Source organism: Manis javanica, chromosome 9 (assembly GCF_040802235.1).
Source record: "Manis javanica isolate MJ-LG chromosome 9, MJ_LKY, whole genome shotgun sequence".
Classification (NCBI taxonomy): Eukaryota; Metazoa; Chordata; class Mammalia; order Pholidota; family Manidae; genus Manis; species Manis javanica.
Window position 1 is genome coordinate 67,368,060 of NC_133164.1, and position 132,614 is coordinate 67,500,673.

Consider the following 132,614-nt stretch of genomic DNA (forward strand, 5'->3'; position numbering starts at 1 on the left):
GACAATTTGGTACTGGCACAAGAACAGAGCCACAGACCAGTGGAACAGATTAGAGACTCCAGACATTAACCCAACAAATATGGTCAATTAATATTTGATAAAGGAGCCAAGGACATACAATGGCAAAATGACAGTCTCTTCAACAGATGGTGTTGGCAAAACTGGACAGCTACATGTAGGAGAATGAAACTGGACCATTGTCTAACCCCATATACAAAGGTAAACTCAAAATGGATCAAAGACCTGATAATGTGGTTGTTAGGGGGGACCTGATATAGGTGAGAGCATAGTAAACATAGTACTCTTCATGTAAATGTAGATTAAAGATTAAAAAAAAGAAGAAAGAAAGAAAGAAAGAAAGAAAGAAAGAAAGAAAGAAAGAAAGAAAGGAAGGAAGGAAGGAAGGAAGGAAGGAAGGAAGGAAGGAAGGAAGGAAGGAAGGAAGGAAGGAAGGAAGGAAGGAAGGAAGGAAGGAAAGGAAGAAAGGAAGGAAGGAAGGAAGGAAGGAAGGAAGGAAGGAAGGAAGGAAGGAAGGAAGGAAGGAAGGAAGGAAGGAAGGAAGGAAGGAAGGAAGAAAGAAAGAAAGAAAGAAAGAAAGAAAGAAAGAAAGAAAAAAAGAAAGAAAGAAAGAAAGAAAGAAAGAAAGAAAGAAAGAAAGAAAGAAAGAAAGAAAGAAAGAAAGAAAGAAAGAAAGAAAGAAAGAAAGAAAGAAAGAGAAAGAAAGAAAGAAAGAAAGAAAGAAAGAAAGAAAGAAAGAAAGAAAGAAAGAAAGAAAGAAAGAAAAGGGGGATTACTCCTTGATAGGATAAAACTATAAAACTGTTGGTAAATCAAAGATCAACACATGCTTTAAATATCCTTAATGTTGATCACTTAAAGGGTGTCAGATGATCAGCTATGGAGGTACTCTTTTCTGATAATAATGCTTTCTCTTAATAAAAACAAAAAAAAAAGCAGTCTCTGTGTGCTGACCTCCAATGAGTTCTGCACAGTGGTATAGAGGGCATGTCAAAGTGTGGGCAAAGGGTCTGTTTGTTTCTATGCAGAAGATCAAGGCCTAGCTTGGCTACCCAGAAAATGAACTAAGATACGATATGAGGAGGAGTTTCCGGCATCAGCACTCTCTGGAGGACTCGTGCCGGGGGATGATCATCAAAAAGCCTCCACAGGGATCCGGGCGATGCTGTGGTCGTGGCTGCGTCCACCCCACCGTTTCCTGAACTTGCCATTGGAATGAGGAGGGAGATGTCTAAGCTGGCATGTGCATACAGTGAGACAACGAATTTGACTGGATCTGTACTGTTGGAACTCAACCAGGAGTTGGGAGGGGTGCAAAGTGTAGCACTCCAAAATCTTATGACTATAGACTATCTGCGGTTGAAAGGACATATGGGATGTGAACAGATCCCAGACATGGGTTGCTTTAATTTGTCTGATTTCTCTCAGACTGTTCAAGTACAGTTGGACAATATCCATCATATCATAGACAAATTTTCACAAATGCCTAGGGTGCCTAAATGGTTTTCTTGGCTTCACTGGAGATGGATGGTAATTATAGATTTGCTTTGTTTATGTCACCGTATTCCTATTATGTTAATATGTGTGTACAAATTAGTTAGTAGTTTAAAACCTATACATACTTAAGGTACTCTACAAGAAGATATGTCAAAGAAATAATCAATCCTCCCATGTTTTCTGCCATATGCTACCTCTATAGCTTTTCTTCTTCCTTCCTAATTACAACCCTTAAATAGAATTCGTGCCTCATATCGAATTTACCAAGTATCATAATTCCTCCAGGTGGTAAAGATACCTCAAGACAAGTGCTGGGCATAGAAGCCACAGGGCATAAATCTGCAAAGAAGTAAAAAGCTAACCTTTTCAAACAATATGGCTTCTCTCTCACTTACCAACTTTACATTTCCCTGTATGGCCCCGGAAGATGACTGGTTAGCCAGAGATGGGTAAGATTCCTCAAGGGAGGAACAACCTAAGACAGGCACAGTCACAGGGGGGCCATCAGGTGAGAAATTGGGGATCAACAGAGGTGAGGCTCAGAACCTCATCCCCCCTGCTTTGAGAGAAATCTTCTGCATCCGTGGATGGTTTATTGCCCTTGTCTAGCTTGGATTAACACATAGTCTACAGGCACACACCTGATCATCTACAATTGCTCTCCTACAACACTAAACTATGTTTTCTACCTTTATCTTGCATCTACCTACCACTTCAGCATTTTATTAAAAATAAAAATAATAATAATAATAAAGGGAGAAATGTGGGATCAACATATAAATCAAGTATAAAAATCAAATGAATATTCATATTTGACCTGATTGTTTATAGTTCATAATGCGTGATCAAAACCTGAAAGTTTCTGTGATGAATGCCCTTGTACTGTTCACCATGTAAGAATTTATTCACTATGTAAGAATTCGTTCACCATGTAAGAACTTGTTCGTTATGCTTCAGAAGATTGGAGACTGATGAGAGTTAGGCTTGAGATGGATTAATGATTGTACATTGAGCATTGACCCCCCTATACTGAATTTTATTGTTGTTAACAACCATTTGATCAGTAAATATGAGAGATGCCCTCTCAAAAAAAAAAAAGGTGATGACAAGAGCATTTTTGTAGAATTTGGGGGGCCTTGGCATTGGTTCTAAAGGCCCATTTTCCAATTTAGCCCGAGTCCATAGAGATGGCAGACCCTGAGGTAGGCTTTGAAAGATGAATTTCAGACATTTTCAACTTATATTTTTAAAAAAACCTGAAGGGGGAAAAGTGATTATCTTTAGGAAGAGTGTATGGGGTAGAGAGAGGAGAGAATGAAAGCTTTTCCTTTTCAATTTATACCTTTCTGAACATTGAATTTTCTGACCATGTGTATGTATTCCTTTTTTTTCTCTCATGGGATAATGCAGGCTGAGAAATTATGGGTCATTGTTTTTGTTATCTTTTCCCTTCTCTATATTTTAAGAAATAAAAAGCCTAGTAAATGTTAGGGTTTTTTTAATGGGAAATTTTATCATCCAAATATAAAAGCAGGAGTAACTTGGAATTAAAATGAGAGAGTGAAATCGTTTTAAATCTTTGAAGATAATGTATATCAACTTCTATTTTTAGTATGTTACAATTCATGTGTGTTGAAGTGTTTGTAATGTTTCTATTCAAGATATGCTTTCTAAAATTACCACCTTTCTACTATTACAATTTCTTATATCTGTAAACAAGGGATTGAATTACATAAAACTCAACTGTCTTCAAAAGAAAATACATTTTATGGCTTTCATATAAAAACTTGAGTTTCTACAAACTGACATTGCATGATTAAGAAAGAAACAGGCAATGATGAACTTAGACTGAAATTCTATAAACATACTTTTTTCCATCAAAGCATACTACCAATAATCTTGCTCCTTAGAAGCTCCTGTGGCAAACTTTTGGCTGCTGAGCAATATTGTCCCATAAGTTCAAATTGGCCTCTCCATGGGAAATAGTGGCTGGCCGGTCAAACTGCTGGCTTGCGAACCCCTTGTGAGCAGAGGACAATGTGTCTTAGTAATTTCATATACCCTTAGAAATAAACACATAGTTCTCAAAAATCAGTATTAAATTAAAATGTTGGAAAGAATAGCCACAAGTTCAAAATCTAGTTATATGGGAGCCTTGGATAAAGGGGAAATTAATCTATCCTCAACTTGAGATATACATCGAATCATAATTCATTTCTAGTGTGTCACTTTGTTTCTTTAACCTATTGTAATTGACTGCTGACTGTACATCATGATAGACTCGTCTTGTTTACTACTTGCAAAGTTAAATGTTATTTTCACAAGTGTATTTATTCCATCAAAATGTGTATTTTCTTTATTTCCCATGTGTGTTTAATGCAGCCTCACATTCATTTGAAACACTTAGTTGTGTGAATCAGCAAATCCTGCAATTTCAAAGTAGCTGAATCTTAATGGCCTAGTCATGATACATTTTATTTAAATGCTTAGGCCCTGCAATTAGAAAAGTAACAATGGTATTTCATAAAAACAAATACCCATAAAATCTGAAAAAAAAGAACATGTATTTATTTGTTTGCTTTAGCATGTTGTAAAGTAAATTGAGAAAGAAATTTGGGAATGCTAGAATAAAGTGATAAAAATATTGAAAAAGAAAAAAAAATATGGCAGGAACAAAAGACACTTGAAATTTCTGTTCTCCCTAGTTAATCTTTTCAGGTGTGTGGCTCCTGGTCAGGACACCAACAGTAACATGTACATAGAATAAGTGTGCAAGTGTTACAGTTTTGCCAGACTTAGTTGGAATTCACTGATCCTGCAGGGCTGAGTGTGGGACTCCCCACTAGGTAAAAAGCCAGTAACACAAGCCTCACAGAGAACAGCCCTGACCAGAAGATAGAAGGACAGGCTGTTCGTTTTCAGCATCCTCTTCCTTAACCTGATAAAGCCAGTACTTCTCAACCACATTCATTCCTGAGATTCCTGGAGATCATTTCCTTTATAGCCGAAAAGCAGAAATAATCTAAATGTCCAACAGCTGATGAATGAATAAGCAAGATATAGTGTATCCATCTACAACATATTGTTAGGCAATAGCCCTGATGGCTACAACAGGATGAACCTCAAGAACAATATGCTAAACAAAGGCCAGTCACTGCAGATCACAGGTTACATGATTCCATTCATATGAAATGCCTGTGATAGATGAACCTATAGAGACAGGTGGAGATAGAAAGTAAGACTGCTGGTAACCTGAGGATGGGCTAAAATGGGGATATTAGGTCGTGATTGGCTAAGGGGTATAGGGTTCTTGGTGTGAAGAAAATGTCCTAAAATTTGATTGTGGTGATGGCATACGATTTCACACTGCTTTCAGGTTCCTTGCTGCACAGACTGGCACATGCCGCATGGCTGGGGGCAAAGATGCAGTGCATCCCTCTCCATCGGCAGGCACACCTCGTGGCATGTGGTTTCAGAAGCTGGTGGAGCATCTGAGTGGCATTTCTTCCCAGGGGTGAGTGGTGGATTGAAATTTATATTAAAACAATTATCAAAAAAAATTTCCTCCACAGGAATTACCAATAATACTGAACCAATTTGATTACGAGAAAAACAGAAGTTATGACTCCCACGATACTTAAAAATACTTGAGGCTTTATGTAAAATGTGCTCTTTATCATCAAAAGGAAGATTAATAATGTGTAAATAAGGGATCATACCTAGAGAGAACAGGAAATTCGTATTCGGCTTTGCATATCTGGCTGTCGTATCTTTCCACATTATATCATCACAGCACCTGAGATGAGGGGAAGGCCAGGCTGCTGTTCGGATCCCCAAGCGATGCCGGACCCTATGGGTCTTGGTCTAAACACACTCCCGAGCTGATTCAGTGCTGAGTCTAGGCTCTTAGACTGTGATACTCAGAATCTTCACTTTATTTTAACTTATTATAGTCTAATAAATCATTAGCATTCAAATAAACAATCTCTTAAAAAGCTAAAATATTCATTTTCATAAGAGTACTGTTTTCTCAGAGAAGCAGAAAAGAATCACCTATGACAAATCTGATGTGTGACGAGGAGGAGGGGCAGGCATTTTCTTACAGTATCAGTGGGAATGTAAATTGGTATAAATTTACCAATTAAAAAAAAATTCCTGGAATATGCTACTAAAGGAGACAGACATGCGTCCTCCCTGCTGAGCTCACTGTCCAGCAACCGAGCAAGGCAATATAAACGTAAGAATTTACAGAGTCCTAATCCCTAAACAGGGAGCACTCCGGGATCACTGAATAAAACAGTGATAACAATCATGGACGACTGTGCCCAAGTGCGGGGGTAGGAAGTAAAGACCTCTCTGAGAAGCTGCCTCCTGGTCGGTGAGAAGCCAAGAGGGGGAGAACTGAACGAGGCAGAAAAAGAGTCGGGATTCCTGGAGAACCGAGGAAGGCGAAGAGAGAGGGGAGCGTGAGATGCCGCTGAGCAGGACGACGGGGCGGATCAGGCAGCTCCGCGGAAGCTATGACGGCAGTTGCGGTTCTGTTTTGAGTACATCGGACACCACGACCCTTTAAAAGCAGCAGTCAAGTTGCTGAGCTAGGGTTGGGCCGTCTGAGAGGTGAAAGGACAAGAGCCCCGTCAGAGGCCCACTGCCGGGGCTCCATGAGAGACACCAGGGACTGGGCTGTGCCGAAGCCCAGAGAAGGAGGAGCTAGCTGCACTCATGCTACATTTTGCAAATAGATCCCACCCTGTTGATTTTACCTCCAGCAAACCACCAAGAGCCAAAGAACAGCTCTTCCTAAAGAAATTCTCCGTTGAAGTGAGTGTGAGGTACATTTAGAAAATTCCTGCTTCATCCTTTTTATTGCCTTGCGAAAATAGTCCCACACATATGTGGTTGCCTAATCAGCTTAAATCAAAGCAAAATGATATTGACCCTGGCCCATGGCATAAGTGAAACTTTTAAAAATGTGCATTCGCCCATATTTACCCTTCTGAAGTTGGGCTTGAATCATTATACAAGAAAATTTACACAAATCTTTTTAAAGAAATAATTCCAGGAATCATAGAAGCAAGTTGAACCATATTACATACCATCTCATAAAAAATTGGATTAAGAGCTCTGTTTTGACTAATTATTCAAATACAGACTGTTCTCTGCAGGTGCATGATCACCTTGTCACATTTCTGGAGGCCTGCCAGTGAGGATAGTAATGAAAGAGGTTTATGACATCCATATGTTGAATAACAAAGAATGGCTGATCCCAACTTTTGCAGGCCATTTCAGGATGTCTGCATAATTTGTTAATGCATGATCTGTGGAAGTAAAAACTTAATTCATGAATGTGTGGGCATTTGAGAACAATTAAATGTTAAAAAGCAGTAATGCCCGACATATAAGTGGTAATGACTGGCATTACATACAGGTTTCAGTCAAAACAAACAAAGCCAGCGAAGCAAAGTCTCATTACCATTCTCTGCTTGAGGAAAATAGACCTGTGTCCATAAGGAGCCTCAGAAACATCACAGAGACCTCTGCACCCCCTGGGATGAATATTCACCCCTAGTGCCTCACTCCTGCCACAGTTCAGTCTCCAGCAAACTGAGGAACAGTTTCTTCAGCTTTTTGAACCTGTGTTATAACGTTGTATTTACTGTCCCACTGTTACAGTTTCAGTACAGTGCATCAACTGTATCATAATATACAAGTACAATGAAAGTTCCTTTTAATGACTATGATTATTGTTGTTATGATCCTCAATTTTATTTTAGCCTTTTGTAAGAGCCAGTTTCAAGCTGGGCTTAGTTTTTGAAAGCCAACCTCCAAAGAATAACATAACCACTCCATGGAAACCACTGGGAAATCCTCCCTTCTTTCCTTTGCACAAACACAGATGGAATAACAGGTGAAGACACTGTGTCATCTAGAAGGGACTGTGCAGGTGCACCCCCCAGGAGGGTGACCTCAACTACCTCCCCATCACCACTCAGTGTGGCCCCAACACCAGGGGGATTAATCACTGACTGAGGCCCCTGCCCTTTAAAGAAAGGAAAACCTTGGCTTAAGCACTGTCAAGAGCACACAGAGGGAAGACCGGAGCTCCCCATCCGCCTGCGGAGTGCTCCATGAGATTTGTCACCACTCTCTCCAAACCTCCTTGACTGGGACAAGCGGACAGAGCCAGCCTGCATCAGGCCAAGTCTGCTGCAACCACCCTACAGGGTGCCCACACCCTCTGCACACCACCCAACAGGAGTCCTTCCATGGTATTTCAAAATACAAATGTGAAAAACCAGGACATCCTTAGCCTGTGGTCTTGTAAGGAAAAAGTAAATTAATAATTAATGTTTTCAAGCCCTAATTATTAAAAATTGTCAAAGAATTGGAGTTTCAGGAACTGTCAATCAGAACGAAGTAAGCCATATCTAGAATTTAGTCCACAATGCAACTGATGGGTTATCCCTGGAATATCATAATTCACTGTTAGCATTTTTTTAATGTCTTTTATCTTTAACACAACAATACTTTGAAGAAATGCAAGATAGTGAATTATGGAAAAGGAAAGAATTGAAAATTTATTACATTTTTTTCTCTTCTTCCAAAGCCCCAATATTTAGAATATTGTTCATAAAGTCTTGCTGAACTCACGTTATTTTAAAAAAACTTTCTTTTGTAAGACTAATAGATTCTCATTACCTGAAAAATCAGAAGATACATACAGGTATAATGAAGAAATTAAAATAAAATAAAATACATACACAATCACTTCATTCAAAAAATAAGAACTAGTATATTACGTTTGTTCTAATCTGCCCATGCATATGTATTTCCTCTATATTTTAAGAAAAACATCCCAATATACATCTTATAAACCTGAAATTCTCATCACACCACTCTAGGCAAATTCAAGTACTAAATTCAGAAAGTTACCAACATTTTTATCACTGAATTCCACATCACAGAAATCACTATAATGTCAGTAATGCTCATCCCAGCTTCTATCCCCTGTTTATTAATGAGTCCAGTCACAGAGAAACCACTTCCCAATTCAGAAAAGACCTTTGCCCTAGACTTCAATCTTTCCATGTTGGAAAGGATTCCCTAGCAGTTTATGTTCTGATTTCAATCAAAAAGTGCACAAAATGTGCATTGTGAAATTTAGAGGGAACTCTTCACAAAACATCAAACCTGATCTTTAGACATTTTCTTTCCAAGTGGAAGAAGATAAAAAAGATTCATTAATTATTTCTCTGTTCCAGTCAACACCCATAAGATTTGTCACAAATACTATTTAAGCTATGTGGTGTCAGCTGAGGGTCAATAAATGCTTTCTGAAAGTAAATAAATGAAGCACACATTTTCTGTAAGTAGGTAAATATTTTTTGACTTTGTGACTATATAGTCTCTGTTGAGCTGCTCAGCTTACCCAGCTCTCCGTTGTAGCATTCACAATATATAAACAAAGGGGCATATCTGTGTTCCAATAAAACTTTATTTACAAAAACTCTATTACAAAGACATGATTTTTCTGGAGACGGATGGTGGTGTTGATTCCACAATGGCATGAGCAAACCTAAGGCCACTCTGCTGCACACTTACACATGCTGAAAGTGGTACATTTTGTTATATGTATTTTGCCACAATAAAAAAACAAAGACAAAAAACCCACAAGATTTTACCTACAAAGAGTTTGCTGTATATTTTAGTATTTCTGCCTAAAGTACTCTTATTAAATAGTTTCCTTGGAATTAGAAAGCTTTCCAAACCATGATGCATAAATACTTACAAAGATAAAATCAATCTTCTACCAACCCTTTATTTAAATATTCTGTAACATTTTAAAGTGTTTTTAGCTCTAGTATTACAAGCAAACTAAAATGGCGTTAGCAGTTTTTCTCCTATTCCCAACGTGGGCTGGTGCCCCAGCGCTCCGGAGCGCCCAAGTCCGACGGCAGGCAGGCTGACTGCTCTGGAGGAATGTCCTGAGTGACTGAAAATGCACAAAGATGACCTACCTCACTAGACAACCCACCTTTTAAAAGGACTTACCAGTGAGAGAAACACAATAGGAGCGATGCAACTGATCACTGTCAGAGATCTGATTTTGCAATGGCGCCATGTAACTGTTTACTACAATTTTATCACTAATTTTTGTCATTCAAAACCCACATGAATCCGTGTGCCGATTTGTAGTTCTTTCAATGACATACAGTATTACTTAACACCTTCATTTTGCTTAAGTTTCCATCTACCACATATACTCAGGCTAAAAATGAAATGCTCTTCCACAAGTTAGGTTTTGGGGGATTTTGTGTGTTTTGTTTTGCTTCTCAGTTTTAATTGTAACACTGAGAAGAAGCCAAGTAGATTCTTTTCCAGTGGAGTCAGGGCTAGTTTTTGCACTTCCACACTGTGATTAATTTATTATTCATCTGCTACCTTCCTGTTAAACCTTGTCTTTAGCCTGGGAACTTTTCTTCTAGCTTCCAACAAAGGATTTCATTGCTTTAGGAACTGAGGTGTGTCTTAAGTTTTTACCTGGGAGCAAAAGTGATGCAAGCGTTTCTGGTGAGACCAACCTTTGGTTTAGGGTGGGGAGGAACCGCCTAACAGGCCGCTGGTAGGCTCCCAAGGCCAGCAGAGACACTGAGGGGGCTTTGCTAAGACATCGAGCACAGACGGCTGGAAGGCCCGATGCAGCGGCTGCCCTGGATCTGCTGAGCAGGGCGATCGGAGGCCATGACTTGGCTTCTTTCCAGAACAGGGGCTCTGGCCATTTTAATGGTAAGTCTTTTCTTTCTTTCTAATAACTGCAAACTTGCCCTGTTTCCTTCCTTGTTAGATGATATTATGTTTGATTGTTCAATCTCTATTATAAATTCTGAAAAAGAGTGCAGTGGAAATAAAACATTCTAGAATAAAATTGTAAAGGTTGCCAATTTCTTCCTTTTCTAGTTTTTTAATGTTGTACTTTACATAGAAAAATAAACCAAGGAAAACTGAATTTGAAAGTCACTGTCTAGCACTTCTTTAGTTAAGGAATTAAATAATCCTGATCACAGGTTTATTTTCCACAACTTCACTTTCTTCAAAGTAATCCTTTTATTCATCTTTCTAATACACAAAGTAAAATATATAAAAGAGAACCAGGACTATTTTCCAGGTTACACACCCTGTAAGCTCATGGCTAAGAATTGTACATGCCTGGTCTTGATACCTGACATGCTTTTAAAATAGTCAGACTGTTGAATTAAAATCAAAGCAATGTTTGGCTCTAGAGAAAAGAGAGTTATTAAGAAAGCAGCATTTTTGTTTAGCCATTATGTGCAAAAAATATCCAGAACTTTGTTAGGGGGAGGCATACAACATTTCATAAGCCATTTTTTCAGGACAGTAATACATCTGCTGATTGGGAAAGTTTCATGTATCTAAAAGCAAAGTAGAATCTGAAAAGCAAAGCAGTAGCCTGGATGTTGCAGACTAGTTTTTTCCTGAACTATTCTGTTTTAGTGAAGAAAAAAAAGTCACAATATTATCAATTACATAAAAATATCTAAATAGTGAAATACACCAAAAGGGAAAAAATTCCTAATACTAATCCCCCACTTTATCAGTAATAAGCTGGGGCAACTTACACATCCATTTCCTTTACCTCCTCATTTAAAAAATTAAGATAACTGGACTTCAAAAAGTTATAGATAGATCCCAAGAAAGAACTTTATAAAACTTAAAAATGTCTAAAATTAGAATAGGCTGCCCGTGATCCAGCGTTCACCAGCCTTCTGTCTCGTGACGATGCTCAAGCAGAAAGTTGGTGTCATCCCTCAGCTGGAGTCTGTTTCTATTATGACAATGTAACTACTTTGTTTGACCATCTGCTGAATTTATTCGACCCAAGAACGTTGTAAAGGGAAATGGATGGTTGTATGATTTCCCTGCCTTCCCAGATGGTCATTCCTGAACTAAACAGCAGACAGCCTGGTACCACATCAGCCAAGCCAATGGCCACAGGAAGCTGGGGAAGGGTGGCAGGGGAGTTGACTAGCCCTGTCCCAAGGACGCAGAACCGGCCTGGCCCAAGTTTAGAGAGCTCTTCTCTCTGCTCCGATATAGACCATTCTCAAGTACCCCTCTGGTTCTTGAGGACTGAGAGCCTCATTCTGAAGGCTGTTTAATTCATCTTCATATCCCCAATGCCTACTATAATCTCTCTCTTATTGTGGACACAGTGTTTGAAGAATGGATAAACAAATTATTGTTAAATGAGGCCTTTCTAAACTATAACCCCCTGCCACCATGCCTCTATAATGCTAATCACAGAAGGAACTATGAATTTATTTCTCTCCTCTCAGGAAAATTTTACATACACACCCACACACACAAGCTATTTAACCAAGCTATTTCATACATGGTTAATAAATTGAGGGGTCTAGACCTGCTCTGTCTGATTTAGTAGCCACAAGCCATAAGTGGGCTATTAAGTCCTTGAAATGTGGTTGGTCTGAATTAATATGGTTTGTTAGGGTAAAATATATTTTACCTAGGTATAAAATATCTTAAAGACTTTATATGAAAAAATGAATATAAAATATGTCACATAATTTTTATGTTGATTACATATTAAAATGATAGCATCTTGGATATACTGGACAAAAAACTTCTGTTAAAATTAATTTCACCTTTTTAACCTCTTTAATGTGAATATTAGGACATTTAAAATGACACAGGTGGCTGGCATTTGTGGCCTTTCTCATGCTTCTGCTGGACAGTGCTGGCCTACTATTAGAGCAAGTAGTAGGAGGCAGTGCCCATCAGGAATGAGGTAGGTCAACAAGGCTCCAGGGCTGAGCTGCTTTTCCGTAAGGACAGATGAGCCAGAGGGGGATCTCTGGCTGTCAGACCAGCATTGGGAATGGCAAGCGGGATCATGGTATTTGCTGGGGGCGACGGACACACTGGTTTGGCCGGAATGACAGTTTGGTTTGGAGGCTCTGGAACCCTGACAGGAAGGCAGATGAGATTGAATAGCGCATTCCACAAAGACTAGTGGATCCTTTTAGAAGTGGGGAGCCACCCAGAGTTTTGAAATAGTGTGGCGATGGGGGGAAAAAAATAAAAGCATATAAAAGCTTTGTGGAGTAGGAAATATACATCTTTTGTTGTTGACGGGTGGGGTCTGAATATTGGAAGACATGTTTGAAGGTTTTGTATTAATTCCACCATCCTGTGATCACACACGAGTTGCCTGGTGAGGGGAAATACAAAGAGAGCCACAGACATCAGTCTGGGCCTGTACCACTGAGTCGTCCTAGGCTTGTTTCCCCCAGTCCCCAGCCTAATTAAAATGGCCACACTGAAAACACAGCATGCTTGGGTAAGGCTCTCAGTCTATCACTGGTAGTATTTCAGTCATACAGAGGATTCTTCATAACTTCTCAATATTCTGTTTTGTTATTTTACATAACTACCAACACCAGTTTTAATGAATCAAGAAAGGGTTCATATTTGACAGTATATCAAAAGAAGTTCTGAGATGAACTTTTTGAAAATTGACAGAAAAAATTAAAATTATATTTTAAATGAATATAATAGTGGGTATGGGGAAATAACATTTTTAAACTTGGAGCATTACTCAAGATTTCAACTTTAATCTTCTAGATTAATTATTTGAAAAGGGAAGGCATTGGAAATAACTGCCTGCTGTTGAAAAATGTCATACTTATCAGTTTACTGTGCTTGTTTGATCCATTTCATACAATACAAAAATAAACATTTTGGAGAAAGGATTTGTGACTGAAAAATATTTATCTTTGAAGATTTAACCTTTTGGAAAGAATGTCCACTGTCCAGTGTTTAACGGTCCACAAGATGCAAAGCACAGTTTGCCATATAACACTACCATAAGCAATAAACCATAAGCTATTTAATTCCATGTTATCATATTACATAAAAATTTATTAATTACAAAACTAATAGAGATCTTTGAAATCCAAAGATTTTTAAACAGGCACAAAGTTTTAAAGAAGTTAGTACTGTTAGTGCTGTTAAAAGAGAGAGAAGTTGTTTAAATATTAACTTCTGAGTTAGAATGTGTTCTAAATAGAGCAGAACTATCTTCAACCACATTCTCTACAGAATAACCAAAAAGTAAATTTTTAGAATTGCAAAATGGCCTCCATTTTTTTATTGAAGTATGATTGTGATATCATATGGTATTTGTCTTTATCTGTTTTATTTCACTTAGCATAATACCATCTCAGTCCATCCATATTGTTACAAATGTCAGGATTTCCTTCTTTTTATGGCTAACATTCCATTGTGTAGATGTACATTTTCTTTAGCCATTTATCTATCATTGAACACTTTAGTTGCTTCTATATCTTTGCTATTATAAATAATGATGCGATGAATATAGCAGTGCATGTATCTCTTTGAATTGTTGTTTTCATTTTCTTCATATAAGTATCCAGAGGTGGAATTGCGGGATCATACGGTAGTTCTATTTTTAATGTTCGAGAAAACCGCTGTACTGTTTTCCATAGAATTGACATTCCCACCAACAGGGGAGGAGGGTTCCCTTTTCTCCACAGCCTTCCCAACACTTGATATTTCTTGTCTTTTTAATAATAGCCAAGCTGACTGGAATGAAGTAATATCTCATTGTGGTTTTGACTTAAATTTCCCTGATGATTAGTGATGTTGAGCATCTTGCCATGTGCCTGTTCCCATTTGCATGGCTTTTTTTGGAAAAATGTCTATTCAAATCCTCTGCCCATTTTTTAATTGGGTTGGGGTTTTTTTTTGTTTTTGTTTTATATTAAGTTGTTTAAGTTATTTATACAACTTGGATATTAACCCCTTATCAGATGTATGATTTACAAATATCTTCTCCCAGTCAGTAGGTTACCTTTCATTTTGTTGATGGTTTTCTTGACTGTGCAGAAGCTTTTTAGCTTTTGTTGCCCTTCCCTAAGGAAAGTGATCCAAAAAACTAAGGCTGATGTCAAAGGAGCTTACTTCCAATGTTTTCTTCTAGGAGTTTTATGGTTTCAGGTCTTACATATAGGTCTTTAATCCATTTTGAATTTATTTCTGTATATCATTCATTTTCATTCTTTTGCATGTAGCTGTCCAGTGTTCCCAACAGCATTTATTAAAGAGACTATATTTTTCCCATTATATACTCTTGCCTCCTTTGTCATAGATTAATTAACCATGTAAGTGTGGGTTTATTTCTGGGCTCTCTATTCTATTGCATTGACCTGTTTCTATTTTCATGTCAGTACTGTATTACTTTGATTACTATAGCTTTGTAATAAAATTTGAAATCAGGGACATGATACTTCCAGCCTTGTTTTTCTTTCTCAAGATTGCTTTGGCTGTTTAAGGTCGTTTGTGGTTCTACACAAATTTTAGGCTTCTTTGTTCTAGTTCTATGAAAAATGTAAATGTCCCAAATTTTTAACAGAAGGAAAATCTTTAAGGTGTTTTTCCTTCTCCTGATTGATAAAATAATCTAGTTTCCAGCATTAATAAATAATGAAAATAAATTTCCTCCTGAACCTCCCCAGAAGTTCAGAGTCTAAAATCAGAATAACCTTGCCAAGCAATTCTGGCCAGCCCTGCCTCACAGGCAATAGTCAGGGAAGATGTCATTACTTTTACCAATTACCACTCCCACTTGCTTAACACCCGAAACCGGTTTCCACTTGGAGCCAGAACACGCAGTGCCCATGAGGTTTCCATAAACCTCTTGGCCTTTGGCTCTTCCTTTCCAGTTAAGAACCAGTCTGATAGCCTAAGGTGAGGCCTTGCTTTGGGAAGTTATCATAAGAAACCATGGCTATTGGTTACCATCCATAATTACACTACAGATAATTGAATCTGTCTAACTACGCACATTTTCCTTACATGGCCACTGCACACTTGGCCAGGCTGCACACTGCCCAACTCCAGGGGGCACCTTCACATTCACTGCATGTGAAGAGTGCCCCCTAGAGTTGTACAAGGAACACACAATCGTACGGTGGAGTCCTGGTTCTGGCCCCTTTCTGGTGCTCCAGAAAGAGAGTTCCTACTTGCCTTACTACAAGTAATGATAATAAAAGTCTGCTTCCTGTCAAAGTGGCTCTTCTACATTTTTTGTTTGTTTGGTGACAGAAATAATAACATGAAGCACCTACTGTGGGCTAGGGCTCCTTTATGTTCTTTAGACCTATTAATTCATCTAATCCTCACAACAAACCTATCAAGTAAGTGGAAATATGATCTCTATTTTATAGATGGGAAAACTGAAAGATTAATGTTCCCAAGTTATACAGCTGGTGTTTTCTGAGACAGGGATTTAAATTCAAGGACCAAAGAACCAATGTCCAAACTCATGTCACTACGCTTGACTACAACCTGCACAGCATTTAGAGTGAGGGTCTGAGAATATGCACAAGTGTTTTTCTTAGCATCTGTATCATAATACAAGGCTTAACTTTCTAAATTAATTGAGTTTACTCTTAAAATCTAACTGAAAATTGAATTGTCCAAAATTAAATAATTTCTAAGTAATTAAGCACATATCATTTTTGTTCAATTAAAGAATTAATTGATGAATACAAAGCTTTTAGAATGTTTTAGCATTTTAAATTTTAATTTTAAAAAGTATACATATGCATACCAAAGTATTTAGGCCATATCAATTCTTTAAAAATTATAAAACTAAAATAACCAGGAAGCAAGAGGAAGAAAGGAAAGTACAGAAATTTTCAAGATAAGGAGTCCTTCCTTCCTCCACATTGGTATTGCCGATCAAGGCCATCAAAGGAGACAACTTAGTTGATTTACAGTGTCAGAAAACCATTGAAATATTTACTAAATATCTGAAATAATCATATTTACAAAGTAAAACCACGAAGTAGACACATGTAATTATTAATCCAATAAAATAATTAAATTTTTGAAAACACTACCCTAACAAATGTAAGGTTCTGATTGTATTTCTTTGTAGCTAAGGAGGATGGTTACATTCAGAAGTGTTTCTTCCTAACCACCCATATTCCTAGAAGCACAAAAATAATCACATTTTCACAATATTCCCTAAAATTAGAGAACATTCTTGGTGGCCTCATTTTAAAAGAGAGGATGGGAAAGAGTAAAGGCTGACGGTACAGCTTCTCTAGGGCTTTAATTCAGTGAAAAGTTCAGGCAAACGAGAAACCACTGTGTGCAAATCTACCTTCTGTGCCTCGGGTTGGGTCCCTTCCCTTGCTTCCCGGGAAAACAAACTGTGCCTCAATGTCTATTAGAAGAACCGTTCTCTGTGGGGCTAGTACCTACATGCTTCATATTTTCTGGATGACTCTCTCCAGTTTTCCTGTAAACGGGGGAGAAGGGGGTGCACCTGCCCGTCCCTCTCCTCACTCATTCTTAGGAACCCAGCAGGGAGAAGCACAATTACCACACTGCTCTGCTCTCCTCTCCCCAGGACCTCAGGAAAGCTATAAAATCATTTTGAGACCTGTTACACGCACATGTAATGGTTCTTCTCCATGACATTTTGAGCACATGCCCTTTGAAATAAGGATTTCAATGAAATCCCTAGAATGGACGGGTCCCGGCATCCTGTGTCTGATATATTTCTCCTTTGGTTCAGCTTTGGACTTCAGTCTTTTATAACTTTACAAAATAAACTATATAATAAATCTATGTCATTTCAGGGGGTAACCTCAGCCTTTGCCAGGAAGAAATCCAAATTGACTATCATGTAACTTCTTTTTGGCCACTAGTCTTTTCCTACTTTTTTACGCCAACTTTGTTTCAAATCTAGTGCAGTAGTGATGTACACACCTTGGAGTCTGGTTCAAATCCTGCCTCCACTGGGGCTGTTAGCTGGGTCAAAGTACTCATTCTCCCACATCTCCATTTCTTCATCCATTAAAAAGGATTACAATACTAGAATCTCCTTCAGATGGCCACTGTAATAGGCGAGGTAATAAATACAAGGCTCTATGAATAGCAACTGACACAAAAACCATAAAAACATTAGCTACTCTAATCCCTCTGATCCTTTTTCTTCTGATTTATTCTTCACAGTTTTCTTCCCACCTGATCTGATGGTCTTCAGATCAGAGAATCAGTCAATCAGCAAATAGTTAGGTGTCTGCTGGTGGCAGTTACTGGAGGATTGCAAGGAAAAAAATATATAGAAGCACTGATTTGGAAAGCTTCTGACTTTCTTGGCTTAACCCCATAATGCACATAAAACAAGAAATAATAAATCATGGAAACCATTATGGGCTAAATTGCAGGGTACGGGAAAGCTGTTGTACAAACTCAAAAGGAGATGTCAATAAGGACCATTTCATGAAGATTGTTGGAATTCGAAATGATCTTAATGGATCAGTAATATATAAGTAGGTGAAGGGGAAAGAAGAATGCATTCCAGGTAAAAAAAAAAAACTAGACAGTGAATGAGACAGACGAAGGTCTGGTATGCTCTGGGGAAAATAAAGACCCTCGCCTGCCTGGGGTCATTTTATCCTCATTTAATTTTTTCAGTTCAGCATGAAAATTAAGCTCAATATTTAAAGTAATAGGGCAGAGCCTAGCAGATTCAAGACCCACAGCAAAGAGTACTTGTGACTGGAATGCACAGCCCCAACTTTTTATATTCTATTCTCTAAACCAGACGAGTTACAGTCTACTCTCTCTTGTGCAGCTAAGAAAATGCTTTTCCCCTGTCCTTGCAGCTGTTGATTGCCTTTGCACAATTCAGTTAAACAAGTCATGGTTTTTAATAATTCCCAACGGCACTTTCTGACGCTTCTACAATAATGCTTACCATTGTTTCCCAAACCAATAGCTTTCATAGCTCCTGGGAAGTGTTTATACAGAAGCCAGGTAAGAAATGTCTGGTTGCAACTGGCTGCTAGGCAGGGTTTTGCAAAATCCAATAGATTCTCCTGCATCACACTGAAATTCGGTAGTAGTGTTAAAGAACGGGAAGAACTTGCTTATGCTGGGAGCATTTTCTTTCTCCTGGAAGGACTTTGCCCTATGGATACTGCTTCTGCAAATCTACTTCCTCTGCAACAGAAATTTACCACAAGATGCACAGCAGAATGTAGAAATCAGGACTGTCTCACCTAATCACTTACTTGAGGCATACACATTTAATTTGACTTTATTTTAATGTTTGCAGGTGATCGTATTGGTTCATGGAGAATTGCGAGTAAAGGTAAAGTATGAAGAATATTTTTGTAATTAAAATAACAGCTTAGTTTAACAACTTAAAATTTTGTTCAGAAAACTAAGTATTAAATGTTCAAAATGATTTAGTAATTTACTAGTAAAAATAAAATTAAAATCCTAACAACTAACTCAATAATATTTAAATACAAGCAATGATAAATGTCATTACTGTAATTTATCTTGGGCAATCTTCCTTCTCATTTTAAACAAATCTATAGTTTCTCATTAAATAGATCTTAGGTACCCAGAACAGTTAGATATTGTGGAATATGTAAAGGAAGTACAAAATATGATTACATGCTAATATAAAAGATCATACAGCTTTATAATTGTTTTACTTATTTAATGTTTCTTCTTTGCTTGGTCAAGTGTGAGGTAGAGCAAATTAAACTTTTAAGTCCTGCTACTTTGAAATTTAGGCAGCTCCTCAACGCAGGTGTTTATAACTATATTCAGAGCAAAAGTTTCCAATGATCTGCATAATAAAGTGGAATCCCTTTTTGCGTTAAGACCAAAGGCCAGCATGGAGAAGAGAACACCGTACAACAAGCCAAAAGGAGATATAAGCGTGAGTGGGTGAAGTTTGCAAAACCCTGCAGAGAAAGAGAAGACAACTCAAAAAGAAACCCAATTGCCAAAGTAAGTCATCAGCAGGGGCCATATGAGTTGTCAGAATAAATGTATTAGATGTAAATTAAGATAATATGGCAATGCTAGTCAGCAAAATGCAGACTAGGAAGCCCACAGAACACGCAACCTGGTATCTTCAACAAAAAAATATGTGATAATAATAACAATAGCAAGATGAAGAAACTATGACTTCTAAAGGAGTAAAAAATAAGTAAGACACATGTGGACCAATTTCAATGGATAAGCCTCATCTAGATCCAGACTCCAGCAAACAAACAGAAAAAAATATATGGAAGAGATAATGAGAAAACTGGGAGTCAGCATTGGATTGGCCATGAACTCACAGTCATGGAAGCTGAGTGATGAGACATATAAGCTTCAATATATATTTAAAACTTTCCATATTAAAAAGCCTGGAAGTTATAAGAAGTTATCATTTTAATAGATACTTTCTAAGATTTACTATATAATCTCTTTCTGTTTTACCTCCCACTCCCCCTAGTAAGACTAAAATAAATGTCTTTTTTTAGTGCCTGTTAAGGACGTGCAGGATGTGCACATTCAGAAGTAGCCCTGTCAGTATCAGGTGTCCATGACGTTCTCTCAGCCTTTTCACATCTCCATGGTGGCCACAATCTGAGCATATATGCTAAAGCCAAAAGGTTAACGTGTATTGCTCCATGCTGGTCAGTGGTAGCAATGCTTTGAACTGTTTCATATCCCTGGGATCTGTTAAAGCAAAGCGGAAAGAGCACAGTGTCAGAATGAGTGAATAAAATGCACGAATGACTTAAGACTGCAGAAGTGGAGGAGAGGAAGGGAAGGAAAAGGCCTGAGTGAAGGCCACCTAACACCTGGGGTGTTTTTGGCTGCAGATTACTTCAGATTTCCAAGCAACCCAGAAAATTACCTACCGAATTTCTGGAATGGGAATTGATCAGCCCCCTTTTGGAATCTTTGTCGTTGACCGAAATACTGGAGAAATTAACATAACAGCCATAGTTGATCGTGAAGAAACCCCCAGCTTCCAGGTAAGTTTGTGTCCTCAGTGGCTTTGGAAGATGAAATGCTTCTACAGAGGAGAGACCAGGGCATAAATCAGCCCACTACAAAGAGCCTGCACTGAGGTTGTGCCCCAAAGGAACACACCGGGGGTGCGTGGGGAGCACTGACTCCAGTGTGCATCTTGCCGAGAGCTTCCCCTGCCGTGAGACGGGATCAGCCTGGAGGACTGGCAACCCGCCCACCTGCTCTGCCCACAGCAGGCACCTGTTCCTACTCCATCTACTCTTGGCAGAACTATTTTTCTTCTCTGCACAAAAGTTCTGTCCATACCACTAGAGGCCTTATTTCTACAAGTTTTAATAGCATGCAACCTAAGTTTGTACAGTAATAATTAATACTGTCCCTCTTTTCCTAGATCACATGTCACGCTCTAAATGCCTTAGGACAAGATGTTGAGAAACCACTTATATTAACTGTCAAAATTTTAGACGTCAATGACAACGCACCAGTATTTTCACAAAGTGTATTCACGGGTGAAATTGAAGAAAATAGTGCTTCAAGTAAGTCTTTTACTGTATCTACCACTTCAATTATTTTTAAATTTTCAGACGCAAGTATCATCATACAACATCATTTTTATAAGCTAATTTATTCTCTTAGTTTCCTCACAAGTTTTGCAGAAAAATTCATCAAAATAACCTGGGTCTTCCTTTCTAGTATTTGTAGTGGGGTTGATCACCCCCTGACAGTGTAGTTCCAGGCTGTGCTCCTGCCACCAAGTGGAAAGCATCTTACTGTGGATATACAAATCATATGAGTGCCTGGCAGTCACAAAGTTCAGGCAGCCTTAGGCAGCCTGGGCACAGCAGCAGGGCATTCTGAGATTCAACAGGCCAGACACACACTTACATTACTCCGATAATTTGGGGGAAAGAGAGAATTATAATGACATCCATCAGGGGAAGAGAAAGACAGAAAAGTATCTCAACCCCAACACAGCCGAGGCCTAGGCAACCGGAAGATTTGTATGGAAGGGGGCATAGTTCTGCCTGAGACACAGGAGGAGACACTGCCAAGTGGCGTGTGCTTTTTCTTGAGCATCTAGTTTGTTTGTATAATTAAGGTATCATTGATATTCAATCTTATGAAGGTTTCACATGAGCAACATTGTAGTTTCAACATTCACCCATGTTATCAAATCTGCTCCCCACCCCACTGCAGTCACTGGAGCACCTAGTTTTAAGATTTGATAAACAATCAGTTTGAGATTGTTTTAAATATAATGTGAGCATGTCAGTCTTTCCATCGTGTTAATGAGCTTGGTCTGTACCCCCAGACTCACTGGTGATGATACTAAATGCCACGGACGCAGATGAACCTAACCATTTGAACTCTAAAATTGCCTTCAAAATAATCTCTCAGGACCCTGCAGGCACATCCATGTTCCTCCTGAGCAGACACACTGGGGAACTCCGGACTCTGACCAATTCTCTTGATCGAGAGGTAAAGCAAGCCCTTGGGAACCTTCAGTAATAAAGGACTGGCTGTAAGAAAGCCAGGACAGGTGACTCCACCTTACCCGAGAAGGACAGCAGAGAGGCCCCCAGGACTGGCCTGGGCCGGCCTGGGGAAACTGCAAGTGGGTGTGATTCTGGTGGGGTAGATGCCTGTGCCTGGAGCGAGCATCAGCGAACTGGTGGGAGCTGCAGGAGTGCAGAAGGGCACTGGCTCCTGGAAAAAGCTGACCTGTCTTTATACAAGCAGAGAGGAATTTGCTGAATGAAGGGAATGTCTATCTGGAATGAAGTGTTCTGTGACACCACATTTTTCTGGCTTCTTTTCACTTTACCCGTGCTTCCAGAACACTGAAGGATCCCTTTCCTCTCTCTTGCCCCTTTTCCCACCATCTCCATCACCCCTCACTATCCCGTCAGACTCCTGCCGTTGTATACAAATGCCTTCCCAAGCAGACCAGCGGGAAAGCTCTAAGCAAGCCTCCCCAACATGAAGCAGCACCATCCTCACTGCCCACTTTTGCTGCGTGCGCATTCTCACCCTAAGAAGCTCACAAAAAGGAAAACCTGTTGTAGCTTTACAAAGACTTCCGCCCAACAATCCAGACCCCACACACCTCCATGATGGACAGTGAACCCTATGCATGATCCTTCCAGAGAGAAAACCATAAATTCAAATCTTTCCACCTCCTTACCCACAGGAAGCAAGTAGTTGCCATTTGCCAATCTCGGCACTGGAGATCAATTGTCTGTCTTTATTTTTCTCCAAATCTAGCAAGTTAGCAGCTATCGCCTGGTTGTGAGTGGTGCAGACAAAGATGGAGAAGGACTAGCAACTCAATGTGAATGCAGCATCAAGGTGAAAGATGTCAACGATAATTTCCCAATATTCAAAGAATCCCAGGTACATCTTGCACTCCTTGAAGAATAATTTTTTAACACATTTTATTTTATACTTTGCTGTCCTATTTCAGTATTTGCCTGCTTGCTGGCTTCTATTCAAGCTCTCTGCACTTCTCTTAAAAAAAGAGCTTTTGTAAAATATAAGAACTCAGTAACCAACAAGGAGGCAACACATAATTTGAGGATTAATGATTAATACCATTCAGAATGAATGTAATCCCTTTAGGTACAACCTGACCTTGAGTCTTAAATTCTGCTTCTCTCCTATTTAGTATTCAGCACGTATTGAGGAAAACACTTTAAGTTCTGAGTTGCTTCGATTTCAAATAATAGATTGGGATGAAGAGTTCACCGATAATTGGCTTGCAGTGTTTGACTTTACCTCTGGAAATGAAGGAAATTGGTTCGAAATACAAACTGATCCCAGAACTAATGAAGGCATCCTAAAGGTGGTTAAGGTAAGGTCTTATTTCCCTTCAGTAGTAAAAACTTTCTATATTAGCCAAAACTATCACTTCTACAAATAAATTTTATTCACTTGTTAATAATAATATCACTTCCATATAGAAAACTTAGAAAACACAACAGAGGAGACAGAATTAAACACACACACACACAATCCCATTACTTAAACACAGCTTTTTTTTAAATGTTGGTTTATTTCCTTCCAAGCTACCACACTTTCTATAGAAAACCCAAACACACTACTATACGTATATTTATATGTGTTTATTATATGTGAACATTTATAGGTGTACCTGCTTAAAGCACAAGAAAGTAAAATATATTTCTTGACAATCTCATTCACTTTCTACAGTTGAAGTTAGAATGGGATTGTGGCGGGTGAACTTGTCAATTTGTAAGTGGATGCCTACAGCCAGCAGAGGGGGAAATGCAACTTTTTTCTAGAAAATGGATGTGTGTAACTAAATCTGATCAAAAATACATAACTGAGGGACACTTCCATTCAAGGTGCTTGGCTATAGCAGGCCCTCCTCCCCCATCTGAAATAACCTAAGGATACTTCTGCCTGGATATTGTATAAACTAGGAAAAATAACCACTATTTGAGGACACAAGGCGTTGGAGTATATGGGAGTTTCTTTCTTTAATTCCTTGAGTCCAGTAGAGTAACAGACCCATAATATTCCTTTAATAAGGAGATTGCTGGAAGGCATGCACGCAGGTCCTACTACCATGTTTTCAGAGGGCTACCGCCATCCTCACCTGGTATAAGCCTCCAGCAGTGCCTGGGAATGATATCTTCCAGTCTGCTCTTTTGGTGTCATTCAGTCTCCCAGACCACAAACTCGGGCCTTCCCCTTCATCCTGGCCTTTCCTCGCAGCACACAGCTGGTCGCCAGATTCCACCCCAGAGACTGTCCATCTGCGTGGGCCCTCCGGCCCGGGGTCATCCGACCTTGTCTCCTTGCCCCTCGCTGGCTGCAGTCCCTCCCGATAGATGCTCCCACCTCCTGTGTCTACTCCCCTTCACTCTCCTACTGCCACCAGCCTACTGCAGCACGTTTCTTAAAACCAGTTTGGGTCAGTTACCCTCCTCTTTGAAACCTTTCCTTGTCCCTGTGGGCTGTGAATGTGGCCCTCCACCCTGACTGCCCATGTGAATCACCTCCAAAGGTTCCTAGCCTGTGGGCATGTGGGAACTGTTGGTTCATGGGGGTGAGTTCAGGAAGCCCAAGCTCTCCCATGGCCAGCCCTGATACCCCTCTGTGGCCAGCCCTGACGTCCCTCCGTGGCCAGCCCGGATGCCCCTCCCATGGCCAGCCCTGACATCCCTCCCACTGGCCCATAAGGTGACCATCAGCCTGCTCAGAATCTTGGGCAGGCCCCTCACCATCTGCGGTCTGCAGCCACCCGCTCCTGTAACTCGAGCTTTCACAAGTGCTTCCCCCTCTGCCTGAGGACATCCTCAGCCTTCAGCAACAGCTCACATGAAACCTCTAGGAAGGCTTTCCTAACTCCCAGGTACAAGTACTCACTCGCTTCCATTGACTCTAATCTCTTTTGCCACTTACCCCTCACATTATAATTGCCTGTTATGTGGCTCTCCTGCTCCACTGGAAAATTGCCGGCTCCACGACACTAGTCATTGAGCTAAAGCGCACATCCACATCTCTCACCTTTTATTCAGTAATACCTAAATGTACCTAAAATGAGCATTTTCTTATCTCAGCACCCTCAAAATATTTACTGGTGAGTGGAAAAAGCTATCCTGGGGCTCCTCAGGCCTTGATTTGGGCTATCCCAGTAAGAGGGTGAAATAAATAGTTAACATGCAAGACCAACTGAAAACAGTTCTACACCGAGTTGGTGGGCCGCCCACTCACTCCTTTGCAGAGGCCTGTTTGCTACCAAGTTTATTAAGATAGTCGGCCTCTGCAACCCAGATATTCTTAAAGTCAGGAAAGAATTTGACTATTCTGTGAACAGCCACAGCTGTCATTTATAGGAATGTGTTATGGGCCTTGATTTGTACAGTCCTCACAATGTGACAAGTTAAGGGATTTTTTACCAGCAGTGGAAAGTTGAGGATCAGAGACATTAGCTATTATGCCCTGAATCACACAGCTGTTAAACAGCAGAACCAGGATTCAGCTGCCATAGCAAATTTGGGGTTCTTCCCACTGTACCACAGAGCTCAAACAAATTATAAGGCTGTTTTACTAAGTCTAGAGAGAGGCAGTCTGCTTTCTAAGCATCAGTTACAAATTGAGGTCTCATGAGTTAAGAATTCTGAAGGTTTCTCTATCTCAACATGACAGTGATTTCTGAAACTGTCTGGCAATATAGAAATAAAAAGATCCATTTGTAGCATGTATCATAGAGTTCTCTTGTCCTCTCTGGGTTTACCAAACCATATTTTTGTGAACTTCTTTCCTTCTAATTGTATTTCACTCTAGGCTCTGGATTATGAACAACTACAAAACGTGCAATTTAGTATTGCTGTGAAAAATAAAGCTGAATTTCACCAATCGGTAATCTCTCAGTATCAAGTCCAGTCAACCCCAGTCACGATTCAAGTAGTAAACGTGAAAGAAGGAATTACATTCCATCCTGCTTCCAAGACATTTACTGTGCAGAAAGGCCTAAGTAGTACAAAACTGGTCAATTACATCCTGGGAACATATCGAGCCACTGATGAAGACACTGGCCAGGCAGCCACATATGTCAAGTAAGACAGTTTTTGTCACATTTCATTATTCTTTGTTGTAGTTTTAATCAATAAACTATTATAATATAACACCCAAACTAATACATTTCAAGGATAAAAAGAATAAAGATTGCTAACCCAAGGAACTGAGTAGCTCAAGAAAAGACATGTAATCTGAGTCATTAGAACAAATGTGCTGTAGGCAAAGATAACACAGGCATAAGGTAAAGTGGAAACTAAGAAAAGATGTCTGAGCCTGTCTGGAGAGGGCAGCAAAAAGTTCCCTGGAAACTTTTAGCTGAGTCTTTAAAAAGATTAGCTCACCAGAAGATCAAGGTGTCATCAGATAAGCAGTGCATGCAAGGGAGCTGCTATACTAAAAAGGGCAGGCACACAGTTACTTTATTGCACCAAGCAGAAAACTAGAAAACTGGGTTAATCCTTAAGGATTAAGAAATACTGCTTGTCTGTGCTAATATGCTAATTTTCTGCTGCTTCTCATAAAAGCTTACTTCAGTGTCTTATATTAAGTATAAATACATTAAGCATAAAATGAGTCATTTTCATTAAATAGGTAACATCCTGTATCTGAAAGAAAACTATTCTTTTCTATTATAAAACAGATATGCCATGGGACGTAATGACGGTGGTTTGCTAATTATTGATTCAAAAACTGCTCAAATCAGATTTGCCAAAAACATCGATCGGGACGTTTCTTTCATAGTTAATAAGACAATCACAGCTGAGGTTCTGGCCATAGACGGTGAGAAAACCATTCAGTCATTTTTAGAGAAATGTTACTCCAACTGGCATTTATTTATGAACAGATGATTATGATCACTTAACATACTGCCTTCATCACAGATAAATGGAATTATCTTAGGGGCTTTGCGCTTCAAGTCCTAGGCGGCAGCTGCTGAATCCAGAAGACAGAGCAGCTCAGCTACTCAGTGGAGAATGTAGTACCAGTGAATCCCGTCTTTATTCCCTGCAGTTTGCTGCAGTTGGGCAGGAAATTTTAGACCCACAGGAATTTCTCGGTCTAAGAGGACGGATGTTATAACAGAAAGCCTATCAGGGAAATGCAACTCAAATATGAGGTGCCTTTGTGAGTTACTTATAGAATGAGTCCCTTACAGAGACCTCATGGACTCATATCATTGAACAATAAAATCCTCTGGAATGTCTTAGAAATAATATTCATTGTCCATGTGTATTTCCTCAAGCATAAAATTAATTTATGCTCAAGGCAATCAAAAACATTAAAAAAAATAAAAGAGTAAACACCAAAAATCGTATCACCTGGGCAAACAGCTAAAAGTACTTGGGGAAACAATAGATAAGATTCATGATCCTACTACTGAGAGATTTTTTATTTTATTGTTTTTGATTGTCAACATTTAAAAATCTTTCTTCAATCAACTTTTGTGGGTTGGGTGATAAAAGTAAATCATTCTTCATTCCAAATTCTCTAGCTCAAGTTTTAGAAGAAAAAATCTTTCACACAGTGATTTTCATGCAGTAGGATACATCAAAGAAAACTCTTATTTTTATGTTGATTTCATTTGTAATCAGTGCATTCATCACCTTGTAGGTCTGAGTTCCAAACATACTAATTGATCACCAGTCCTGCTAATTAGAGACACCAGCCAACTCAATAAATTTAAATTTGCTTTTTACAAGATACGGAAATCGAATGACATCTTTTCACTGTAAGAATGACACATGTAATTTCTCATGAGAAGTCACACTAACATGGCTGCCTACAAAAGACTTTTAAAAGATTTATTGATTATTTTTTGTACAATTTGCTCTGTATATATTTCTTTAACTCCAAAATGTCCTTCTTACAGAAGACTCAGGTAAAACTTCGACAGGCACCATCTATATTAAAGTACCTGATTTTAATGAAAATTGTCCAACAATTGTCCTGGAAAAGAAAGCAATCTGTAGTTCATCCCCTTCAGTGGTGGTCTCAGCTCGAGTATTGGGCAATGATAAATACACAGGCCCCTACACATTTTCAGTGCACGAGCAGCCTGTGAAACTGCCAGTCGTGTGGAGCATCACAACACTGGATGGTGAGTGACAGAACACCTGCCTCCGCACACGGGTTGCTGGCTTCCCTGTACTTCCAGAGGATAAGGGAACTCATGTGGGAGCGAGACCTCTCCAAGAGGAACTGAAAACACTCTTGCAGTGAGGATGCAGTCCTGGCCAAATGAATGTCCTCTTTCTTCAGAAGAGGAATGATACTAGAGCAGCGCTAGTGAATAGTCTCAGTTTTTCATACAGACTGCAATTCTTCTTACAAGTTTAGTGTTTTATTTCTACCTCTGCAACAAACCTAAAGCAGAATAGAGTCAGGCATTGATGTTAGTGCAGAGCTGTTTCCATTTCCAAGCACATAAACTTTTCCTGACCATACAGTCTGTGAGCAGACACGAAGCCCTGGGTGGTTGTCCTGCTCAAAGCTTATAGGAGGGGTACTTCGGTCTGTCACTCATCAGGGATCGTGAGAACAGGGTGGACCAAAACTCATGAACCACTGGTCACTGGGAAAGAGCGAGTCTATCCTTCCTCTCCTCCTAATCTTTATCGTGCCTATTTTATATTCCCTGTGTTTTCCAGGCATTCTCCTAGAAGCAGCCATTAGATTTAACAAGGATCTTTTCCTTTTGTGGATTCTACAATTACCATCAGGCCACTTCAAACCCTTTGTGAATGAACTCTCTTTTCTCTCGTTCTTTTCTGACCAGTTAGACATCCTTTTATAAGTGTGAAATGACTAGACTCTGTGTTGGCCTGTCCTGGGGATCAGCCATTGCTAGAGTCACAAAGGGATCTTGTCACCCAAGGCCTTCCTTCCTGGGGCGTCACTGGTCCTGTCGTGAGGCTCTAGCTCCAAGCTGTGCATGTAGCACTTGGCTCCAAATGGGCCACAGACACACTGCCGATGAAAAGGCTGCCAGAGAAATGTCCGCAGGTGACAGGACCGGGCACCAGCCACACGGCTAGACTGAGGCTGCACAGGGAACAGTGTCTGGACTGGGCAGCCCAGCACCATGTCAAAGGGCATCGGGGGGAGGGTCAGGAATGACTCAGTCTCACAGCTCTACAGCCTGCCAGGGCAGCTGCCGGAGCCCATCAGAGAGTAACAACATAGTGACGGAGAACAAGGTCAGTACCCACAGGCCTTCACCACAGGGGGCCCTGCACTCATGGCACGAGGAACGTCAGGAGCAGCCGAGGAGAAAGCTGAAACTCAGCCTTGTTAAGTCAGGCATGAAGCAGGGTCTTGGGGAAGGTGCTCATTCAGAGGGCCCCAGAAACGTCCAGCGGCTGGGGCAGACACGTGGGAGAGGAGGGTGTCCTGATATTTAAATGTTGCCAGCCTCCCATCTTCTTTGGGGAGAAAATCAAGGTAGGACGAGTCTTCATGGGGGAGAATAACGACCCCATGGGGGCAGAGAGGAGGGCATACAGCCCAGCCCGATTTACCCAGTGAACCCCCTGCGGCCCCAACCGCTCAGACCTCGCCCTCCCACCAGCCCCACTACTCGTGACGGTGATGTCTATGGCAACTCTGGTTCTGTTAACACAAAAAAGTGGCTTTAAGAGTGAAAGCTTATTTGTGTGTTTCTCTACAGCTACCTCTGCGCTCCTGAGCGCCCAGCAGCAGCCCATCCCTCCCGGAACATACAGAGTCTCCCTTGCAGTGACGGCCCCTCAGGACAGGCGGTGTGAGACCCCAGAGAGCTTGGCTCTGGAGGTCTGCCACTGTGACAGCAGGGACGCCTGCGAGACCTACGACCCCAGCACGGACACCGACATCCTGCACGGGGACAGGTCCTGGGTGAGGCTGGGGCCCGCCGCCATCGGCCTGCTGCTGCTCGGCCTCCTGCTGCTGCTGGGTGAGTCGCGGGTCCCCCGGCGCTGCCCCGCTCGAGGAGGGGGTCCGCTTTCGCACAGGCCTCCATGCTGGCCGGGGGATGGCGGGGGGCGGGGGCAGAACCGCTCCCTCACGGCGCCACGGGCCAGGCCGGGGGCAAAGACATTGTAGAGAGAATCTGAAAGTGTGCAGTTAACGTGTCACTTGTCAACAAAATCTATAGTCATGAAAGAGTAAAGCGAGTCATAGATGTTAGACCTTCAGAAAATAGCACAGAGAGGGTCAAGAGGGAAAAATAAAGCATGAACCCTTTTCACACACGCTGGTATTGGTTATGGTCAAAGTAATGGCTTTATCCACAAGGACAGCACTTTCTAAAATGTCTGCTCCATACTCAAGTCCCATGAGATTGCAAAATAGAAAGAGAACCCTGGCAAATAAATATAGGGAAAATGTATAAGCTGTCCTAGGCTTTGGGTTTTATAATGCACATTAATATATCCTAGGCTCTGAAAAGTTATTGCTTAATCCACTACTTTCTCAAATAGTTTACCACATGAATATACACTGAATATAATGACATTTACTGGCCACATTTAGGGACACCACATGTTTTATTTTTCAACAAAAGTAAACTTCATTTTATTCAACAGATAGGTTTCTAAAAAGTTGCATTTAAATCGAAATTTTGTGAATCAAATAGTATTTTGAATATAGTAGGTCTCTATTTAAAAGAACTACATGGAAAATTCTTATTCACAATCACTTCCCTAATTTATTACAGAACCAAAGGCTTTTAGAGTTAAAACGATTTTTCATGATAATAAGTCTACTGCAACCCATTCAATTAATTTTTTTAATTTATTAAATATTTTTAAATCACAGAGACGTACAGAGAATAACATGACAAGCACAAATATAACCATAAATCAGATTTAACAGATATTAATATTTGCCATATTTGTTCACATCTTTTTTTAAAAAATTTCTGTATGTACATGTAGTGGCCTCCCATACACGCCATACTATCTCATTCTTCCTTCCCCAAAAGCATTTACTATTCTGAAGCTATCATATATAACTTCATTTAATAGCTAAAACTGACACTCAACTTTTTTCAATATTATATTAGTTAATTTAAAAAGAAAAAAGTTTTCCAAGTACAAATGTGAGTCTTTACACAAATATCCATCTGAAAGGGGAACTTGATTCTGGCTTTCCCATAGTTCACACATTTATGCATGTCTAACTATATGGAAAAAGTAATACCAGGATAAAGCTGTAACAGCAGTGAGGACGAATGAGGGAAAGGTGTTCCCAAAGGATAACAGCAGGAGCCAAAGAGCAAACGCTTAGCAGGCTTTAGGATGCACAGCCTCGGGAGGCTGAGGAGAAGGAAGGAGATGGAACAGGTGCACTGGGGTGGTGTGAATGGGCTTCACACACATGCTACGTGAAAGTTGCTGCAAGTATTTGAATCAAACACTAGTATTTTAGGATCATACTTGTATTTTAGGAAGATAACAGTAGCAGCAGTTGTGCTGTAAGAAGGGAAAGAACAGTCAGGCAGTTTTTGTGATAGTTCAGAAGAGATGATGGAGGCCAGACTTAGAGCCATGACATGATACGGAGGGGCCAGGGCACATGCTTGAGGCGCCACAGGGGCACACAGAAGCGTCTGGAGACCAGAGGAGAGAAGGGACGGTAGGAAGGGTAGGAAGCCCAGAGGAAGTGCTGAGCTCAGCTGTTCCTGAAGTCATCAAACAGCACGCAAAACATCGCAAGAAGCACAAACATGCAGGGTGGCAATGATGAATTCGGTTTCTGAAATGTTAAGTTTTGAGGCATGGGTCTGTCCTGTAGGCCACCACGTATTTGGGACTGTGGCTCAGGGTGGCCGTCAGAGAAATTACACTGTTTTATTCCCATAACCATATTTGCTTCATCTGATCCTACCATTTTCAAAATGCCATCTTTTAAATTGTGTGCAGGACAGAACATACATGTTTGTCAGTCTGGAGAAATAAACTCAACATTTTGAAAAACCTCTGGATACATATATAAAAACCAAATTCATGTTGCACATACAATGATAAGATTTCTAAAAGACTATTATGCCCACCTAAAAGTACATCCCTCCCCTTTCAAAACTAATTTGTCAACTCATAATATTCAATCTTCCACACACATTTCATAAAGTCACAGAATTGAAAATGGCAATAAATAGAGCCTTTAGAAGTATCATTAATATGAACATTACATTAAATTTGGAGAAAATATATTATATCCAACCTCTTTTGGCTTTATACAATTGACCTAATATTTTTCATCATATAAATATAGTATGTATGTATATACAGGATACCACATTTTTATAACTGGTGTAGCCCATCCAAAAAATACTAGCAAGTCCTCAAGAGTTCTCACTATTGTCCGTTAGTTATACTCACTCATTTAATCCCCTCAACAATCTATAAGGTAGATATTATTTATTCTCCCATTTTTTTGGATGAGTTATGGAGGCAAGAAAAGATGATATGATTTGCCCAGCTGGTGAGCAGTAGAGCCAAAATTCACACCCTAGCAGTCTGAGTCCAGAGGCTGTGTCTTAAACCCCTCATTAAGCACCTCTAAGTGGACAGAGCCACACATTAGGATTCGCATGGCCTTGGCAGCCCAGAAGTGGATATGGGTCGCTGATGACTTGACATAGGAAGAAAACAGTTCCTTTCAAGAAAGAGTATTTCTCTCTTGGTCCATTAGCATGAGAATGACATTATACTTTATTGCCAAGACGCAACTATAGGCGCAGAAAGAATGATAAATACCCTGACCAGAAGGCCCTCCAAGCTAAGCATTTTAAGTCACAATTAAGAGCCCACTGATATTACATCATCTGTCTATTAATGAGGGAGTTTGCTGGCTAATCACTGTTCATTATGAGATCATTAGAGATCAGATGACTAAAACATTATCAGGCTCACCAAAATCATGACTATCCAGGTATGTATTCACCTCACACAATATACATAGACTCAACATGTACCTAGATTTGCAATAATAATAAAAACATATTACAGAAAAAGATCAAAGAAGTAAACAACCATCTTTATTATTCATGCAACGTGTCTGTTTTATGATGACAATATACATGTCACAAAAATGATCCAATCTTTCTTTTGGCTTCATAATCTTACCGAAGTTTAGTATACTTAAATTTAATCAATTTTTTTTCCAAAAAATTACAAATTTTGCTTTCTGTTATATTTTCCATAAGTATTAAAAATACTGTATTTTCTTTGTAATGTTTCAGACAATTGTCATGTTAAACCCTTTCCAGAAATTCAAATGTTCTGATATTTTGTTTTCCTTTATACTAGTGGCCCCCCTTCTGCTGCTGACCTGTGATTGTGGGATGGGCCCAATTGGGGGAGTAACAGGTGGATTTATCCCAGTTCCTGATGGCTCAGAAGGGACAATTCATCAGTGGGGAATCGAAGGAGCCCACCCTGAAGACAAGGTAAGGATCCAGTTTGTAAAACATTTATTTCAATCATTTGGAGCAAAATTTGATTTCTATTCAGATAGGAAAAGGTAATGTGGCATAAAAATAAGAGACTCCCTACATGTAAGAGAATGAAACTGGATCACTGTCTAACCCTATAAATAAAAGTAAATTCAAAATGGATCAAAGACCTGAATGTAAGTGATGAAACCATAAAACTCTTAGAAAAAAACATAGGCAAAAATCTCTTGGACATAAACATGAGAGACTTCTTCATGAACATATCTCCCCAGGCAAGGGAAACAAAAGCAAAAATGAACAAGTGGGACTATATCAAGCTGAAAACCTTCTGTACAGCAAACACCATCAATAGAACAAAAAGGTACCCTACAGTATGGAAGAATATATTCATAAATGACATATCCAACAAGGAGTTAACATCCAAAATACATAAAGAACTCATATGCCTCAACACTCAAAAAGCAAATAACCCTATAAAAAAATGAGTCGAAGATATGAACAGACACTTCTCCAAAGAAGAAATTCAGATGGCCAACAGGTACATGAAAAGATGCTCCACATCTCTAGTCATCAAAGAAATGCAAATTAAAACCACAATGAGATATCACCTCACACCAGTAAGGATCACCACCATCCAAAAGACAAACAACAACAAATGTTGGCAAGGCTGTGGAGAAAGGGGAATCTTCCAACACTGCTGGTGGGAATGTAAATTAGTTCAATCATTGTGGAAAGCAGTATGGAGATTCCTCAAAAAACTCAAAATATAAATACCATTTGACCCAGGAATTCCACTCCTAGAAATTTATCCTAAGAATGCAGCAGCCCAGTTTGAAAAAGACATATGCACCCCTATGTTTATCACAGCACTATTTACAATAGCCAAGAAATGGAAGCAATCTAAGTGTCCATCAGTAGACGAATGGATAAAGAAGATGTGGTACATATACACAATGGAATATTATTCAGCCATAAGAAGAAAACAAATCCTACCATTTGCAACAACATGGATGGAGCAAGAGGGTATTATGCTCAGTGAAATAAGCCAGGCGGAGAAAGACAAGTACCAAATGATTTCACTCATCTGTGGAGCATAAGAACAAAGAAAAACTGAGGGAACAAAACAGCAGCAGAATCACAGAACTCAAGAATGGACTAACAGTTACCAAAGGGAAAGAGACTGGGGAGGATGGGTGGGAAGGGAGGGACAAGGTGGGGGAGAAGAAAGGGGGCCTTACGATTAGCATGTGTAATGTGGGAGGCAGGGGAGGGCTGTGCAACACAGAGAAGACAAGTAGTGATTCTACAGCATCTTACTACACTGATGGACAGTGACTGTAATGGGGCTTGTCAGGGAAACTTGGTGAAGGGGGGAGCCTAGTAAACATAACGTTCCTCATGTAATTGTAGATCAATGATATGAAAACCTAAAAAAAATTTTTTTAATTAAAAAAAATAAGAGACTCCTTGACCCTCAAAGACTCTTGAGAGTCAGTGCTGAAATGAATGGAGCTTTTCAGGACCATAGCTCTTCAGATGTCAAGCCATAAAAATGCAAGAATTGGGGCTTCTTGTAATGTTACAGTTGCAAAGGGCCACATTTCACCTATACTGCCATGAAATCTGGTGCATTTTTAAGTGTATTTACTTTTTAAACATGGTTTGCAGGAAATCACAAATATTTGTGTGCCACCTATCATTGCCAATGGAACTGATTTCATGGAAAATTCTGGTAAGTGAACATTGAATTTATTTTTTAAAGCAATACCGGCTTAAATGAGAAATATTGAAGAATAAGAAGTATTCTATATCTCTTTTCCTAATAATGTGCATATATGTGCACATGCTGAGAGATGCTACCCTTGAAATAAGGTTTCGATGAAATGGTTTACTATTAGCATATTAGTCAATCCCAGGACCTAGCTCTGGCTTCAGGAAGTTCATTTCTCCACTGGTGTCACCATTTTTAGTTTCTGAAGATATGTTATACTTTTTCCAAACTTTAATAAATGTATGCATAGCTCTCAACTAGTTTAACTACTCTCCTAATTACTACCGAGGAAAGATTTCACATATATAGAAAATGTAAAGGCAAATATAACACTATGTGCCTACCAGCCAACTTGGACTATTCTAAACATTTGTAAATTTGCAATTAAAGCCTCAGGGACCTTGTTGCTTCTCTTTTTCCCCAGAACTAACAGTATCCTGATTTGAGTTCAATAATCAATGCTTGTGTTCAATCATAAATGGCTAAGATAGCTTTTGTCAGATAGGTGAAATCATTTATTTAGTTGGCTTACCCAATGACTAATGTATTCATATTAACTTCATGCCCAACCAAGGCATAAACAAGAGGAACCATGAGACCTTGTGCCCAATACTGAAATCTCTGATTCCATTCTTAGCTGTAGATTGCTTTTCAGTGCCCAGCCTGCAAAATCAGCATGAGAGCTCCCTAAAATGTAACTGTCTGCCTTCACCAGCTCCCCAGTCCTCACCAGCATCTCCCATTATAATTACACGGCAGAAACTATATCCCTAATTCACTAAAAGAAATAACTTTTCATGGGAGTGTAACATAAAGGCAACAGGCAGAACAGCCATAACTTATTAAATTTTCATTAGGCACCAAGACACCAAATTAGCATCTGCTAATTTGCATGATGACATGATGTATGTTTCTTCTTTTGTTTCTATTCTGAGCCAACATGACAACTTAAGCTCTTTTTTCCTGGAAACAGACAAGCCTTGCATTAGATGCTTTCCATGGTTGTATACTAAACATTTTGTTTTTACTTTTCCATTTCTAGCTGTTGCCCTTGATAATCTCTTTCTTTTTACATTTTTTAATTAGTATGTTTTCACAGCTATTTCATCTGCTGATATCCTCTGTTACATCCTCATCTCCTCTTACTCTTGCATAACAGACTGTGGGATGTTCTTATCACCTCGAGTCCTATATAATTGTCTTTTCTCCCAATTATTTGCTTTACTTGGTAACTGCTCCTAAATATCAAAGACCAGTAAAAAACAAAAAACTAAACAAAATCACACCATGAGATTTCACAGAATTTTCTCCCCTGTTTTTAGAAGTTTGTACAAATACAGGTGCCAGAGGGACAGTGGTGGAAGGGGCTTCCGGAATAGAGCTGATCACTAAGCTTGGAGCGGCTACAGGGTCAGGAGCAGCTGCTGGACTTAGCATCAGCGCTGCAGGACAGCCTGGCGTGGTGAAAGCAAGGCACTCCACTGGAGGAACACATAAGGACAACAGCGAAGGGGCAATAAGCATGAATTTCCTGGACTCCTACTTCTCTCAGGTAATTTGGTAGAAAATGCCCTGCCTTTGTTAGCCTACTGACATTGGAGGTCTTTTGACATGACTATACTTCAGTTTTGCAGTTCTTTTTTATAGCTTGTTAGAATCTAAGAAAAAAAATAAAGGTTCTTTGCCAAAATAACACAGATAACCTAAGGTGGCTGCCCAAATTGGGCCACTGGTCCAAAGGAAGAATGAGTAGACAGACACAAAGAGAGAATATATCAAGTGGCCCCTCATCCCTCCAGCTGGAAAGCAAAGGAGAACAAATCTTTGCACTTCAGGAACAGCAGAATCTTCAGTAGGAATACAAAGCAGCTTTTTTTGTATGTCCCTTACCATAAAGGACATCAGAAGACATGCACATCTTTTTCTGAGAACAGGTGTTCTTACTCAAAGTAGAGTGTCCTGTCCAAAAATGCTGAAGAACCATTGAATTAACAACCCAAAATAACAGCCATTGAATTAACAACCCAAAATAACAGGGGAGAAGGAGGGCTGGGATGGAAGGGCAGGTGAGCTGGGAGCATAGTACTGAGAAGGGACGAGGCTGCAGGTGGAGGACTTTGGGAGGTGGGTTTCTTGCCTCTTGGTTGGGGCCTCGTGAGAACAGAGTTTTGTTACCAGAATCGGTCAGTATAGGATCTGGCCTAGCGCCCAGGCAAATGAAGACCAATGCTGTTTCTGAGGAGTGATTGGCAGGGAGGGCTTGACTGGGGCGAAGATTCCTGGGATGTCGGGAAGTGTGGTGTGGATCCAGTTTCAGAGTCAAGGCAAAGGCCTTGTCCAGGTGAGGCTCTCAGACAGAGGGATGGCTACCCCACCCCTGCACACAGACACACGCGTTTACACCAGCATCCTCAGGGACCCTCACGCTTGGCCCACGTATCGTATGTGTCTGCCTGGTAGTCCTAAATCCATGTAAGTGCCTTCAAACTCAAGTATTAAGGCATGAACCTAGGCCAGCCTCAACTTTGAAGGGATGTCAACTACACTATTCGCTGAAAACCAGGTAATTTCTATAACATGGCTGTGGATATAAAGAGTATGCCTTTACATCTATGGGGTCCCTGAATTAGGCTTGTGGTCAAACCTTGAGTTCTACGGACAGCATTTCGTTCTTTAATTGAGTCTCTTCTAAAATCATTGTTTCCCCTTCCCTCCGCCTTTAGAAAGCATTTGCCTGTGCGGAGGAAGACGACGGCCGGGGGGCCAGTGACTGCTTGCTGATCTATGACAACGAGGGGGCGGGCGCCCCCAGTTCTCCCATTGGCTCCCTGGGCTGCTGCAGTTTTATTGCCGACGAGATGGATGACAGTTTCTTGGACTCACTTGGCCCCAAATTTAAAAAGCTTGCAGAGATAAGCCTTGGGATTGATGATGAAGCCCAGCCCGCTCAGCCGCCTGGCGGAGAGGGTGGTCCTGGGGCTGCCTCCTGGGACTCCTGGGAAGTGCAGGAGTCAGAATCCACTAGCGGTCAGGGTCTGTCAGGCAGCCAAGGAGCTTCTGCTTTGTCCGCTTCTGGCTGTGTCCTCCAACCGGCCATCTCCATCCCTGACCCGGGGCAGCAGGGTAGCTATATGGTGACAGAGACTTACTCAACGTCTGGGTCCCTTGTGCAGCCCTCCACTGCAGTCTTTGATCCACTTCTCATGCAAAATGTAACAGTGACAGAAAGAGTGATCTGTCCCATTTCCAGTGCTCCTGGCACCCCATCTGCTCCAGCAGAGCTACAAGGGTCACGTAATATGGCCTGTACAGAAGATCCTTGTTCCCATCTGATATGACTGGAATGAACTGAAATAACATACTGGCCAAATATGGATATTTGGACCAAATTATTCAAAACAGCATAGCAGAGCTCACAGTATTGGTCTAATTTGGCATTTATTTGCTACTCTGATAAACTGACCATGATTAGTTCAAATTTTTCAATTCACACCCCAAAACTAGATATGTTGTCACTGCTACTCCTCAAATAATAATCAAGTGGTAGTAAATTTTAATGTTTCTTGAAAAATCTTAAGCTCAGATTCAGTGGGAAAATTTCCCAACAGTATTTAGACTTTTATTTTTGCAGTGCCAAAGAAAAGTGTTTATCACTTTAAAATGTGAGGGTTTTAGTGGATTAAACCCTTAGAGTCAAGTGCCCCACTTCTTGTCCCTGCCCCTTTTCTTACACCCTTAATAATGACACGAGAGTTATAGGTCTTCGCTAAAGCATCATGAGCTGCTTGGAAAAAAGGAAATGCTCCCGCTGCACTTTTCCCATCTTCCTGGTGCAGGGAGACCCTAGCACATCCTGTTCAAGCTAAGGGCTGTTGGCTCATGCATCAAACTTGCTGTATGTATATTCTATATACTCCCACAGTAAGACAATTTTAAAATAGAAGTATCATAGGACATTTAGGGAAGTTTAGTATGGTGTAAATAATGAGTGTTTTTTAATCACTTTGAAAAGATTTATGCAAAGAAAATTTTCATACTGAGCTCCCTCCTGCATGCTTCTCAATAACAAACCTGTGTGAATGGTCTTTGAAAATTACTCTTTATTTTTTAAATATCAATGGGTAGATGTAACATACATTTGACATATAGTGATGTTTGTTGTGTTAACAATGTCTGCGCACTTTGTGGAAATACAAACCATGACTTTTCTCAAAAGCAAAAGAGACCTCTGCCTAGAATAACACATGGTGAGATGTATGAATATGTATTATAAGCAGCATTTCAGGTCAAAAAGGGATATGGGAGGGGATTTTCAGTAGCCTCTGTTAGTTATTAAGCCTCACTCTTTTTAAATTAGACAGCTATGGAAATTTAATTCTTGAGCATAACAATGTAAGGTCAGCAAAGATGTGGAATCTGTCACTTCATGTGTGTTACTGCAGTCACAATGCAGTTCTTCCAATCACTTCCGGCCATTCAAGATCTTTACTTAGCCTTTGGCCCACAGAGAGTCCCACCTCATTACTGACATTATTATCTTAGCGGAGTCTTTACAAGGTCATCATCTAGCTCTATTACCTCTAACTGTACAGAAAATACTCCTTTCTGATTTTTTCCATAGTCGAATTCCATATGTGTTTTTCCAGATGGAATGCAAAGTAATAAAGTGTTTGTGTTTAACCCAGAGGGGTGCAGTCCTAAGGGTACCTGGGGGCGTGAGACCCCCTAAATGTACCTACATTTAGCATCCTTCCCCCTTCCTGGCACCATGGCTACCTGGATGACACATGCTAGGCCAGCCCCACAGGCACAGGCCGCCTGTTCTTCCAAGCCAAGGGGGGCCATTAGGGCCAGCAGTGTGCCCATGCCAAGTGAGGAGCAGCCTGGCAGCCCCTGCGGAGGTGGCCTTGCTCTCCCCACCGGAGCCTCTCCTCACCAGAGCTCACATGGGGGTCTGGGGCACACACTTGATATGTTGATACAGGAAAATTAAGTTAGTACCATAATAACCCTTATTCTAAGTTCAAAAGTGTTTTCAGGATTCTTTAAGTATTTTAACATTGCCTCTTAAAGCCCTATATATCCTGAAATGAGAATTTTGCAGCATGTCAAACTGCACAGGAAACCATGCCGTCATAGGCTTTGTAAGGGAAAAACCCACAGTAAGTGTGTTTTAAGATAAAAATAGATCAATCTGTCTAGGAGGACCTAAAATTGATTTGCCGTGTAAAATTAAACTCAAAGCAAAAATGTATCTATATTTTTTCACCAAAAATAAAAATTGTTTTAAGCAGGAAATCTGTCTAAAATCTGTATTTTTACTTGATGTAATATAAATTTTAAGCAGTATGTATTAGAATTTTAACAGTGTCACACTGTTAAAATAAAAGCAGAAACAAATTTATGAGTACTTGAACCATTTAAAAAGGGACTTACAAATGAATTTTTATGAATATCTGACATTTACTTTCTAACTGACATCTCTTCTGCATCGTGATAGGCAGGAAAGAGGTAAGTAGGGACTCAGAATCTCTTCTTTGGGTGGAAATAGTGCTGGGTGAAGTGCTGAACGAGGTCAGGGCACACTTTTATTAGCTGGATTCTCTAACTCGTTTATAATTTATTTGGTCATTGAGAATAGTCTCTCAGGCAAAAATGCTGACATTTGAGGATGACTTAGAAAGAAAAGTTTCTGCCTAACGCGATGGAAAATATACGATGGCTCTGGCGACAGCCGTCCGGCCCAGCGGTGGGCTTGTCTCCCAGTAAATGGCTGTCATTTTTATGTCTTCCTTTAAAGTGACACCTCACAAAGAGCCCCTCGGAACTCGGGACCTTCTCTGGCTTTTTCCTCATCCTCAGTGTGGGCAGTTGGACTTGGACCTGGGCTTTAGGGAGCAGAAACTGGATGAAAATGGACATGGAGCTCAGGACAGTGGATGGCTTAACTCATATGCTTCCAAATCAATTCCAAGAAAATGAAAGGCATATAGGTAAGTCCCAAAAATATCACTAGTTCCTCCTATTAACAGAAAGTTCAAGGAATCCAAACATCAAAACCAATTTATTTAAACTTTCGTAAATCAAGTAAGAGTGCAGAAGGAACACATTCCACTGACCAGCCTCCGGGTGTCCAACTGCTGAGAAGCCAGTGAAAGTCGAGGATCTTCCCACCTTGCTGGCCACTCAGCATTTTCTGGCTCCTTCCCTGGGTCTACAGGAGTGATCCTGAATCAGAGATGATATGACTGCCCATTTCTTCAACAACAGAGACTGAGAAGGTTTTTACGGAAGGATGATAAATGATGAAAGAAGCTAATCATTGAAATTCCAAGTGCCAGAAAGGACACGTTTTCCACGGCGAATCTGAGCTTCCCTGGGCTGTGCCTGATCCAGAGGACACTGGGGCCTCCTCCGCATCAAGGCAGCGGCCCTCAGGTGGGTGCCCTGACTTTCTTTTTCTTTATACATTGACTTATTTTTTCCTTACAAACATAAAACTAAAAAATCTAATCACAATGTAGATGTAGCTACAACTCAAGAGAGTGATGGTTGAAAAGAAAAAGTGTGAATGGATCCAGGTACCAAGGCAAGAAGCAAGGAGACACCGACAACGGCCACCAGGTGGTCCAGAGTCATGTATGCTGGCTTAATTCTCACGCTGACTCTGAGATTACAGGCATGAAAACAGAGGCTCAGAGAGGCAAAGCCACTTCCCCAAGGTCACACAGCCAAGTGACACAGATGTAACAATTTATCTATCCAGCAATAATGACAATTACTACTCTCTCAGAATAACCTTTTTAGCTCTAAGACTTGAGTAGAACATGAAAACAGAAGGAATACAAACAAAAAAATTATTGTAAAAGATTGGATATAGTTCTGAAGATTAAAGAAACCGTACACTGTAGGCAAATACATATACAGGAGAGAGAGAGAGAGAGAGAGACAGTGGGGCACGAACAGAAGGATTTGTAGTCCTCTTATATTAAAGAGAGAGAGAGAGAGAATGAATGCAAATATACGTGATTTGCTGCGATTTTGAAGTAGATGTGAGATAAATTTTCAGGGTACAATACCACTTCTCCCCCACATTTAATAATGGAAAGAGCTATCTAGGGTCATGGAATCTCTTTCAGTAAACTCCTTAAGAATTCCTTTGATAGCACACTATTTAGAAGAGGTTATGTGTCTAGATATAAAATGCTTGCATGTTTTTTATTTGATATTTGTATATATGGTCAAATGACTACCACAATAAGTCTAGTTAACATCTGTCACCATACATAGTTACAAAAAATTGTTTTTCTTATTGGGAGGATTTTTAAGATCTATGCTCTTAGCAACTTTAAAATACGCAACTCAATACAATGAACTATAGTGACCATGCTGTACATTGCATCCTGAGGACTTATTTATTTTATAACTGGAAAGTCTGTACTTTTAACACCCTTCACCTATTTCACCTGCCCATCACCCCCCAGCCTCTGGCAGCCACTGATTTGTTCTCTGTACCTCTGAGCTTGGCTTTTCTTCTGTTTTAAGTGGTGACTTTAAATCAGTCCTCCTACCTCAATGTTCCCATCATTTGTGGGAAACAACAGATTTTTAACAACCAAACAACTAATTTACTCCTTAAAGTCATTTCCATTTCTACCTATATTACCGTGAATTACATGGGACCCTTGCATTTTTAATTTTATACCTTGGAACATCTCTGATGTTTTCCATATGCTGAACTTGTCCTTATTAAATTAGCAAACAGTAACTTTTGTGTGAAAACAGAACATCAAATTATGATAATATAAGCAAAACATTGATATTGAAAGAAAAGTCTTCATTTCTTCAGAAAGCAGAGGAAGCATTTATGTTCTTTCAGAACCAAGAGTGGATAGCAAAGAACCTTTTTAGTTATAAAGTGGTACAGAATCAGATCATCTTGCATTTATTTAAATGGCATAATGACAAGGTTTCCACTCCTGCGAGGAGGCATGTCGCTAAGCCAAACACAAGTATTTGGACACCAGCTGTGAGCCTGACTGCAGTCATGTCTTCCCATGTCCACCTGAGTTGTACTGATAATGAGATTTATATGATCCTAACCAGAAGGTAACACACACACACACACACACACACACACACACACACACACACACACACAATTTACATAACCACATGAGTGCACACACATGCATACGTATTTCCCTCTGGCAACCACACATTTTTGCAAAGCTGAAGAATGTCTTTCCATCATAAGACCCACAGACCAGACACTAATGCCTGGAGGGTGTTCCAGATACGAACTTTCTGCATGCAGGAACTCTGCTCTCCAGATTTATATTAAAAGGAAAAGAATCACTTAGATTTTCTGCCTTTCTTTTACCTAAGAAACAATGAAGACGCTTTGTTTGAGCAAACTTTTAATTATTCTGATTGAGGACTGACATACACAACTTCTAATTAGTAAAAGAAAAAAATCTGTAATATGAAACAGAGGTATTAGTCAAAGGGTACAAGTCTGGGTCACACAAAATGAGAAAGTCCCAGAGACGCACTGTCCAGCAGAGAGCCTAGAATCAGCAATACTGTGTTGTATTTTTGCTAAGAGGGTAAAGCTTATGTTAAGTGCTCTTGTCACAAAAAAAAAAAAAAAACAAGAATAGTAAACAAAGAGGGTAGGAGGACACTTGGTAGGTGAGGGATGGGTTTATCATATAGATTGTGGTGATGGTTTCACGAGGGTATACTTATCTCCAAACTCATAAAGTTGTATGCATTAATTATGCAAAATTTTTGAAGATCACAAACTTTTTTCATGTGTAACAAGCCCTTCACCTAATAATAAGTTCTGACAACATCCTTTTCACTGCATCTTCCCTCTTCCTTTCAGCTGCTATAAATTGCTGTGGATTTCTCCTCTGAAGGGAAATCAGGCTGCTCACAGCCGACTCTAAGTCATTCTTTAACATGCCGCCCTTTCTGTGCACACCTTCCTGGGCCATGGGCTGTCCCCTCCTGGGTGGGGCTCCGGCTGCCTCTCCCCAAGGCAAACCAACAGCAAAGGCAGGCACCACTGACACAGCAGGAGACCCTCCACTCTGTATGTTGTTTTAATGATTAGCAAAAGATAAAATGTGTTTATTCTGTTTCATCTCTTAATTGTGTGTTTTAACTTAATGGCTAAGAGTTCACGCTTCAGATACAAGCTACTTCAGTTCAAATCCCAGCTTCACCTCTAATTAGATGCATGTCTTTGAACAAGTCACTTAACCTCACTGCACCTCTCTGGACTACTATTATGCAGATAATAACAGTCTCTGCCTCATGAGGCTTCTGTAAAAAAGGTACAAGGATACACTTAGGACATAGTAAGTGCTCATGATGATATGCTATTCTTATTGTTGTTATTGTTATAATTTAACTCTTCAAAATGAACCCAACTCAAAATCAGGAATACTTATATACAAACTACTGAGGCCACACAAACTCAAAACATCTGTATTATCTGATCCAGTCTCATTTTACAGGATGCTCAAACACACTAAAAAGTCACTGTTGACCAAAGGTAGTTAGAAATCGACTAGGTTGATTCTCCTTCTACTCCAAAAGGCCACCTTGATATTTCTTTCCACCCTTCTTTTGCCTTAGCCACAGGGCTCATCCTGGCTAGTCTAACTGCACTGGAAATTCCTCTGAATATGCAAGAAAACAGAGATTAATGCATTCGGATCAAATTATCATCTTGTGTAGCCAAACTGCTGAGAATCACCAGATGGCTGCTATTTTTCAGGGGCGCTTCCTTAGAAAAGGACAAAGTGGGAGGCTTTTTTCCCTAAAAGTTGTAATTACGTAATTTTCCCCAAGTAGAATAGAGAGCCAAGTAGCTTTGGAAGAAAAGAAAATAGTTACTTTAAAACAAGCATGAAAGGAATAATGCTAGTGACCCAGCCTCCAGTGACATGCTAACGTATGTCAGGTAATACCAGTAGAATAGCAATTTCTGCACTTAAAAAAGGAGCACACTTCACATTCAGCTTCCATATGATCTGTGTTGCCAAGCTGCTAGCCACGTGAAAAAGAGTTTTATTAGCAAAAGGAAGCCGATGCAACACAAAATGGAAGAACCTGAAATTTGTCTTTAACTTTGCATGTTTTTAATTTGTTTCTAGAATATTTTCAAAATCACTACCTCCTCCTTTCTTCAAAAACCTACCAAAACTAGCTAAATGTTTTAATTGCTCGATAAACTAATTCACAGTAAAGTACAAATCACAGAAAGCGCCATGTTACCCTCCTTGGAGTACACATATCGTTAGTACTTAGAATATCTGTTGACTCAGGATTAAGGTTTCACATTCTGACCAACTGACCTAATGTATCTAAGTCTCTAAAAAATAAAAGTAAAGAAGATGTTCTATGGCAGTTTCATTATCTTGTTATTCCTGAAAGCCTAGAAGTCATGATCTTCCTCCGATTTTTTTCTTTTTATTGGTTTTGATGGCTTATTCTTATTTCTGAAGTGAAAATCCAAGGCATAAAGACCAACCAGCCATACTTGAGATTCCACTTATTAAAAATCCCCACGTGTAGCTGACTCTCCCACAGCGCCCAACAGCGGGGACTCAGCACAGTACTTCCCTAACCATCAGCTGACCTCCACAGGAGCTCTACGTGGCGCTCACTTAACTAAACACTAAGACGTCCCTGCTGTGCTCACCAAGTGTCCTGATTACTTTAGATGGATGTTCTAATCCTGAAGCTAAGAAAGAAGCACAATGATACCCTCTCTTCCTGTTTCATACACAAAGGAAAATCAGTCACAAGAAGTCTTTGTTGACTAACTTACCTTTATTATAGCTGATTCTGCATGAAATGGGTGTGCCTCTCTCCACAGGTATGACATCACTCAGATACTATTTCAGTAGAAGTTAAGAGAGGTCCACCTGGGGAAAAAAAGTTACAGTAAATTAACAGACAATTGTCTAGTAAAATAAGAGGTCTGCTGTCAAAGCATACAGAAATGTTCATAATGAAAAATAGGATTTAAAAAAATCTTTAGCCACAGATGTCCTCAGATAAGCTGGGAAGGGTGACTGTGACTGTTAAAACTAAATTACCAAGAGCAATTTTTTCCCATTGCTTGCTTTGTATCCAAGTTTTGCTTAACCCATTTGTTTAATGTTTGAACATACGTCTGTCTAATAAAATCTCTACTTTAAGTGGGAACTAGAGGAAGTGATGAAACTCAAGGTCCACTGCACAAAAACAAAAAACATACAAAGAAAACAGGTTGAAAAATCAGTGTTTTACTGAAATGCCCAGACACTAGAGGTATTTTGATTCTCTTCTCTTATTATATCTAACAGACTGCTTCAATTCTCCAATTCCCTGAGTGTGTATAGATGTAACTTAGTTTAACTGAATTATTATTTATCATATTAAAAGATTTTCAATCACTCTTGTTACAGAAGTATGGTTACCACAAAGAGTTTTCCATTCATAATGCCTAATGTGGGATTCAAGAGTAACTATGTTGTATCTTTTAGACAGACTGCTCAAGAAAGTGTGTCCTCCAAATATTTTTTCTGCAAGACACTTGTGACAGACAACAATGACAAGCTCAAACCCATGACCAGCTCTGAGACTCCAGCTGAAATCAACCTTCTCTCTCACCACAGTGGGATGTCAAAATGCAAGTAACATCAATATTGAATAACTTTAAATGTGCTTTAATCATTTTAACAAGTAAATCATTTACAATTTTCAGAAGTTGATTACTAACAAATTACTACATCAACTGGTATGGTACAGAAATACAAACCACAACCGCCAAGATTTTCAAAGTAAATTAAAATGAGTAATTTCTTTCAATCCTTGTTTCTTCTTCAAAATGGAGATTGTTATTTGAGATTCTGCTTCTTTCTACCAAAGTATTTATAATTATCATTCTGAATCATCTTTAAAAGATCTTTAAAGCCAGCGTTCTACTCCAGGTTTGCTGTCCAAAGATTTCGCATGGCTTCTAAGTCACCTTTTTGTTACACATTAAGAATATCACTTGTCTACATGCGGATGGATGAAATCACCAAGAACCTGGTACCCTTTTTTGTCTTCCGAGGGTTTTCCCTGCATATCTCCCTCGGCTCATAGGTCACACTGGGTGAGTGTGGCGGCTTCCAACACCCTCCGTAAACACTCCTCCGTCTGCCCATAAACCTTGCAGGTCCTGTCATGCAGCCCATGGACTCCAGCCCAGGGCTGCTATTAGCAAACACTCTTCCTCTCTTCCCCAGCCACTGCTCTTTCCCTTATCTTTCGAAGAATTCCCATAAACAATTCTTCAGGCCAAACCAAAGCCAAAGATTTATCCTGAAATTTCTTTCAGCAGATGTAGTTAGGCAGATAAGGCAACATTCCCAAGTGTCACCTCCTGATGAATGCTCACTTTGTTCACTTCCGGAGGGAATGGGATTTTCCATATTGTTTGTGGTTTTACACTTTGCTCCTCCTGTAGGGCAGGGAGTCTTAAAGGAGAGAAAGAACACAGCAATATTCTCCACCGGCCTCTGAACTCCAACTTAACACTCTTCAGACAGCAGCCTGGTCCTTGATAAGATTGTGAGGTGCAGGGATTTAGTCTGTAGGGACACAGGCCTCCCAGCCCACCCCCACCTCAGTTTGGGAAAATGTACTCACATCCTTCCAGGAATATAAGGGTCTCTTGCTCTTCTCTCCTTTACCTCATTACACACACACACACACACACACACACACACCCTACCCTGCAAAATAACCTTGCAATGTATTCACTTGTTCATTCATTCACACATTCAATTAATATTCAGGGAAGACTTGCAGCACGCCAGGCACTGTTTTAGGCGCTGGGTGCACAGCAGTTCTCAGAAAAAAGCCCAGGCCCGGTGACATTTACATTCCAGGGACTGGCTGCAGATGATACCTAGGTAAATGCACAGTCTCTCCAGGTGTGATGTGTCAAGAAAAATGAAGAAGGGAAATATGGGCAGCTTGGGGGTGGGAGTAATTACAATTTTTAAATGGGTGGTCAAAGAAGACCTCACTGATAAAGGAATATTTGAGGGGGGAAAAGGGAAGAATGAGGGAGTAAACTTGTACACGTCTTGGGCAGAACCTTCCAGGGAAGAGGAAAAGAGAGTACAAGGCTGAGGTGGGGCTCGCCACACACTGCAGTATCAGGCCACCATGCAAATAACTGATAAGCGATTACCACACCACCCTCCCAGGAAGAGGCGTGGAGCAGCCAAGGGGCCCTCGGCTGAGGATCTCAGACCAGAGCCAGTGGGGGCGGGGCATTCTGACGCGGCACCAGGGCCAGCTGGCGTCTCTGACCAACTGCTGCCTTACACGCTGTCAGTGGCGTTATGGCGGCCTTATCACCTTTTAGCTAACATGACTTACCTCGAAAAAATCTCCTCACTTGCCGTCAGCACTCTAGTAGACCCCAAAATGGACAATTCTGTTTTTTCTGCTAAGTCAAACCCTATTTTGCAACTGTGGTGTCCTCCCCAACCGTGGCTGCCCCCGGCCCCTAAACAGAGTGGGAGATGGCATCTCTGTTTGGGTCCCAGCACGTGCACCCCCTCCTCCAGCACTCGGGCGTTGACTCACAAGGAGGGGCCCGGGCGTTGACTCACAAGGAGGGGCCCGCAGGGAAGGCTCGGGCAGGCGCTGCGGCCCCAGGGACTCCCGCACTCTCCCGGGGTGTCGCATCTGCAGCCGTCGTGGGTCCCCAGGGCTGGCTCCTGCTGCCCCCGAAGTGCAAACAGTTCCTGAAGCAGTGCTGGCTTCTGCGTGCGAGGCCGCAGGGCTTGCAGTCCGCCAGGCTTTGATTACTACCCTGTAGGTTCTCGCTCAGAAGGGCAGAGAAGCCCTTCCCACTCTTTACCAGAGGCCTCCCTGCCCGAGTGTGCCAATTCTCCTCTCACTGCGGAAGCTGCAGGTGGCTCTCAGCCTAACTGGAGAGTCCGCGGGCATCGGAGCATCCTGACGCTCAGTGTCTGCAGTGTCACTTGTGCCTTGGCATCTGTGGAAAAGGACCATGGCCCCTTCTCCAGAATTATGTGAAAGAACAATCCTCTCCCATTTCCCTACCCCCAGTGTCACACAAGCTCTTCTCAACTGGTCCCTGAACAATTCTACTTGCTCCCTGTCCATCCCCTCCAGCCACACTCAACTCCACATCTGTCGGGACACTTGCCTCTCTTAACTATAGCCAAGCCACTCTGCAACCCTGACTCACACCCACCACCTGCCACCCTCCTGCTCCCAGGCTGCATGCAATTAGGGAAAATCCATATGCACAAGCCCACATGTTCACATGTGCATGCATTAAATGTGCACTATGCATGATATGCACTCACAATCTCACAACATTTTCTGTCCAGATTCACCATTAACTCATCCACAGCCCGTATTCCAAACACCTTCCCTGCAATTCCACTTTTTCCTTATTATTAGTCCTTTTCAGTACCAATAAATAAATCTCTATCCATCATGACACACATGCTGCATCAGAGGGCTGGGCACCCTGTGAATAAGTCGTGGCCTCTGCATTAACATACTAATAGCCTTGAGAAAGAAGAATGGGTGGGGCAGCAAACATGGATGAGATCACCAGAAGCACAGCGTGACAGCGGCTCTGTGGGCTGAGCCATTCCAAACTGCACTACACTACAGAGAACGAGCGGAAAGGCAGGTGTCTGCACGTGGGGCACATGGGGAAGGGAGCGAGGACGACGACTCCCGGCTGAGGGGGCCAGGCTGACAGGGCAGCTGAACCAGGCACAGAGGAGGGAGCTTGCACGGGACAGGTGGAGAGGGACAGGGAATCCTTTCTGTTAGTAGTTAGCTTGATATCCCTACAAAATTATTATGGTAGTTTGAGGTCCCCCATGAAATCCTCAGATGGTAATGTCCCACATTTACAGCCAAGAAGGAAAAGCTCTCGCTCAGGTTTGCACACGAGAGCGGCTGCTATGTGCTTAGTAAAGGAAAGAACTCTAAAGGCACAGCATTTAACAGGCAGGCAGAGAATAAGAAACGGACTGAGAAAAAACAGCAAGAGGAAATGAGGTGACTCTGCCTCCTGCGTGCCCTGCAGTTGTGTTCTCCTTATTCCCAACTGCTTGCTGGACTTTTCCATTGGCTGCTGCTATAATATCTCAAATTCAATTTTCATTTTAAAAGAAATTTTACTTCTGATTCCCTGTTTGTGTGAATGTGATGAAAAGAACACTCTTCACAGAAATCTGATGCCCTGACTCTTTACCAGTTCCTCAGTCCTGGCAGGTTCAACTGATTTAACTCCCTAACAATTCCTCCTTTAAGAGTCAGATCACCACCTGTCCCCATGCACCACCACCCACTACCACCACCAAAAGAAGCCTTCTCTGATCTCATGGTCCTAAATGTGAATCAGGGCTCTCTTTCCTATATTTGCATCATGCCCTGTATATAGTTTTACCATTGCATTTATAAGTTTATAAGTTTATAATATGTAAGTATATTATTTCCCAAGTATCTATTTTTGTTTCTTTGGATGAAACAAAATATTTATCTTTGCAGCCCCAATAAAATGCAAATTAAGTGTTTGTTGAATGAGGATTAACTAAACGTTGACTAGGTGAAGGAGTAATTGAGAGGACCTAACCTGGAAAACCGATTTCTCCTTTTATTGCCCTTTTCCCGTTACCTAGAGGTATTTCATAGTTTTTTTTGTACCCACTTAACTTTTATTAATGAAAGTTCTGTGACAAGCCTTCTGACCACAATGACCAGTTTTATGTTCTAACAGCCACCCATTTCTACGATTTGCTTCTAAGACATTTGACAGGAGTATAGCAACCAGATTTAACTCTCATCTCTTTGACATTATTCTAATACATACACTCCTTGGGATTTTCCATGGAGTCAAGTGGTCAACCATCTGGCAAACCATTAGCCAAGAACTGTCCATTTATAAAGTGATCTTTAATGCTGAAAAGTGTTAGGATTCAGGAGGCAATGAGAGTAGAAAAGAGACACATTAATTCTTGTTGGTCTTTGTGAAATTGTTTTTTATACAGATATTTCATGGTTTAGATACTATTAAGAGATGATTCTAAGAGCAATCACTTTAAATTAGTCTCACCTGTGTGTATGTGTGAAGCCAAGTATTCTGGGAAATGTTAACTAAGATATTTTGACACCACCTATACATTAAAGCTGATATTTGCACTTCAAGGAGTATAATTTGAACTGATGCATTATAACTATGTATCTTAAGAAAAGTTCATTAACTGTAATGTTCAACAAATTTAGAGGGGAAAACCTATATGTTAAATCTTTCACATCTTGCTAACATTTCAATTATTTTAAAGTAATCAGTACTTCACTGGTAATAAGTTTATTGTCATTTGTTCTTGCTCACAGAGACTTATGAACTAGATTTATTCCCATGCTAGCCCAAAGAACTCAGGAGCTAGAGAAGTCCCTGCAACTCACTGAATTTCCAAAGAGGAACTAAATTCAAGAATGACACACTATAGCATTGGACTGCGCATGTACTGACCCCTCTTAAAGCCTTGGAATAATATCTTTTCTAGGAATAGCAACCTGAAACTGACTTTGACAGCCTCGGGGGAAGCCACATAATCCAACAGAAAAAAAATTTGCATTAGCTAATTCTCATTCTGGAAGCTACAATTGTCTTCGTTACTAAACAGAAACCAAACCCTTGATAAATGATGCATAAATATTGCCTATAGGACTCAGTTACTAGTTTTCGGCATGACATATATAGTTTCCAGGGAGGATATGTGAAAATGTTTTGATAAAGCCTGCCTTGCCTAACTGGGAGTGTTTTCAGCATGATAAGGAATGAAAATTCTCAACAAGAGGAGTGTGCTACCACCCACGTCCAGATCCAGAGAAATGAGCAGAAAGTAGAAGACTGCTTTCCTCCTGATTCAACTCCCTGACAATGTTACTGTCTCCCCTGGGACTCAGCGCGGCTCTAGGCGCTGGAAGCAGAATGGTAAACTACGTACTCTTCCTGGATTCGAAGCCCTCTGTAACACTGAGAAAGGCCCCTCAGCAGGGAAGCCCCCTAAGCAAAGAAGGTGCTTCTCTCCGCTCCCGGGGGGGGCGGTCCTTGGCCGCCCTGGGCGGGAGGAAAGACGAGGGAGGGGCTGGCAGTTGTGATGGATCTGGACGCCTGGCAGGGTCAGAGCTGGGGCGGGAAGGGCAGGAGCCGCGGGGGGCGAGGCAGGCATGTTAGGCCACAGAACTCCAGGATTTTGTTCAGACTTAATGCCAAACTTCTCTTTCTCGTAGCAAATCAACAACCCTTTATACTTTCATAGGCTTTTCCACTACTCCAACATCAATAGTTAACCCTTCTTACAAGTTACCTGATCTGGTGCTAGCGTCTCAGCTTTACAAGACGGGTCTGACTGCGCATTCACACCCGCCCCGGTAATTGTAACACTACCCCTTGCTCGACCTGCAGGCCGCTGTACACGGATTTTCTGATTTATCCTTCACGGCAGCTCGTGTGGGGGGCGCTGTCCGGGCCGCGGGACCGCGCTGGGCCCTGGGGCGCGGCTGGTAACCCCCGGGAGGGGCTCGCGCGCCGCGGTGGGGGTCCCCTACCTACCTCCCTCCCTCCCTCTCTCCCTCCCTCTCCTCCCCTCCCCCGACGCCTTCCGCCTGGGCCGCGCGCGGGGCGGGGCCGCGGGCAGGTGCGCGGGGCGGGAGCCCGGGGACGGCGCCCTGCGCGGGGCCCTCCCTCCGCTGGGCCTGCGGCGGGAGAGCCGGGAGCGCGCGGGCCGCGGGGAGCCGGCGGCTATGGCGCGGGGCTCGCGGGGCGCCGCGGGGCGGCCGCTGCTGCTGCTGCTGCTACTGCTGCTGCTGGTGAGTGCGGCCGGGATTGGCGGGCAGCCCTCTGGGCACCGGGGGGCGCCGGGGGTCTCCGCAGGCCCTGGCTCCGGGCCCTGCGGCCGGCAGTGCGGCGGGACTGCGGCGGGAGCCCGGACCCTGGCAGGCGGGCGCTGGGGGAGCCGCGGCCTCGGGGGGCGCGGAGATTGGGAGTCTCCTCGCCCCCAGGGGCGCTAGTTCGCCGCGGGCCGCCTTGGGGTCCCGTCCCCGCCCGGGACCGGGGAGTCCGGGGGACGCCTGCATGCCCAGGCTGCAAAAAGAGCGTAGAAATGTGTTTACACACTAAGTTTTTGTTGTTCTTGTTAAAGCCACGTTAGTGTTAACAGCACCCGCATCAAGATTCTTTTAAGGTTCACAAACTTGGTGCTTTGAAACAATTTCCTGGTATTAAGGAGAATAAACATGTAATAGTTTTGAGACTGTTTGCCTTTTAAAAGGCAACAGAAAACTGAAGTGCGGAGCCACAAATGGGGTTTTTCAGGTTATTAAAGAAAAAGGCTGCCACCGCTGGAAAGGAATGCTGTCTCTACACTTTGGGGGCTTGGTTTCTGTGCTTAGACCAGATTTTAAATACATTTGCTTTCTGTTTGTTAAGAGTTGCCATAAGTAAGAAATGTATCTGGCTCATAGGGCTTTGCTAAATGGGGTTTGATAAAGTGCCTTTTTCCTGGGGATATAGGTATGGGTTCACCTTACAGAGAGTTAACAAACATGTCTTCAAACAGATTAGAGACAAAGTCATACGCAGTTTTCTTATATAATGGTTAAAAGAAAAACTACAAGTTCATGCTGTTGTAAAAGTTCTACCTTCCAAAAATTACCTTCTCTCAACCGCAGAATTGCAATGGGGTGAGGATATATGTACACACACACACACACAGATCTATATATTTCCTGATTTGTGTGTATTGGGAAAAAATGACTAATCCTATCTAAGAATTTCAGAGAAATCTCACTCGCAAAATCACAATAATTAGGATCTCCAGGTCTTTGGCATTAGTTCATTTTCATGCTCTTTTGATCCATTTCATTTTGTCCAAGTCATTGAGGTAATTTTCAGTTTAAGTTCATTTTGTTAATAAAACTTTTCTAAGATAATTTTGGTTTCCTTTTTGGCCTTCAGAATAACACAGCAGCTAATTCCCTCGTCGTGATAGCGTACTGGCTATGGAGAATACCAACTAACATCGCAAATGGCTTGTTTTGAGGGTTAAATGCTAAATCCTTTCCATGTAGGAAAAGAAATTACCTTTATCCTCAAATGGTATAACAAGCAGGCCAGTTCAAGTACATTTATAGAGAAATAGGTAAAATAATTTGGGCTTATTTTTTACTTTGGCAATTTAATATTTTTAATTTACTGGACAGTAATTGCCTGCTCCTTTAAAAAGCGATTATAATTAATTGGAACCAAGTCTCAGACTCTTCTTTTTATTTTCTATTATGCTTTTTGTGATATAAATTTGAGTATGTTTATTCTTGGTCAGAGAACAGCGGGCAGTTGAGCATTGTGTTCCTACTGTGTTTGAAGTTAAAAATACAGTAAATCCTTGAACACCATGGGCATTAGAGCCACCAACCCCCTCACAGTCAGAAATCTGTGTATAACTTCTGACTCCCCAAAAACATAACTAATAGCCTGCTTACCTGAAAGCCTTACTGATAACACAGTCAGTTAACACATATTTTGTATGGTGTATGTATGATATACTGTATTCTTATAATAAACTAGAGAAAAGAAAATGTTTTTTCAAATTGTTGCAAATCTCCAAAAATATTTTCCAACTTATTTATTGGAAAAAACTGCACATGAGTAGATGCATGCAGTTCAAACCCATGGGTTGAAGGTCTGCTATATAGTCTCTGGTAAAGAATGGAAAACAACTCATCGGTCAGAAGTAGTCTTGAGGAAACAGGTGTTTTATAGAAGGGAATATAAATTGTAGTCTGCATGAATCAGAGTGCAGTTTCAGATAACAGAACCCACCTTAGCTGGTTGAATCAAGAAGGGATTCATTTCAGGGCATAAACTGACTGTATAGTAGAGGGAAGGATTGAGGTGTCAGACTCTGCAGTGAGTTGTCATTAGTGCCTTCAGGGCTACACAACAGAACACAAGCCCCTAGGGAACTGCTGCCTCTCCTGTAGCAGGAACTCACTGCCACTCCCATGATGTGGAAACTGCCTTGTCTTAATGCTCTTCTTGCTGCCAGCTCCAGAGCCATGTGGCATTGAGAACTGGATTTAGCCACAAGCCAGTCTGTGTGAAACCTATCAGAATAATCCATTATCATGCCCAGGGATTTGGAAACATGCTTTCCCATTTGTTTTTGTTTCTACAAATAAACAGGTAATAAGAAATGGGCAACTCTTAATAGATGTTTCTTCAATTATCAACATGGGGAAAGAATCTTATAAAAAGACATGGATATTTGGTTGGTCTAAATACTCCCTGAACATCAGAATTACCTGATGAGTTAAATTAAAATCCCCAAGGGTGAGGTTGAGAAATATGTATTAAAAACTTTGCAAAACTGTTTATTTATCAAAGAAGCATACTATTTATGTAGAAAAAAATTGCACATTAAATAGGGATTAGTGTTTTTTAAACTGCCAAATTGTAGTAAAAATCTGCAACCTTAATTAATATCCTGAATGCAATTTAGATCAATCTGAGCATTTCTTAATCACAGCTTTTTTGTTTGTCTTTTAGTGTGCCACACATTTTAACAGCTGATAATACTTCTCAAACATATAGTCCATGTATGAGGAAAGATTGTTTTGTCAGTTTATTACGAAGTAACCAGGTATATACTGGTACTTTATAATACCAGATATGACGTGGTACTACTTTTGTTTATTTCAAATTATTCAAAAATATTATTGAGTCTTATCATATGTAAAACTTGGCAGCTAGGGTGAAGGAAGATGGAACACCAGGATATATACCATAGTCTAATGATGAGTAATGCCCAAGTGGAAAAAACTATGTAGAAACTAGCCACGTAGGACCACTGTTTATTGACTTCTCAGAAATGTGCTCAACATTGGGAGACCACAGAAGAGCCAGACATGTTCTACCCTCATGGCGCTTACAGTCTAGTAAATAAGCAGAGGTTTTAGTAAGAATTTCCAAATGGGTAAGTAAGAAGAGTAATGATTGAAGGACACAGTACCATGGAGCCTACAGAAGGAGCTCCAGTGCCAACCATCCCAGGCAAGATCTAAGCATAATTAGAAATTAGTGAGACAATAGGAAGAGAAAGAAGGAAAAGAATGTTCTAAGTAGAGAGAGCATTTGCAAGAACAAGAGTGTGTGGCTCCTTGGGAGAACTCCCAGAGTTCCTTGTGACAGGGCAGAGAATGGAAGGCAGAGCAACATGCAGAAAGATGAGTTGCTTCCTACCAAGGGAAGCCACAAAAGGCTGATTAACAAGTGAGGTTTGTACAGAGTGATCCAATCATGAGGAAAATAAAAAAATTAATTACGGTCAAGTTGGTCAAGAAACGAGTGAGAAAGAAAAAATAGCAATTGAGTGATTGGACGTGCTTTTGCCTCATTACTTTTTTTTTTTTTTTTGAGAGGGCATCTCATATTTATTGATCAAATGGTTGTTAACAACAATAAAATTCTGTATAGGGGGGGTCAATGCTCAATGCACAGTCATTAATCCATCTCAAGCCTAGTTCTCTTCAGTCTCCAATCTTCTGAAGCATAACGAACAAGTTCTTACATGGGGAACGAATTCTTACATAGTGAATAAGTTCTTACATGGTAAACAGTACAAGGGCAGTCATCACAGAAACTTTCGGTTTTGATCACGCATTATGAACTATAAACAATCAGGTCAAATATTAATATTCGTTTGATTTTTATACTTGATTTATATGTGATCCCACATTTCTCCCTTTATTATTATTATTCTTATTTTTATTTTTAATAAACTGCTGAAGTGGTAGGTAGATGCAAGATAAAGGTAGAAAACATAGTTTAGTGTTGTAAGAGAGCAATTGTAGATGATCAGGTGTGTGCCTGTAGACTATGTGCTAATCCGAGCTAGACAAGGGCAATAAAACATCCATGGATGCAGAAGCTTTCTGTCAACACTGGGGGGGGGGGGTGAGGTTCTAAGCTTCACCACTGTTGTTCCCCAATTTCCCAACTGATGTCACCCCTGCGACTGTGCCTGTCTTAGGTTGTTCCTCCCTTGAGGAATCTTACCCGTCTCTGGCTAACCAGTCATCTTCCAGGGCCATACAGGGAAATGTAAAGTTGCTAAGTGAGAGAGAAGCCATATTGTTTGAAAAGGTTAGCTTTTTACTTCTTTGCAGATTTATGCCCTGTGGCTTCTATGCCCAGCACTTGTCTCGAGGTATCTTTACCACCTGGAGGAATTATGATACTCGGTAACTGCGATATGAGGCACGAATTCTACTTAAGGGTTGTAATTAGGAAGGAAGAAGAAAAGCTATAGAGGTAGCATATGGAAGAAAACATGGGAGGATTGATTATTTCTTTGACATATCTTCTTGTAGAGTACCTTAAGTATGTATACGTTTTAAACTACTAACTAATTTGTACACACATATTAACATAATAGGAATACAGTGACATAAACAAAGCAAATCTATAATTACCAGCCATCTCCAGTGAAGCCAAGAAAACCATTCAGGCACCCTAGGCATTTGTGAAAATTTGTCTATGATATGATGGATATTGTCCATCTGTACTTGAACAGTCTGAGAGAAGTCAGACAAATTAAAGCAGCCCATTTCTGGGATCTGTTCACATCCCATATGTTCTTTTAACCGGAGATTGTCTATAGTCGTAAGATTTTGGAGTGCTACAACTTGCACCACTCCCAACTCCTGATTGAGTTCCAACAGTACAGATCCTGTCAAATTCGTTATCTCACTGTATGCACATGCCAGGCTAGACATCTCCCTCCTCATTCCAATGGCAAGTTCAGGAAACGGTGGGCTGGATGCAGCCACAACCGCAGCATCGCCCGGATCCCTGTGGAGGCTTTTTGATGATCATCCCCCAGCACGAGTCCTCCAGAGAGTGCTGATGCCAGAAGCTCCTCCTCATATCGTATCTTAGTTCATTTTCTGCGTAGCCAAGCTAGGCCTTGATCTTCTGCATAGAAACAAACAGACCCTTTGCCCACACTTTGACATGCCCTCTATACCACTGTGTAGAACTCATTGGAGGTCAGCACACAGGAACTGATTTTTTTTTTTAATCTTTAATCTACACTTACTTGAAGAATACTATGTTTACTATGCTCTCCCCTATATCAGGTCCCCCCTAAAAACCACATTACGGTCACTGTCCATCAGCATAGCAAAATGTAGAATCACTACTTGTCCTCTCTGTGTTGTACAGCCCTCCCTCCCCTTTCTCCCTCCCCCCACTATGCATGCTAATCTTAATACCCCCCTTCTTCTACCTTCCCCCCTTTATCCCCCCATGCCCACTCATCCTCCCCAGTTCCTTTCCCTTTGGTACCTCTTAGTCCATTTTTGGGTTCTGTAATTCCACTGCTGTTTTGTTCCTTCAGTTTTTCCTTTGTTCTTATACTCCTCAGATGAGTGAAATCATTTGGTATTTCTCTTTCTCCGCTTGGCTTATTTCACTGAGCATAATACTCTCCAGCTCCATCCATGTTGCTGCAAATGTTAGGATTTTTCCTCTTTTTATGGCTGAGTAGTATTCCATTGTGTATGTGTACCACATCTTCTTTATCCATTCATCTACCGATGGACATTTAGGTTGCTTCCAATTCTTGGCTATTGTAAATAGCGCTGCGATAAACATAGGGGTGCATCTGTCTTTCTCAAACTTGATTGCTGCGTTCTTAGGGTAAATTCCTAGGAGTGGAATTCCTGGGTCAAATGGTAAGTCTGTTTTGAGCATTTTGATGAACCTCCATACTGCTTTCCACAATGGTTGAACTAATTTACATTCCCACCAGCAGTGTAGGAGGGTTCCCCTTTCTCCACAGCCTCGCCAACATTTGTTGTTGTTCGTCTTTTGGATGGCAGCTATCCTTACTGGTGTGAGGTCATACCTCATTGTAGTTTTAATTTGCATTTCTCTGATAATTAGTGATGTGGAGCATCTTTTCATGTGTCTGTTGGCCATCTGTATTTCTTTTTTAGAGAACTGTCTGTTCAGTTCCTCTGCCCATTTTTTAATTGGGTTATTTGTTTTTTGTTTGTTGAGACGTGTGAGCTCCTTATATATTCTGGACATCAAGCCTTTATCGGATCTGTCATTTTCAAATATATTCTCCCATACTGTAGGGTTCCTTTTTGTTCTATTGATGGTGTCTTTTGCTGTACAGAAACTTTTCAGCTTAATGTAGTCCCACTTGCTCATTTTTGCTGTTGTTTTCCTTGCCCGGGGAGATATGTTCAAGAAGAGGTCACTCATGTTTATGTCTAAGGGGTTTTTGCCTATGTTTTTTTCCAAGAGTTTAATGGTTTCTTGACTTACTTTCAGGTCTTTGATCCATTTTGAGTTTACCTTTGTATATGGGCTTAGACAAAGGCCCAGTTTCATTCTATACATGTAGCTGTCCAGTTTTGTCAGCACCATCTGTTGAAGAGACTGTCATTTTGCCATTGTATGTCCATGGCTCCTTTATCAAATATTAATTGACCATATATGTTTGGGTTAATTTCTGGAGTCTCTAATCTGTTCCACTGGTCTGTGGCTCTGTTCTTGTACCAGAACCAAATTGTCTTGATTACTATGGCTTTGTAGTAGAGCTTGAAGTTGGGGAGTGAGATCCCCCCTACTTTATTCTTCTTTCTCAGGATTGCTTTGGCTATTCGGGGTCTTTGGTGTTTCCATATGAATTTTTGAATTATTTGTTCCAATTCATTGAAGAATGTTGCTGGTAATTTTATAGGGATTGCATCAAATCTGTATATTGCTTTAGGCAGGATGGCCATTTTGACGATATTAATTCTTCTTAGCCATGAGCAGGGGATGAGTTTCCATTTGTTAGTGTCCCCTTTAATTTCTCTTAAGAGTGACTTGTAGTTTTCAGAGTATAAGTCTTTCACTTCTTTGGTTAGGTTTATTCCTAGGTATTTTATTCTTTTTGATGCAATTGTGAATGGAATTGTTATCCTGATTTCTCTTTCTATTGGTTCATTGTTAGTGTATAGGAAAACTACAGATTTCTGTGTGTTAATTTTGTATCCTGCAACTTTTCTGTATTCCGATATCAGTTCTAGTAGTTTTGGAGTGGAGTCTTTAGGGTTTTTTATGTACAGTATCATATCATCTGCAAATAGTGACAGTTTAACTTCTTCTTTACCAATCTGGATTCCTTGTATTTCTTTGTTTTGTCTGATTGCCGTGGCTAGAACCTCCAGTACTATGTTAAATAACAGTGGGGAGAGTGGGCATCCCTGTCTGGTTCCTGATCTCAGAGGAAATGCTTTCAGCTTCTCGCTGTTCAGTATAATGCTGGCTGTGGGTTTATCATATATGGCCTTTATTATGTTGAGGTACTTGCCCTCTATTCCCATTTTGCTGAGAGTATTTATCATGAATGGATGTTAAATTTTGTCAAATGCTTTTTCAGCATCTCTGGAGATGATCATGTGGTTTTTGTCTTTCTTTTTGTTGATGTGGTGGATGATGTTGATGGATTTTCGAATGTTGTGTACCATCCTTGCATCCCTGGGATGAATCCCACTTGGTCATGGTGTATGATCCTTTTGATATACTGTTGAATTCTGTTTGCTAATATTTTATTGAGTATTTTTGCATCTACATTCATCAGGGATATTGGTCTGTAATTTTCTTTTTTGTTGGGGTCTTTGCCTGGTTTTGGTATTAGGGTGATGTTGGCTTCATAGAATGAGTTTGGGAGTATTCCCTCCTCTTCTATTTTTTGGAACACTTTAAGGAGAATGGGTATTATGTCTTCTCTGTGTGTCTGATAAAATTCCGAGGTAAATCCGTCCGGCCCCGGAGTTTTGTTCTTGGGTAGTTTTTTGATTACCGTTTCAATTTCTTTGCTCGTAATTGGTTTGTTTAACTTTTGTGTTTCTTCCTTGGTCAGTCTTGGAAGGTTGTATTTTTCTAGGAAGTTGTCCATTTCTTCTAGGTTTTCCAGCTTGTTGGCATATAGGTTTTCATAGTAGTCTTTAATAATTCTTTGTGTTTCTGTGGGGTCTGTCGTGATTTTTCCATTCTCATTTCTGATTATGTTGCTTTGTGTTCTCTTTTTCTCTTAATAAATTTGGCTAGAGGCTTCTCAATTTTGTTTATTTCTTCTCTGATCTTTATTATGTCTCTCCTTCTACTGACTTTAGGCCTCATTTGTTCTTCTTTTTCCAGTTTCGATAGTTGTGATGTTAGACTATTCATTTGGGATTGTTCTTCATTCTTCAGGTGTGCCTGGATCGCTATATACTTTCCTCTTAAGACTGCTTTCGCTGCATCCCACAGAAGTTGGGACTTTGTGTTGTTGTTGTCATTTGTTTCTATATATTCCTTGATCTCTATTTTGATTTGTTCATTGATCCATTGATTATTTAGAAGCATGTTGTTAAGCTTCCATATGTTTGTGAGCCTTTTTGTTTTCTTTGTACAATTTATTTCTAGTTTTATACCTTTGTGGTCTGAAAAATTGGTTGGTAGAATTTCAATATTTTGGAATTTACTGAGGCTCTTTTTGTGAGCTAGTATGTGGTCTATTCTGGAGAATGTTCCATGTGCACTTGAGAAGAATGTATATCCTGTTGCTTTTGGATGTAGTGTTCTATAGATGTCTATTAGGTCCATCTGTTCTGGTGTGTTGTTCAGTGCCTCTGTGTCCTTACTTATTTTCTGCCTGGTGGATCTATCCTTTGGGGTGAGTGGTGTGTTGAAGTCTCCTAAGATGAATGCATTGCAGTCTATTTCCCTCTTTAGTTCTGTTAGTATTTGTTTCACAAATGCTGGTGCTCCTGTGTTGGGTGCATATATATTTAGAATGGTTATGTCCTCTTGTTGGACTGAGCCCTTTATCATTATGTAGTGTCCTTCTTTATCTCTTGTTACTTTCTTTGTTTTGAAGTCTATATTGTCTGATATTAGTACTGCAACCCCTGCTTTCTTCTCACTGTTGTTTGCCTGAAATATGTTTTTCCATCCTTTGACTTTTAGTCTGTGCTTGTCTTTGGGTTTGAGGTAAGTTTCTTGTAAGCAGCATATAGATGGGTCTTGCTTTTTTATCCATTCTATTACTCTGTGTATTTTGATTGGTGCATTAAGTCCATTTACATTTAGGGTGACTATTGAGAGATACGTACTTATTGCCATTGCAGGCTTTAGATTCGTGGTTACCAAAGGTTCAAGGTTAGCTTCTTTAGTATCTTACTGCCTAACTTAGCTCGCTTATTGAGCTGTTATATACACTGTCTGGAGATTCTTTTCTTCTCTCCCTTCTTATTCCTCCTCCTCCATTCTTCATATGTTGTGTGTTTTGTTCTGTGCTCTTTTTAGGAGTGCTCCCATCTAGAGCAGTCCCTGTAGGATGCCCTGTAGAGGTGGTTTGTGGGAAGTAAAATCCCTCAGCTTTTGCTTGTCTGGAAATTGTTTAATCCCACCATCATATTTAAATGATAGTCGTGCTGGATACAGTATCCTTGGTTCAAGGCCCTCCTGTTTCATTGCATTAAGTATATCATGCCATGCTCTTCTGGCCTGTAGGCTTTCTGTCGAGAAGTCTGATGTTAGCCTGATGGGTTTTCCTTTACAGGTGACCTTTTTCTCTCTAGCTGCCTTTAAAACTCTTTCCTTGTCCTTGATCCTTGCCATTTTAATTACTATGTGTCTTGGTGTTGTCCTCCTTGGATCCTTTCTGTTGGGGGTTCTGTGTAATTCCATGGTCTGTTCGATTATTTCCTCCCCCAGTTTGGGGAAGTTTTCAGCAATTATTTCTTCAAAGAGACTTTCTATCCCTTTTCCTCTTTCTTCTTCTTCTGGTACCCCTATAATACGAATATTATTCCTTTTGGTTTGGTCACATAGTTCTCTTAGTGTTGTTTCGTTCCTGGAGATCCTTTTATCTCTCTCTATGTCAGCTTCTATACATTCCTGTTCTCTGGTTTCTATTCCTTCAATGGCCTCTTGCATCTTATCCATTCTGCTTATAAATCCTTCCAGGGATTGTTTCACTTCTGTGATCTCCTTCCTGACATCTGTGATCTCCCTCTGGACTTCATCCCATTGCTCTTGCATTTTTCTCTGCATCTCATCCCATTGCTCTTGCATTTTTCTCTGCATCTCTGTCAGCATGTTCATGATTTTTATTTTGAATTCTTTTTCAGGAGGACTGCTTAGGTCTGTCTTCTTCTAAGGTGTTGTCTCTGTGATCTTTGTCTGCCTGTAGTTTTGCCTTTTCATGGTGATAGAGATAGTTTGCAGAGCTGGTATGAGTGACAGCTCGAAGAGCTTTCCTTCTTGTTGGTTTGTGGCCTTCCTCTCCTGGGAGAATAGCGACCTCTAGTGGCTTATGCTTGTCAGCTGTGCGCAGAGAGGGCTTCTGCTACCTGCCCAGTTGCTATGGAGTTTATCTCCGCTGTTGCTGTGGGTGTGGCCTGGCTGGGGCTGCTCCTCCAAAATGGTGGAGCCCCGTTGGAGGGGGAGTGGCCGGGAGGCTATTTATCTCTGTAATGGGCCTCAGTGCTCCCTGTTGCCCAGGCGGTTAGAGTGCCCAGAGATCCCCAGATTCCCTGCCTCTGGTCTAAGTGTCCTGTTCTGCCCCTTTAAGACTTCCAAAAAGCACTCTCCAAACCAAAACAACAACAGCAACAAGAAAGAGGGAGAAAAAAAATAAAAGGAAAAAACGTGCGATTTTCTTTGTCCTCAGGCGCCGGTCTCAGGCACCTGCTCACCGGTCTTGCTGCCTTGTTTCCCTAGTATTGGGGTCCCTGTCCCTTTAAGGCTTCCAAAAAGCACTCGCCAAAAAAAAAGAAAAAAAACGCTCCGGTTTCTTTCCATCTGCCAGGAGCTGGGGGGAGGGGCGCTTGGGTCCCGCCAGGCCGGGACTTGTATCTTACCCCCTTCGCGAGGCTCTGGGTTCTTGCACGTGTGGATGTGGTCTGTATGTTGTCCTGTGTCCTCTGGTCTCTATTTTAGGAAGTTGTCTTTGTTATATTTTCATAATTCTATGTGGTTTTGGGAGGAGAGTTCCTCTGCTCTACTCCTGCTGCCATCCTGGCTCCGCCCCTCCCATTACTTTTTTTTAAGTTGGCATTCCAGAACTTGGAATGTTGTGATCAAAGACAAACAGAAGAGCCCAGAGTACAGTGGACAGAGGGTGCAACCTGGTGGGAGGGTTGTTCTGGAAGCAAGTGTTCATGAGGAAATATCAAGGAACAGGTATATAAGGGGCCTTTTGGTTGTAGCAAATGCCACTGGTACTTGGTACTCCACTTCTAGAGATGCTAAACCTCCAGCGATCTGCAGATCCTTCAAGGAGAATTGGCCACTCATGAAGATATTTCCTATTGGAAATACCAATAGCACCCCCATTGAAAAATAGTGGTAAGCAAATAGAGATTCTAATTAAGGATCATCTTATCTCTATCATTTTTTTTCTTTTTTGCTATCCTTAATGTACAATTACTCGAACAACATTATGGTTACCAGACTCCCCCCATTATCAAGGCCTCCCCACATACCCCATTATAGTCACTGTCCATCAGCGTAGTGAGATGCCACAGAATCATTACTTGTCTTCTCTGTATATACTGCCTTTCCCATGACCCCCCCAGTACATTATGTAAGCTAATCGTAATGCCCCATTTTCCCCCTTATCCCTCCCTTCCCACCCACTCTCCCAAGTCCCTTTCCCCTTGGTAACTGTTAGTCCATTCTTGGGTTCTGTGGGTCTGTTGCTGTTTTGTTCCTTCAGTTTTTTCTTTGTTCTTATACTCCACAGATAAGTAAAATCATTTGATACTTGTCTTTCTCTGCCTGGCTTATTTCACTGAGCATAATATCCTCTAGCTCCATCCACGTTGTTGCAAATGGTAGGATTTGTTTTCTTCTTATGGCTGAATAATATTCCATTGTGTATATGTACCACATCTTCTTTATCCATTCATCTACTGATGGACACTTAAGTTGCTTCCATTTCTTGGCTATTGTAAATAGTGCTGTGATAAACATAGTAGTGCATATGTCTTTTTCAAACTGGGCTCCTGCATTCTTAGGGTAAATTCCGAGGAGTGGAATTCCTGGCTCAAATGGTATTTTTATTTTTAGTTTTTTGAGGAACCTCCATACTGCTTTCCACAATGGTTGGTCTAGTTTACATTCCCATCAGCATTCCCATCAGAGGGTCCCCCTTTCTTCACATCCTCTCCATCCTACCTGGTGTGAGGTGATATCTCATTGTGGTTTTAATTTGCATTTCTCTGATGATTAATGATGTGGAGCATCTTTTCATGTACCTGTTGGTCATCTGAATTTCTTCCTTGGAGAAGTGTCTGTTCAGCTCCTCTGCCCATTTTTTAATTGGCTTATTTGCTTTTTGTTTGTTGAGGTACATGAGCTCTTTATATAATTTTGATGTCAACCCCTTATCAGATCAGATATGTCATTTATGAATATATTCTCCTATACTGTAGGATGTCTTTTTGTTCTACTGATGGTATCCTTTGCTGTACAGAAGCTTTTTAGTTTGATATAGTGCCACTTGTTCATTTTTGCTTTTGTTTCCCTTGCCTGGGGAGATAATATTCATAAAGAAGTCACTCATGTTTATGTCCAAAAGATTTTTACCTGTATTTTTTTCTAAGAGTTTTATGGTTTCATCACTTACATTCAGGTCTTTGATCCATTTTGAGTTTACTTTTGTGTGCAGGGTTAGACAATCCAGTTTCATTCTCTAACCATGTAGCTGTCCAGTTTTGCCAACACCAGCTGTTGAAGAGGCTGTCATTTCCCCATTGTATATCCATGGCTCCTTTATCATATATTAATTGACCATATATGCTTGAGTTTATATCTGGACTCTCTATTCTGTTCCACTGGTTTATGGGTCTTTTCTTGTACAAGTACCAAATTGTCCTGATTACTGTGGCTTTGTAATAGAGCTAGAAGTCAGGGAGCGTAATTACACCTGCTTTATTCTTCCTTCTCAGAATTGCTTTGGCCATTGGGGGGTCTTTTGTCATTCCATATGAATTTTAGAACTATTTGCTCTAGTTCATTGAAGAATGCTGTAGGTATTTTGATAGGGATTGCATTGAATCTGTAGATTGCTTTAGGCAGGATGACCATTTTGACAATATTAATTCTTCCTAGCCAAGAGCATGGGATGAATTTTCATTTATTAGTGTCCTCTTTACTTTCTCTTAAGAGTGTCTTATAGTTTTCAGGGTATAGGTCTTTCACTTCCTTGGTTAGGTTTATTCCCAAGTATTTTATCCTTTTGGATGTGATTGTGAATTGAATTGTTTTCCTGATTTCTCTTTCTGCTAGTTCATAGTTAGTGTATAGGAATGCAGCAGATTTCTGTGTATTAAATTTGTATCCCGCAACTTTGCTGAATTTAGATATTAGATCTGGTAGTTTTGGAGTGGATTCTTTAGGGTTTTTTATGTACAACATCATGTCATCTGCAAACAGGGAAGTTTGACTTCTTCCTTGCCTATCTGGATGCCTTTTATTTCTTTGTGTTGTCTGATTGCCATGGCTAGGACCTCCAGTACTATGGTGAATAAAAGTGAGGAGAGTGGGCATCCTTGTCTTATTACCAATCTTAAAGGAATAGCTTTCAGCTTCTCGCTGTTCAGTAGGATGTTGGCTGTGGGTTTGTCATATATGGCCTTTATAATGTTGAGGTATTTGCCCTCTATATCCATTTTGTTGCGAGTTTTTATCATGAATGGATGTTGAATTTTGTCAAATGCTTTTTCAGCATCTATGGAGATGATCATGTGGTTTTTGTCATTGTTTTTGTTGATCTAGTCGATGATGTTGATGGATTTTCGAATGTTGTACCATCCTTGCATCCCTGGGATGAATCCCACTTGATCATAATGGATGATATTTTTTATGTATTTTTGAATTTGGTTTGCTAATATTTTGTTGAGTATTTTTATATCTATGTTCATCAAGGATATTGGTCTGTAATTTTCTTTTTTTGTGGTGTCTTTGCCTGGTTTTGGTATTAGAGTGATGATGGCCTCATAGAAGGCGGTTGAGAGTAGTCCCTCCTCTTCTACTTTTTGGAAAACTTTAAGGAGGTTGGGTATTAGGTCTTCACTAAATGTTTGATAAAATTCAGCAGTGAAACCATCTGGTCCAGGTGTTTTGTTCTAGGTAATTTTTTGATTACCAATTAAATTTCTTTGCTGGTAATTGGTCTATTCATATTTTCTGTTCCTTTCTAGGTCAGCCTTGGAAGGTTGTATTTTTCTAGAAAGTTGTCCATTTCTTCTAGGTTATCCAGTTTGTTACCATATAATTTTTCATAGTATGCTCTCATAATTCTTTGTATTTCTGTGGTGTCTGTAGTGATTTTTCCTTTCTCATTTCTGATTCTGTTTATGTGTGTAGACTCTCTTTTTTCTTGATAAGTCTGGCTTATCTATTTTATCTATTTTGTTTATTTTCTCAAAGAACCAGCTTCTGCTTTCATTAATTCTTTCTATTGTTTTATTCTTCTCAATTTTATTTATTTCTGCTTTAATCTTTATTATGTCCCTCCTTCTACTGACTTTGGGCCTCATTTGTTCTTCCTTTTCTAGTTTCCTTAATTGTTGAGTTTAGACTGTTCATTTGGGATTGTTCTCCTTTCCTGAGGTAGGCCTGTATTGCTATATATTTCCCTCTTAGCACGGCCTTTGCTGCACCCCACAGATTTTGTGTTGTTGAATCATTGTTTTCATTTGTCTCTATATATTGCTTGATCTCTGTTTTTATTTGATGATTGATCCATTGATTATTTGGAGCATGTTATTAAGCCTCCGTGTGTTTGTGTGCTTTTTCATTTTCTTTGTGTAATTTATTTCTAATTTCATACCTTTGTGATCTGAGAAGCTGGTTGGTACAATTTCAATGTTTTTGAATTTACTGAGGTTCTTTTTGTGGCTAGTATGTGATCTATTCTTGAAAATGTTCCATGTGCACTCGAGAAGAATGTGTATCCTGTTGCTTTTGGATAGGGTGTTCTGTAAATGTCCATTAGGTCCATCTGTTCTAATATGTTATTCAGTGCCTCTGTCTCTCTACTTATTTTCTGTCTGGTTGATCTGTCCTTTCGAGTGAGTGGTGTGTTGACGTCTCCTAAAATGAATACATTGCATTCTATTTCCCCCTTTAATTCTGTTAGTATTTGTTTCACATATGTAGGTGATCCTGTGTTGGGTGCATAGATATTTGTAATAGTTATATCCTCTTGTTGGACTGACCCCTTTATCATTATGTAATATCCTTCTTTGTCTCTTGTTACTTTCTTTGTTTTGAAGCCTATTTTGTCTGATACTAGTACTGCAGCTCCTGTCCTTTTTTCCCTATTAATTGCATGAAATATATTTTTCCATCCCTTTACTTTCAGTCTGTGTATGTCTTTGGGTTTGAAGTGAGTCTCTTGTAGGCAGCATACAGACGGGTCTTGTTTTTTAATCCATTCAGTGACTCTATGTGTTTTGATAGGTGCATTCAGTCCATTTACATTTAGGGTGATTATTGATAGGTAGGTACTTATTGCCATTGCAGGCTTCAGATTCATGGTTACCACAGGTTCAAGGCTAATTCCCTTACTATCTAACAGTCTAATTTAATTCACTTTGTGTGCTATTACAAACACAACCTAAAGGTTCTCTCTCTTTTTTTTCCTCCTTTTTCTTCCTCCCCCATTCTTTGTATGTTATGAATCATATTCTGTACTCTTTGTCTATCCCTTGGGTGACATCTGTTTAGCCTTAGGAGCACTTCCATCTATAGGAGTCCCTCCAAAATGCACTGTAGAGGAGGTTTGTGGGAGGTAAATTCTCAACTTTTTCTTATCTAAAAATTGTTTAATCCCTCCTTCAAATTTAAATGATAACCTTTCCAGGTATAGTATTCTTGGTTCAAGGCCCTTCTGCTTCGTTGCATAAAATATATCATGTCACTCCCTTCTGGCCTGTAAGGTTTCTGTTGAGAAGTCTGATGATAGCCTTATGGGTTTTCCTTTATATGTGATGTTTTTTCTCCCTCTAGCTACTTTTAAAAGTCTGTCTTTATCCTTGATCTTTGCCATTTTAATTCTTATATGTCTTAATGTTGTCTTCCTTGGGTCTCTTGTGTTGGGAGATCTGTGCACCTCCATGGCTTAAGAGACTATCTCCTTCCCCAGATTGGGGACGTTTTCAGCAATTACCTCCTCAATGACATTTTCTATCCTTTTTTTCTCTCTCTTCTGGTAACCCTGCAATATGAATGTTGTTCTGTTTGGATTCATCACACAATTCTCTCAATATTCTTTCATTCTTAGAGATTCTTTTTTCTCTTTGTGCCTCAGCTTCTTTGTATTTCTCTTCTCTAATTTCTATTCCATTTACCCTTCTCTTCTACTACATCTAATTTGCTTTTAAATCCCTCCATTGTATGTTTCATTTCAGATATGGAACTTCTTAATGATTGAATCTCTGACTTAAATTCGTTCCTGAGATCTTGAATATTTTTCTGTACCTCCATAAGCATGTTTATGATTTTTATTTCGAACTCTCTTACAGGCAGATTGGTGAGTTCAGTTTCATTTGACCCTTTTTCTGGGGTTTGTGAGATTTTGGTCTGAAGCATGTTCTTTTGACATTTTCATATTTCTATGTGGTGCCTACTAGTGCCCAGAAGCTCCAGTCTCTGGAGCTGCTCTGCCCCTAGAGTGAGGTTGGGGTTCGTAGGGCAGTGGAGCTGGTGCCTGGGGGGAGGAAAGATCTGTTTCCTGATACCCAGCTGTAGTGCCTGTCTCCAGTGTCAGAGCCAGTGGACCAAGCATACAGGTATAAAGCCTCTGTGCTTTGCATCTCTAGCTGTTTTAGGTGGGGCCTCCCTCTGGCTGCCCTGATGCCAGCACAGTGACTGCAGGTTTATGAACCAATGCCAGCAGGCTAGGAGGAAGGCTCAGCAGTCACAGGAAGGCTCAGTGTGTCACAGTGTGGGGCCTCGGAGCTGAGTAGGCAGCCGGGGGGATGGGGCACCTGAAGTTCCTCAAAGTTCCCAACCAGCTGGGCACAGCGTGCCCAGACAACCTTGTCCATCCCTCCCCTCCCCCATGCAGCAAGCTCCATGCAAACCCCACCCCTTCAGCAGCCCTCTCACTGCTAGGAAGTCTCTCAGACTGCCTGCCTTTCCCTTCTTCCAGAGCGACTGGGTGTGGATCCCCTCCACAAATGGCTGGAATCTGTCTCTCAGGTACTCCACCTGTCTGAGCTCCCCAATGTCCAGAGCACCACACAGTGTAGGTTTCTACTCCCAAAGCAGACCTCCAGAGCTGGGTGTTCAGCAGTCCCAGGCTTCCACCCCCTCCCCTGCTCCGTTTCTCTTCCTGCCAGTGAGCTGGGGTGGGAGAATGGCTTGGGTTCTGCCTGATTAAGGCTTTCATACGTTACCCTGTTTGGTGAGGTCTGCTCTGTTTATGAGGTCTGCATGCAGTCTGGTTCAGCCTTCTTCCCTGTTGTTTTAGGGTTAGTTGTATCAATTAACCACATTTTCATACTATCTGTGGTTTTGGGAGGAATTCTCCATCTCACCTCTCACGCCACCATCTTGAATTCTATCACTTATCTCTATCATTTTAAAATGCAAATACCTCACTGGTTGATTAAGCCTTTATATATTCATTTATTCAACAAATATTACTGAGGAGAAATAAATGAAATAGAGACTAAAAAACAGTAGCAAAGAAACTAAGAGCTGGTTTTTTGAAGAGATAAACAAAACTCATAAACATTTAGCCAGACTAATCAATAAAAAAAGAGAAGAGCAAAATAAAATCAGAAATGAAAGAGAATGACAAGCAATTATACAGAAATGCAAAGGATCACAAGAGACTACTATGAACAATTATATGCCAACAAATTTGACAACCTAGAAAAAGTGGGTAAATTCTTAGAAACATACAATTTTCCAGTCATGGAGAAATAAAAACAGAACAGATTACTAGTAATGGATTTGAATCAGTAAACCAAAAACTCCATGCCATTACCAGACTGTTTCACAGATGAATTCTACCAAACATTTAAAGAAGAGTTTGAGGTAAGGCAGGGACATGTGACAAGCAGCATGATTAATTTGCCCTGCCTGTCATTAAAAATGCCAAGATATAAACAGCATAGTAAGAACAGGGGGAACACTCTCTTAAGGCTAAGATTCCATTTTAAAAGCCAGGGAGTTGGGAGGTAAGATTTCTCACATATTTTATGGTTATCAGCCAATAACCTACCCTATTTTAAGGCAGGACAAGCAGTCCTAAAGGACATGTCCCCACTGCCTGAGGGTAACCACTGTCTTGGAGAAGAAGAGGATCAATAAATTGCTGTGTTAAGTTTATCTTACAGAATATCCAGAGTACTGACTATGGATGGTGGCATAATGTCAAACACCAGAGATAGACATCATGAGACCACAAGTCAAGCCTCTGCACCCCTCTCTCCCACCCTTTATCCCATTCTTGAAACCCTTAAAAGAATCCTAAGCCCTTGAGTGGACCTCCTCTCTGAGGTTGCCCACACTCCCCTTTCTCTGAGTGTGTACTTTTGCCTTGAATAAAGCTTTCTCACTGCTCAACTTAATATGTTTTGTCTCTGTGCTCTTCCAGCAGTAAGCATCTTCATTACTTTGCTATTTCATTCAATTTTCTAGACTTGAGCACAAGTCTTTTCTCTCTCTGTCCTACTTCAGAAAAGAAAGGAAGAGCTCCTGAGATCTCAGATTTGGGCTTGCAAGTTCCTGTTGCCTGGGTGATCTGGACAGGACTGCAGCTGTACAGTCATACTCTTTAGCAGCCCACCCAAAATCTCTTTTCTTTGCTTGGGAAGTTCTCAGAACATAATCTCAGTCCATCCAGTGCTTTGTGGCTCCCCCATATCCTGGAGTGGTAGGGGCTTAGTTCCCACACCATGCAGATTCAAATGGGCACTGGACACCAGGTGACCCTGGCTTCAGGAGTTGGCAAGGTATTTGCCCTACACTGAGCAGGAGTTCAGTGAGCTTCCCCTTCCTCCCTCTGTTCTTCCTTGCTCTCTGCTGCCTGCATGGCTGCTGTCATTTACTGCTACTGTCACTTTAATGAATTACTTCCTTACCTATACTCGTCTGTTTGACATCAAGAATTCTTCTTCAATCAGAGTCAAGAATCCTCCCCATCCAGGTTGAGGTTTCACCTAGGCAGGGAGAGACGTCCCCAGACACAGCTGCTCCACAACAAGTTTATACATATTCTCAAACTATCCAAAAAATTGAGGAAGGAATGCTTCCAAATGCATTCTACAAGGCCAGCATTACCCTGATACCAAAACCAGACAAGACACTACCAAAAAAAAAAAGAAGAAAATTATAGACCACTATCCCTGATGAACATAAATGCAAAAATCCTCAAAAATATTAGTAAACCAAATTCAACAATACATTAAAAGGATCATATGCCACATAAGTGGAATTTATTACAGAGATATAAGTATTGTTGGATATCCATAAATCAATATGATGCACCACTTTAACAAAACAAAGGATAAAAGTTATCTCAACAGATGCAGAAAAAGCATTTCACAAAATTCAACATCTATGATAAAAACTCAAAAAAATGGGTATAGAGGGAATGTATCTCAATATACTTAAGGCTATATATGACAAATCCACAGCTAACATACTCAGTAATGAAAAGATGAAAACTTTTCCTCTAAGATCAGGAATAAAGCAAGGTACCCATTCTTGCCACTTTTTATCAGGACTAATAAATTAATTCAGTAAAGTTGCAGGATACAAAATCAATGTGCAGAAATCGATTGCATTTCTATACATTAATGAGCTATCAGAAATTAAGAAAGCAATATCATTTACAATTGCATCAAAAAGAATAAAATAGTTAGAAATTAATTTAACAAGGAGCTGAAAGACCTATACTCTGAAAACTAAGACATTGATGAACTTGAGGATGCACAAATAAATGGAAAGATATACTGTGCTCATGGATTGGAATTAATTTAACAAGGAGCTGAAAGACCTATACTCTGAAAACTAAGACATTGACGAAATTGAGATGCACAAATAAATGGAAAGATATACTGTGCTCATGGATTGGAAGAATTAATAATTGTTAAAATGTCTGTGCTGCCCACAGAAATCTGTAGATTCAGTGCAACCCCTATCAAAATACCAGTGGCATTTTTTCACAAAACTAGATTAAATAATCCTAAAATTTGTATGGAACCACAAAAGACCCTTGAGAAAGAAGAACAAAACTGGGAGTATTATGCTCCCACATTTCAAACTATACTACAAAACTACTTTAATCGAAACAGTACAGTACTGGTATAAAAACAGACACATAGATCAATGAAACAGACTAGAAATTCCAGAAATAAACCCACACATATATGGTCAATTCATCTTTCACAAAGGAGGCAAGAAATATAATGGGCAAAAAGACAGTCTTTCCAATAAATAGTGTTGGGAAAACTAAATAGCTAAATGCAGAAGAATGAAACTGGACCGCTTTCTTAGACTGTGTACAAAAATAAATTCAAAATGGATTAAAAATTTAATAAGACCTGAAATCATAAAACTCCTAGAAGAAAACATAAGCAGTAAGCACTTTGAATCAGTCCTAGTAATTTTTTTAAATCTTTTTTAAATTTATTTTAAAAAAATAAAATTTTTTTATTTTGCTTAAGGCAAAGACAAAAGCAAAAGAAACAGATGGACTAAATATCAAACTAGAAAGTTTTTGGCATAGCAAAGGAAGCCGTCAATAAGCCTAAAAGACAACCTACTGAATGGGAGAGGATATTTTCCAATGATATATCCAATAAGAAGTTAACATCCAAAATACATAAAGAACTCATACAACTCATTATTAAAAATACAATCCAATTTAAAAAATGGGCAGAGAACCTGAAAAGACTTTTTTCCAAAGAAGACATACAGGTGACCAACAGACACATGAAAAGACGCTCCACATCACTAACCATCAGGGAATTACAGATTGAAACCACAATGAGATACTACCTCACACCTGCCAGAGTGGCCATTATCCAAAAGACCAGAAATAACAAGTGTCGATGAGGAATGTGGAAAAAAGGGAACCCTCGTGCCCTGTTGCAGGGAGTGTATATTGATGCCGTGCATGAAAAAACTGTATGGAGGTTTCTCAAAAAATTAAAAATAGGATTGCCATATGATCCGGTAGCTCACCAAAATCACGGGTGCACCCTTACTGCACTGGGGTGCTTGAACTCTTCTGAATGTATGCATTTCTGCCATTACAGAGGTCATGCCAGACCTGGGGCCTACAGAGTCTACTAAGGACCAGATTTCCAGTTCTATCTATACAGCTAGAAAAATCAGAAGAAATAAACAAGTGCCATCCATGGCCTTTATATCATTTTATTTTCTTTAGATTATTTCACCCAGAGCTGAAAACACTTTTAGAATTGATCGGGGTTAAACCAAAGGCCCCAGGACAGTTTCTGATTTTGCTTTCCATACAGTAAAATGGAAAAAGAAAGAATTATTTTAAAATTCTACTTGGTTGAAAGGTTGTATGAAAAAGGGAATAACACAGGTATTTCTGTGATTGTCCAAAAGTGGATTGAGTTTCAAGAACAGCAACAGGCTTGTGCAGGTCATTGCTATTTGAGTGTGCAAGATTGTCGGTTGGCCACACTAACGACCTTCTCTGTAAAGTTACTTCTGGCTTAATGGAAATAGAAAGCATTAGAATGCCTTCCTGATGAAACAGCTTTTAAACTACTTTGTAGCCCTCTAAATCTCATCTGTCATAAAACAGCTATTCATCTGAGATATTAAAGTTTATGGCATGGGGTCACCTCCCCATGGACTCACAGAAACACAGAAGAACACTTCAAGGTTGTGAACTTCAGATTGAGGACCTGTCAGTCAGGAGCAGCTGTCACCCAGTGACTCATGAGTCCTCCTGGGTTCTGCTTATTAAACTCATCAAGGTGAATTCAGAGCAGGAAGCCTTTGCTAAAGCTGCAACCTTGAGAACAAAGAGAACATTGTTTGATATTATTTTTGCAGTAATGTTTGACCTTCTCTCATGCCTGTGCCAATTAAAATTATTTTCTTGCCAGTTTCTAGGAAAGCCAGTTCTTAGAAGATGCATAGGATCCAATGGTAGAGATTTTTCTTTAATTTTTTAACTTTAGTAAATTGGAATACCTTTTGAAGGATTTTTCTGGTTCCTCTAAAAACACAACTTCTTTGCGTACAGAGACGAAACATCATTTCCAAAGTCACTTTCTCCCAGATGATATTGCTACTCCAAAATGATAATTAAAACAGAGTATCTGGTAGTAAAGTTAAGAAAAGCTCTACCTTTATGACCTCCCCTAAAAAGTGGCTGAGGAGACAAGCCCTATATATGTATGTGCTACACCCACACCCGATCTGGGCTTCTCCACACCATTTTCCAACACTGGAAATTGGCTCCTTGGGGAAACGGCTTGTTCTAAAGCTAGGCTAGGTGACATACAAGATGAGCCTGGATCATCTTGTGATGCTGGATGGTAATAAAGAGCTCAAAAAACAGAAAGATGGGGACAAGTCAAAGGGACACAGAACCAACTTGAAAGATCTTCTAATGGCAAAAATGAGAGCTATTTGAACAACAATTTAATTAAGTATTGGTTTATAACCCACAGGATAAATATGCAGGAGTCCTTAAAATAAGCCTGATAAAATGACTGAATGGATGAATAAATGAGGGAAGAAGAGAGAAATATTTCTTACAAAGAATTTCAGATAATTTGTGTGATGTCCCTCTCACAGGAAATGCAGCTTAATCTCTCTCCCCGGCCCATTCCCGCCCTGAGGGTGAATACTTGGTGTCGCACTTGCAAGGCTAGAATAGGAAAGGAAAGTAGTAGCTTTACCTGGAGAAAGCTGCGAAGGTTACCTTAACTAGTAGTGTCACATGGATATCACATACCCCTGATACATGATGAAAACATCAGAGTCCATGGTGTTCTTTCCAAAATCACATTGCCCTGGCCTAATTGTGAGAAAACAACATATAAAACCAAGTCGGGGGACAGTCTGCAGGCTACTTGGCCACTATCAAAACTGAAGGTCATAAGCAAGAAAAGCCTGAGAAACTGTCAGAGACCAGAGGGGGCATGACAGATGTAATATGGGGTCCTAGTTTGGATGCTGGAATAGAAAAAGAACAAAATCTGAATAAAGTTGGGAATTTAGTCAACCATGCCTTATGTAAATATACCAATGTTAATATCATAAGTATTTCAATACAATATGCATGATAGTTACATAAGATTTGTTAAGGGGAAATGTGCAAGGGAACTCTGCACTATCTTTGTACATTTGTGTAGATCTAAAGTTATTCCTGAATTTTTAAATCTATTTTTAACAAAGCATGTACCAAGTAATTGAGACAAGGTGTTTGTGGTCTGTAGGCTTGTGAATGTTCGTTGTACTATTCATTCTGACTGTGTGTATATTTACAATTTAAAAAAATTTTTCAGTTAAATAAAAGTAAGTTAGTGAAACCAAGTATCTCTGCTTTCAACATATTAGCAAACAAGTGATGAAGTTTCTTCTGGTGACTGTTGAGACAATATGAGCAAGTGTGATTCCCTGTCTTTACCCCTAAGCAAATGATCGATATTCTGTATCATGTTCTGCAAAATTGTTCTTCAAGAACAAAACTGCTCTTCAAGAGTCTACAATTTCAGCATCATCTAAGAGCCAGTTAGAAATGCAAAGTGTAAGCTGAACTCCAGACCTACTGACTTGAAATCTTCATTTTAGCAAGATCCCCAGTGAGCAGAATACACATTTAAGTTTACAAAACACTGTTTGTAACCATGTTATTTTCTGTGCTTCTTAACAAATAACTCTCGAAATTACATTCCAATGAAAATCAATGAAGATACTCTTATGAAGAGTTTACATTTGACTAAAGGACTGTACGTTGCCCCCTTTTATTTATATCCTATAAAACAGATAACTTTGCCAGAACAGTATCTACTTGAATTACCATGTAATTATTATACCTTCTGCTATGCCCCAAAGATTCTCAGGAAGAATAAAGATGGTGTACATTTGATCTAGCCAACCCCTCAATATGGCCTGCACAATATGTCTGGGCAAGAAATATATCGCATTTTAAAGATGTCTCCTGATGATGTAGTCTTTCCTTTCAAACTTCCCATCCCGGGAGCATGTGGATAGAAGTCATCCATTCACTTGCTTTTCATGTCATGCCACCTTTGGATATACATGCATCTGGGGGGCACTACTGTGGCCATTGCCAGCCGGGTAAACTGCTAATACAGGGACGAGGAAGAAAGAACACATCTAGCTGTAAAGTAGAAAATCAGCCATGGCTGTTCCTCAGCCCTGGAGAGACTCACAGTAGAAGCTGTATGTCCACCATCCTTGACTTTGTCTTTGCAGAGGTGGAAGCAAGAACATGTATAAGGTAGAGGGAAGAAGGAAGGTGAAAGACCCACATGTAGAACAGAACCTTTCAGAAGCCTTCAAAGGGTGTGCATAAGTGAAAGGGCCTTGAAAACCTCAGAGGAAGCACTATGTTCCATGATTTACTAACCAGGACTTCTTGACTTCTGTCATGATCTGACATGAAGAGGAGAAAAGACAGAACTAAGAAAATCCAAAGTTAAGACAGATTATAACCAGTTAATGCCAAATGGAAGGTATGCAAACGAAGGCAAAAAGCACAGACATTTCAGTTTGGAATTACAGTAAAAAGGATAAAGAGCAATAGATGAAATGTCAGCAGAAGCAAGGTTTATTTTAAAGATAGGGGGCCTCTAAATCTGTCTGGTGAGTCAATGGGAAGGAAATAAACATGTTTGATTAGCCAGTGGCAATGAAGATAAAAGATTAGTAGGAGGAACAAGGTTCTTGAGAAGATAAGTGTAGGAGAATAAGTAGGAAAGTTGAAAATCGCCCAGATGAGAGTTAACTGGAAAGCAATCAGGATACCTCTTGGAGAAAGCAGGGGAGAGATGATCGTAGATACAGTCAAGATAAAACACAGAGACATCTCCAAATAGGATCAGAGGTCAGTGGTGAGGTGGGGTACTCTCCTGAAATTTTGGCGGCATGATACAGACACAATAAGAGAAACAAGGGTAGGACAGTGAAATTACAGGTCTGAATAAGCACAGAACTAAGGGTTGCTAATGGTGGAATGCCAGCCCCCCAGGTGAGAGCGGCTCTCAAATGCAAACATGGTCACCCTGGAAACAAGCCCCACCCCATGAGGAAGCAGCTGTCAGCGTGAACGTGTAATGGATCCATTTGCCTCCAGCCCTCCTAGAGGTGTTGTCAGCAGAGTCAGAATCAAAGACAGTGACTGGCTTGCAGAGTTGAGGAAAAAGCCAGGCAGGAATCCTAGAAGGTCAAGAGAATAAGGGACCCCCGAGTCACTCACATCTTGGACAATAATCTACTAGCATCGTCCAATAGACTTGCCTGCAGTGATGGAAATAAAGTTCTTAAGCAACTTACCTTGTATGGCTATTGAGCAAATGAATTATTAATATCAAATAACAATTTGGAAGTTATCATTTGGAATACTAACTTATTCCAAGGAAGGACATTTTACATTTTTACATTATAAACTTTAATGTTACCTTAATCTTTATTTAATGTTGTTACGTAATTTCATTTTTTACATTAGAAGAATTTTTTTATCTGAAAGAATAAGTCCATGTCCTAGTGATAACCAATGTAAGTATTTTGAAATAAGGTGTAATTAGCCACGTGTGGCCACTGTTAGAAAGTGCTGGTTTAGATTCAGCCAAGAGAAAAGCGAGGCCCAGAGGAGATCAATAGGCTACAAGTGCTTCAGAAGCCAAAGGCAGGGCTGGGGGTGGGGAGGGAATCTCACAGCAAAGTCCTTGAGGAAGGCTGTCAGCGGATCCCCAAGAAGAAAACCGTGGGAGACCGAGAACTGGGCCAGAGACCGGCTCAGATTCCACAGGCAAAGCTCTTTCCTCTGCTTCCCTGCTGTTAGTTGTGTTCTGAGCTCCCTGGAAGTGGGAGACCAAAGTGAATGGAGCTTCTCTCTGGTCCTGGTTGTGGCAAGGGGACAAAGGAAAGTTAAAATGTGTTTCCTTTTGACAAACAAGGAGAATGGAAATGGGGGTTAAACTTTTTTTTTAATGTCTATAATATCTTAGGTGGTGGGTTATTCATTAACAAAGTATTTAAACTGAACTGAGTGAAAGACTGTATTAAACAGCAAATGAATCATTTTATTTTCCAGATCTGCGTTAACTTTGGAAATGGGCTCCATTTAGAGGTAAGGAACAAAGGGGATTACTTCTGTCTTTTGGGTCTAGAAGCTTAATTTCATGGAAGGTAGTTTGGCTCTATTTTACCAGATTAAAAATGCAGATTCCCTGAGACACAGCAGCTGCCACTCAAACACGCCCAGGGAACCTTTATCCAAGATGTTGGATGCACCACCATTCTTTGACAGTCTGAATGTCCATCAGTGGACAAATGGTAAAATAATTCGTACATGAAAGAATGTCCTTGCTGAGGTACTGAATAAAAATCAAGGGGCAGAGTAAAATGAATAATATAATTCTGTTTTTATGGGAAAAAGACCTTTATATATGTGCAACTGTATGGTCATGAGGAAAGATGATAATAGATATTTATCAAGCTGTTAACAGTGAATGCTCTGAAGTATGAGTGAAAAAGAAGTTTTACATTTTTGTATTATAAATTTTAATGTTACCCTAATGTTTCTTTAATGTTATTTAATAATATAAATAATATAATTTCATTTTTTAAGTTAGAAGAATTTTTTCAACTAAAAGAAAAATATAGCGACCTAGCAATAACCAGTATAAGTATTTTGAAATAAAATACTTGTTATGTAGATTAACAAAATGCATAAAATAATAAACCTAGTATAATAATCAGTTCTGACCTTAAGATAGTAGCCAGCTGTATTGAAACTTCCTTTGGATTAAAATATACACCTGTTAAAGCTCAACTGAAAATTTATAGAATAGTTTTCCACTTAAACGTCCTAAGAACAAAAGATAAGCAATTTAATCCATTACCTCAGGCTTAAAATTCATTGGCTGACACTTTCACTGTTTTATATCAAATTGATATCAACAAGTTACTAAGATTTAGTCTTAAAACATTTAATAATCCATTTTTAAACTGTAAGCTACTATGGAAAAATGTAACTTCATTTTCAGTTTTGACATGTTATGTTTGATTTGTCTGTGTGTAAGATCACAAAGTTACTCTTTAGCATTTTAAACTCTTCATCCTGGGAAATCTTTTCTTACTGATGAAAATGAAACCAGTTTACCTGTTTGGATACAATTTCTTGAATGCCTATAAAATTTACTAGGGTGTATACATTTCCTCTTTGAAAATGAAGCCCAGTAAGAAATATGAAATTTATGTCTTAAAATTTGTGCAACTATTTTTAAAGTTTTTGTAAATTATAGGGTACCATATGGGTGTTTTAGGATACTTAATAATCTCTGGTAATATTTTGTTGCTGTAGGCCTTAAACACAGGACTTGAAAATAAGCTGCTTCCCTCGCGTACTCACTTAGTGCGGCAGAAGCGCGCCTGGATCACAGCCCCTGTGGCTCTTCGGGAGGGAGAGGATCTGTCCAAAAAGAATCCGATTGCCAAGGTACCTTTTAGTGAGGATCAGGGATATATGCATATTACTAAAATATGGTATGAGAGGACTTCTTTCTTCACTTTATATTACCAAAGGAAAATTACACAATGAGCTTACTGAGTTATTTAGCAATCTGCTAACGCTGGAAAATTAGCAGACCTTAATTTTTAGCAGAGAGCGCCAACATGAAAGTCTGCTTTCCATTCTGAAAGACGCAGCATCAGTGGTGAAAATACACATAGTTTGGGGCTTTGGTTCAACTAAGAGGTAAGGGATCTGGCACTAGTTGTTTGACAGAGTTACAATACTCAAAAGGAGGTATTAGCATCCTGCAACCTTCCTAGGTTCTCTGGCTAGAGGCCTGTAAACTGGACTGACAAAGATTAACAGGGAAAAAACAGGTCACTAATGTGTTTGTATGGCTCCTGAACACATAGGAGTACTCAGACATGAGTAACTCGAAGGCTGGGTTAGAATTGGGCTTATGTAGCATCTTAATGGGACCATAAATTTTTAGAGAAGTGATAGACAAAGGAAAAAGACCTTGAATCTCCAGGGGGACCAAACTCTGGGAAATGAGGTAGAGAAAGGCTAGTGAGTAAAGTCGGTTTTGTGGGTGCCATCGGCAAGCTGATAAGAGCCTAAGGTTTCTCTGATGATGCGCTTCTGATAGAGGTAAGGAGGGAGGACACCTTTGTAGATCTAGCCCCTGCTTTTTAGCAGATAGAGGGTACAGAGCTTTTCTTATATATGCTTCTTAATTACCTTCAACTTGAAATAATCCTTACACCAAAGTGGCATATTTTGGGGCAGAATATTCTGCCACCCTACACATAAAAAGTAACTTTCAAAATGAACGGATACCTACCTACCTACAGGGGGACTGTACATTCCTGCCTGAGACAATCTTGGCTTCTGTCCATTGTCCTGGCTTAATAATTAATAACCCCCCTTTTACTCTCAAAGTGTCCTATTTCTAGATAAATGTATGGTAATCCTACTAATATGTATCTCATACTTAGAATGTGCAAACATGAACCCTTATTTGTCCCCAAAGCTGCTCTCTGTGAGCTCTGCCCATGTCAGTAAATGACAGTGTAACTCTAGCCAGCTTTTCTAGATGTAGCAAATATTGTCAGTTCCACCCCAAAATGCATCCCAGGTCTTCTCTCTGCTGCCACCCTCCCATCCAAGTCAGTGTCCTCTCTGACCCCCATTTCCAAAGCACGCCTGATCTGCCTCTGCTTTCACTCCTGCACCCCCACCCAGTCCGTTCTCAGGAAGCAGCCGGAGCCATCTTTTGAGAAAGAAGATCAGATCATGCCCCCTCCTCAGGGAGGTCCTTTCAGTGGCTTCCCACTGTTGTTGCAGGAATGAGCCCTACCCCGGCCTCCACTAGCTCTTAGTCTCTGTTGGCCCCGACCTCCTCTCTGACCTCAGCTCCCGTCCCCTCCATCGCCCACTCTTCTACACCCATAAACCAATGCCAGCCTGTCCCAGCCTCCTGCCCTTTGCACCTGCTGTCCCTTTGGCCTAGCATGCCCTCCCCACAGATACCTGCCGTGTCCTCGCATTGAGCCTCTGTGCTCATGTCACCTTCACAGAGTCCCGTCTCCTGCCTCAGCCCCGCTCTCTCTGCCCCTTACTCCCTTTCAGCTTATGATTTCCTCGATGGGGTGTAAGCTCCTGGGGGGAGGGGCACAGCTTTAGCTCACAGCTCCTGCCCTGCGCTAGCAGTGCCAACATCCAGAGGGGGCCGTGGACACGTACTTTCCAATGAAGAGTTAGACATAAGAATAACATTATTTATAAAGGATGAAGCTAATAACTACGGAAGATCAGACTGTGAGAAACTGCTGAGGCGGTCCAAGCAGGCAAGGTGCTTGATTATTATAATCCTCCCAAGGAAGGAGGCCTTATTTATTCTTGCCTTATGATTGGATGGCCCCAACATGTGCCCCTAACAGTATCTGAAGTTTGTGACAACCCTCAGTGGTAGGCATAGACTCCCCCCTGTACAGACAGGAACACCAAGGCACATGTAACTGTCCTGGTGCCAGTAATCAGTGAGAGGCTGAGGCGGGATTAGAACCCAGGTTCTCTGCTGCAGTCCTTTGCTCTCACCTCCCTCCTGTGATGTGACAACCCAGAGGAACATCTCCCATGAAGAGCATCCCCATGGGAGTCACTGGGCTGACATGAGGTGCTGCTCTCTTGTTTCACGGCAGATACATTCTGATGTTGCAGAAGAAAGAGGACTCAGAATTACTTACAGATATACTGGAAAAGGGATCACAGAGCCACCTTTTGGTATATTTGTCTTTAATAAAGACACAGGAGAATTGAACATTACCAGCATTCTTGATAGAGAAGAAACACCAGCTTTTCTGGTAAGAACAGTTTTACATTTATTAGTAGGTTGTTTAGTAATAGTTCTGTTTTATTTTACTATTGTTTGACACCAAGTAGTTTAGCTTAAATCTAATGTCGTCTATTACGTCATGATTTCAGCTAACTGGTTACGCTTTGGATGAAAAAGGAAACAGCGTAGAGAAGCCATTAGAGCTCCGCATCAAAGTCCTGGATATCAATGACCATGAGCCAGTATTCACACAGGACGTCTTTGTCGGGTCTATTGAAGAGTTGAGCACAGAACGTAAGAAGCTATTATTTTTATGCGTAAATACCCAGGGTCATCTTAACTCCTTCAGGTAACAACACTAAATTCTATACTTTACTGGAGGCTGCATATTACCCATAGGACAAATAGCAGTAAGACTATCGCTATAGCTTTGGACCTGCTTGTTTATAATATGTTCAAAGGCCTGCATGGCAGATTGACGTGACCGGTCAGGTCTGTAGCAGCTCTTCTGTCTCAGAGCCAGAAAGGACCCATAGGTGTATGTAACCAAATGGGCAAGGCTGTGTCGCAATAAAATTTTATTTGCAAACACTGGCAGCTGGCTGGCTCTGGCCCGCTGGCAGCAGCTTGCAGCCTTCACTTAGAGTATTTCTAATATAAGGGTTACTGACAGTGTTTGTTCAGTGCAGTGTTCTGTGTGAAGACTTACAGGAGAGGGTTCTCTCTGATCATAATACAAAGGAGAGCTATACTTCTGAACTGCTGGCATGTTGATGAGCATGTGTTTGTATCTGTCCACTCTTCCTTCTTTGTGCTGGTCACTGGGGCTTCACTCCTACGGTTGTGTGCACCGACCACAGCTTGCCCGCATCTTATTTTCCCTGTTTCTGTTCTCCATTTGCATTTTTTTATCCCGTTGCATTTTTTGATCTTGGTAAATTGCAGTTCTGATAAGCATTTAAAATCCTGTTTGGAACAAGCAGATACTATAAAGAAAATAGTGACACCTGGAAATGTGCTTGAAGTTGAGCTTCATCTTGGACACCTTTGTTCCTAATGCCAGATACACTTGTGATGAAAATCAGTGCAACAGATGCAGACGAGCCCAACACTCTGAATTCTAAGATTTCTTACAGACTCGTATCTCAGGAGCCTGCTTATCCACCAGTATTCCACCTCAACAAAGATACTGGAGAGATTTTCACAACCAGTATTACCTTGGACAGAGAGGTAAATTGATTATTTTCTGTTGCTCACCTTTTAAACTCTGCTTGATATTTCCAGGTTCTCTCTGTGTTTCTTTCCTTTCCTGGCTCCCCACTTTGCTGTATATTCCTGATTCATAAGGTGAGTCTTGGAATTATCCATTTGTAGGCCTGTGCTGTCCGGGTGGTAGCCACTAGCCTTAGGTGGCCGTTGAGCTCTGGAAATGTGGCTGGTCCAAACTGAAATGTGTCTAAGTGTCAAATAATCACCAGATGGGGAAGATTTCATATGAAAAAGAATGTGAAATATCACCTTGATAATTTTTTGTTGCTTGCATGTTGAAATGATAATATTTTGGATACTGTAGGTTAAATAAAATGTATTTGTTTAAGATTAGTATCACCTGTTTTTACTTTTAAACTCAGGCTTCCAGAAAGTTTATAGGAGGTCAGCACTGTCCTCTGGCCTGTCTAGTCACAATGCTGCCAGCTAGAGAGTCCTGAAGCAGCACGTTAGAATTTCGTTTGGGTTCTGAGGGAAATGTCAGGAGTCTCTCCTACTGCTAATGCAGGTGTAAAGGGAAAAAACATTGAAATAGAAGTCCTATTAGGGTAATAGAAATATTTGTAAAGGAAAGAATTTCTGTAAATCCCGAACTGGAGGAAAATTTGAGCAGGTTTCCTAGAAAGTCTGTTCTCTCAGACATTTCACTTTTGCATTTCTAACCCAACAGGAAAATTTTAGATGAAAAAGGTTTTAAGAGTGCATGAGTAAAAAGATAATCCTAAGAACACTGTGTCATTACCAAATACAAGTCATCTCCAAGTGTAGGCATTACATTCTGTATGACTTGGAAAAATGGTTTCTGTCCAGAGGGGAGATCATGCCCAGCATGCCTATCAAGGTCTTTGTGAAAGAATATTATCACTCCTAAAATTCTACCATATACCTTTTCACATAAAATTTGAATGGAAGAGTGTTATTTTGAATTACTGGTCTGATTTTTTAACAAGTGGCTGCCTCTGCAGTGTGGAAAGCCTAGCCCGTAATAACAGCTGCCACGTACTGGTATTTGCATGTGCCAGGTGCTGTGCTCAGCCCTTTACCTAGCCTGACCCATCTAGCCCACCCAAAACCCTGTGTGGCAGGTCCAGCTGCTCTCCCGGTTTACCCAGAAGGAAGTTGGGGGCCCAGGTATGTGTCAGTGCAGCTAGTAAGCAATAAAGCCAGATTGGAACCCACGTGGCTGGCTCCAGAGCCTCTGCCAGCCTGCCTTCCGCTGGGAGCTTCTGGCCTGCACCGGACCGGGTACTGGCTTCCCGAACCCCAGCCACTGAACAGCACCATTATCTGCAGGGGACTGTTCTGAAGAGAAGGGCTCCCTTTAGAAAACACCTGAGGGCTGTCTCTGGACACATTCTCTCAGCATGTCTGACAGTTCACCAGGCGCTGCTTTCATTTTCCAGGTTTTCTCGGTGGCCAGGTTTCCAGGCCTACCTTTAGCTGCACTGGAAGGGTGGGGCAGAAGCCCCGTCCTGGAGCCCCGCCTCACTCCCAGGGGAGAGCACACTGCACTTTGAATGGCACTTGACTGTGCAGACTACTTTAAGGAGAGACTCATCTCCTGATGACATCGCCAATAATGTATTTAGGAATTTGACTATCAACAACCCCTCTAGGCTTTTCTGCCCTTCTAGAAAAATGCTGACAGCAGACAGATAGCACCTTCTTACAAGTAATAGAAGAAGCAATTCATTTATCAGTGAATTATACTGTGGTCCATTCCCTTGATGATAAAGTGAACAGAAAGACAGATTTGGGCATGAGTCATTTTCACCCGAGCTGGGTATTTTTCATCGCCCTGCAGGAGCACAGCAGCTATACTTTGACTGTAGAAGCAAGAGATGGCAATGGACAGATAACAGATAAGCCAGCGAGTCAAGCGCAAGTTCAGATTCGCATTTTGGACATGAATGACAACATCCCTGTAGTGGAAAATCAAATGGTAACTGTTACTTTTACAACAAATGCATTGACTTGCTCCATTTTAGTCTTGCCTAAAAATATAGCCCTTAGGTTTGTGTTACATTAAAATAAAGATCGTGTGTTCCTATTTTGCAGTATGAAGGCATGGTGGAAGAAAATCAGGCCAATGTAGAAGTTATGCGCATCAAAGTGTTCGATGCTGATGAAATAGGCTCTGATAACTGGTTAGCAAATTTTACATTTGCATCAGGAAATGAAAAGGGTTATTTCCACATAGAAACTGATACTCAAACTAACGAAGGAATCTTGACCCTTATTAAGGTAAGTACTCCGGTTCAAAACTGAAATGGGATGAGTTGGTGCAGAGGACAGCACTGATATGTTTTGAGCCCCAAACACGGGGGATCCACAGACTTAATCAGCCAGCACCACAGTTCTTTGAGGTAGGAGCCGTCCCTATCTGCCCAAGTTCTGTGCTTAGCAGGTGGTCAAACTACAGCTCATATTCCCATCAGGGGACTCGAGCCCTGCTTGACAGCATGATCCCAGCACCATCATTGCTGAGCCCACCTCCCAGCTCGCTTGCAGCCCATACCTCCCTATGGCTTGCTCACCTCATGGCCTCTTGCCTCTACTGAATATCCCCCCATTGGCTGTCCCTTATTTAACCAGCTTAACAGTAAAGCCAGACCTCGCTGATAACATCTAACAGCAAAGGCGGTAATAACTTGCTGAAGCTCTGTTCCCCTGTCCTAAGAATACCCACGTGCCTAAAAATAACCCAGTAAGCCTACAAGCCAAAATGCAGCTTCCTTGGCCTCCCCTCAAGTCTGATGGGACCCAGGAACTTGCCTTTATGACAAAATCCACTTGTGATTCTAATGTAAATAGTAGGAGGACCATATTTTGAAACACAGTGTTGTAACCTCTTGTGCTTAATTGAATCAATGAAGGAAAAATTAAATAGTCATTAAGTGTATGGGTCTTAAACATTTGAAACTCAGAAATTTTTAAACAAAAGTTTTCTCTAAATGCTATTGTATTTTTTCAAAGTACTCTTCCATTAAGTTGCATACAGACAAAAATTGTTTCCGGAGATTTTCAGACTTGTACAAAAACTTAATATGGCAAAGTGGGTAAAGTCTAACAGTGGGAAGAGGAACAATGATAACATAATATATATAACAGAATAGGGAAAAATTAACTGAACATTTCATGGTAATAATTATAGGCACCATTTGTCCAAGGCCACCATATGCACATATACACCATTATTTGAAGCAGAGGAAAGTAGAATGAGATTATCTCATGTTTAAAGGGAAGGTGCTTTGTATGATTATTGAAGAAATGTATGATGCTGTCAGACAAAATAGATTCATCTGCTTATAAAGAAGTAAATATACTTCTTAGCAATAGATTATATGCTAGATGCTTGAGATAAAAAGCCAGGAGCACACGTAAGTAGTAGGAAGAGTCACTTAGGAATGAGTGACAGGAGTTGCAGAACGGAAGTATTTCCACATACCGTAGGCATACAAGAAGGTATGTTGTTATTCCTACCAAAGGGGGTGTGGACAAAAAAACAGTGAAATTAATATTAAAAGGACAGCAACAGGTTTAGAAAATTACAAATTTACTGCCTCAGTTGTATAAAGAATTGGGTCTGAATTATAAGGGCAGTAATAAGATTCTGTTAAAAAGAAGCTAGACAAAGAAGATACATAAATAGCTAACATGCACCTCAGAGATACTCAGCATCATTGGTCATTAGGGAAAATGCCAATTAAAACTATGTGAGGTGCCGCTATGCACCCACTGAAGGGCTGTGATCAAAGACTGACAGTTCCAAGGATGGGCGAGAATATAGAGGAACTGGAGCTCCTGTGTGTTGCTGCTGGAAGTAGTAAGTGGTAGAGCCGGTTTGGTGGTCTCAAAGTCATACCCAGAGTAGTTACCCAGGGACCCCAAGATGTAGTCCTAGGTATCCACCGAAGAAAAATTAAAGGTATCTACACAAAAACAGTAGTCAAAACCTGGTAACAATAAACATGTCCATCACCTGGTGAGCAAATAAACAGAATGTGCTGTATCATATAATACATACTGAGGCGAGCATTTCCCAGGTGGATGGGCCTTGCAAACATGCTGACTGGAGGAACCAGATATAGAAGGCCACCTATGGCATGATTTCATGTATGTCAAATTTCTAGAAAATGCAAAACAATGGATAAAGAAAGCAAATCAGTGGTTGCTCCGGGCTGTGAGTTTGAGTAGCAACTGGCTACTAACAGGCAAAAAGGAACTTCTTAGGATGACAGACATGTTATAAAACTGGACTGTAGCAATGCTTGCAAAACCATACAGGTTTACTAAAAGTCACCATGATGTACATTTAAAATGAGTGATTTTTATTGTGTATAAGCTATACCTTCATAACACTGTCCAAAAGAAAAAGGAGAATTGATATTTTAAACTGTAGAAAGAGAGATAATAAATCATCACATGAGAAAGCCACAGCTTTGCTACAGTTAACAAATAAGTTTAAAATCTTTAATGCTATTAATGATAGCAAGAATGGAAATGATAAAACATTGGCAGAGATGTAAAAACATAGAATTGTATGTTGCTTATGATGCTGAAAATTTTCCCATTCTCTTTGGAGGATTATGGCTATTTGAAACAAACACCCTGAAACAGTTTTTATGGGTCCAGTACTTAACTCACATTTCTTTAAACACTGTCTTAGCCTTCCATGGTCTTTGAATACTAATGACATCTGGCTGGAAGATTTCCTTTCTTACCCAGCATATATCATGCCATCAAAACAAGATGTCAAGGGCAAGAGCAATGTAAAAAGAAAATAATTTTCACAAAGATTCTACAATCCCAAAGAGTCTATTTTCTCTAGTTACCTTCTATTGTATCTTTATCCCAACACCATAGTAACTCATTTTTAAAAAGGAACAGGAAAAATTGTTAGCCATCCAGAACCCTACAGAGAAGAAAATGAATTTCATAGTAAGTCATCCAAACACAAAAGTGAACAGCTCTGCAGTAATTCACGTAAACACATATAATATATCTAAAGTTATTCCGAAGAAACAAGCAAAATAGTCAATGCCTCTAAGTGGTTAGGGCCACTAGGATAAAAAGCAACCTACATGAACTTTGACTAGGTACTTCTTTTGGTACTAGGATGTAGCTCCACCAAGGGAAAAAATTTGTATAGAAACATTCAGAACAGTATTAATTATATTGAAAAATTGCAAGTAGTCCAAAGGTCTGATGGCAGGATGGCTAAGTAAAGTAAGTAAATCTGAATAGCAGAGTACTATAGAAATGTTAATAAAAAGAAAGTGGGTGAATTAGAACATGAAATATGTATACAATGATTAACTCTATCAGATGTCCTTTATAAATACCATAATTCACAAAGAACAGTAGATTTGGAGGAAGGTGAATCTTTTATAGCATTAATAGTAAGCCAGTTATTAATAGACATCATGCTTAAAAAGGAGGAGCACAAGGGGGTAGGTTCTTTGTTTAAACAGATTTGAAAACCCCTGGGCTTGACAAAGGTAAACAGGGTCTTTCCTCCAGGAAGTCTCAGCTTTTCAAGGATAACAAGCAACGAAAGTCCAGGGTTACCACTGTGGGTGGGGCCCTTTTCACCAGAACAACCCCCTGGTGCACATTTTAAGGAATATTAGTCTATATTGAATATATTCACTTTTTTGTTAAGAAGAATAACTTCAGCTTGTTGAAAAATAGAAGTACATGTCCATATGTTAAATGATTGATCCTTGAAAAAGAAATTGGGGGCTCTGGTCATCCTTAACATTTACGAATATCCAGTTTGACAGCACCTTTTAAATGCATAGTATCAGCACAAGTCTGTATCCCCCAGGGGTTAAATCACTGCTCTGCCCTTAAAGCCTGCATGTGCGTATGTGTCTGTTCTGTCTGCACTGCAGTTGGTTTCCCTCTTACAAGAATTTCCTTTGATTCTGCCTTCCTAGGAGGTGGATTATGAAGAAATGAAGAGTCTTAACTTCAGCATCATTGTCACTAATAAGGCAGCTTTTCACAAATCTATTAAGAATAAATATAAACCTACGTCCATTCCCTTCAAAGTGAAGGTGAAAAATGTGAAAGAGGGCATTCATTTTAAGAGCAACACAATCTCATTTCACACCAGCGAGAGCATGGACAAGTCAAGCCAGAGCCAAATAATTGGAAAATTTCAAGCTTTTGACGAAGACACTGGACAGCCAGCCCGTGTAAAGTAAGAGAGTTATATTTTCTCATTTTAAATTTCTTTAAATGCCTATTTTCAAAAAGTCACAATGAAACTTGAACACATTATTCTTCCCTTCCTAGCATTAGAATCCCCAGAGGGTCTGTAGGTTAAATTTCCCAGAGTCGTTCCTGTAGCTGAGAGTCAGAGAGGCTTTTCCCCAGACCCCCTTCCCACCACCATCTGAGTGGAGGGCTGGGCTCCTCCGCTCAAAACAGCTCAGGCTAGAAAAAGCTAAAAAGCAAAAAAAAAAAAGTTCAGACTGAAATGTGTGTTATTTCCTGAAAGAGTATTAGAGGTAAAAAAAGCAAATTTTACTGCACATTCCACTTTACTACAAGTTTGGTTAAGAGTATTAGTTGCATAATGTATTTTAATATGGAGAGACCAGTTCTATTTGTACACAAATCCTGGAAATTAACGTTCTTTTAAACATAAAGGTCATGCTGTTTTGTTCAGGGATTGATGAACCTTTTATAATGTTTGTCTTGGCCAAAGCGACCTTTACTCAGAAATGTATACATACTGAGAACCTACTGGATGCCTCTGCAGTGCTGGAAGGGACTGGATGTGCCCGCTCTGTAGTGACAACTTAGGTTTGCATGATATGTTTAAACTTTCAAAGTAAATTTACATGTTAGATCTCAGAGCCATGCTGCGGGAAGGCACTCTGGAGCTCTAGTCACAGCCCCCTGTCGCCAAGACACACAGCCTCGGTGTCTTCCTGCTGTCAGAGTTGTTTAGTTAATTAACCTGGGTGAGGACATGTACCTTAGTGTCCCTGGGCATCCGTGCTTCATAAACATCATATTTACACCCATGGCCAACACTGGTAAGGGTAGGAAAGTTCTTCAGCAGTCTCTTTCATCTTAAGGAATCTCCTTTTAATGGAACTGATCAACCAATAATAGCAAATAACCTTTTCCCAAAATGATGTTAACAAACAGCTTTACAGTGTGTCTTCTGCAATGTCTTGGTGACCCTTTCTTACCCACCCTACCTGTAGGAAGCAGCGCTGCTTTTCCTGAGTGTCGTAGTCCAGTTTTTATTTCCAGGGCCCTACCTGACAAGGTGTGAGGATTCCCTAACTGAGTCCCCCTCCTATCATTTCTCACTACTGCGCACAGAGAGTGAGTTACCCCCCATATCCTAAGGAAACATCTTCCAGGGATACTGTGCCTCTCCTTAAAGCTTCTGTTTCCCAACTAACTGTTTAATTTCAGCTGCTATTTTTATTAAGGACAATAAATATGTCAAAAGATTGTATGTCCTGCCTGGGAAAATAATGAACCATGGTCTCTTTATTTCTCAAAAGCATTTCCTTTTATTCTTTGGCATATAGTTACAGAATTTTAGAATGGGAAAGATCCCCAAGATCAGGTCAAACTGATTATTTTACAGATAAGGAATGGGAGGCACAGCTAAGTTACACATTTTTCCAGTGTTCACCTGACTAATGATAGGTTTTGCTACAAGAAGAATGATTCCTGTGACGTTGTCATAATTTGCTGTTTTAGTGATTAATCACTTTGCATCGATTGTTTATAGTTATTTGCCATAATGCGAGCTGCCACCCTACTTTGAATGGCGTCTAATTTTCACAGTGGAGAAGAACAGTTAGAAAATTCCTCAATGAGACCACACAGAGTTAATGTGTGAAATGTGATTCTTATGACTAAGACTGTGGTTTATATATGTATGAATGTGAGAGACTGTTGACAGCAGCTGAATTCGGGCTTTAAAATTCCAGACATGAAATTCAGACACACTTGTGAAAATCTAAATTAAGAAAAACTATCATCATTCACTGGTAGAAACATTAAAAGGCAGAAAATTTTAATGGAAGTATGTAATTAAAAATTTGTAAATAGCACTATAACCATTGCTATAAATTAGCCACTCATTCCTTTGCCTAAACAACGATTTAATAGAAAATAAATCAGTCTGATTGAACCAAATACTCACACATTTGGCTTACATTTGTATTTGGTTGTATTTTAAACTCAGCGGTATTAAATTTTTTTTCTTTTGACTTTTTTTTTATCATTAATCTACAATTACATGAAGAACATTATGTTTACTAGGGTCCCCCCTTCACCAAGTCCCCCCCGCAAACCCCGTTACAGTCAGTGTCCATCAGCGTAGTAAGATGTTGTAGAATCAGTACTTGTCTTCTCTGTGTTGCACAGACCCTCCCTGTGCCCCCCCTCCACATTATACATGCTAATCATAATGCCCACTTTCTTTTTCCCTGCCCTTATTGCTCCCTTCCCTCCCTTCCCTCCCATCCTCCCAAGTCCCTTTCCCTTTGGTAACTGTTAGTCCATTCTTGGGTTCTGTGATTCTGCTGCTGTTTTGTTCCTTCAGTTTTTCTTTGTTCTTATACTCCACATATGAGTGAAATCATTTGGTATTTATCTTTCTCCGCCTGGCTTATTTCACTGAGCATAATACCCTCTAGATCCATCCATGTTGTTGCAAATGGTAGGATTTGTTTTTTTTCTTATGGCTGAATAATATCCCATTGTGTATATGTACCACATCTTCTTTATCCATTCATCTAGTGATGGACACTTTGGTTGCTTCCATTTCTTGGCTATTGTAAATAGTACTGTGATAAACATAGGGGTGCATATGTCTTTTTCAAACTGGGCTGCTGCATTCTTAGGGTAAATTCCTAGAAGTGGAATTCCTGGATCAAATGGTATTTCTATTTTGAGCTTTTTGAGGAACCTCCATACTGCTTTCCATAGTGGTTGAACTAATTTACATTCCCACCAGCAGTGTAGGAAGGTTCCTCTTTCTCCACAACCTCGCCAACATTTGTTGTTGTTTGTCTTTTGGATGGTAGCCATCCTTACTTGTGTAAGATAATATCTCCTTGTGGTTTTAATTTGCATTTCTCTGATAAGCTAGTGATGTGGAGCATCTTCTCATGTGTCTGTTGGCCATCTGAATTTCTTCTTTGGAGAACTGTCTGTTCAGCTCCTCTGCCCATTTTTTAATTGAATTATTTGCTTTTTGTTTGTTGAGGTGGGTGAGCTCTTTATATATTTTGGATGTCAAGCCTTTATTGGATCTGTCATTTATAAATATATTCTCCCATACTGTAGGGTACCTTTTTGTTCTATTATTGGTGTCCTTTGCTGTACAGAAACTTTTCAGCTTGATGTAGTCCCACTTGTTCATTTTTGCTTTTGTTTTCCTTGCCCAGGGAGATATGTTCATGAAGAAGTCGCTAATGTTTATGTGCAAGAGACTTTTGCCTATGTTTTTTTCTAAGAGTTTTACGGTTTCGTGACTTACATTCAGGTCTTTGATCCATTTCAAATTTACTTTTGTGTTTGGGGTTAGACAGTGATCCAGTTTCATTCTCTTACATGTAGCTGTCCAGCTTTGCCAGCACCATCTGTTGAAGAGACTGTCATTTCCCCATTGTATGTCCATGGCTCCTTTATGGTATATTAATTGACCATATTTGTTTGGGTTAATGTCTGGAGTCTCTATTCTGTTCCACTGGTCTGTGGCTCTGTTCTTGTGCCAGTACCAAATTGTCTTGATTACTATGGCTTTGTAGTAGAGCTTCAAGTTGGGGAGCGAGATCCCCCCCACTTTATTCATCTCAGGATTGCTTTGGCTATTCGGGGTCTTTGGTGTTTCCATATGAATTTTTGAACTATTTGTTCCAGTTTGTTGAAGAATGCTGTTTGCCTTGATAGGAATTGCATCAAATCTGTATATTGCTTTGGGAAGGATAACCATTTTGACAATATTAATTCTTCCTAGCCAAGAGCATGGTATGAGCTTCCATTTGTTAGTGTCCTTTTTAATTTCTCTTAAGAGTGTCTTATAGTTTTCAGGGTATAGGTCTTTCACTTCCTTGGTTAGGTTTATTGCTAGGTATTTTATTCTTTTTGACGCCATTGTGAATGGAATTGTTTTCCTGATTTCTCTTTCTATTGGTTCATTGTTAGTGTATAGGAAAGCCACAGATTTGTGTGTGTTAATTTTGTATCCTGCAACTTTGCTGTATTCCAATATCAGTTCTAGTAGTTTTGAAGTGGAGTCTTTAGGGTTTATGTACAATATCATTTCATCTGCAAACAGTGACAGTTTAACTTCTTTGCCAATCTGGATTCCTTGTATTTCTTTGTTTTGTCTGATTGCCGTGGTTAGGACCTCCAGTACTATGTTAAATAACAATGGAGAGACTGGGCATCCCTGTCTTGTTCCCGATCTTAGAGGAAAAGCTTTCAGCTTCTCGCTGTTCAGTATGATGTTACCTGTGGGTTTATCATATATGCCTTTATTATGTGGAGGTACTTGCTCTCTGTACCCATTTTGTTGAGAGTTTTTATCATGAATGGATGTTGAATTTTGTTGAATGCTTTTTCAGCATCTATGGGGATGATTATGTGGTTTTTGTCCTTTTTGTTGATGTGGTGGATGATGTTGATGGATTTTCAAATGTTGTCCCATCCTTGCATCCCTGGGATGAATCCCAATTGGTCACAGTGTATGATCCTTTTTATGTATTTTTGAATTCGGTTTGCTAATATTTTGTTGAGTATTTTTGCATCTGCGTTCATCAGGGATATTGGTCTGTAGTTTTCTTTTTTGGTGGGGTCTTTGCCTGGTTTTGGTATTAGGGTGATGTTGGCTTCATAGAATGAGTTTGGGAGTATGCCCTCCTTTTCTATTTTTTGGAAAACTTTAAGGAGAATGGGTATTATTATATCTTCTCTGTATGTCTGATAAAATTCCGAGGTAAATCCATCTGGCCTGGGTGTTTTTTTCTTGGGTAGTTTTTTGATTACCGCTTCAATTTCTTTGCTGGTAATTGGTTTGTTTAGATTTTGTGTTTCTTCTTTGGTCAGTCTTGGAAGGTTGTATTTTTCTAGGAAGTTGTCCATTTCTTCTAGGTTTTCCAGCTTGATAGCATATAGGTTTTCATAGTGTTCTCTAATAATTCTTTGTATTTCTGTGGGGTCCGTCGTGATTTTTCCTTTCTCGTTTCTGATTCTGTTGATGTGTGTTGGCTCTCTTTTTCTCTTAATAAGTTTGGCTGGAGGCTTATCTATTTTGTTTATTTTCTCAAAGAACCAGATCTTGGTTTCTTTGATTTTTTTCTATTGTTTTATTCTTCTCAATTTTATTTATTTCTTCTCTGATCTTTATTATGTCCCTCCTTCTGCTGACTTTAGGCCTAATTTGTCCTTCTTTTTCCAATTTTGATAATTGTGACATTAGACTATTCATTTGGGATTGTTCTTCCTTCTTTAAGTATGCCTGAATTGCTATGTACTTTCCTCCTAAGACTGCTCTCGCTGCATCCCTACAGAAGTTGGGGCTTTGTGTTGTTGTCATTTGTTTCCATATATTGCTTGATCTCTATTTTAATTTGGTCATTGATCCATTGATTATTTAAGAGCGTGTTGTTAAGCCTCCATGTGTTTCTGGGCCTTTTTGCTTTCTTTGTACGATTTAGTTCTAGTTCTATACCTCTGTGGTCTGAGAAGTTGGTTGGTAGAATTTCAATCTTTTGGAATTTACTGAAGCTCTTTTTGTGGCCTAGTATGTGGTCTATTCTGGAGAATGTTCCTTGTGCACTTGAGAAGAATGTGTATCCTATTGCTTTTGGATGTAGAGTTCTACAGATGTCTATTAGGTCCATCTGTTCTAGTGTGTTGTTCAGTGCCTCTGTGTCCTTACTTATTTTCTGTCCGCTGGATCTATCCTTTGGAGTGAGTGGCGTGCTGAAGTCTCCTAAAATGAATGCATTGCATTCTATTTCCTCCTTTAGTTCTGTTAGTATTTGTTTCACATATGCTTGTGCTCCTGTGTTGGGTGCATATATATTTGTAATGGTTGTATCCTCTTGTTGGATTAACCCTTTTATCATTATATAATGTCCTTCTTTATCTCTTGTTACTTTCTTTGTTTTGAAGTCTATTTTCTGATACTAGTACTGCAACGCCTACTTTTTTCTCCCTGTTGTTTGCATGAAATATCTTTTTCCATCCCTTGACTTTTAGTCTGTGCGTGTCTTTGGGTTTGAGGTGAGTCTCTTGTAAGCAGCATATAGATGGGTCTTGCTTTTTTATCTATTCCATTACTCTGTGTCTTTTGATTGGTGCATTCAGTCCATTTACATTTAGGGTGATTATTGAAAGATATGTACTTATTGCCATTGCAGGCTTTAGATTTGTGGTTACCAAAGGTTCAAGGTTCGCTTCTTTAGTATCTTACTGTCTAACTTAACTTGCTTATTGAACTATTTTAAACACTGTCTGGTAATTCTTTATTTCTCTCGCTTCTTATTCCTCCTCCTCCATTCTTTATATGTTGGTTGTTTTATTCTGTGCTCTTTTGTGTTTCCTTTAACTGCTTTTGTGGGTAGTTGATTTTATTTTTTGCCTTTAGTTAGTATTTGGTTGGTTTGCATTCTTTGCTGTGATTTTATTTTCTCTGGTGACATCTATTTAGTCTTAGGAGTGCTCCCATCTATAGCAGTCCCTCTAAAATACCCTGTAGAGGTAGTTTGTGGGAGGCAAATTCCCTCATCTTTTGCTTGTCTGGGAATTGTTTAATCCCTCCTTCATATTTAAATGATAATCATGCTGGATACAGTATTCTTGGTTCAAGGCCCTTCTGTTTCATTGCATTAAGTATATCATGCCATTCTCTTCTGGCCTGTAAGGTTTCTGTTGAGAAGTCTGATGATAGCCTGATGGGTTTTCCTTTGTAGGTGACCTTTTTCCTCTCTCTAGCTGCCTTTAATACTCTGTCCTTGTCCTTGATCTTTGCCATTTTAATTATTATGTGTCTTGGTGTTGTCCTCCTTGGGTCCCTTCTGTTGGGAATTCTGTGTGCTTCTATGGTCTGATCGATTATTTCTTCCCCCAGTTTGAGGAAGTTTTCAGCAATTATTTCTTCAAAGACACTTTCTATCCCTTTTTCTCTCTTCTTCTTCTTCTGGTACCCCTATATTGCAGATATTGTTCCTTTTGGATTGGTCACACAGTTCTCTTAATATTGTTTCATTCCTGGAGATCCTTTCATCTCTCTCTGCATCAGCCTCTCTGTGTTCCTGTTCTCTGATTTTATTCCATTAACGGTCTCTTGTACCTCATCCAGTCTGCTCTTAAGACCTTCCAGAGATTGTTTAATTTCTGTAATCTCCTTCCGGACTTCATCCCTTAGCTCTTGCATCTTTCTCTGCAGCTCCATCAGCATGGTTATGACCTTTATTTTGAATTCTTTTTCAGGAAGATTGGTTAGATCTGTCTCCTTCTCAGGGGCTGACTCTGTGATTTTGGTCTGGATCAAATTCTTCTGCCTTTTCATGGCGATAGGTAGTTGTGGGGAGCTGGTGCGTGTGTCGGCTGGGAGAACATTCCTTCTTGCTGGTTTGTGGCCTTCCTGTCCTGTGAGAACAGCGACCCCTAGCAGCTTGTGCTGGGCAGCTGTGCGCAAATGGGGTGTCTGATTCTTGCCTGACCACTGTGGAAGAAGCTCTGCCCAGTTGCTGTGGGTGTGGCTGCTGCTGCTATGGCGGAGTCGTGCCAGAGGGGGAATTGTCGGGAGGCTGTTTATCACCGTGAGGGGCCTCTGAGCTGCACTGCCACCCAGGGCGTTGGGGCACCCAGAGTTCCCTGGGATTCCCAGTTACTGGGCTGATTGCGCTGGGGCGCTTCTGTCCAGCTGTGAGGCCTCTGTCCCTTTAAGATTTTCAAAGGGCACTTGCTTTTCTTTTGTCCCAGGGGTGCTGGCTGTGGGGACCCACTCGCAGGTCTTACTGCCCTGTTTCCCTAGTATCCAGCACCTCACGCATGAACTGTGTCTGCGCTCTGGTCCAGATGGCTGGGGCTGGGTGTTCAGCAGTCCTGGGCTCCCTCTCCCTCCCCGCTCCAACTCCTCTCCTCCCGCTGGGAGCTGGGGGGAGGGGCGCTCGGGTCCCGCCAGGCCGGGGCTTTTATCTTACCCCCTTGGCGAGGTGCTGGGTTCTCACAGGTGTGGATGTGGTCTGGATGTTGTCCTGTGTCTTCTGGTCTCTCTTTTAGGAAGAGTTGTATTTGTAGTATTTTCAAAAATATATATAGTTTTGGGAGGAGATTTCCTCTTGTCTACTCATGCCACCATCTTGGCTCTGCCCCTCAGCGGTATTAAATTTTATACATTTATGAAGACCTAATTTAAACATTCTCCTTGCCTTCCCAAAACTATCTCTTTCCACATGGATTCTCCTCACTTTGATGGAAGAGACCCAGAAACTACTGCATCAGCCTTGTTTCCACTTAAACCATTTCCAGCGGAAAGAAACCCGCTGCTCCCACTACCAACAATATCTCCACATTTTAAAACACTTCCATTTATGGCAAACACTGATTTTTAAATGGATATTTTCAAAATACTGGTAACATGCCAATGAAAAATAGAATGTAAAACCACTTTTCTCCACCAGTTCTTATCAGGTAACAACATTATTCTCCAAAGGTTTACCCCAGATTTTAGCTAAAGGATAGACTTCCTGGCAATTTGCCCACCTCCTGGGTCGGTAGGCAGGGAATGGTGCCCTTACATATACATCGTGGGTGTGTTACAGGGAGGAATAAGGGAGGCTCCAGAGTCAGTGTGACAGGTGGTAAAGGGTGGTAAAGGGAAGAGCTTTTAGGATAGTTAAAAGAAATAGAAAATATCCCAAAATAAGACTGATGCCTATAACAACATAAATAATGAAGCAAAAATAAAGCTTGAAAGTGTTGTAGATATTAGAGATTCCCAGTTCACCCAGAATTCAAAATTAATTTTGTTTGTTTTACACCAGATACACCAAATTGGAAGATAAAGATAATTGGGTCTCAGTGGACTCACTCACATCTGAAATTAGACTTATAAAAATTCCTGATTTCGAATCCAGATATGTCCAAAATGGTACATATACTGTAAAGATTTTGGCTATGTCAGAAGGTAAGTTAATAGATAGATAATTTTCTTGGTTATTTGTATTTAGATATTATTTTCCAAATCAGAGACCTTTGTTTTCATCTTGTAGAAAAACCAAATCTCTCCAATGGATAAACCTTCTCATTTCTACCTGTTTTAATGGACTAAAACATGTTACTTGGTCTGAACATGAAAACATATCTAGGATAAGGAAGTGTCCTAATTGTTATACCTTCTTACCATAGTGGCAAGAGAATTCACCTGTACCCCTTGTCAGCAATGTAGCCGGAACATACGTGTTTCTTTCCTCCCTGTTTTTAAGATTATCCTAGAAAAACCATCACGGGCACGGTCGTGATCACAGTCCAAGACATCAATGACCATTGCCCCACCCTGGTCAACCCAGTGCAGAACGTCTGTGAAGATGCGCAGTATGTAAACGTGACTGCAGAGGACCTGGATGGGGGCCAGAACAGTGCGCCGTTCGGCTTCTCCCTTGTTGACAAACCAGCGGGGATGGCCGAGAAATGGAAAATAGTGCACCAAGAAAGTAAGTGAGATCATCAGACCACATATTTAAATATTAAACATAACAGAAATCTAAATTCTTCAAGCTGTGTTGTTCTTTTTTTCATAAATTTCTTATACACATTTTTAAAGGAGTTTAAATGAGGTTCTGAATCTCAGGCATAGTATCTTTTATCTGCCTATAATAAAGACCTATCTAGAAAAGGGAGAGAAGAGGAATCACCCATGTCTGACAGATAGCTGAGTCTTCTCCAAATAGCTCTTGAAGTAGCCTTGCCTCATGAGCCAAGTACCTGGGCTGTCTAAGAGCAGCAATCAGAGTACATGCCTTCTAAAAACCTTGAACTGTGGTAACAATTCCATTAAAAATAATATTAGTCGCTTACCATATGCCAGACACTGCTGGCCCTTCAGGTATCTTATCTCATTTCATCCTTACCACTTAATGTTATTCCTTAACTACAGCTGGGGAAACCTTGGGTTAACTAGGGCTCATTGGCTTGTTCAAAGTCACAAGACTAGTAAGTAACAGATAACGACATGAAGAAGCATCTGTCTGACCCTCCATGCCAGATGGCCAGTGTGCATATCTCTATCTTGGACATAACCCTCATTGATGTGAGCTTTTGGGTGTCCTTCAGAGTATTTTGAATGCTGAAAAACCTATCCAGAAGACTATTTTGTTTCAGAAAAGTTTCAAATATAATACCCAAGCTTTTCCTAATTACAGATTCATTGTTAAAGTCTACAAAATTTTTGCAGTCATTTTAAGGGGCTTTTTGAATAATGTTTCATCCAATTTACAACATAAATACCTTCAATATTTCAAATTATATTTATAAATTTAGTATATTTGGTTTCCTTTTTGTGTATTTCAGTTATCTGAATTAACAAAACCTTCTTGTGATCCCTAGATTCTAAACGTTCAGTGGATTTAACTTATAAATCCATGGACCCTAGTCTAGTACTGAACAAACCAGTGATGTTTCAACCTAAAAGCACAAGTAATGTAGTTAAGTTGGAGTTACAAAGCTGTCACAATAATAGGGGCAAATTTTCTTAAAACTCTTACAACTATATAAGTAACAAGTACAAATAATTTCCTTACAATATGAAAATATTAAAACTGTCTTTAATTTACTCAGATATTCCCATATCTAATTCTAAATCATCTCAGGGTTTATGTGTCCACTTCAGAAGATAGATACAGATAGATACACCCTTTGTTAACTTAAGTAGCATGTCCCCACTAAGAATAGCAATTTTCCCATCCCAATTAATTGAGTTTACTTAAAGATTAGGCATTCAGCTAGCAGGAACCCCGAGCTGGCAGACATCCACATGATTCTTAAGGTAATCCAGTCAAGGGCTTCAAAACTTGTAAGGTTGTTGATCTCCCCACTCACAGTATATACTCCTGACTCACAGAAGTCTGGGGCTCCACCTAGGCTGAATGCTTAACTGGAGTTTTCCTTTCTTTGCCTAACGTGTGTAAATGTGTTTTGCATTGAACTTGCTGGGCTTCTAAGAGATGCCAGCACTTTTTTGAGCACTCTGCTAATATTAACAACCCTGGAAGTTTGGCACGACTATTGCCAACATTTTACAGATGAGGAAACACATGCACAGAGAGTTTTACTGACCCTCTCAAGGTCACAGCTCCTGAAGAGCTGGAACTAGGATTTGATCCAAGCAGTTGGCCTGGAGCCTCTACTTTCTAACCTTTATGCTATCCTGCTTCTCCATGTATAAAAATGGGTTTTCTATCTAAAGATAAAAACATTCTTGAATTCTATGGGCTTTTTCATAGTCATAGGAGCATAAAACTCTTAAGGACATGCATGTTAGAGCATTATAACAGGAAGTCACTGAGATTTATACTTTACGTATCTCAACAATTTAGAGAGAGAGGATTTTATAATCCAGGCTTTCTTCTCCTTGGTTACATAGTAAAATGATCAGCCAGTGGCCATGATCATAAATTGCTCCTATTTGTTTTGGTTTAGTTGGGGATATTTTAAAATACAGAGAATCCCACAGACTAATAAGGCAGACACCCTTTTACAGACCCAGAATTAAAAGAATATTAACAGTTTGTCATATTTGGGTAAGGCTTCTTTTTTATGACAATTATTAAACTATTCCCCTCCTCCCCACCCCCCCAGGACCAATCACAAGTTTGTTTGTATTCTTCCAGGCTGTCTTTAAAATGGATGTTTTTCATGAGTTCTTATTCCTTCAAATGAATGATTAGGTAGATGCTTTCCTCACTTCTCCAAAGCTTTGGGGATAATTTAACAAGTCTATTTCTGGCTATTGCAGATCAACTTCTATAAAATTTGGACCTTATAATGAGAACAGGCTGTGTCTTACTTCAAAAAAAAAATACAAAAGACTTTATTTTTATCTTGTATTCATCTATCTTTACATGTCTTACAAGTTATTTTTCATAAATATTATGCATACATCAGAAAAAATTTTAAGCTATTCTGATTGTTATTTTCACTTAATGTGAAAACTGGTCATTATTTTTATTCATGTTAAAGAAAACTTTTAAATAATCATCAGTCATATTTTTTAAAAATAAAGTAAAAAGATCATTCCCACAAGACTTCCTGTGTAATATTCTTGCCAAAAAATGTATAACCTGATTTCAATCATAAGAAAATAATCAGACACATTCAAACTGTGGAGCATCCTTTGAAATAAGTGGCCTTTAAAAAAGGCTAGGTCTTGACAAGTCAGAAGGGAGGGGCTGGCTGACCTAAATTATTAACAGACAGTAGGATAATGCAGTTTATAATCATTGATTGGATCCAAAGAGAGAATTATGAAGGACTTTATTATAACAATTGAAAAGTTTGACTATGGGTTATATACTAGACAGTATTATTATATCAATAATACATTTCTTAAGAAGGCTAATGACCCTTGGTCCTAGAAGGTGTATGCTAAGGAATGTCATGATATCTGCCACTTACCTTCACATAGTTCAGAAAAAAAGAAGTGTGTACAGAGAGAGAAAGTAATGTTGCAAAATATAAAGAATTTGTGAAGGGTTGATGATATTCATTGTAATATTCCTTCAACTCTGTAGATTTGAAATTTTTCAAAATTTTGAATACACAGTGTTAGAAACAAAAACAGAAGGGACTAGATGAAACAATATTGGCTCATTGTTGAAAATTATTAAAGCCAGGGATGGGTACCAGGGGGGTTAATTTTGCTCTTCTATTATTGTCTGTTTGAAAATCACCTTAATAAAGTTTTTTTAGGAAATGGTAAAATATAGGTCATTTCAATGGAAGGTCACTTAACCCACCACGTTCGTTACTGTGTTCCCATTACACAGAAGTCCCTTGCATTTGCTAGACCACACGCTTTTGTTACAATTAGTCATCATAAAAATAAGGTATGTCAGATCCAATACTATGCTGTTAACCTGTGTATTTGGAGTGTCTGGCATAATTGTAATAAGCACACAGTGTGAATTCAATAGAAAAGTTAAGCAAGAATAAAGCTTCTAACTGGGAAACCTTTTCATTATTAGCTTCTAATTATTAGCAATTAATGTTTCTGTAATTTACTCTGGCCGTGTCCGTGATAATCACTCATTTTTACCCTTCTGCCTCCCACCCTCGCAGGCACCAGTGTGCTCCTGAAGCCGGAAGAGCGACGGCTTGGGAGAAGTGAGATCCAGTTCCTGATTTCAGATAGTCAGGGCTTCAGCTGCTCTGAGAATCAGGTCCTTAAGCTCACTGTCTGCCAGTGTCTGGACGGCAGTGGCTGTGTGGAAGCTCTGCGTGACCCCTACATCGGCCTGGGACCTGCAGCAATTGCACTGATAATTTTTGCCCTTCTGCTCTTGCTCCGTGAGTATCTGACAGCCATGCTAGCTCTTGTTATTTTAGTACAGTAGCTGTTGACTTCTTTACAGTTACTCTTTAATCACACTAGAGCTCTTTCAAAGGTAAGGAGAGATAATGGAGCATTGATATGCTTACCAGGCTATTGTGCACTCTGCAAAATTTTGTTTTATAAAATGCATCCTTTCCTGATTTAAAGAACCAAGGTTATTATACATGCTTTTCAACAACTTTTTAACATAAACCTTAGGGTGTCCCCATTTTGATAAGCTCTGTATGGGGGGATGTTGTATGATTTGCCATGCCATGCATGTTTTTTGAAATCTAGATGAAATGGTGTATGTATCCTAAGGGTTTTTAATGTAGAATCATCTTAGAAAATAATACTCAGGTAATTCAACATTTGGTGAATTTGAACCTCAGTGAGTCATGCCTTCTGCCAAATTCTACTCCAGGTGAAGTATTATAGACATTGCAGTGTTCTAGAATATTTGAACATCCTAAAATTTTTCTATCCCTAAGAGCTTTTGATGTTTTCAACACATGTATTTTCCTGGCTAGTGAATTATCTCATATTGAAATTGAAGGGGTTTAACAAAACAACCAAGAAATCTGAGTCTTTATATTGGTTTTGATGACCTGGATAGAATTGAATCTGGTCTTGGCGCCCTACTCGGTGCCCCACACAGCCTATTGGTGAGGAATGAATACTCTGAATCTGTGCGGCCCCCTCAGTCCACCTTTAGGCTTTGGTGTAACTCACCCAAGACAAGCCTGGTAAGGTTGGATCAGCATGAAGACAAGAAAAATAGAAAAATGAGGCTGCAAATAAGTGAAGGCTGGACTCCAGGAGGTGACAGGCAAGTTCCAGCATCGTGCAGCATCAGCCTAGCCCTGTGGGCACTGACCTCCGTGTGCCATCTCACTCATGTGCAGTTATACCCCTTGCTCTGCTCATGTGCCACTGTGGAGAGAGCGCCAAAGGCTTTGCCCCCATCCCTGGCACCATAGAGATGCTGCATCCCTGGAACAATGAAGGAGCACCTCCTGAGGACAAGGTCAGTGGGACTGCCTGCTCTTCTGACTTTAAAGGGGCCTCAGGGGGTGTTTCTAATATTTTAGGTCATGAGAAAGCAAAGCGGTCATTTCAGATTTCGTTCACGTGCCTTTGTTAAACAGAGCGTCCGAGTGCTGACACATTTTGTGTTTGTGGCCAGGACAGGGTTGACATGGTTTTCTCCTACTGTGACAGGTCCTGTGTCATAGAGAACGTGTGACACAGGGAATGTAGGACAAGGGTTAAAGAGAGCAAGAGGGCAAAGGGATTCAGGAGAGAAGTTCTATCCCCGTGTCAGATAAGCAGACCTTCACAACAGCTGCTTCTCCATTTCCCTGCCTGAGATACACAGGGCTGGAGATAAGCCCACGACCCCATAGCAGGTGCGCGGTGCTGCAGAATCCCCTCCCCTCCCAGTGTGTAGCCGTCTCCGGTTGTCTCTCTGGCACTTTCACCCTGGGCCTCATTGCCGGCTGCAGTGGGCATCAGGTCTAGTGGGATGTGAGTTAGCATCACATGTCTGGGAGCTCGGCGTCACTGTGGCCTGAGTACATCTGCGAGCAGTCCAGGCCCCAGGACCATTCGCCGCCTGGTCCCCCCCGTGGATGAGGCCCACCCCCATGCTGTCTCGCGCTCCACACACATGCCCCCCCACCTTCCAACAGGCAGAGGGGAGAAAAGTGAAGAAGGAATCTGAGAACACCCCCCCAGAAGTTCCCGACCCCATTTCTGCCCGAAATCACCCTAACCAGAACATAGGTAGGGCTCCTAGTCGCGGTGGAGGCTTGGAAGTAGTCTCTGTGTGGGTGGCCGTGTGTCCAGCTAGAGAAAAAATGGGGGGAGGGGAGGGTCTGCGAGGGAAGGCGTCAAACTTCAGGAAAGTTGAGGTGCTCCGGCTGCCATTTCTCCCTGGGGCATAGCGAGCTCCCCAAACACGAAGGTGGCGTGGAGGTCTTCAGAACCCAGAAGGAAGTCACTCCACCCAAACTCTGACCTGCTTCTGGAAATAGCTCATTCCCTGGCTGTGCCCGCGTAGCCCAGACAACCACACCCCCGGCCACCCCCTCCCGCGCTCCGGTTCCCACCTTCCTCGCTCTCGCAGGCGGTGCACTCGCTCCTGGTGGCAGGTCACACAGCCGGTGCTGCGATGGGTGGCGGGGGCGCAGCGGCCGAGGCGACCAGCGTGCGGGGCAGCGGCTCCGCCTTGCTGACCGGAGCGCGGCTCGAGGTGTCACAGGTGGACGGCAGGTGGGAAGAGCGCACAAGCCTGCTTGCCGGTGGGGCCGCCTGGGCTGCGGGGTTGGCAGGAGCCGCGAGGGGCGCCGACGTCGGCGCGGCCGCGAGAGCCCCAACAGCGTCCAGAGGCATGGCCGCAGCACTGAGCGAGGCATTCCTGGGGAGCTACTTCCAGGAGGTAGGTTGGCCTCACTGTGCGGGGACGCTTGCTAGGGGGTCGTTGCATTAGATGTAGATGGGACTTAATTGTTTTTTTTAAAAGAACTCTGACAGATGGTGAGGAAGGGGAGGTGGGACCCAGGGAACCATTGGGCCGCTAGCCATATGGCAGCAGCCATGGCCCCAGCCTTGCATTACCCGCAAAGGCTTGACCACCGCAAGCGGGTGTTGGCCGGCCAGGCAGCTCTGCTCCTCGCAGGCCCACACAGCAGGCGGCGCCGAGGGGGCGCAGGGCCTTGCCGAGAGCAAGTCCAGGGCCAGCCGGCCCGTGTGCTCCCTCTGCCGGGCAGACCTGCCAGGGCCCCCATGAGGCCGGAGGGCCTGGACGGCCCCAACCAACCGTACTGCACAGTCAGGTGCTGTCCCCTAGTGCCCTTGGGCTCACCCCTGAGGGGCTCACAGAAAGCTGGGAGGACATTGCAGCAGGCTCACGCTGGAGTGGGATAGGAGAAGCAAGGCCGGCCGGCCTGCTCAAGGACAGGGTCTGCGTGTCCGCCACGGCCGGGCAGGCCCCGCACCATCTTCTGAGGAGACGGAGCGGGGGCTCCACGGAGGCCAGCCTGTTTCTGCCCGCCCTCCGCCACCTGCGGCCAGTTACGGGGTGCTTGCCCACTTTGGGCCCCCTCCCACCCTCCCTCCTTTCAGACCGTCTGCACGCCCTAAGTGCAGTGTAACGGGCGTAGTTACAGCCATGTCTCCTTATCTGTTTCCCGTCTTGCTGTCAGGCTCCATTCCGGGGCCATTTGTTTTATTCTGACACTTTCCCTCTGTCCTCTGATCCAGCCCAAGTCAGTTGCTGTGTGTGTGTGTGTGTGTGCAACTTGTGATTCTGAAATCATTTCAAACGTACCAGAAAATTTGCAAGAGCAATAGAAATTTTGAAAACTGTATACCCTTTGCCCAGGTTACCCAATCGTTAACAGTTTGCCACCTTTCCTATCTGCCCTCCCGTTTCCCTTTCCCTCCCTCCCTGCCTGCCTTCCTGTCTCTCTCTCTCTCTGTCTCACGCCCATGATTCTCACATTACCACAGTACAGTGAACAAATTTAGAGATTTAACAGCAACATACCCCACATTTCCAATCACCAGCCCTCACCGTAGCGCCTCTCCTCACCACTGTGCCCGGGACGGTACAGAGTCCAGCCTTTCTTGTTCCTCACGATACCGGTGCTGCTCTAGGGGCACCGGCTGGTCGTGCTGCGGGACCCCTTCAGTTTGTGTTTCCCTGATGTTTCCTTGTAATTGGACTCAGATTAGGCATTTGGGGGCTGGAATAAAGTCTTGTCCCTAGGTGAAGTTGTGTCACTAATGGTACACCTCTGTTTATTTCCATTTTAGAAAGCTGACTCTTACATCGAGGAAGATGACACGCACACAGCCAAAGACTGCCTTCTGGTTTACTCTCAGGAAGAAACCAATTCTCTGCATGGTTCCATCGGCTGTTGCAGTTTTATTGAAGCCGAGCCAGATGTCCACTTCTTAGATGATTTGGGGTTCAAATTTAAGACACTAGCTGAAGTTTGCTTGGGTCAAAAGATAGATATGGATGTGGAAATTGAGCAGAGGCAAAGACCTGTGAGGGAAGGTGTGAAGGGAGCCTCACATTCACTGTGGGAGCAAACGGAGGGAAGGTCACAGAAGACCTGCCCCTCTGGCAGTTTTCAGGTTTCAGAAGCTTTGCATGAAGCAAACGCAGAGAGAGTTACTCAGGAAATGGTTACTGAAAGGTCTGTAACTTCTAGGCAGAGTCAGAAGGCAGCCACACCGGCCTCTGGTCCCGTGCCCCCAAGCGCTGTGACCCCGGGCCCCAGTCAGCCGCAGGGCCTCGTTGTGACAGAGAGGGTGTACGCACCAGCTTCCGCCCTGCTAGACCATCATTACGCCAGTGAGGGCCGCGTCACGGTTACCGAGAGACTGATACAGCCTGACGGGGGTGCACCTGGCCCTCTCCCAGAGGCCCACTATGTCCTAGTGAGGGAAAGAGAGAGCTTCCTGGCCCCTGGCTCAGGCGTGCAGGCCTCGCTGGTCATACCCAGCACAGTAGGACAGAACATGACAGTGACAGAAAGTGTGCTAACACCTGTTTCCTCTCTGCAGTCCGGCTACCAAATTCCCGCCGAAACCTCCATGATGGCCAGAAAAACCTTGGTTTCTGGAGCAGGAATCCCTGACCCTCTGCCAAATTTTGGGTTAGAGGAGTCTGGTCATTCTAACTCTGCAGTAACCACATCATCGTCCACCAGGGTCACCAAGCTTAGCACAGTCCAGCATTCTTACTCATAACCAGCAGTCGGCCACACTCTGTCCCATGCTTAACTAGCAGTGACCCGTTTCATATTTTCAGGAGACCTGTCTTTCCACAAGCCTTGCACATGGGAGACACATACACACTGGACTTAAGTCTCTCCCAGTCACTAGGAACACATGGATCTCACTGTCTCAGGCCCCAGGCCTCAGACACGCCTGGGACTTAGCAAGGCCTAATGCTTCTGCGTCTAAGTGCCTTTCAGTGAGACATGGCCAAACAATATTCACAAAGCAAGTTAAGTAGGCACTGGATCTGACTTCTGAGAATTTGCCACATTAGCACAGAATATCCAGGTCATCGGCTGTGCAGGAGGGCCTCCAGGAAGCTGCTTGGGCCTCTGCACACCGTGCTGATGTTCAGCCTTGCTGCATCCTGTACTCTGCACTCAAGTGCACCTAGCAGGTTATCAACAACTCATTCATCCAGAGATACCTGCAGGCTGGGTGGCCAGTTTTGTTCGTTTTCTTTAAGACTAGAGGCCTTTTCATCTGTGTCAGGGTGGTTGACTTTTGGAACACTTACATGGTAAAGAATACACACTGTATGTTTCTGTGCATGTGACTGTATGTGTGTCGTACAGCCTTAAAAACAGCCTAGTATTACCTTCCCTTTGTCTCTGAATAATCATAAAAATATTGAACACTGCAGATTCAGTTGAACACACCAGGGCAAAATGCATAGATAGAAACTCACTTTACTTTTATAGCAATAGTATACTATTAAAAACAAAACAAAACTCAGGATACAATCTGTTCTAATTTAAGATAGCAAAATGCATCACCAGGCTCTGCTCTCCACTGTGGAAAGAAACGTGCCTATTGCACTGCTGTACATCCTCACTACCTAACATGGGTGCCAAGTAAATATCTGTGGAATTAAACTGAATTTTAAAAACCATTCTCTTATCTATAATTGCAAAATAATATTGAAAGACCCTATAATTTCTATAATTTTGAGTTGGAAATTATCATTTTTTTTTCTGTCACCAATTCATTGATGGGCCAGTCTTGACTTACTGGTTAGTATTAAATATCACATAATGGACCTGAATCTTTGTATAACATCTTTGTCTTTTCTTTTTGAAAAATTGTTTTGTCTCCTAAGCAGGTTGTATTTTTATTGCTCCTTGAAAAAATAATGCATTTAATGTTTCAAAGTTGTTGTACACATCAGTAATCATTTATATAAATATTCCCACCACAGAATAACTTTCTTAACTTTTAAACACTATGTAATTTTGTGATTTTTTCAAGATACTTTGCTAGGGAGACGAATAACAGTTCATTTTGTAGCACATTTTTAGAAATACTTTTTACTTGAATTGTGTTATACAAAAGATTTATACATTTCACTCCCACTGACTGTATGTGGGTAAAAGGCAAACATTTTTAGACACCATAAGTCTGTGGCCAAGGTCACTCTTCTGTGATCTAAATGTTTTACTCTCTACTAGTAATTGTTGCTTTTTTTGTTTGTTTTCACTGTAGACTTAGTAGTTATATTTTGCCAACCATGTTACAGTAATATCACTGCTGTGTGAAAATATTAGTATGACCTGAGTACTCCAGACAAACGAAATTTGATCTTAAATTCCTCCTTGGGCAGGCTTGGAAACCAGACCTGCCTCTGTGTATAGTGGAATCACATTTTCTAAATGGTTTTCTCTGTACCTGAAAAGTATTGTATTAGTTTTTATATGTGTTCCTTGGGAGATCATACCTGTGTGTGTATCATTATAAAATATTTAAATAAAAAGCTGACCTTTGGAGCAACCCTTTCCCGTATCTTTTCATTGCCCCCACCTGTCATATAAGCAATACATCTGGATGTTGGAGGCAGAGGGAGACCCCGAGAGCAGGCATTCGTCGGTCTGGGGTATTTTAATTTGAACTGCTTACACCCAGCTCAGCCAGCCTCCTTAGAGGACCATTATTTCCAGGACGCCTGGTGAAAGTTTAATTTCAGATATTTTTTAGGGTAAATATATCGCATACTAAAAAATGATCTGTTGTTTATCAGAAATTCAAATGTCGCTGGCCTCTATTCCTTTTTGCCAAGTCTGGCTACCTTGTTCCTAAGGGATGGTTGTTTGCTCTCTGCCCAGAAAGTGACCCTGGAGGAGTCTGTTGGGTTTGGCTGAAGAAGGTTTGCATCTCTGACCCAGATGTACAATCATCCAATGTTGAGAGGCGGTTTAGGCCCTTGTCACAGTTACAAGGGGAAAGATCAGAGTTTCTGCCTATACTATAATGTTACATTAATGAATATTTCACGTCACTGGCACACATGTCCTAAAACATGAAGACTGTATAGTCCCATGGCCCCAGGTCTCCCAACCCAGGTGGCCCATGGGAGCAATTTTTGTTTGATTTCATAAATCCCTACAAGCCATATTTCAATCACCACTGCATCAAAATGATCGTAAAATCACCACTATACAGTAAGATGTTGCTTATCAAATATCTCCTAGAAATGAGATGTTTCACATAATTAAATCTTAATTTCTTAACATCGCAAAATTTCCTGGTTTCACGAGTTTGGTGCAAATCTGTGTCTGACTTTTTTGGATGTACTTTCCTATTAATCGCTGAGAGCAATGTTACAATCTCCCACTGATTGTGGCTCTAGCTGTTTCCTCTTTAATCTTTTCTCTGCTTCCTGTTTATGAAACCTGTTTCACCTGTGTTATTCGGCACAAACACATTTGGGATATTGACCCTTCTATATGGAGTGGCTCTTTATCCCTAATTATATTCCTTATCTTGAAATCTACTCTGCTAAGCATTACTATTGCCACATAAGCTTTCTTAGGCTTCGTGTTTGTGGGGTGTATTTTTTTTACCTTTTTGCTCTCAACCTGCCTATGCTTTATATTTATAATGTGTTTCTTGTAAATAATAGGTCTTGCTTTCTTACCCATTTTCACCACGTCTGTTCCCCAATGGAGACTCTGAGTCTGCGCACAGCAACCACTCAGTGGACGCCGAGGGGCCCATGGCGTGTGTCTTCTCGCGGCCCCACCTGCTCCATCGCCTGTGCTGCTTTCCCGCCCTCGTGTGTTTCATGTTCTGGGATCTCACTGCAGCTCTTCTACTGACGTTTTAATAATGCCACCCTTATATTTATGTTTTAACTGGTTGCTCTTGTCGCAGAGTCCAATTTTTAAAACCTGCCAGCCAAGAAAAACTCTCCACAAAGGTAGAAAAAGAGAAAAACGTTTTGTTGCTGAATACGCATTAAGCCAGAATGTGATGTACATCACAGGCCACCTGTAAAGAAATTGCAGAGACAGAAAGAAATCTCACTTTTCATAGAGTCAGTGCACACCGCCCATTGCATATGTGTCCACCAGACAGATGGGAGCTTGTCCTCAAGGCAACACCTGCCGTGCCATTCGCCACACAGCTCCTAAGTCACCTGCTATCTGACGGGGCCACGGCGGCTTGCGGACTGCCTTTCTCTAAACAAAATGTCTCACGTCTTCGACAGGATGACTGGGTGCAGCTTGGAGCCCGGAGACAGGGGAGCCATCTTCCTTGTCGTTCAGAGAGGTAGCTCCCAGGTCCTTGAGGAAGACATGCCTGCCTGTAGAGCTGACGAAAAGCTCGTTTTGCTTTAAAGAATTTCTACACCATCTGAAAGGCGCAGAGGGAGAATTAACAACTACAGGTTTAGGCAAGTGCGGGCCCTAAGGAAGGGGGGAGGGGGGAGAAAGTCTCTCCCTTCCTGCACTAGGAAAAATTCGATTGTTTCCTTTTTAGATTTGTACTTAGCCTTACATTCCAGAGCTGCGCGTGTGCGGCAAATGGCACCCAAGGCAGCACGCATACAGACCATTCTGTCATTGTGGGAGGGGTTGGGGGCAGCACAGTTCCAGAAATCACAGCGCGCTCTGACGCGCCAGCCCACTTCCAGGCGCCCGCGGCCTCGCAGTGCGCGTCGGCCGGGCCTGCGCTGGGCGGCCTGGGGCGCCGACTCCTCCACCCGCGCCCAAGGCAGCGGCCCAGCGGCTGCGGCGTCGCGGCCGCCCTGCGCCCCGACCCCCGGCCCTGAGTGAGCCGACACGGGCTCAGAGTCTCCACCGCCCGAGCCGACGGAGCAAGTGAGGCGAGGCAGTGCGCCTCTCCCAGCACCCCAGCTGGCCCGGGCCGGAGACTGCCCGCGCCTCTGCACCCTCTGCACACCCCCTGCGCCTCTGCGCTGCCCCCGTGCGCTCTCTCTGCCCGTAGTGGCCCCTGCTTGCCCACGGAAAGGGGGAAGCGAGGTCAGGTCCCCAGGGCGTCTCCCTGTTGAAATCCCCGTTGGAGCCCAGATCCCCCACCCCCCTTCTGCGCCTTTGGGGCGACTGCCCCATCTGGCTCTTGCAGGCTCACCTGCCCACCTTTTGTGTGTGACCCGCTGAACTCCGGCTCCCACCTGCCTCCCTGGACATCCACTAACCCGTCAGCCGCTAAGTCATAGCTCATTTTTAAAGTCATAAGAAATTCCCATTTCCAAAATCCCGTTGCATTGGCCAGCTTGGGGGGCTTAGAGAGCAGACCTTGTTCCCCGGCTCTTCCAGAGGCTACACGTCCGAGGCCAAGGTGCTGGCAGGGCCGGGGCCTCCCGAGGCCCCTCTGCGTGGCCTCCGGACCTACACACGCCCTCCTTCTGACCCTCATCCTAATACTGACCCCAGGAGAGCCCTGGTCGCTTCCAAGCAGGAGCCGTCCTGGTGGCTTCGTGTTAACTACCTCTGTAAAGAACCCCGAATACAGTCACATTCGAGGTACTAGGGATTGGAATTTCAGCATGTGAATCTGGAGTGAACACGAGTCAACCCCTAACACCCAGTAAACAAACGGACTGAGCTTGGGAAGCTTTTTCCCCTTCAAAGCCATGAATTTCTTCATCCAGTGGTTTGGTTAAATATTAATACAGATTGGCTGTCACAGTAATAAAATTTAAACCTGTGTTGAAAGTAGCCTGAACGAGGAGGACACTGTGGAGTATCTGTTGGGGCTTCAGAGACATCTCAGAGGTTTACAGAGCAAACCCACACCCACTGCACGGCTTCGGAAGCTGTGGACCTATTGGCCGGTGGCAGGACACCTTTCCCAGCTTAGAAGCAATGGCCACGTGCTCCGTGTACTCTTTAACTTCCTCTGAGGCTTCTGCAGCGCACGCACCACGAATGCGCCCTCACCTGAGCTGAGCGGAACACCGTGAGCCCGCCTTTGGAACTCATGCTAAGGACTGAAGTTTTTCTGACCTGTTTCTGAGGCTCCTATACATAAAAACCCGGTGGCCTTTCCTGGCTTTCTTCCGTATTCTAATTTCAAGTCAATACCAATTATTCGTTCTCTATCTTTCCTTCTAGTTAAAAAAAAAGTGTCTATACAAAGACCTTAAAATAAAACGTATTGATCTGCTTCTTTATTATGACTTCCGCTATAATGTCCATGAGGTAATTGACTTCAAAATGTCATCAAATTAAGGTGTGTGATAAACTTGTGTTCAGGGTATTTCTAACTTAATCCCTAGGAGAGGTTAGTGTCTGAAGAATTCTAATCAAGAATTGAATGGTTTTGAGACTGGCGACTGCTTAAGCACTGGGTACAGTGCCCCCAGTACACCCAGCCCAACAGCTCCTGGGAACGCGTGTGGTCCAGCGTTCTCACACGTCCTTCTGGTTCCTGGAGCATCCTGCCATCTGCCCACCTGCAGTGTTGCTCAGCCACCAGTCGGAAGGGAGTAGGGCAGAGATCGGAAATGTCCTGAGTTACAAAAGCATGTTGTATGGCTGTTCTTATGTCTGTCTGCTAATAAGTATTTGTACATTTAGTGGAATTGGTTTAATATTTGCTTCCTTCATAATAAACGTCTGGTATAGCCCCTGTACATCTCTAATTAGCAGAAATTATCAATATTTTTAAATTTTTAAAGTAGTCAATTGCTTAATGGACACATGGCTTAGGAAAAGTAGCAACAGTGTATTTAATTTAATTCTTTTTCTTGTAAGATGTGCTTGCCTGGGTTCAACCCCTTTGTTTCACTCCAATTTCCTTACTTTTAAAGTGTTATTTTGCCGTAGCCTTTTATTTTATGTTTTGTTGGAAAAAGGCAAAATATATATTAAAGAAGAAAAAGCAAGTTATTTTCTCTATTTCTGTCATTGCTTGCTATGTCCTATTCCTGTTTCTTCTCCTTACCCTCATTAGGAATTGAGATCACTGAGGGCAGGAATGGGCTCTTTGATCTTTGTCTTCTCATGACACAATCAAATAAATAATTGTGAAATCTGAAAATCCAACAAAATATTCGAAGAGGATTTGCTAAACCTGTGCATGACCAGTGACGTCAGAGCCCCACCTGGCCACCCGTCATTTAACTTGCAGCCTCAGAGTTGCCGCATCCCAAACTCAGGTTCATTCTCATAGTAAATTCTTAATCAATCGGCTCCGAGGAGGGCTTGAGGGGTTCTGATATGAAGAGACCTATCAGCACTTTAGTCTAGATGGAGAACTATTTGCAAAGGCTCAAAGTCTCTTCTGTTTATTTCAGAGTTTCTGTATCTGGTTTCAGACTCTCAGAGATATTACTCATTGTATTAAAGATTTGTTTTATTAATCTGGCCACTTACCCAAGACCGACGTCAGGACGGAACCCAGATGCCCCACTTCCCCCTCGTTACCGCTTCCAGCTTCTTCTGGTATTATAGTCCTCCTGGGGTGAACCCTGCTGGAAGGATCCTGAGCTCTGCCATTCCCAACCCCTCCAAGGAGCACTCCTACCAACGCTCAAGTTTTACGTGGACTCCTCAGAGAAAACAAAGCGATTTGAGGAGTCAAAAACAGCCCTATGGTGCCACTCTGAAAGAAGCATGGAGAGGCACGAAATACGAACCCTATGGATGCTGCCAAATAGGCTCCTGCCGGAAGAAGCCCAAGTTAGCCGCTTACCAGTAAACTATGTGTACGTGTGCACCTAGTAATACCTCACATGTTTCCCCACTTGGAGACTCTATGGACTAGAGAAATAGATGGAAAAACAGAAGCCCAACTGTCTTAGGTCTGTGCACGCCCAGACACCGTATGGCCTCAGCAGCGCAGGAGTGAAGAGGGTTATGTGCTCTCCGGCCACCAGATGGCACTCTGCATACAGCAAAAGCGGCAAAGTCCATCTGTACCAAAGCGAGGAAAAATAAGCAATTTAGTAAGTTCATAAGCAATATAAACTCACAAAGGCCTATACCTGCCTTTGCTAACTATGCTTCTCCCAGATAAAGTGTGATATTCTTCAGAATTGCCTGGAAAACGAGGCCTAGATCATGGAAGTTGAACAAAACCGGTAGGGTTCTTTTGGTGGTAAAATACAAAATGCCTTTCTGAAGGTCAGTCATAAGCCTCTGGTTCTAGTGAAAACGCTGCACTTTGGAGGAAATTATGCCGGCCAATGGACTCACAAATAGCACACTCAGCCTGGTGTGGGCTAATTTTAAGAACAGATGTTGAGATTTGATTATGATGTTGAGACTCAGTTGAACTAATATTTATTAAGTTCTTGCTATATGTGGAGCTATGCTTAGTGGCTTTAAGTTCATTCAGAGATGAGTAGGCCCTGGCCCCTGTCCTCCAGGTGTCACGCAGTATGCAAGCAGTGCCACAGACACGGTGTTCCGAAGGCCAAGGCAGCCTATGACGGATAGGTCGTCAGAGAGGAGATGCCAGGGCGGCTAGGAGAGGCCCCCTCGCCGTGGGGCTGAAGGGGGGATAGCTGGGAAGCCTCCTTGGAGAGATGAGGCTCCTGTGCAAAGTGGGAATTAGGTCAACACAGATCAGCTTGAGCAGAGAGTCGCCTCACACAGTGAGGATGGCCCGTGACTCGGAAGTGACCTGCCATCACGGAAGGAATGGGTGAGGAGGCGGGTACGGACCAGAGGCGGAGGCCATGGGACAGGACTATGCCGTGGAGAGGCACAGAACAGTTCCTGAGCAGAACAGAACAGTCCTGTGGCTGGGTTTCAGGAAGAGCCCTCGGGCTGCAGAGGGTAGGCAGCAGGAGGGAGGAATTGAAGGGAGGGGGGACGGTGAAGACCCTCCAACCCACATGACAGTTAAATTTTAACCTCTTTTTTTTCTGACTTTCATTGATTTTTCCACGTATTCCTAGTGCCTTTTTCCTTGCTATAAAGTAAATTTTAAATGTTACGTCAACAAGGCCACAGAACCCACTGAGAGCTGAGAGAGCATTCCAGCAGAAGCATCTCCCTAGACAAAATCGGAGAGCAGCGTTTGACGAAAGATTTTTTTCCCTGACTTGTGAATTTATTTATATAAAAAGTCTAACATAATTAATCAACCAAAACAACATTAGGCATTCATTCAATGAGTCCCTTACATTTAAAAACAATAAAGGTACTGAAATTGGACTATTCCAGGAAACGGTTGACGTGCACTCATTCCCATCACAGTCCGGTTTCACTTTGGTCTCCCTCGTGGAACCATAAGCTTTCTGGGCCAAGAGCATTCTCTTCATTCATTCTTGTGTCCTTGGTATATAACACAGCATTTTACAGAAGCTGACAGAGAAGGAGAAGATGCACAAACACACCATCGTCAGGTTTCTGTGGTTAAAAAGATAGGTGGGGACTCATGCTTTTCTAAGGAATTGCCTTTTTCACCCAGGAGTTTCTCTGGCAAATGAAGAGAATACATTCCCACAGAATCTAGATTGTTCTCAGAAAGGGCGGTGTTACCGCTCTGTGGTCGCTGCTGCAGGATTGAAAGTCTTAAAAATGAGAAAAACCTGTTTAGGGATCCACCCATCCTATTCACAGACAAAAGCTGGGATGTTTTAGAAATAAAGACAATGACTGAAGGCAGCTCACGCCCTCCCCCATCCCACACCCCAGGAACTCTTGCCTGTAAGTACAAAGAAGCAGGTTAAACTAAGAGAACCACACGGAGGTAGATGGAAGGGAGGAAAACCGTCTCTCCAGTCCTGTTTCCTAACTCTGACACGGCTCTGGTAACAGGGAGGGCGGACATCTGCTGTCGCATCCTAGGGTAATCCCAGTGGCCCACCCAAAGGTCGTCGGCTTCCACAGCCCAGCTTCCAAGATTTTATCTCAGGAGATAATCTTACCATTAGACAAGATGCATGTATAACAGTGTTCATTACAGTGCTGTTTATCATGCAAAATTGTAAACAGCAGGTTACTGGACAAGTTCCTTAAGAATCAGCTCTGAGCAGTGCTACAGGCAGATTAAGGACATGCTCTCAATTTGTAAGAGGTGGCGCTCCTAAATTTCTTCCAGTAATTGCAAGGCTGCAAGGGAACGTGGAATAGATCTTTACACCACCCCATCTGACCTTCCCAACAGTGAGTGTCAGCTACTGCAGCAGTGGGGCTCAGAGGGGTGAGGCGCCTGTGCGCCCTGCCCTGCCGGGGAAGCTTCAGATGCCACGACTCCCTCCCCACTTGGCGCTCTCACGCCGTAACCACAGGCAGGCTTTAGGAGACGAAACTAACTTGTAACTGTGCTTCAGGGCCAGAGAGAGACACTGACGGGTCGCAGTGGCAGTGAAAAGAGCAGCCAGTGTTGGCTGGTGCTTGCTGGGGGCAGGTGCTTCTCTAGCTAAGCATTTATCTGATTTCATCCTCACTGCAAACTTAGAGATGCTCCCTATGGTCTCCTCCCACTTCGTGGACAAGTAAGCTGAAATCAGGCAGTATGCAGTGTGCGCAGCGGGGCCATCTCTCTCGCACCTTCTACATCACCAGACGTTCAGCCCTGGCTAAAGAATTGAAGAACGAAAGGAAAAGCAAAGGGGTGTTTCAGGATGACAAAAAGCCGTCTATGGCCTCCTACATTGTTTGGGTTTATTGGGACAGAGAGGGGCTCTTTGAAAACAATTCAAGTACCAAGTATTTACTCAAATACCCTGAACTATTTTTCATTACTACAAACAAAAAGCCCACGGTAGAAATTTCCATTCACCTATGCTCTCTGATCAGCTGCTCTTCTTTAGCCATCACTTAGCAACCGGTAATAAATGCAGGTTGGCAAAGCTGGGCTGTTAGCATTCTTCTTTAGTCAAAAGATCAGTTATTACCCTGAGGCCTGCGGGACTAAAGGTCAGGCAAAGTTGTTGTCTGTTTGGTTCTGTCCTTCAGAACAAAATGAGTTTTCTTTGTTTGGTTTATAAAACTCATACGGTCTTTGAAAGAGATCAGATTCTGTTCCGTGGGGAGGGCGGCCCAGTGTCCCTGGGAGACCAGGAGCAGGTACTCAGCCTCTGCAGCTTCCCCCCAGCCCGTGATGACGAAGATCATCTGGGAAATGCTTTGAAGCCTATAAAAAAATTATCCAGGCTCGCTTTCATCAGCAGAGAAGGTAGCGATCATTTGCAGTAAGGGAAGAAAACACATTCACACATTCAACAAGAGCCGAAACAGGCTTGGGAGGTCAGCTCGCCCTACTGCCCGCCAGAGGCACCTCCTGACCCGTGAAAATGGGGCATGTGGGAGTGGGATAGGGGCGTCTATTCTCTGTTACCCACACCCACTCACAGCTTCTGGGCCAGGAAGTTCTACCTTATATCTCACTGTAATCCTTCCTGTGGGTTTTCATGCTCATCTCTCCATAATGCAGGCGTCTATCTTAACAACTTTTCTTAGATTTTTATTAACTTGACATGCATCCTGAAGTCACGTGGCCCTTTCTCTTCTCCAGTTTGTTTTTAAATCAGTCATTAGAGAGACATTTGTGGGCCTGACACTAGGCTAAGCCCTGGACCTGCAAAGATCCTTACAACAGAGTCCTTGCTGGCAAGGAGCTTATGGTCTCCGGGGTGAGGAGGTATTTAAAGACATACTGGGAACAGGGTGTGTTGTGTGAAGTTCAGGAGCTCTCCGTTTTTTAGATTTTCCATTTTAATGATGATCATCCATTCAAAACTACCTTAATTTTTCCATTTCAATGTTTCAGCTATATTTTTATCACTAAAAATTCCCTTATTTCTTTATTTCCACTGGGAGAGGGAGAAGCATGGCTGGGAGGCTGGGGCAGCAATAGCAGAAAAAGGCAGACCATTGAGGGTCAGGAGGGGATGAAAAGGACACCAAACTGTCCCCTTATACCTACATGGACTGGAAGTAAGTCATTTATTTCCTGGATTAAAGATACCACAAATTATACAATGCTCATTGCTTTAATATGTGAATAAAAGGCCAAAAGTGGGACTGACTACAATAAATATATACATCCTGTATTCCAGAAATCCAAGGGGCAGTGTGGGGGCATCTTAAGGAAACACAGTGATGTATTTCTAATTATTTTCTAGCAGTTGACAGCTAATGATGAGTGACAAACATGGCTAATGATGATCTCAGTGTACCAGGTACCTGCCAGGTGCCAAATGCTTCACAGTAATCTTGCACAAGGATTACCATCGTCCTCATTTAACACCTGGGGAAAGTGAGTCTCAGTGAAATAACCTGCCTTCAACTTTAGACCCCAGATTTAAACTCAGGAGGCTGACTTACAAAGTTCAGGACCGTCCAGTCTCTTCAGTTCCCTCTGCTTTCCCCCAGGCCAAAGGACTTGGGAAACGTTGACTCTGAGAGTGGAGCCGATATGCAAATCCCTTCTATAGACTGTCAGGTGGTAGCTGGCACGTGATGGGTTCCCTGATGAGCGGTACAATCACAGCGACAAGTTCCGCTGCTGACACCAGCACTTCCCCTGTGCCTTCCTTCTTCCTTAGCAGAGGATGCTTGGCAGGGCCCTGCCAGCAACCACTACCTCACGAGGGCAGCAGGAAACGGAAACAGGAGAGGAAGCCCCAGCTTCCTGCTCGCCTCACATCAGGGTTTTAAGGATTGTTCTGGGGCATCCATAGGGCTCCTCCAGCCAGGACAGACAGCAGTCAGGAAGAAGGCTGGCTGGGATGTGGAACAGCAGTGCACGTGGCTCCGTGGCTTCTGAACAAGACCATAATGACCTCAGGGCAGTCAAACTGTGGCCGGCACTGTCACGCGCCCTCCGGCTGCCATCACCTGGGGTTGGCCACGAGGGCCAGGTGCCCTCCCGTGCAGCCGGGACCAGAGCTGTGGCAAGGGGGAAGTCCCGGGAAAGCTTTTTTCTCCCTGATAAATAGAAATGCCTTTCTTCCACTGAGGCTGCTGCCGTAGTGATCATGATGGGGATGGCGGTGGTAGCTGCGCAGAGGGCCTGCGGGGAAGGCCCACAGAGTCCCGAGAGGCTGGGCCCAGACCTGGGACGCCTGCTCAGCACCTGTGGTGCCTGCGTCCGTCACATGCAGGCTGACCCTTAAGTCTGATACACTTTTTTTTTTTTAATTTTATGATTAATCTACAATTACATGAAAAACATTATGTTTACTAGGCTCTCCCCTACCCCAAGTCCCCCCTACAAACCCCATTACAGTCACTGTCCATCAGCATAGTAAGATGCTGTAGAATCACTACTTGTCTTCTCTGTGTTACAAAGCCCTCCCCTTTCCCCCAAACCCACATTATACATGCTAATCATAATACCCCCTTTCTTCTTCCCTGCCCTTATCCCTCCCTACCCTCCCATTCTCCCCAGTCTCTTTCCCTTTGGTAACTATTAGTCCATTCTTGGGTTCTGTGATTCTGCTGTTGTTTCGTTCCTTCAGTTTTTTCTTTTGTTCTTATACTCCACAGATGAGTGAAATCATTTGGTATTTCTCTTTCTCCACTTGGCTTATTTCACTGAGCATAATACCCTCTAGTTCCATCCATGTTGTTGCAAATGGTAGGATTTGTTTTCTTCTTATGGCTGAATAATATTCCATTGTGTATATGTACCACATCTTCTTTATCCATTCATCTACTAATGAACACTTAGGTTGCTTCCATTTCTGGGCTATTGTAAATAGTGCTGCAATAAACAGAGGGGTGCATCTGTCTTTTTCAAACCGGAGTGCTGTATCCTTAGGGAAAATTCCTAGAAGTGGAATTCCTGGGTCAAATGGTATTTCTATTTTGAGCATTTTGAGGAACCTCCATATTGCTTTCAACAATGGTTGAACTAATTTACATTCCCACCAGCAGTGTAGGAGGGTTCCCCTTTCTCCACAACCTCGCCAACATTTGTTGTTGTTTGTCTTTTGGATGGTAGCCATCCTTACTGGTGTGAGGTGATATCTCATTGTGGTTTTAATTTGCATTTCTCTGATAACTAGCAATGTGGAGCATCTTTTCATGTGTCTGTTGGCCATCTGAATTTCTTCTTTGAAGAACGGTCTCTTCAGCTCCTCTGCCCATTTTTTAATTGGATTATTTGCTTTTTGTTTGTTGAGGTGCGTGAGCTCTTTATAAATTTTGAATGTCAAGCCTTTATTGGATCTGTCATTTACAAATATATTCTCCCATACTGTAGGGCACCTTTTTGTTCTATTGATGGTGTCCTTTGCTGTACAGAAGCTTTTCAGCTTGATATAGTCCACTTGTTCATTTTTGCTTTTGTTTCCCTTGCCCAAGGAGATATATTCATGAAGAAGTCACTCATGTTTATGTCCAAGAGATTTTTGCCTATGTTTTTTTCAAAGAGTTTTATGGTTTCATGACTTACATTCAGGTCCTTGATCCATTTTGAATTTACTTTTGTGTATGGGGTTAGACAGTGATCCAGTTTCATTCTCTTACATGTAGCTGTCCAGTTTTGCCAGCACTATCTGTTGAAGACACTGTCATTTCCCCATTGTATGTCCATGGCTCCTTCATTGTATATTAATTGACCATATATGTTTGGGTTAATGTCTGGAGTCTCTAATCTGTTCCACTGGTCTGTGGCTCTGTTCTTGTGCCAGTACCCAATTGTCCTGATTACTATGGCTTTGTAGTAGAGCTTGAAGTTGGGGGGTGAGATCCCCACCACTTTATTCTTCTTTCTCAGAATTGCTTTGGCTATTCGGGGTCTTTGGTGTTTCCATATGAATTTTTGAACTATTTGTTCCAGTTTGTTGAAGAATGTTGTTGGTAATTTGATAGGGATTGCATCAAATCTGTATATTGCTTTGGGCAGGATGGCCATTTTGACAATATTAATTCTTCCTAGCCAAGAGCATGGGATGAGTTTCCATTTGTTAGTGTCCTCTTTAATTTCTCTTAAGAGTGTCTTATAGTTTTCAGGGTATAGGTCTTTCACTTCTTTGGTTAGGTTTATTCCTAGGTATTTTATTCTTTTTGATGCTATTGTGAATGGAATTGTCTTCCTGATTTCTCTTTCTATTGGCTCATTGTTAGTGTATAGGAAAGCCACAGATTTCTGTGTGTTAATTTTGTATCCTGCATCTTTACTGTATTCCGATATCAGTTCTAGTAGTTTTGGAGTGGAGTCTTTAAGGTTTTTTATGTACAATATCATGTCGTCTGCAAATAGTGACAGTTTAAATTCTTCTTTACCATCTGGATTCCTTGTATTTCTTTGTTTTGTCTAATTGCCGTGGCTAGTACCTCCAGTACTATGCTAAATAACAGTAGGGAGAGTGGGCATCCCTGTCTTGTTCCCGATCTCAGAAGATCCCTGATCTTGTTCAGCTTCTCATTGTTCAGTATGATTTTGGCTATGGGTTTATTATATATAGCCTCTATTATGTTGAGGTACTTGCCCCCAATACCCATTTTGCTGAGAGTTTTTAACATGAATGGCTGTTGAATTTTGTCAAATGCTTTTTCAGCATCTGTGGAGATGATCATGTGGTTTTCATCTCTCTTTTTGTTGATGTGGTGGATGATGTTGATGGATTTTCTAATGTTGTACCATCCTTGCATCCCTGGGATGAATCCCACTTGGTCATGGTGTATGATCCTTTTGATATATTTTTGAATTCAGTTTGCTAATATTTTATTGAGTATTTTTGCATCTACATTCATTAGGGATATTGGTCTGTAATTTTCATTTTTGGTGGGGTCTTTTCCTGGTTTTTGAATTAGGGTGATGTTGGCTTCATAGAATGAGTTTGGGAGTATGCCCTCCTTTTCTATTTTTTGGAAAACTTTAAGGAGAATGGGTATTATATCTTCTCTGTATGTCTGATAAAATTCCGAGGTAAATCCATCTGGCCTGGGTGTTTTTTTCTTGGGTAGTTTTTTGATTACCGCTTCAATTTCTTTGCTGGTAATTGGTTTGTTTAGATTTTGTGTTTCTTCTTTGGTCAGTCTTGGAAGGTTGTATTTTTCTAGGAAGTTGTCCATTTCTTCTAGGTTTTCCAGCTTGATAGCATATAGGTTTTCATAGTGTTCTCTAATAATTCTTTGTATTTCTGTGGGGTCCGTCGTGATTTTTCCTTTCTCGTTTCTGATTCTGTTGATGTGTGTTGGCTCTCTTTTTCTCTTAATAAGTTTGGCTGGAGGCTTATCTATTTTGTTTATTTTCTCAAAGAACCAGCTCTTGGTTTCATTGATTTTTGCTATTGTTTTATTCTTCTCAATTTTATTTATTTCTTCTCTGATCTTTATTATGTCCCTCCTTCTGCTGACTTTAGGCCTTATTTGTCCTTCTTTTTCCAATTTTGATAATTGTGACATTAGACTATTTATTTGGGATTGTTCTTCCTTCTTTAAGTATGCCTGAATTGCTATATACTTTCCTCCTAAGACTGCTCTCACTGCATCCCACAGAAGTTGGGGCTTTGTGTTGTTGTCATTTGTTTCCATATATTGCTTGATCTCTATTTTAATTTGGTCATTGATCCATTGATTATTTAAGAGCGTGTTGTTAAGCCTCCATGTGTTTCTGGGCCTTTTTGATTTCTTTGTACGATTTAGTTCTAGTTTTATACCTCTGTGGTCTGAGAAGTTGGTTGGTAGAATTTCAATCTTTTGGAATTTACTGAAGCTCTTTTTGTGGCCTAGTATGTGGTCTATTCTGGAGAATGTTCCATGTGCACTTGAGAAGAAAGTGTATCCTGTTGCTTTTTGGATGTAGAGTTCTATAGATGTCTATTAGGTCCATCTGTTCTAGTGTGTTGTTCAGCTCCTCTATGTCCTTACTTATTTTCTGTCTGGTGGATCTATCCTTTGGAGTGAATGGTGTGTTGAAGTCTCCTAAAATGAATGCATTGCAGTCTGTTTCTTCCTTTAGTTCTGTTAGTATTTCACATATGCTGGTGCTCCTGTGTTGGGTGCATATATATTTATAATGGTTATATCCTCTTGTTGGACTGAGCCCTTTATCATTATATAATGTCCTTCTTTATCTCTTGTTACTTTCTTTGTTTTGAAATCTATTTTGTCTGATGGTAGTACTGCAACACCTGCTTTTTTCTCTCTTTTGTTTGCATGAAATATCTGTTTCCATCCCTTGTCTGTGCATGTCTTTGGGTTTGAGGTGTGTCTCTTGTAAGCAGGATATAGATGGGACTTGTTTTTTTATCCATTCAGTTACTCTATGTCTTTTGATTGGTGCATTCAGTCCATTTACATGTAGGGTGATTATCGATAGGTATGTACTTATTGCCATTGCAGGCTTTAGATTCAGGGTTACCAAAGGTTCAAGGTCAATTTCCTTACTATCTAAGAGTCTAACTTAACTCACTTAGTATGCTGTTACAAACACAATCTAAAGGTTCTTTTCTATTTCTCCTCCTTTTTCTTCCTCCTTCATTCTTTATATATTAGGTATCAAATTCTGTACTTTTTCTCTATTCCTTGATTGACTTTGGAGATAGTCAATTTAATTTTGCATTCGCCTTGCAATCAGCTGCTCCACCCTCCCTACCATGATTTTACTACCTCTGGTGACAGCTATCCAACCCTAGGAACACTTCCATCTATAGCAGTCCCTCCAAAATAGACTGCAGAGATAGTTTGTGGGAGGTAAACTCTCTCAGCTTTTGCTTATCTGGAAATTGTTTAATCCCTCCTTCAAATTTAAATGATAATCTTGCTGGATAAAGTAATCTTGGTTCCAGGCCCTTCTGCTTCATGGCATTTAATACATCATGCCACTCCCTTCTGGCCTGTAAGGTTTCTGCTGAGAAATCTGATGTTAGTCTGATGGGCTTTCCTTTGTATGTGATCTTATTTCTGCCTCTGGCTGCTTTTGACAGTCTGTCTTTATCATTGATCTTTCCCATTTTAATTACTATGTGTCTTGCTGTTGTCTTCCTTGGATCCCTTGTGTTGGGGGATCTGTGGATCTCCATGGCCTGACAGACTATGTCCTTCCCCAGACTGGGGAAGTTTTCAGCAACTACCTCCCCAAAGACACCTTCTATCCCTTTCTCTCTCTCTCTTTTTCTTCTGGTATCCCTATAATGCGAATATTGTTCTGCTTAGATTGGTCACACAGTTCTCTCAATATTCTTTCATTTTTAGAGATCATTTTTTCTCTCTGTGCCTCAGCTTCTTTGTATTTCTCTTCTCTAGTTTCTATTTCATTTATTGTCTCCTCCACCATATCCAACCTGCTTTTAATACCCTCCATCGTGTTCTTTAACGATTGGATCTCTGACCTGAATTCATTCCTGAGTTCTTGGATGTCTTTCCATACCTCCATTAGGATGTTGATGATTTTTATTTTGAACTCCCTTTCAGGAAGAGTCACGAGGTCCAAATCATTTAAATCTTTCTTGGGAGTTGTATTAACAATTTTACTCTGGACAAGGTTCCTTTGGCATTTCATGTTTGTATATGGCGCCCACTAGTGTCCAGAAGCTCTGTTCTGGAGCTACTGAGCCCCTGAAGCAATGTCAGGGGTCACAGGGGAGCGGTACTGGTGTCTGGGGGTAGGAAAGAGCTGTTCCCCACCTCCTAGCTGCTGTGCCTGTCTCCACTGCCTGAGCCAGTGGGCCAGTCACACAGGTATAAGTTTTTGTCCCAGAGCAGCCAGATATGGATCCCTGCTTTCCACAAGCAGTTGGAATCCCAGTATCCCCAGGAACTCTGCCTGTATTAACTTTCCAACCTGGTAGTCATGTGAGTCTCATGAAAGCACTATGAAATGTAGGTTTGTGCTTCCAGAGCAGATCTCCGGAGCTAGGTATTCAGCAGTCCCAAGCCTTCCACTCCCTCCCTGCTCCATTTCTCTTCCTTCCGCCAGTGAGCTGGGGTGGGGGAGGGGCTCAGGTCCCATGGAGCCACAGCTCTGGTACGTTACCCCGTTCGGTGAGGTCTGCTCTTTTCTCCAGGTGTGTGCAGTCTGCTGCTGTCCTCTTTCCTGTTGCTCTCTCAGGATTAGTTGCGCCAATTAAATTTTCTAATTGTATCCAGTTTTAGGAGGAACCCTCTGTCTCTCCTCTTACGCCACCATCTTTAATCCCATCTATGATACACTTTTAACAGCACCAGTTTTGTAACGAATCCAAATCCGCTGTCCGCCATGACCCCTTAACCTAGCTAGGATATCCGAGCAGGCTACCCAGAGGCTACACACAAATCTCAGTGGTTGGCACTGGGCCTTCCCAATGCCATCAGACTGCCTCTTGCTCTGTCAGATTCTGCTGACTCTTGGCGTCTGCCCGCCCAGCTTTCACGCTGATCAGGCCCTGAATGTAAGAATGTGACTTAACCTTTTCTCTTTCAGCAGAGGACTTCCATTTCCTGCCCCGTGTGGCCTTGTGCCCTTGTATCACAGCACAGCCCGGGCCTGACCCTGCCAGATAGGCCCCTCCCATGTCCCCCAGGCCATCTCACCCACTCCTCCTACAGGCAGAGAAAGGACAAATGAGGACACATGGGGCCCTGTCCAGATGACTGTGGGGAGTAAAGCCTCATAGGGGGGTTTCTAGATCTACAATATACTTTCCCCTATGAGATTCCTTATATGTGTATGCATCATAAAAGGGAGAATCTTGAAAAGCAGGTATATAAGAAATGAATGCCCAGAGAAAGAATAATATCAGATCCATTAGCATCTCAGCCACTTCAAATTGCATGTCACACATTTGCTGCCCAGGGATCCTCCACAGGAATCCTCACATAGGACTGATGGCTGTCACCAGATGACGTCCTCGGCAAACAGTTTTACCCTGTTACATGCTAGAAGTGTCATCCTCAGTACAGAGTGGAGCTGAATTTCCATTGTAGGCACAGTGGGAATTTCACTGCCATCTATTTCAAAGGTAAACACTGATCTTAGTCATTATTTCTAATCATATTTAGGAGCCATAATTAAGGCCTCCAGTTGGCCTTGAGCTTGTGTATAAGTACTCTTCACCATAAAAGTGAACAGGGTTGAGGTGCATGAATTTTGTTAGTCGTCCTTCTCAGTTGGGGACCTCAGTTTTGGCTAAAGCTCTGACTTCAGTACACTTGCACACAAATTACTTTGACAGCCTTACCTAAGCAGAGAAGAACAGGCCGGCCCTCAAACACTTCCCCTGCCCTGCGCCTGCCTGCACGTGGGCCTGGCGGAGCAGCAGCCTCTGCAGGGAGGGAGGCGGAGGCTTGCAGCTCCGCCTCCGCCCCAGGAATCAGTGCACGCTGCTCTGCCCTGAACCAAAGAGGAATACTGCCATTGCAAGAACAGGGCTGGACCTCGAGGGTGTCATGCTAAGTGAAATAGGACAAAGACAAACACCATGTGATTTCACTTACATGTGTCATCCAGAAAACAAAACAAAATAGAAATAGGTTCACTAACACAGAACACAGGCAGCTGGTTACTATGGGGTGGGGAGGCAGGTGAAACAGGTGGAGGGATAGAGAGGCACACACTTCAAATTATAAAATGATTTAGTCACAGGGATGGGATTACAGCACAGGGAAAATGCTAATAATTGTGTAAAATCCTTGGTGACGATGGTAACTGCACTTACCATGGTGAGCATTTGCTAATCTATGCAATTGATGGGTCACTAAGTGTTCCTTCAAAACCAGTATGATGTTGTTTATAAGCTATAATGCAATAGAAAATGATGTTTAAAATGATAAAAATAAATCAAGTAGCTCTGAGAGCTGCCCCTTCGCCTGGGCCCCACCACCACCCCATTTCTGATTGGGCCTCTTTATAGCTGTTTCCAGGGGTTAGGATGGACCTGGACACCAGGCTTATACTTGCAGGCATGTATGTGAGCATCTTTCACACTCTGCTTCTTAGAGTTTGTGTGTCACACCCAGGGATCTTTCATCTGTAACCATGGAAAAAAGTGGACTTAATTTCTTCCTTTACTCACCTCATTTCCTCTCTTTATTGCCCATATTAGCAACTAAAGAAAGGGGTATTCTGATTTGATCACCCAAGAAAGTCACTCCCCAATGGCTGCAGGAACACATTTTTGTTTTCATTTAAAGTTGACTAAGATTATCAAAAAGAAGTGATAAAGTAAAATAATAACGAAAATCCTAGCAGCTTGAGATGGAAGGCATTGCCATCACGAGGTTCCTGCAGGGGAGAGCTGGCCGGCGAGGTACTTTGTGACTGAAGCAAATGAAATCTAAACTTAAGTGAGAGGAAAAGAAATGGCTGTGTAGAAACAGAAGCAAAGAGAACATGGGCCTCTGCAAGTCTCAGCCTTCAAGGAAAAGACAGGGACGGGACTGAGCCATGGGGGCCTGGAAAACATGGTCAGATCCCACAGCCTCCTCGTGGTGGGACATTAAATTCATTAATATTCCCTTTTGATTCACATGTGGGGTTTGTCCCCTGTGCCTCACCCCTACCAGATACACATACATGCACATCATATACACACACTGCATAGACACATGCACACACACCATGTATACACACATGCACACACACCATACACACACACAACCATAGCAGTGCACTCAGTCTTTCCTAAGAGTCTCACATTTACTCTCCTAAATGGGAGCTGTGCCCTGGAAAACATTAGCTGTTGAAAAACTGTTCATTCCTGAGCCAACTTTAGGAGAAGAGTAATGGGATTGAAAGTCACTAAGAATGGTGTACAAGTTCTATAATCCTCCACATGAGACCTTTCTTGGGGTTAAGGCTCTCAGGTGGCTGATTGTTCCTGAGAGTGTAAGTTCCCCTACGTCACATCAGGTCTGGGGGCCCAAGGGCATGTTGTCTGAACTTAGACCTGAGAGGTCCCAAGCCCCAGTTCTGCCAGTTTATGGTATTGGTTGCTCCTCTTTAAAAGTAAAGGAACATGTGCTCGAGGAAACGAGGAATCCCCTTGTGCGACAGGTGAAGCAGACCAGATTGAAGTAAACAAATGTAACTGGAGACATTGAGATCAGTCTCTAAGCAAGCCCAGCCATCCTAGCTGCCAACGAAAGCCTGTCTCTACCGCACAAAAACCTGCTCACGGGGACCTGGAAGTAACCAAGGTGTCCATCAGCAAGTGAATGGATGCAAACTCCAGACATTGGAATATCATTCAGCTGAAAAGAAATGAGTTATCATGTCCCAGAAAGACACGGAGGAATTTTAAATGCATATCGCTAAGTGAAAGAACTCCGTCTGAGAAAGCTGCATATTAGATGATTCTGACCCAGTGGCCTCCCAGAAAAGACAAAACTATGGAGACAGGAAAAGGATCAATGTTGCTAGAGGCCGAGGGAGAGAGGGGTGAATAGGCAGAGCAGAGTATCTTTAGGACAGTAAATCTAGTCTGTGATGCCACAGGGCAGATACGTGTGAGTATGCATTGTCAAAACACATAAAGTGTAGACATATATACAGTGTCAAAACACACAGAAGACATAACACAAAGAGTGAACCGGATGTAAGCTGTGGACTTCAGTTAGCAGTAATATATCAGGGTTGGCTTCTCCCTTGTAACAAACGTAACCCCGCTAATGCATAATGTTCACACAGGGGAAGCATTAGGTAGGTAGGGAATTTAAGGGTGTGTATGGGAATTCTCTGTACTTCCCATTCCTTTCTCGGTAAACCTAAAAACACTCTAAAAATGAAGTGTATTAACTTTTTTAAACATTTTCTAAAAAACCATTCCCAGATGTTTCTCCGTGGCTGTTTGTCATGGGTTTAGTTAAGGACCTTTCTTGACCTCAAGGAACACATAAATCCTTGTCCCCCAGAGGGTGTTGGAAAGGCATCTTTGAGCCGCAAAAGGCGCCTGGAGAGTCTCTTCGACGCACCCTGGTTTCCTCGCCGATGATGTAAGTGGGATAGTGTGGGTTCCCTGCCCGAGTCTTCCTCCATTTTGCATCTTTAAGATGTAGACAAGAAGAGCCACTATCTCACAAGGCTGTTGTCAGGGTTAAACGTTCAGTGCCCGGACCTGATGTGCCCTCCGTAGATGCTGCTGGTCGTTACTCTCCACAAGCTGCTGTCTGCGGTTCTTCAGTCTGTGATCTGGGAGGCCGTCCTGACACCTGCCGAGGTGCCATCCAGGCCAGGCACCCTAGGTTTCTGTAACTCGGCAACTGGAGAACAAGGTCTGGCTGAAGGAGGGCTGAGCATTGAAACTAGGTGTTAAGAGATGCTGGGACGGAGCCATTTCCTGAGAGCAGATCCTTCCTGAAGCCAGCGCTTTCCCAACCTGTTTTCTCTGATCCGTACCAATCCCTGGGATGAAGGTGCTATTGTCTCTTCTACTCAAGAGGGATGGGAAACTCCTCTGCCCGGAGGGTGGGAGAGCAGTATCTGAACACAGGTGTCTGGCCCACCGCCAAGTCCTTTCCTTTACTCCATGCTACCCTTTCCACCTCTGCAAGGCCATGGCTGGTCCACTTGGGACAGGGGAAGCATAGAAATACTGGGAACAATTTAACAATGTGATGTGACTACCTACAGAGATGTTCTCTGCAAGAACAGAGCACAGTGCATCCTGCTAATGAAGGAGAGAAATACCAGAGGTACTCGAATATGCAAAAGGGTTCACAGTCACAATGATGCCACAGCAAGAGAGCCACAGAATGTGACTCCGTTCTGTCTTTTTTTAAAAGAGGAGTGTTTTCTAGCACCTCTCACTCCCCAATTCCCTGCTGATCCTGCAGCTCCCATCCTAGAGGGAATGGGAAGCCAGGATGGGAAGAGTGATGTCCTCAGCTTTAATGGTGAGACACGGCTCCTGTTGTGTATACATCATTTCCTCCTGCTCACTGGCTTTCACTCACCCAGCGTGGCTCCCACAGTGTAAGGATTGAAATTGCAACCCTTACACATTGCTAAGACTCTGGGATAATCCTCCAACCTGATTCACACCATTTTTACTGTGGCTTTCCCAGAAAGTCTGATCTCTAAGTGCAGAGCACCGGCAAAGCAAAGTTGTTGGTGGCTTTGAATGTCACATCTCAGCCAAGAAGCTGAGCACACAGGGTCCCTGTGCTCTCACGCCCGCTCCCCTTCCTGACAGGTGCGGCCTTAGCATTAGGCCCCCAAAGAAGCAGGGAGGCCATGCCTGGGCTGGAGAAAACACCAGGGCAGCAACATTGTGCAGCCCCTCCGGGAGCCCCCAGGGCCTCAGCAGGCCAGCTGCCTCCAACTTTGGGAATTAATCTCTGGCTTGGCTCCAAAAGCTGCTCAGGAAAAGTGTCCAAGGCAATAACCACAGGGCAAAGCCAGGGTGTAATTACTAAGAGCGAGCTCAGGTGTGTTCCAGAGCCCTTGCCCCTGAGGGTCCTGCGTGCCGAACAGCGAGCCTGTGGGCTTCCAGC

General features: G+C 41.6%; 2 protein-coding genes across 3 annotated transcripts; both read left to right on the top strand.

Moving 5' to 3' along the window:
- The first annotated feature begins 10,059 nt into the window (after positions 1-10,059).
- On the top strand, positions 10,060-40,469 carry DSG3 (desmoglein 3). 2 transcript variants are annotated; one of them, XM_017661755.3, is made up of 16 exons: positions 10,063-10,302; positions 18,710-18,745; positions 19,270-19,398; positions 20,265-20,420; positions 20,810-20,954; positions 21,731-21,897; positions 22,684-22,812; positions 23,084-23,269; positions 25,732-26,003; positions 26,606-26,745; positions 27,836-28,063; positions 29,633-29,896; positions 33,255-33,394; positions 35,069-35,132; positions 36,494-36,723; positions 37,895-40,469. In XM_017661755.3, exons 1-16 carry the CDS (start codon positions 10,258-10,260, stop codon positions 38,507-38,509), a joined length of 2,946 nt encoding a protein of 981 aa, XP_017517244.1. In that variant the 5' UTR covers positions 10,063-10,257; the 3' UTR covers positions 38,510-40,469. The 2 variants fall into 2 exon arrangements, with proteins under 2 accessions (XP_073068819.1, XP_017517244.1); XM_073212718.1 differs by lacking the exon at positions 19,270-19,398 and having other exon boundaries at positions 10,060-10,302.
- A 10,232-nt stretch (positions 40,470-50,701) lies between these two features.
- On the top strand, positions 50,702-110,817 carry DSG2 (desmoglein 2). Its single transcript, XM_037025236.2, has 15 exons — positions 50,702-53,102; positions 79,637-79,672; positions 80,909-81,043; positions 83,263-83,424; positions 83,546-83,690; positions 84,460-84,626; positions 86,470-86,607; positions 86,724-86,909; positions 90,608-90,873; positions 99,713-99,855; positions 100,154-100,381; positions 104,004-104,231; positions 105,162-105,283; positions 106,385-106,696; positions 108,076-110,817. The coding sequence occupies exons 1-15, from the start codon at positions 53,037-53,039 to the stop codon at positions 109,018-109,020; spliced, it is 3,279 nt and encodes a 1,092-aa protein (XP_036881131.2). The 5' UTR covers positions 50,702-53,036; the 3' UTR covers positions 109,021-110,817.
- Positions 110,818-132,614: the final 21,797 nt, after the last annotated feature.

Excerpts from the sequence above, each read along its gene's own strand:
- DSG3 (XM_017661755.3), top strand. The coding sequence starts at position 10,258 with ATGACTTGGCTTCTTTCCAGAACAGGGGCTCTGGCCATTTTAATG. Across the intron at positions 18,746-19,269 it reads ATGGAGAATTGCGAGTAAAG|ACCAAAGGCCAGCATGGAGA; the intron begins GTAAAGTATGAA and ends TTTTGCGTTAAG. Across the intron at positions 20,421-20,809 it reads AAGAAACCCCCAGCTTCCAG|ATCACATGTCACGCTCTAAA; the intron begins GTAAGTTTGTGT and ends CTCTTTTCCTAG.
- DSG2 (XM_037025236.2), top strand. The coding sequence starts at position 53,037 with ATGGCGCGGGGCTCGCGGGGCGCCGCGGGGCGGCCGCTGCTGCTGCTG. Across the intron at positions 83,425-83,545 it reads AAGAAACACCAGCTTTTCTG|CTAACTGGTTACGCTTTGGA; the intron begins GTAAGAACAGTT and ends TCATGATTTCAG. Across the intron at positions 84,627-86,469 it reads GTATTACCTTGGACAGAGAG|GAGCACAGCAGCTATACTTT; the intron begins GTAAATTGATTA and ends ATCGCCCTGCAG.